The 144,179-nt window shown below is 37.7% G+C and overlaps 3 protein-coding genes across 4 annotated transcripts; 2 read left to right on the top strand and 1 right to left on the bottom strand.

Moving 5' to 3' along the window:
- Positions 1-63,014: 63,014 nt before the first annotated feature.
- Positions 63,015-81,246, bottom strand: NMBR (neuromedin B receptor). Its single transcript, XM_041470000.1, has 3 exons — positions 80,829-81,246; positions 65,732-66,080; positions 63,015-63,427 (listed from the first exon to the last, which is right to left on the bottom strand). Exons 1-3 carry the CDS (start codon positions 81,242-81,244, stop codon positions 63,026-63,028), a joined length of 1,167 nt encoding a protein of 388 aa, XP_041325934.1. The 5' UTR covers positions 81,245-81,246; the 3' UTR covers positions 63,015-63,025.
- Positions 81,247-87,274: 6,028 nt separating this feature from the next.
- GJE1 (gap junction protein epsilon 1) lies at positions 87,275-90,802 on the top strand. The gene is made up of 3 exons (XM_041469912.1): positions 87,275-87,347; positions 87,911-88,093; positions 88,490-90,802. The coding sequence occupies exons 1-3, from the start codon at positions 87,309-87,311 to the stop codon at positions 88,883-88,885; spliced, it is 618 nt and encodes a 205-aa protein (XP_041325846.1). The 5' UTR covers positions 87,275-87,308; the 3' UTR covers positions 88,886-90,802.
- A 2,949-nt stretch (positions 90,803-93,751) lies between these two features.
- VTA1 (vesicle trafficking 1) lies at positions 93,752-133,381 on the top strand. Of its 2 annotated transcripts, none has more exons than XM_041469810.1 (8): positions 93,752-93,941; positions 107,704-107,798; positions 110,797-110,924; positions 111,577-111,652; positions 114,988-115,099; positions 121,638-121,808; positions 123,611-123,691; positions 131,336-133,381. In XM_041469810.1, the coding sequence occupies exons 1-8, from the start codon at positions 93,833-93,835 to the stop codon at positions 131,479-131,481; spliced, it is 918 nt and encodes a 305-aa protein (XP_041325744.1). In that variant the 5' UTR covers positions 93,752-93,832; the 3' UTR covers positions 131,482-133,381. The 2 variants fall into 2 exon arrangements, with proteins under 2 accessions (XP_041325744.1, XP_041325743.1); XM_041469809.1 differs by having other exon boundaries at positions 121,635-121,808.
- The last annotated feature ends 10,798 nt before the right edge of the window (positions 133,382-144,179 follow it).

The raw sequence follows: 144,179 nt of genomic DNA, 5'->3' as shown, positions 1-144,179 counted from the left end.
TTTAGTGTATGTTTTATTAAAGAGCAAAATAATTACATGCTTTTTCAATAATGAACTGCACCCACTAAATATTTTTAATGTATCATTTCAGAATTCAAAAAACAAGAAACTCTTTAAATTTTAATTGCTATTTTTCTTTTAAAGTGCATTTGCAGAGAGAAAATTCTACAAAAGCAGAGAACACATTCTTCATTGTCGTAACCAGCCATTTCTTACAGATATACCAACTTGCTTATTCAGAAATAAAATTGCTGGAAAGCATATTCAAAACATCTTAGAATCTTCATGGGTTTTGGTTTGCTTTAGGGTCTTTTTAATGGTAGGTTTCACCAACATTTGTTATTAAGTCACTGAGACTGCAGTTTATTTTAAGTCTTTCACAACACACTGTAGGTGAGAACATTTGTGTGTCACAGTAGAAAGGGAATCAACCCAATTCTTTACCCAAGAGTTCAGCTGCATGTGTCCCTTACGGGGTCCAGTAGGCATTCCTCCTGGTAAATTTTCATGTCTATGTTTGCATTCAGCATGTCTGACCTCCTGAGTGACAAGGCCAGGTATCTTTTTCTTTTTTACTTGACATCTGTTTTTTAGATATGAACAGTCAATAGTCTTTTGATCTGTGCTCTGCTTTTAACCCCTGTGTGTTCTCAGAGGCGTATCCAAGTCCCCAGTGGCCACACCAGGTGCCAATCTGAAATTTGGCCACTGATTGGTTTGACCATAACTTCCCAAACCCTTACTTCCGGGTCAAACCATGACAATTCTCATGGACAAAAAAAAAGGATAGCAGAAATGAACAGAACTGAGATGCTTCAAGTAACTTCAATAATTTATGGGGGGGAAAAAAGCTACATTTGTTGAGTCTAGACACAGCAGGAAGTTTTTTCAGATCGAGAGAAGGAGAAAAACAGATTTCATGGCTCTGTACATAAAACTGATTTCATGAGAATATGTTTTTAACAATGTTCCATTTAAATGGATCTCCAATTGCTTATTTTTTCATATGCAACTCACAGTAGCTTGTTGAAAATCTTTACAAGTCTGCCAAGAGGTAATCCTCTCAATGGGAGTTAAGAAACAAACACCTAAGCTCAAGTATTTGTTAAATTGGAGACGCCTCTGAAAATCTATAAAGCAGTTTCCCTCCCCTAATGCAAGACATATATCTGTGTTCACACATGAAATTTGAATCTCTAATCTTCATGCTTGTGACTGCATCACTGTTCAACTGATAAATAACAAGAATATAATCTAATTTTCAATTAATAAAAAAAGGAAAAATGCCTTTATGAAACAATATCACAAGTGGGTAAAGTTTGTCACATAGAATTACAGAATTTAACACATTTTTAGAAATGTGTGATTCTCACTAAAATTACCTCTTCTGAATAGAAAGCAACCAAATAAATAACACAGCCATAGGTTATGAATAGGAAGGGAACTAATGAATATGTACTGATCATTAATTTGAGAAAAAACTTAAAATAACCGGGGAGTTCAAAAGTGAATTATTATTATTATGTACAATTTGTAAATTAACATGGCTTAACTGTTGATACATTTAGTGGATTTTTTTAAAAGCATTTGGTACTTTTTGCTTCTAAGAAAAGATCCACAGAATTTTTCTGAACAGGTAGCTTACCAACTGGATAAAACTTGAGAGAGAAGCGTCCAATGGGATATCCAATGGGATAATAATGCTTGTGAAACACATGATGGTGACCCACTTTTTCACATGAGGAAAGGCACCTTAGCTGTGAAGCTCCCAACCCACAGAACTTTGTGGGTATGCATCTTGCTTTGGATGTGAAGATATAATACACAAGATTTTTTTTTTACAATACATGTACTACAGCACTGACTATACATTATCACAGCACTGCCAAGCTTATCTCTCAGGGATTTTTTCACTGCCTCACTGCTTTTGTCTTTTCAAGCAAAAGGAGAACCTTTTGCTTCATCCCAACACTTATTTTCACTTATTTGAAGAATAAATAATTGTGACTCAGTTATTCTCAGATCAATATCACTAGCTATTATCAAGGTGTACAAAATACAACTTTTAGGTCATTTTTTTCAAAAATATATTCTCAACCCTAAATCTTCCAGGGTAATCTGCCACCCACATGACATCATTGCTTGCACTGCAGATCATTTTTATCCTTCATTTTTCACTTTAATATTAACAGACTACAGAGAAACGATGGCAAAATTTCCACTGACCACAGTCAGGGTTACAATAAGCAGTCAGTTGCCCATGTATTGGATCTGTGTGGAAAGGTTTTAGCTTCAGGTTTGGCTGCTGTGCAAAGCTACGAGAAGTTTCCCTTAATTCAACAGAGTCAATGCCAGCTGGCCCCCGCTGGCCAAGGCCCATCAGCCATGGTGGTAACGCAGTTAAGAAGGGGAAAATAAACCTGCACAACAGTAACATCAGCAGGAGAGGAGAGGGGAAGAGCCCAGCAGACACCAAGGTCGCTGTAAAAGGGGAGAGGGAGGAGATGTCAAAACAGATTCCCCTGCAGCCCATGGTGCAGACTGTGGTGAGGCAGGATGTTCCCCTGCAGCCCATGGAAGTCTCCACCATGGAGCAGAGATCCACCTGCAGCCCATGGAGGACCCCACACTGGAGCAGGTGTAGGTGTCTGAAGGTGGCTGTGGCCCCATGGGAAGCACACATTGGAGCAGATCCTGGCAGAATCTGTGGACCCACGGAGAGAGAAACCCACACAGGAGCAGGTTCACTGGCAGGACTTGGGACCCCCTGGGGGACCCATCCTGGAGAAGGCTGTGCCTGAAGGACTGTATCCCATGGAAGGGACCCACACAGGAGCAGGGGTAGTGTGAGGAGTCCTACCCCAGAAGACGAAGGAATTGCACAAAAAATATGTGACAAATTCTTTGCATCCCCCATTCCCCATTGCCCTGCACTGTGGGGGAAGAGTAGGAAGAGAAAATAGGGAGTGAAGCAAAGTTTAGCAAGAAGGGAGATGTGGGTAAAAGGAGTTTTTTAGATTTGGGTTTATCTCTCATTATCCTACTCTAATTTGATTTGCAATAAATTAAATCCAGTTTTGCTCAAGCCAAGTCTGTCATGCCCATGGTGGTAACTGGGGAGTGATCTTTTCCTGCTCTTATCTTGACCAATAAGTGTTGTGGTGCACTAGTTTTAGTTGTTCTTTTGCACTGGGTGATTGGGAATTTGCACAGAATAGTTTTATATTATACTGTACAGCTTATGTTATATCACGTGGTTTGTTATCCCCCATCTCATGGTCTTTCCCTCATCCACTCCAGTACCCCCCTGGTGGTCTCTGCCCCAGGTTACCCCTCACCACTCCTCACTGGTATCCCAGTGGCTGTAGACATCTTCCTCTGCCCCATCCCCAGGGTATAAAGGTTCCCTGCCACCAGGGAATGCCCTCTTTCTCCCATGGGTTTGTCCACTTGGTGTGTCTCTTGGAATAAAGGAAAATGTTTCCCAGGTGGAGAAGAGCGCTTCTCAATCTTTTCCTTTTGTCTATGAATTATTGTGTGGGCAAGGGTCCATAGCTAGCCAGAGTGGACCCCAACAGCACGGCAGAAAACACGATATTTCAAATGAGTTGTTGTATTTCCTCTCCCCTGTGCAGCTGAAGAGGGGAGTGATAGCACAGCTTTGATGGGCAGCTGCCATCCAGCCAGGGTCAATACAGCACAGACTAAAATCATTAGTATATTTATATAATTGCTCTCTTCTTCGAAGTGCAACATCTACAGGAATATTCATGCAAATTTGTCTATTAAATGGGGTTAGAGTCCCTTGTGATGGATTGATGATTCAATGCTCTCTATTTCTTGTACTCCTTCTTGGGGCATTCAGTGATCGCATTTACTGTTTTCTTCCCCCTTTGTCCAAGTCTTCCCTCTTCTCCTTTCCCACCGTATTTTCTGTTTTACAGTCTCATGATTTTTCTGCTCATATTTCTCTTACTGCTTATGTTCCCACTTCTCCGTTCTAAAATTCTTGTCAGCTGTTATTTTTTAAATTTTGTTCCCCTTCTTCAGAACAGGAACAACATCAACACTCTGAAGGGAAGTGAAGCTGAAAATATATTGTTTTGCTCCTGAGCACTGTGGCATTAGAAAAGAATTATGAAGGTCTTCTCATTTATGCCAGCAGGGAAGTTCTTGGATATTCAGTACTTACCCATTTGATTAAGAAGGGAACATTTTAATACATATTTTTCTCTTTCTTTGTCAGTTCGATTACTCTTCCTGTCCACTTTTTCTTCATTCTCTTTCTAAGGAAAGTCTAAGATCACCCATTTTATTTCCCAACTCTCCTTCTGTCTCCAGATTTTCTTCTCTGGTCTTAAAAGAAATTTGCAAATGTAAGATGAACATCTCTCATCCGTATCAGAGACCAAAAATTACACCCTGTACCTAACAATGAAGTTATCTCACAATATATATTACACAAGAGCACTTGTCCCACTTTAATCTATATTGTAGTAACTTCATTCTTTAAAGAAATTGTTAGGTTTTCTCATTTATTTCATATTGCTTAGCTTTTTGGCATAAAACTAATAAGTTTAAAATAAGTGTAAAAATATTTCATTAAAAATATATCTGTCTGTCATTTAAATTGATGTGAACAGGGACACGGTATTTAAAAAGAATCCTGTGCTTTGTTCCATGCAGTGATCTGATGTCTCATTAGAGTGAGCTTCTCACTGTGCCTCTGTGAATTCTTTGCAGTCTCATTATGCCAAACTAGGATCCATGAAGCCAAGACGAGGAGGACCCTGACATGCTAGTCTCATTCTACTAGCACAGAAGAATAGAAACCTTTCACCAAATGTTTCCCAGGGTTAAGAGAAACCCATCCGCCCTGATGAAAATGGAGGAAGAGAAACAACACTGAAAGATTAAGTTCCAGCATTTACAGCCTGTTATAGAACTGGGAGATCAAGCTCTGTGCCTGCTGTTCAGACTGGAGTGGTTCAGAACACAGTGCTGAGCTCCTCTTGAGAAAAAAGTCTGCATGGAAAATAAATGTATGTTTGGGGGTTTTTCGCTCATCATCTGCATTAATTGAAAGGGAGATTTATAGGACAAACTGTGGCTATCCTTCACATAAAGTACTGTACAGACTGCTCTAATTGGACCTGTGTTGAGCTGAAGGATGGACTACATGGCCCCTGGTAGTCTCTTCCAATCCTTCACATCACCCTGTGAACCTAGCAAGTGCCATATTCTCTCATCAGAAGCTGAAAATATTTATTGGAAGCACAGCCTTGTCTATATTGACATGATTTGTATTGCTGTGTTCCTGCTTTGGACCTGTTCTGAAGGCCATTAATTACCATTATGTTCAAACTACCTACAAAGCAGAGTTAGACTGTGAAGTCAGACTTGCACACCACTAACACTGTGAACCCTGCCTGTCACACAAACAATTTACCTTAGGGATGACTATCTAAAAGGCGATGCCCAGAAATACTTTGTGTTTCACTTCTATTCAGATTAGATATAATGTAGTCATGCACACTAACTGCAAGTTACATTAAGTTTAGTTCCCCCTGAATATAAGAATGGGATTTAAAAATTATCAAATTCAACAGGCCAAAATTTGCTGTAAAGCTCATCCTTTGCATTACAAATAGATATCCTCCCACAGCAAAGACTGAGTCGAGCTTCTGTAGAATACTCTCATTCTCTTTTCATACAAGTTTTAAATGTCAGAGCATAAAGCCTGCTAGATACCTACTGGAAGACATTAGCTGCTGTTCGTTTAGATCTTTCCCAAACAGATGTTATTTCTTCTTTTTTTTTTTTTTTGTTTTTCAATTAATATTTTCCTGATTTTTTTCCTAATTTAGTAGGCAACATCTATAAAGCATTTACTCAGCCTTCAAGCTATCAGATTCAGGACCTCTGCTTTTACCTCTTCTCTAAAGTTCTTTTGAACTTAGTTACAGTGATGTTTTACTTCATATTCAGCAGTGGTTTTAGCTTTAAAAAAGATTATAGAAAGATAAAGTGAGTGAAATTGTGCTGTCACAGGTCTGAGCTATAACCAAATCTTTCAATCTTCATTAATTGTCTATTTTGTGGTCATAACTAATGGTGCAATGGGTAAGAAAAAGGAATAGTGAAAAAATAAGATTTATCTATGAAATTAAATAGCTGTCCTAAAGACAGTTTAACCCTATACTATATGTTATGTAGAGAAGCAATGAAGCATATTCTGTTTAAATATATTTTGTAAGAAAAAGCTCTGTAGAATGCTGAAATTTCAGAGACGGGGAAAAATGATTGAAGATCCCTCTCTTAGACATCTTGATTGACACACGAGAGACATCAGTGATCTTATTCTGTGGAAATGAGACTCAAATCAATACATGGTTGAAGCTCCACTCCCAGATGTTTTATTCATGACAGGACAGATGAGCAGAAGGGCAGAGATGATGATCAATATTTCTGACACTGGAAGCTATTATATGTTAAGTAGAGGCACAATTCCTCACAGATCCCTGCTCACGCTTATGGACAAATCCCAGTGGCAGCTTTTCAGATGTTTTCCATTAATGCTAACACAGAGGAGCACAGATCAGTTTGCCACGCTTGGCTCATTTATTTGGCAGCAAGAAGCTCCTGTGATAGAAGCATCATAACATTTTCCCTCATGTCTGAGCAATTACCCAGAATACTTTGTGCAAAATCCCATCTGACAAGACAGCCCCCTCACTGCTTTCTCCAAATGAAAAGTTCTATACCAGAGCACTATTGCTAGATCTAGCTGAAACAGTGGAGCATTTTACAAGAAAAATATTATACATCAGGAGTAACTGAATATATTAGGCATCATGAGACTGTTAGCAATTATAGATAGAGCTGTAGGTATCAAACAAATGCAACATTTATTTAATAGGAGTGAGGCAGCACATTAAAATACAGTGTATATCATCTTGTGATAAACATGCTCTGCTTTCAAAGAGCTGCATGGAATTTTAATTAGGCAGCTACTAACACAGTGGGATCATGCTGTAAGGAGACATTTGACAGTCTTTGGGAAGCGGCAAGAATGTTATTAAGCCATTCTTTTTACCATGATCATTGTCTCTTTACTGCATCTGTTGGGAAGAGAGTGAAGAAATGTTTGACTAATATGGAAAAGGACTCAAGGAATTTGCTATTCAAGAGGATTATAATATTATTTTTGGAAAAGTGTTGGGTCTGGAAAGTAGTTTGTGGGAATTGATTTAACTGGGAGTCTTCACACTGGGATTACTACAGGTTTGCAACCCTTCCTTTGGACTACTAATTGATAAAATTTTATAATTCATTATACAATTATTTTATATTGTATAATTTAATAGTGCATTGTACTATTATACTATTATATTATTAATTCACTGTACTCGTCTCCTCTGGGAACACAAGAAGTTGATAAATTAATCTCTTTATTACACCAAGTTCTTTCACAAAGTGGCAGGGTTACTTTTTCTGCTAAGGTCTTAATATAACCCATACGGTTAAATAGAGTTTGTATATATACAACCCACAACTATTTTTACTGCTTTATTTCAAGTCCTCTTTTCAAACATAGCTACACCAGCTGGTTTATAAAAATCATGGAGTCTTTTTTTTAGCCTCTATAGGAACTATTTAATAGAATAACAATTCTGTTATCAAAATCCTCTGAAAATATTTGTGTGAAGATTTAAAAAATAAACATCCTAAAAGCTCTTTAAAAAGTATTTTTAATAATCAATAAAGGATTAGAAATATACTTTTATCTTTATTATGATAACAAAAGATTCAATTAAATCTCTGCAACTGTTGTGAAGGAAGACCTTCACACAATTCCCATGATACATTTTTCAGAAGTGGGATAAGATTGTTCATTATAAATATAGGACAGCAGTATACTATTAGCTTTTTTACCTCCTAAGAATACATATAAATATTAAGTACTCTTAAGTGTTCAGATCATTAAGAATCATTGACAGCAAACAACACCTAAAAAAAATCATAGGAGAGAGTTTCAAACACTTCCTATTTTCAGTATTAATTGGCTCCAGCTGGAACACAGGGATGTCACTGTGCTAGCAGCCAGGATGCTCCTGAGGACATGACTTCATTGAATATGTAAAATCTTTTCAAAATCTGGTCCCAAATTTAAGATTTCTGTCTGAGTATGAGAAGTTAAATCCCATTCAATTGCAGTAGGATGTGAGTACCAAACTCTTTCATTTCTTTTCCTTGTTTCCACAGCTTTAATGTGATGACAATTTTTAGTACTTCCACTTTCCTTTCACTTGTTTCTGGTCAGGCATAGAGTAGCTCTTTTCAGCCTCATAAATGCAAGGTCTTGTGGGACTTGCCAGGCTTTGGTTATAAGTATTCTATTACCACTTGGAGTATGGAAACTGCAGCACTTTCACACTTGCAGTGCTACAACTTGAACAGTAGAAGTACATAGGCAAAATTCCCTTGGAGATGGATTAACTAAGGGCAGTTTGGATCAATGATGTCTTTAAACAGGATAAAACACCAGCTGGATGTTCGTGCTGATTCCATACTGCTGTGAAATTGACTTCAGGAGAAACAAGTTACCCTCAGTCTCGGTTAAGCTACAGTGCAGGCATTTGCACAAACTTGAAATCACACAACAATTACTCTGTGCTCTGGAGCACTGATTATTCAACATCCATTTATTGTGTTCTATGAGTAAAAACTGAGAAATACATGCAAGTCTCCCCCAAAAATTCATCTGAGGGACAGACCAAAACATTTTTTCTGATACTCTTAACAAAAACTACAGCCCCTCAATGCCTCAGAAGGTTACTAAAAAGTAGAGTACAATATGTAGTGTCCACTCTCAAAATAAGCATTGGGAACACTAGCTCACTTCCAGGTATTCAGAATCTCATGAATAAGAAAAAGGGATTTGCTTCACATTGAATTTATTCAGAACTCTTGTACTGGTATGTTCATTACCATCACAAACTTTGAAGAATATTTCTCTTAAGCTATTTCATCTCTGCGTCTCTGTTCTCTGTAATTTTGAAATTATATAGAAATTATCCAAGTGTAGAGTACAGAAAAGCATTATCAGAGTAATATAAGCAATGCAACGTAAACAACCATTTAAGTTATTTTTAGATAATATACTTTTCCTTTTCTTTTCAGACACAAAAGCTTCTACATAAAACATTAAGCACTTTTAAATTATTACTGTTCTCCTCTGCATAGTTCTAAATCTGAAGAACAGGCTTTCAAGGAGACTGACTGAAATACCTCAGTTTAATCAAAGCTCAAGAAAGCCATTTGTGTTAAGTTCCTTTTCCCATTTTTTGTTCTTTGTTCTAACACTCACTTATTGCTTTTTATTTCAGATTAGATTTTAATGCTTTTGGCAATACACCTTACAAAGCCCAGAAAATGGAAAGTGCTGGAAATAAACCAGCTACAGCTGTGGGATGAGTTTCCTGAGAATTTAGAACATGGAAGGATATGCTGCAAGTTCCTGATTTCTATGGAAATTCTCACAGTTTCATTACTTTTAAAACTTTTAGCCAACTTCTCCAGCAGTAATACATCTAAAATAAACAAACAAAATATAATATTCCTTTGCAGTACCAGTGCTCTCAATGCTGCAAAAACTATCAAAATTAAATTCTTGTGATCAAACTTATATGATCCAATTGATCCAGCCTGAGACCAAGCTCCATGCTCTCCTCCCTGCCAAGAACACTTCCTTCATTTGTAACAGACATTTGTATCTAAAAGAATTAAAAAGAAAAAGAGATAAAATCATATCCTTTAAGTGAAGAGTAACACATTATGCAAAAACAACACTCTAGCTATGAAGAGACTTCTACCCTCCCACCTGAAAGGTATAGAACTTATAGGGAATGCCGTTTACCATGTGCCCACCCACAAGTGGATATATGCCGCAAAGGGAAGACATTAAGCAGGAATAACACACCTGACTCTTCCTTCTCACAGTGTGAATCATATTTGTGTGCTTTGAGGAAGAAACTCTGAAATTTATATCCTTAATGTTTCAGGATCAATGTTTTCACTCCCCATCCAGGGATAATTAAAACAATAAATTTTACCTGTTGTATTTTTTATTACAGACTTAGAAAATAAAGCAGCAATTAAGAATGAGACAAGTATAACAACAGGACAACCCTTTCACATAGAAGATGCCTTTTGTGTACACCACAAAGCAAACATATTATAAGCTGTTTCAGACCAATATCATGAATATGCAGGCAAGTTCTGACTTTTTATAAACCTACAGTACACTGCAGATTTATTGCTTCTAAGGAGAAAAGAGACTGAATACCTGAATAGGGATTGAATACCAAAATTCCATTAAATATAATTATGTAAACTGTGTAACTAATATTTCTGATTTTTACTTGAAAAGAAGCAAGGAAATATTTCATTACATATGAATGTAAAAGTGCTTTTCACTATATGTCTACTTAAGGAAGGCTTTCATCAATGGTGTAGATGGTGGTGAAATAATGTAAGCTAAGGAAAGCTCAGACAGTTTGCCTAGAGTAACAAAGTGTTGGCCAAGGAGATTATTATTTTGCTGATGCTTTTTTTAGTAAAGTCTGGAGGAGAGTGTTCAAGTTCCTGGACTCCCCAGCACTCCAAACTACAACTCCTGCCATCAAAAGTGGGCTTGGTCTGGGGGCTGACAACTGCTCTATGGGACTGTATTGAGAAACCCCAGATCCAGCTCTTGTGGCAGCTGAACCTGGAATAGCCAATATTTCTTAGCTGTCTTTATGCATCAGGCAGTTGGTTTGCAGGCCTGTGGCCTGGCCAGTACACTTGTGAAAATATAAAGAATTAAGATTATTTCATAGAGAACTAAAGAGAAAGTAAATAATGAATATCAGTCAACACATTCTTATGGAAAAAAGATCTTGTCAAACAAATGTGATATCCTTGGAGGAGATTTAACTTACAGCACATAAGGACATAATAGAGACAGACACAATACAGGCAAAACCAAGGCATTCATCTGAGCACTGGACAGCAGTCTGATTAAAAAATTAGTAGACACAGCATCCATGAAGCATAAGTTTAATAGATTTGAATATATACAAGCAATGATGACAAAGTGTCATTCTCAAGGGGGAATCATCATAAACCAGATGTATTTCTGGCATTTACAGTGCTATAATAGTCTGAAAGCTCTCAGTACTTCATTTACGAGAAGCAAATAAAAGCAATCCAATATTTGCGGATGACACAGAGCTGACAAACTGGTAAGTACTTGATAAGGAGAGAGTGATCAGAGATGTTGCTCTGAATTGTTTGTCAAATGAAATTTGCTTAAGCACAATGTTTCAGTATAGCAAATGCAGAGTAATAGATCTTTGGGAATAAAAATATTCTGTGTGCTAAACAGCAGCACGCTGTTAGAATGTAGCATGGCTTCTGCAAAATCCAAACTTTAATGAGATGGCAGTAGAGTAATACATCTACTTCTAATTTTCGTAAGTTTAAAAGTGTAGAAGAAATGAGACAATGCTGAGAACAGAGCAAAAAATAATGAGGAATTGCATCTTTAAAATTCAAAAGGATGACGAAATCATCCAGTCATCAAACAGCTACCAGTCATCAAACAGCTCTTTAGTCTTGTGAAGAAAAGCATAATAAAACCAATAGTTGAACAAAATAAATAGAAAGTAAAAGATTAGGTGTAATTTTCCATTACAGTGATTAAACAATGAAAATCAATTACCACGGGTTATACTGCTGCTTCTGATTCTTGTTATACTTAGCTAAGACTGCCTGTCCTTTGAGAAAAAAGATCTAGCTAAGTATAGTGGGGTGCATTCAGCATGGGGGTAACTTTGAATGACTCAGTCTCATTCAAAACACAGCAGTGCAGTTGTACCTTCTGCAATAAATTATGAGCATCTTAAGATTTTAATTAAAGTAAGTCCGCACAACACTGAGGGGGTTTTTTGCCTTTCAGTGTGAAATTTTACCCTTTTTGTGGTAGATGTCAGCTTTGTTTCTGTCCAGTACACATGGCATACAGTGGAGCCTTCCCTTCAACAGTGTTTGATTTAATTTAGCTTAGGTTTTAATGCCTGATCTGATGTTGAAGCCTCCATCAACTAATCCATTTTGTTCTATTGAAACAAGAACTGGCCCTTGAAAACATCTGCACTGAAACATTTGTCCTCCTCAGGATAATTTGGTAATATTTGGTTACTCTTTTTTAAATGTTGGTGAACACTTGATAAAACCTACACATGCATTTCTCCTTTTCTTATTAGTTGAATTCTTTAGCCTGACCATTATAATACTAGCAACCCATTGTAATAAGCTCCAGCACTAGTTCATTTTAATCTGTTCTAGTAGGTTGAATGTTACCTGTTCTCCTGCCTCTGTTCATTCTGCATGCTGCTTGTAGGTCTGGGAGAGCTCTCCCTCAAAAATGTGCAAGCAGGTTGTGATGCTGAACTGCTTCCTTCTAAAGCTAGAGAGCGAAGAAGGTGCCAGAAGCCACTCTCATACTAAATTTCCCATCACCATGCAGTGTTGATTTTTTTTTCTCCTTAAATAGATTTCTTGCCTTCTTGCACATAGGTACAAGCAGAATAATTTCTCATGGTCATCAAAAGATCTGCAAACAGCAAATAGCCTTCAAGTCTTTCAGGTAGCTGCAAAAATATTTTATTTTATTTTATTTTATTTTATTTTATTTTATTTTATTTTATTCTTTCTAAAGATTCTCAGATGAGATAATTTCCACCTTAAAACATTTTCCTTGTGAGGGAAGGTGGAGGGGCAGGTACTGATTTCTTGTCTCTGGTGACAGTGACAGGACACAAGGGAATGGAATGAAGCTGTGTCAGGGGAGGTTTAGGCTAGTTATAAGGAAAAGATTTGTCACCCAGAAGGCAGTTTGTCACTGGAACAAGGTGCCTAGGGAAGTGGTCACAGAACCAAGCCTGATGGAGCACAAGAAGCAATTGAACAATGCTCTCAAGCACATGGTGATTCTTGGGTGATTCTCAGGGCTGCCCTGTGCAGGACCAGGGGCTGGACTTCAGTCATCCTTGTGAATCCCTTCCAACTCAGAAGATTCTATGATTCTGTGATTTTAATGTGGTTGTAGCAGCTGTGAAGCACCCACTCCACAGTGACAGAAGGGTCATCCATGCTGCAAGCTTGATGACATCATGCAACCAAGCCAGTGAATTTAGGAGAGGAGCACAGAAAACATGGACATGAGTCTAGGAAACCATACATCTCCACTGGTCTTGCACTGTGCCCTTAAAACTTCCCATACTGAAGAGGAGGAGCTCACACATTTTAGCTTTCTGCTATGGCTGAGTAACTTAGAATTTGGGGTTGATATTGTAGTGAGGCTGGTGTCTGGGGGTCACTGCATCTCAATGCATTGAGCAGTAGAGTAGCAACAGCTTTAGTAATTCTGGCAATTCACTACGCAGTATTAATATTTCAGTGTGCACGTTTTATGATACTGCATGTGTGGACTGTGTACCTCTGCTGGAATTTTGTGAACAGTATTTGATTTCACCACCTCACTGAAAAACTGCTATTAAATGGATATACTATAAAATACAGCAGAGAAATCCAGCTGTAGTATTTTATGCATATTCCAAATGGCACAGTTTAACTTGTCAGATATCTTTATTTACATTTATGTTCCTTGCCTGTCTTGTGAACCAAGGTGAAGGGAAAAAATGTGAAATAGAAAATATAGAAATAGAAGGGGGTTTTTGGATATTCAGAGGACAAAAGATTAGTATCACACAAATTGGCCTTTTAAAATTTTACTAACCAGCTAAAATAGTAAAGGATATTTATTTAGCCTTACTTTTCATCATACAATTCCTCTTTAGCTCTACTAAAATCACATACTTGAGTACTTTTAACTCAAAGCTTTTTGCTTTTCCTATATCTGTATAAACCACTGCAAAATTGTTTTATTCTTTTATGAAAGTAAAATAGGTGTTTTTACTTCAGTTTTAATTTTAATTAAAAATTAAATTTAATTTTTAATTAATTAAATTTAATTAAATGTAATTAATGGTTTTAATTTTTTCTTTTTTTAATTGAAATGTTTTCATTTATTTATATTTTAAATGAGCAAAGATAGACAGATTTCCTGTACTAGCTAATTCAAACTAACAATTTTTAAAAATGAATTTATATAAAACAAGAATAAAACTTAAGAAATTTCTGATTCATAATAGTTCAATTAATTAGCTATTAATTAATCAGCAATGTTCTTAGTCAAGAAAAAAAATAAGGAATTTATTAGAATAAACGTACATAGAATGTACTGAAAGCTAAAGGTGCCCTCACCATATATTATTTATAATGTCATGTTTACAATGTCCTAGGTTTATTGGAGCAGTATTTTATGCAACCATTGCAATCTGCAAAGACTTCAAATATTGACTTTCTGCAGTGAAATATCTCCTTCCCTTTACTGCCCATGGTTTAGATAGATGCGTATATATACCTGTGAAGCTCAGAGAATTGAAAGCTAATGTGGAAAACTGCTGCAAGGTTTTCCTCACTGTACCTTTCAGAGTTCCAAAGTCATCATCTTGACATCAAAAATTCTGGCTGTGTTTGTTTTAGTCAAAACCTAAGCAGATGTTGCTTTCTGCACCAGGGCCAAGGATTATATTTTCAGTATACTCCCAGGCAGACATTCATCAGAGACAGTTAACAATTGTTAAGCAGAAGTGGAACTTCTTAATCAGATGTTGACCAAATAGAAAATCTTTTGGGAATGACATGTTGCACCATTTATTTGCAGTTCCTTTTTGAAGTAAGTTGCTACATGAATGTAAAATTTCCTTTAAATCTGTTTAAAATAAACTGAGATAGCTAGATGCAGAAAAATCCAATCAGTTTAAAACTACAAAAGTTAGCTGTTTCATTCAATTTTCTGGGTCACTCTGGAAATCCTGAGCCTCACTTGTAATAAAATGAAAATAACTTTACTATCAGCAATAGTATCTGTGTTAATTAAAATATTAGAGAAAGATTGTGTAATTGTTCTGACATGTGTAATGAAGTCATTCTATCTGCCTAAAATCTAGTCCCTTTTATGGGAGTTATTCAAAATAAAAATGAAAGGGTTAGTAATTCTCATGGATTATTATGCTGTGATTCCTTCAGAGATTTAAATCAATGATGAAGGAAAACAACAAACAAATTGGCTCTGCTTGGAAGCACACAGACATATACAAGGCCTGACTTTCCATACACCTTGGAAATGGGGATACTGGTGCAGATATCCACTTCAGTAACACCGAAACTATCCATGGTCTGAATACAGTATAAATACATTTGTGCAGTACACGTTATGCTGTGATTATGAATCTGCAAGTACATAGCCTATAGCCTGAAGCATATACATTTGCATTGTGTTGTTCCATGCTACACAAGAAGAGAGAGGCAAATTTATCTCCTGAGCTGGTTTCTACCTAAGAGATGTATCTCTACATCATGATTCATTTCAAGCCACAGCCACGCTCATAATTACTGTTCTCTCTTCCAGAAAGACCTTTTTAATTTTCCAGAAACCTGAGCTGTTCTGTGCAGCCCTGTGCATTTCCACATCTCATTTCTTGCTCCAGCATGAGGCATAGTACTGCTTTATCACCTAAGGATGAGCCATGTACTTCTGTCCTACAAGTAAGTTGTACAGGAAGCAAGAGAGGGGCAGGAGGTACACAGGCACTTAAAACTGAAGCTAGTCTTGGTGGTGAACCCAGAATCAAGAGTTCTCATTCTTAGACAGTTACGTGGATCCAAATAATGGAATCATATGCATGGAGTGACTGGATGGCTGGATTTCTAGTGTTGTGGAACAACTTCAGCTATCTCTAAAGCCACATTCCAAGGAAAGTTTTAAATTAACTTTTGCTAGAATTAGCACAGAAATTGAATCTTACCTAACAATATCTTACAAAACTTCAAGATGATCTATGCAATCTTAATTTTTTCCTTGTGTGTTTTAGGGCACAGTTTTCAATTATATCTTCACACTTCATTTTTTTCCTTGGGAGCTCATACAGTAAAAAACTTTGGAATCAGTAAAAGCTTTTTTAGTATTATGATATCTGGAAAGGAACTATGACAGAAGAAAATATGTTGGGTAGGATCTCTGCCATCTACAATAATAATTCTGAAAATTGTATTGACTCAGTTAGAACAGGGTCCTGTACTATAGGCATTATTGCCATTCAGAATTAGAAATGACAACATAAAATTTGGGCTGTTTACAAAAGCAAGGCCAGACCAAGCATAAATATCTTACTACCTTAAGCTTAATATTAATGGAAATAAAGAAATATTACTTGTATCTACTTTTAATGGAACTAAAATTTCCATCTTACTTCCATTTTAAATGGAAGTAAATCCATATATTTAAGAGGGATCTTAGTAAAGTTCACAGATCTGCTGCTCATTGTACTAAGATCAACTTTTCTAAAAGGCATTTCTACCTACAAAGACCGAATATATATAGTTGCAAGTTATGGAACTAACTCAGGCATACTGAATTGCCAAAAAACTTTCAAAATATTATCTGAAAAATAATACTTCTGTCTCTATAAAGGTGTCAGGGTACAAATAGATCTGCCACCATAAGCAGCCATCTTTTAAAAGAAAATTAATCCTCAGTTGATTATATTGTGGAAAAAGAGAGACTGATATTCTGTATACTGAAAGGTAAAGAATGAGTTTTACAGTGGTGTCTCAGCTGCTTTTAAATCCTAAAGGGTGAGAAGGATTAAACATTATATTCTTATGTCTGAACAGCAGGAAAATGTATGACATAAAAGGCCTCTGGAACTGAAAATGGTCCCTCAGAGAAAGAACTCATAGGGGAGATTTGGTAATATAATGATAAAAGACATTGGGGGAAAATAAAAGCCTTTTTCTTGTTCCATAAAAGCAGAATGCATCTGCTTCTCTCCCACAGTGCAAGTGAGCCTTTAACTCTGTAGAGGTGTGACAAGAAATTTGCCACATCTTGGCACAGCACTGGGATGCTCTGGCTCTACCCCAGGTCTTCTCTGAGAGTGTTCCAAAGCCGCCTTTCTTTCACCCAGACAAGTCTGTAGCAGCCACCTGACTGTGCCAGTCTGAATCTGTGCAAGGAGAGAAAGCCAGAGCACGGTCTGTGCAGTCTCAGGGTGGTTCTCCGTTTGGAGATGGTTGGCTGTCCAACCTCCAGTGGTCAGCTACTTGGTACACCTCTGCAGCAACTGGACCAAAATGCCAGCTCTGTGCCATTTATAACTGAACCAGGAGGCACTGCATTTTCTCCATTGCTTCCATGTATTTCATGGCCAGAACCAAAGCACGCGTGTCCAAACAACTGACCTTTGGTTGATGTTACCAATTAATAGTCATTTTGCAAAGGATTGCCATGGTTGTTATGGTACAGGATAGACCCTCTTGATTACAGAGAAAAATTGCTGCATGATGTTAAATCCCTATTTTTTGACAAAGCAATTCTGCTAAAAAATTTGTGTGAGTGTAACGCAGAAGAAGAAATTCAGTCTTTACAGTTTGTAATAACAGTTGTGGTACAATTAAAAACAAGTTAGTAGAAGCTGTCAGGCAGGAGTGCCACATGTGTCAGGAAAGCCAAGAGGCTTGGAATAGCTCCACTTTTCCCTAGGAGCTATTTGAACTAAAATGTGCTCTTTTAATCCATTTTGCCAATCTAAGTAAGCTTACATATTAAGCAACAATGAGTGTTTTAACTGTTTTCAGGATTGTTTTAGCTTGGTTTGATTTTTTTCACAGAAATCAGCAAGTGTTGTCCTCTTGGAGAGAAAAAAAGTGGGAGAAAAAAAGTTTCTACAAATAGTACTATAATGAAAGCTGCTAATGACTGAGATCCAAGAATCATCTGTATCTATGAGGATTAGAGATGGAACACAATGAACACATCAGAATTTTGCTTTTCACTCAGGAGATGGAGCAGTGAGTGCTCCTTAAAATAATAAGGAAGATGAATGGGCAGATCTCTGCAGTAAGTCTGCATGGTATGTCAGAGGTTAGCCATGTACGTTTATGGATTTGCCAACTTTCAAAAGCGGAAGGATAGAGAGAATGAACAGAGGGCCAAATGGATGAGATGGAGACAGAAAGTCTGGAACAGCAGCTGAAGGTCATAAAAAATTCTAGAGGAAATGAGTCTGCCTGGAGCTGTCAGGTCAGAATCTCCTCCTTCAAGTGTCCTGTGTTTCATGCTGGTGACCTGTCTGTAGGTCAGGATTAAAATGTTAACACTGTGCTCATGAGGTAGGTGCCAGATAGCTGTTCTGTGGCAAGCCAAGCCAGGAAAATATCCCTACTGAAGTTTGTGCCAGTTGTGTGTGCTAATGTGTGAATGACTGGAGAGTCTAGACTTGAGACCAAGATGAAATATGTGCTAAGCGATAAACCTGGAGTTTCCTGGGCACATAATTGAAAAATCTGTTGGGTTTCCAACAGCTAGCTTTAATGGCTGTGGATTTGTTGTGCATTTGTGGGAAACAACAATAAAAATAGAATAAGTCCCAGATAGTTCCCATAACAGCTGTGGCAATAATCTTTCTGTTGAATGGACAGAATTCCATCTGAAAACATTTGAAGATTTTGCCTCTCTATCCAAAATGAAGATGGACTTCTTTGGAAACTAAACACCCCCTGATGTTTTACAATGTAAACTCTTGGACTAATATACACAAATCTTCTGCTGTCTTCAGTGGCATGACGACCGGTGGGTTTGCAAGTCTCACTGTATTCTGTTACCATATTTTGCAGGATTATTTTGGATAAATTAAATTTAGTGTCTTGTTTTTATAAAGCAACTTTAGAAGCATTGCAGCTGTATTTTATTGATTATTATCCCTTTCATAATCCCCATGGAAAAAGTCTTGTCTTTATGTAGTTTTCTATTATTCTCATGAAGATTTGCACTATTTCTGGTTTGATTTCCTGCTGTTTGTTAGTCTTTCATATATTTAAGTTTCTTGTACAAGTGATTTTCCTCTTCTCAGATACCAACATAACTTCCCGAACACTTTCCATAATAGAACTCCCCTATAATCATGACATACCTAAAAATCTATTGTTCCAGTACTCACAAAATCTCCATCTCCCTAGGGTAGTTCTTACTGTGAACACATTTCAGTCACAAAGACCAAAATCTCCTTCATATTCCTGGTACTTAAACCATCTGATCATTCTTTAGCACTTTACCAGTTTGTTTAGTAACATCACTGAATCTCACCTAAATCCCTGAGAATAGTTCACCAGTATCTAATTAAATAGGAACCTTGAAACATATATTGTAAGAATGCTAGGGGGGAAAAAGTGATAGTAAGGTAATAAAGAAAACACTAATTAGACCCCTGGCCTGCACATCCCTCCCTGCAAAAGAAAAAAGTTAGTGAAGCAGAGACCAGTATTCAAGGATATCATATGGCAAGTAGGAAATAAAAGAAAACATTTTGAAAAATGAATGCGAAAGGAAGAACATAAAGAGCAGGACTGAAGGTTAATACCAGCATCACAATCACGTAGATTTATGTGAGGAACCATAGACCTTTTACCAGAGGAAGGACAGGAAGGAAGTATTTCTGCCAGGGACAAGAACACCTATTTCTGAAAAGCAATGAAGAATTCACTCTGTAATAAATTTCAAGACTAATTCTCTTCCAAGGCTCCTATTTAATTAGAACAAGGCTGACAATTCCCAGACAGAATTCAGAGGATCTTCAGTGATACCGTTAGATTAATCCTTCAAGGACGTGCTGACAGAAGTACAAATGAGGATTTTCATGCCTTCCTGACAATGTTAACTGGATGCCACTTGCTATTCTCAAACTGCTGTGGGCCAGAGACATCTAAACAACCATTCCCTCCTTGTGTGTAATCTTTATACATTATAATGCTGATGAAAATGAATCCAGCTTCTACTGGATGCAAATTTGCACTGTGAAGAATGAAGTTTTATTTTCTCTCCTTTCCATCAGTCTCCTAAACATAATGTAATACCCCCCTCCTCCTCAGATAGCAGTCTCTCCAGAAGTCAAATTACATTCATTTTTTACTAATTACATTTTAGAGTTTGGCATCCTAATATGACCATTATGAATGCAATTTTATTGGCTCTTAACTGTGCCAAAAGAAACAAGTATCAGTTCCTGTATAGTGTGACATGAACCGTTAATTAGATTCAGATGTTCAGCTTTAGTTTCCCATTTTGAAGCTATTAGGTACATGCTAATTGTAACACAGCAGGTAAATAATAATGTGAAACTCTATTTTATAGCAATTACAAAGAAGCCAAGACAAATGTGCAAGTTACAAATGGATTTTAAAAGCATAGTGTGCTTAATGACTGCTTACACATATTACAAAATTTGTCTGTTCCTAATAGTCAAACATTTATAAAATAGTCAAACATTTGTACAACAGAAGAGTGCATTTTGATGAGAAGACAGGGAGATCTGTAGTGTTACTGCATCTTCAAGCTCCATATATACACGACAGGATAAGCAAATGCCGTCCTTGGTATAGAAAATGGAAGTATCTTGCTTCTGATAGTCACCGTTCTCTGGTGCCACGCAGGCACAAGTGTGACAAGAACTGACAGGGGCAAATCAAACCCCCAGGTTTGACCAACCTGGTGACGTGACAGTTCTAGAAATGTGTTAGGAAATACAATATGACTCAATATTTCCATCTATTGGAGTTCTGACAGTTTTGTGGCAAAGTGCTGCATTGAGTGTGACTTTGATATGGAGTAGCTTGCCACTGGCTCCAGTAATTGAACATTCAGAAATAGCTCTGTCCTTCTTAAGGTTGAGCATTAAATTTGGGTTTTTAATTAGTTATAAACTGAAAATTTTCAGGTTTTGGTTTTGCTTGTTTTTGCGTTTTTTTTTTTTTTCATCTTGCCATCACACTTCTGCCCAAGCTCAGAGAATTTTTTCCCAGGTGAATGTTTTATGGGCAAGAGACACAGCTGGGTAACCACAATAACTTAAACCATCTTTAATTACAAAGCAGCCTTGAACATGAATTTACAGCCTTACAGAATAAGCCGGTATCACTACAGATGAGAATATTTGTATCTCACCCTAACAGAACACTATGTCCTACAGCAAAAAAAAAAAGGCAGATCTGTAGTATGATGACATTCCCTGAGATTCATTATATATATAAAAAAAAAAATTAAAAAAAAAAAAAAGGGGAAAAGCAGTCAAAATGTTAAAAAAATTGAACATGAACTTACAGCCTTACAGGATAAGCCGGTATCACTACAGATGAGAATATTTGTATCTCACCCTAACAGAACACTATGTCCTACAGTAAAAAAAAGGAAGATCTGTAGCATGATGACATTCCCTGAGATTCATTATATATATAAAAAAAAAAATTAAAAAAAAAAAAAAGTGGTAAAGCAGTCAAAATGTTAAAAAGACACACACACACAAGCTAAGAAATTTTCCATAGAAGGCATTACATGAACTGAATACCAACTTTTTCTGAAGGACTACATTTTGGTTAGCCTGGATCTTCTGTGCTATCTTATGATTGATTGTTTATCATATTTATTGACTCTTTCTTGTATCTACCAAATTTTCTTAGTTCCCACTATACTTTATGATGCCTTTGGTGAATATAAATTTCAGTGGTCAGAGATTCCAGGCATGATGAAAAAAAGATCTCAGTACTGGAACTTCATTCTATATACAGAGGGCTGTTTGAGGCCTTGCAGGATGAGGAGGGAAATGTTCAGAAAGATGTTTAGGATGAAAGCAGTTTATACTCTTCAAACTCTTTGGGAGGGGTCACCCCCATATACCCAAATTAAGAGCAGCACCTCTGACATTCCCCATGCCTGAGAGTGAAATAACACTCAATGGCGTTAAGAAAACGTACAGAAATTACATTTCTTTTGTGTTTTCTGAACTTTGAAAGTGGAGTTGGGACAGATTTTTAAGGGGTTTCCTTGGGTTTTAGAGTGTAACTTTTGAAAATGTTACTCAGTTGTTCCCTCTTTACTCTTCTACACAAAGTCATCGTTAACACACTTTCCCTAACTATTTATATTTACATGTGCTATTGAATTCCTCTGAAACAGATTCTCAGTTTTCCTTGGCATATGGATCTTCCATGGATGGCTCCTTTGAGCCCATATCCCTAATATGCCTCCTGCCTTGCAATACCCTGCGAAGTAAAACTTCCCATGTGTACTCATTATTTTTTCTCTGCTAACAGATAAACTGTGAAGGGCAATTTCTTCCTGCTTTGTGAAAAGGTTTTGTGGTAAATAAAGAGTTGTAATTCACATAACTGCAATACAGAGCAATACACAAACTACTCACAGTCACATAGGACTGTCAGCATTATCAAAGGCTGTTGACATGATTGAACCAAAAACAGGCATGCTGACCTCATCCTCGATGGTTGACACATTTTCCCATGTGTAGTCATTTAAAATCCAACCAGAACCCTGGTAAAAGACCTTTCCATGTCTGCTCAGTGTCACCCAGTGCTCTGCGCAATGGGATTTATTTATTCATTTAGGATTCCTGACTAAATGTATCCCCCATCCTCATCACTTTTCTGAAAATCAGCTCCTTGGCACCTCTATAGCAAACACCAGGAATGTGTATGTGGAAATATATTAAATTATTCCCCCTTTTCCCTTTCTTTTGCAATAGTATGGGTAGTAAGATGCAAGTGTAAGTCAATGTTGCAGCTTTCCCCAGAGGATATTGCCCTCAGTCTAATCCTTTAATTACAAAATATGCTTGATGATCAGATCCTATTGGTTAAATCTGTTTCTTCACTAGTGAAATTAGAAAAATGCAATAATGCTGTGTCAAGAAAAAAAAAATTTAAAATACTCTTAAAATTCATATAAATGGAATTCTGAGAGAAAAATAGCATGAAAATGGTAAGACAGGAATTTCACAAATGTAACAAGAGAGGGAAAATGGAAAAGAAGCATAAAATAAAAATGGGCAGCATTTTTCCCCTCTTTCCTGCAAACAGTAGAGGCACTAAAAGGAAGCAACAGAGCCTGAAAATCACAGAGCAAGCATATGAAAAATGGAAACAGACAGAGGAAATTAATAATTTCCTGTACAACAGAACAATGTTTTCAAGATAAACAATAGGCTTACAAATGAAAACAACAAAAGGATAAAAAAGTTTCTAGAGAACATTCTTTCTTTTTGAAATCCTAAATAGCCCAGGTTCTATATATGTTCTGAAAAAAATCTTTTTAAGAAAAAGCTTTGTGATTGGGCTAAATTTAGCTAATACATTTTCTGGGTTTTTTTTTTTTTTATTCAATCAAGTATGTCTGAAATGTATAAAAATATTTAGCCCAGAAGATATATCAGAGTAACAGCTTTTCATGTGGATATCAGGAAAGCTTTTTGTATAAAATTATGCATGCTTCTTTATGATAGTTGTGTCATTTGCATTAAATAGCAAGTTAAGGATACAGTATATTAAATTATCTAGGACATTATTAACACATGAATAAAACATGCTTTTGGAAATGTAAAGTAATACTTTTGGCCTGTGAGAGTCCCTAACATTTAATGGAGAGGAAAATACACTTCAAGGAGCAAAGCACAGCATGGGCCAGCGTACAGTGCTATCGCTCTGCTCACATGGGTGATACTGATTTGCATCAAGTGAGGGTTTGGAATGAAACTCTTCCCTTTCCTTTTGACAGTCACCAAGTAAAGCAGATATAGGGACACCAAGTGATGTGGTGGGCCACAATCTGTGGCCCTTAAATCTCCTGCAGTTTGTGACTAACTCCAGAACAGCTCCCACTCCCGGGCAGAGTCACACAAATAGCAATGTGGTTTTGATGTCTAAAGGTTGCCAAGCAGTTCAAATTCCCAGCTTTGGGAGCAGCTGAGCCAAGCACAGGCTGATGAGACTGATATCAGTGGCTGCTGTGATGTTCAAAGGAATCTCCAAGCATTCACTGCAGACTTCTTGAGAAACTTATGTCTCACACGCATAAATTTGATTTTAGGGTCACAGTAAATGGCCAGCACTGTGTAATGGACAGAGACTCAGGTCAGCGAGACAAGACTCAAGGCAGAAAATTTGTTCAGGCTCCAGATCTTAATTCTCTTGCACCACTGGAAAACTGAAGAAAGTAGCTTCAAGCTTGTTATTCGAGAACTAAGTATTCACTCATTATCAGCTAAAATCTCTATTTTTCCTTCTAGCTAAGACTATATCAGACTATCAGACTGCAACTAGGGCATAAGATAAGGCATAAGAAGATAAGAAGTATAGGATTTATTTTTTCTGTGTTGTTGTACTTAAGTACTTCTGAATATTAAGTTATTTTGAAGATCACTAAAAGTTTTTAAAACAGTTGCAAATTAATTTCCTGGCCAGAGAAAAATGGCAGATAATCTATATAGCCTGTAGAGCCTCCTACTTGTCATGCTTGACAAGGAAGACATGATGAGTTTCTTTTGCTTCATTTCCCTTACTATTTTGACATGAAAATGAGGGGAGGATGTGATGTGACTGCAATGCACCTGTGAGAAAAGGACAGGAGGCACTGAAATTTTCCTACTTAATTACAAATCATAGGCTTATATAGTACTGAAATTTTGTCTACTGTGGATTTTATTTTTTAAAAAAATTGAAAATAATTTCTGTTTAAAAGGAATAAAACCCATAGAAATAAAGAATATATAGACAAATTTCTGTTTGCTTAAGATCGTAAGGGATGTTATCTATTGCTTATACTGTTTGCATTGTAATTACACTGAGCTCTCATCTTCAAAGGATGTGTTGGCCCTAAACTCGTCCTGTCAGGAGTCCTTTATTCTTAACAAAATGCAATATTAGTAGTTGATAATTGGACCAAACAATCTGTCCCAAAGAATTGTTGGATTTTTAGCTAGACCACCAGTCAGTCCCAGCAGATGTCTGAGCTTACTTCACAAAGAAAGGAGTTCAAGCCTTTAGAATACTTTTACCACTAAAGGTTTTTTTACTGGTGCAGCTGCAAAAAAGTTCTAGATTTTTGTATTATTTATTTAATATTCAGTGTTTAGACACTGTAGGTGTTTGGACATCATTGGTGGTGGAAGTCATTGGAAGTCAGTGAGATACTTTGGGGGTTCTTTAAGGTAAAAATTCTGTTTAGCTTAATCACGTAGTGGAAAAATGACACAAATGCTTTGCACAAACAGAACAATATGCAGGGATTACAGTTATTTGTTTTACTAATTAAACCTCCCATTTGGCCTCTTTGTTACAAGCTTGATTTTATAAACTCACAATGCATGTCATTCCATGAGTCATGGAGTAGTCTAACTGGTAGACTACATACAAATTTCACCCTCTATTGGAAAATTTACTGAGATTCTCCTGTGTGTTTGGGTGTCTGTTTTTGTTTGCTGAAAACACTCTGAAACAGTGGAAATCAATCAAAATTAAAAGCAAGTAAAACACAGGGAGTTTGATTCAAAGGTCATTAAAATCAGTAGAAAGTTTAAATGGATGTCAGAGTTTAAGACATTACAACAGTAATGCAGGTGACACCAAGTTGGGCAGGACTGTTGATCTGCTGGAGGGCAGGAAGGCTCTGCAGAGGGATCTGGACAGGCTGGATCAGTATGGCAAAGCAAACAGTATGAGGTTCAACAAGACAGAGTGCTGGTCATCAGCCTTGAGTCACAGCTACTCCGTGCAGCTCTTGAGGCAGAGTGGCTGGGAAGCTGCACAGCAGAAAAGGACCTGAGGGTGCTGGCCAGCAGCTAAACACAGTCCATGTGTGCCCAGGTGACCAAGAAGGTCAATGGCATCCTGACCTGTAACAAAACAGTGTAGCCAGCCAGGCCAGGGCAGGGATTTTCCCCCCGTACTCAGCACTGGTGAGGCCGCAGCTAGAGTCAAGTGTCCGGTTCTGGGCCCCTCGCCAAAAGACATTGAGGTGATGGAGCAACTCCAGAGAAGGACAACGGAACTGGTGAAGGGTCTGGAGAGTCAGTCCTATGAGAAGTGGCTGAAGGAGCTGGGGGTGTTTAGCCTGAAGAAAAGACGGCCCAGGGGAGACCATATCACTCTCTACAACTCCCTGAAAGGAGGCTGGAGCCAGGCGGGGAGCAGCCTCTTCTCCCAGGGAGCCAGCAACAGAACAAGGGAACACAGCTCAAGCTGCACCAGGGGAAGTTCAGGTTGGGCATCAGGAAAGATTTCTTCACTGAAAAGGTGGTTAAGAATTGGAACAAGCTGCTTGGAAAGGATGTGGAGTCCCCAGAAATGTTCAACAACTAGACATGGCACTCAGTGCTGTTTTCAGTGGGCGTGGTGTTTGTTCAAAGGTTGGACTCAGTGACCTTGGAGGTCTTTTCCAGCCTTAATGAGACACGTCATCTATGATTCTGTGATAAATACAAATGGGTTTTATAACTTAATTTTAATTGGAAAAAAAGTTTAATAGAACTGTATTTATAGTTCTGAATTATATTCCTGCCTAACATTCCTTGAGTATGGAAAAAATTAAAACTCTTTTTTCTCTTTGAATAATTTTAGTAATATGAAGACTCTTCAAGAAAAATTAGAGTTCACATTGTTTTGCCTACAAAAAGTGAATGTACACCACTCTGATAGAAACCTGATAAAAACAGAAGGTGACATAAGAGAGACTCAAAATTAAGGTCTGTATTACAGAGTTGTTATTAAAATTGCCAAGGGTGAATGACTCTGCACACACCAAATACAAAATTATTTTAATTTTGTTTTTATTTTCAGTCCTACTGCCTCTATACTTTTTGATTAGGCACTACTGAATATGAGTGCTATGAATCCACCAAAAAACCCAATTCCCTGGAGTAAGTTGTAAGACACTTTATCTCCCACCACAAGGAAAAGTGTTAGTCCTCACTAGGGCTTACAGGAGAATTAGCACCATGGAAGTTATCCTTTAATTTACCAAACAAGCTGTGAAAGTAGAAGTAGGAGAAGACTTGGGCAAAAGGGACACTTTTTTTTTTTTCCAAGCATATTATGTTTGCACCCCTCAATAAATATGTTTTTTGATACACAAGAATTAGAATAGGTCATGTAGTAGCTGCAACAATATAATGGATTTTATAAGTTTTGTAGAAACAGCATTTTCAAAGGTGATTCTGAGTAAAGTCAGTAAAGGACAGAATTAAGATGGAAGCAGTCAATAAACAGGCAGCATAAAAATATTCAGGTCCTCATGCTTTGTTAATAACATTATATATGGCTATATACATGTATTTATATAATGTGTATATTTTATTTTATACCTAAAGACTACCCATATAAAACATGCATGACTATATACACATATGCACATAATTTGATTTTATTGCTTGATATATGGCACACCAAAAAGAAATAACATACTACAATCTAATACACAGAGAGACACTTATATATATGTACATACATATATTCTGCATTTATGACATTTGAAATCTTGACCTTTATTTTGATTTGAGCATCTTTGAAACTTTGAGCAAAGACTCTTCTTTAGAAAGACTTGCCTCTGTAAAAACTCCCAACTTCTGAGGATTTTATAGTGTTGAGAAAACCTTTATAGTTTCATAACATGTATGCATATTTTCTTTGCCAAACGAGGAACATTTTTGGCCTAGTTTTAGGTAATTTTTATTAACATTCATATCACTAGTTATTAGTAAACTGGCACATAAGCAAGTACTAAACCAGTGTGCAGTGAAATGTAAAACAGCCAAGACCAAAGTAAGACACAGTAGGCAGATTATTGGCATCAAAATGTTTCAAAATTAAGAACGCTTAGAGTAATTTTAACTGTTTCCAAGATGCTAAAACTCTAGTAGCTGAATCCAAAAGAACAACTTTCCTCTGAACCTCAGTGTTTTTGCTTCAGAGAACTTTGATTAATTAAAACACACACAAAATAAAGGGGGTGGGCATGAAGGAAGTTTAAAAAATATTTCAGTATTCCATATCTTTGCTGTGTGCTCAGATAAATGGCTATATGCTTTGCTTGTGAGTCTCTGTGCCAAATTTCTACCAGCAGCAGCTTGTTGCCACAAGAAGAACACCACAGACAGAAGATAGTGAACCAGGTGACGGAGTGAACCATGTACATCTGTCTCTGGAGGCTGAGTCGCCTCTATCAGCTGGGGACAAATGAAGCCGAATATAGCAATCCAATGTTAGTGTCTGCCAAAACCCAACACAATTTGGCTAATTCTTTCCTGCTGATATAATTATCTGTTTAGCTGAAGAGTTACCATATTCATTATAATTCTGAACATCTCCTCAATCTATATTAATTATACGGATAATATTATTTAAAACACAGAGCTCGCGGAGTCACATCACCAGTCAAGGAAGCACATTAGCCTCAGGCTAATTGCTCAAGTAAATTGTTGGGCTTCTGTATGTACAATTTAGATCATCATTCTGTTCACAATAAATAATCACTAACTTTGCCTAAGTTATCCTTTTAGTATAAGTTCCTATTTATGCTTAAAAGAAGGAATTTTCTCCCAAGTGAATTAAAAATATATATATTTTTTTTCTCTTCAGGTATCTGTAATTGGAAAGTCACTCCCTGAGCAGTGTGCCTGTTTATCGTGAAATGGAGGCATGATAAGAATTAAACTAAAAAGCAGTATGCACACAGATTTAATGGGATCTTGTTTTACAAACCATTTGTAAATCTAAGCAGCAAATATTTGCTATTGCATAAGACAAGCTAAATGGTGAGTGATAAGCCAGTTGCAATGCAAAAATCACAAAGCCAATTATATGAGTTGTAATTAATAGAACAATAAACATAGAAAACTGCAGATACATTTAGTTGATTCTGTTGACAACCAACCAATACCACCAAGTTCATGAATTTTAGCCTTGCAGGGAGGATTAATGTAGATGTGTTTTGCAAAGCAGACTGAGAGCATTTGCCCTTGCACAAGAAAAAAACAGCTGATATATCTGGATACATTAGGAAATCATAAAGCACATGGATATAAGTGGCCATCATTCTTGCAACAGTAATTTAAAAAAAAAAGAAACCTGGTTTGGCAATAATTAGTGCCACTCCAGATGAGGCAATTAGAACTTCAGTTTAGTAAAAATTTCATATTGTTTAATACATCACATAAGTCAAGCTGGCTTAGGAAGTGGGTCAGTGGTAAAGAGAAATGCTTTGTGTCTGCTTTAAAATCAGACAGGCTCTGAAGGGGGAAACATGGAATGTGGAATAGAAACATTAACTAGCAGATTCACCAAAATCAGGCCAAATCAGATTTAATTCAGGATACATTTTCAGTGTAAAGGTGTGTTAGAAACAAGATGTATAGCTATTTGCACCAGCAAACTTTTTAATTCTATAAACCCATCACCAGTCACAAATTAAAATGGTTTCTGCTTTCTTAGACTGATCAATGCCACCCTAAACACACCTCCCCAAACATGACAGGTAATCTGCACAAATAATCTTTTCTGCTCTGAAGAATTATGCTTTTCTGGGGGAAATGACTGAGCCTGGTGCTGTCTCTGCTTGCACTTCATGTTCCCTGGGTTAATTGATCCTCCAGCGCAGGAGGCACATTCTGATCTGTTCTTGAAAACACATTCAGGTTCCTTTGAAGTCTCTAGTAGTGTTTCTGCTGACTTCAAACAGCCTGGAAATAGCTGCTATAGGTAAACAGGAAAGAAAAAATAAGGTAAGCAAGGAAAATTACCTTGAAAAAAAATACTGTTGGTACTGATCTAGAAAGAAAACATATACATGACACAGCATGTGATAACAAAGCATTCTCATATAAAAGCTGCATCATAAACAATAAATTTTACAAGCACAGACATTTAGGAGGGAAGTTTCAGCAAAATTATCCAGATTGCAAGTGGTACATTGCTGAAGTTAATGCTTCAGTATAGTTCACTGATGAAGTAACATTTCCCAGATGAGTTTTGTGCCAGTAGAACCCTCAGACTTTTGCTACCATTTTTTGACCCATCGAGGCTGACAGCCTGGAAGATCTGTGCACCCAAGACTGCCTCTGAACTAACACACCCTGCCTCCAGAGAGCACCTCCTGCTGTGGATGTGATCTCCCACACATGCCAGGCACTGCTCCTGCACCTGTGAGCTTGTGTCCAATGATAAATTCAGGACTCCCTGCCTCGGTCTCCATTTGTACCACAAGCATGCTTTCACATGTCCAGAGCATTAATAATCCACAATATCTGCTGCTTCTGAAGATATTAAATGAATCAGAAGGTTTCATCACAACTGCACAAATGTTCCAGGTATCCTTGGCTGCTCCCAGTCTGCTCAGATTTGCCTATTGCAAAATGAGTTCCCTTCTATTTGTACAAAGACTTCAGTAACTAAAAAAATTAAGTAACCTTCTGCATGAAGAAGTATTGGCATGACTAGGAGTTTTCTAATCCTAGGCCATTGTTTTGAAAATCAGAACATTAAAATGCTGCAACTGTGCTTTTAAAAAAATTTTAAGAGATTGCCCATGGCTGATTCAAAAGCATGAGGGAATATAAACTCACTCTGCATTGGAAATATTTTGCTTGGCAAGACACAGTCACAATTCCAGAGCTATAAGCAAAGTCCTGATGTCAGCTACAGTGCTGTTCTGACTGTCCATCTGCTCAGGCTTTGCATCTTGCAGCAGAAATTAGTGGGGTGTATTACCACTCTCCAGATTATATAGCTGGAGGATATTTACATACATATTTGTGTACAGAAGCAGCCTTTCCCCATCTCCTTCAATAAGCTTTATGAATTGATCAGTTGAATTGGCAAGTGCTATTGGTAATTCAAACATAAAACCACATTGCTAAGTATTGCCTCCACCAACCTTCCTTATCTTTCTAAGATAAATCCTTCTCAGCGTAAGTTGACTGTTAGGAAATAACCAGGAGATTTTTTTGGAGGAAGAAAGGGAAGGAGAGAGAAATGTATTGCAGGAGATGTACAGAAACCTATTTCCCCTTTCACCACTACTAATTTACACACACACACACACACACACACATACACCCCCATTATGTCTGTTCCATGTATTGATACTGAATACACAGTATACTGGCTTAAAAAGGTAGATTCGGAAATGCTGATGAAAAACTTGAAAGCTAAGAAGAACTAGCCAGTTATTTGACTTCTAGTGTATCTTGAATTCCTCTCCATTATTTTCATATTAACCTCAGTAATTTGAATTTGGCCAAAATGTGTTCCCAGAAATAATTCAAACTTCATTTGAAGACCTCAAGCATAAGTGTGATAATAAAAATATTGTTCTTGTTAATATTTAGAGCTTATCTTGGTGGCTTGGCTAGTTGAGTAATTATGGCTTTTTTAAAAATGTACTTATTTTTCCTCCTCTAAATTATACAGCTTTAAGTCTAGAACATTTACTTTACTTTTTTTTTTTTTTTTTAGGTGAGCTGGAAACTTCCTAAAATACCTACCATTTTCTCTTCCTGAAGATAATTTTACAACTGAATCACACTGCCTCTCTTACTTCCCTTAAACATGCTAAAAAAAAGTGAAACCTTCAATTCGTTGGAAGAAAGTCATATTTTACAGGTCGTTCATCATTTCTAGTCTTATACCCTCCCTATGTGCAAATTTTCACAATCCTTCTAAAAATGTGGAAAGCCATGGGATTCAGTGTGTTCCTTCCATAGGACAAAAAAAAAGCCATTTACAAAGGTAAAGCCAAGTATTTTCTAGTTTCCTCCCTCTATAAATAAGGATAACGCTAGATTCTTTGTCCAATGTGTACATTGGTGATTTTTTTTAATCTGGTTCTTGGTTACTGATGAGTATATTGAGTTATGCTGCACTGAAAACTACTCCTTGAAAATCTTCAATGGAAATTCCTGCAATAGGTACTCCATTCACCTCTTATTTCTTATTAATGACAAGGTTTGAGAGCTTCAGGTCAGCTCTCATCTAATTATCCTGAGCATAAATGCCAGATTTCAATCTGAAGGTCATAAAGTACAAATCAAACTGCTTACTCAAAGGCTTTGTGTTTTACAGAGCCTTTATCAGCCAAAGTCATTATCTCAATTCAAACTGATGTTATATATTGTAAATCAGATATACTCTGAGGGGGATTTTTTACCTTCTGGATGGTATTTTCTGTTTTCTTTTCCTACAAAGGAAGCTACAGTGGCTACCATTAATAATCTGGTCTTCCATCACTTCTTTATGGATTGAATCCAGTCTGAATTTTTCTGTTATTATTCCCAAGAAGACTGCAACTCTCCAAGCAAAATAATGTCTGGTCTGTAGGAGAAGTAAAACAGCATTTAGTGCTGGTGTCATGACAGATCATCTACAGAAAAAGACCAGGATTGTTAATCAATGTAATATATGCAGTAGCAACCAGCACAGTAGATTGTCTTTCTAATTCACTGAACCTCCAGGAACTGGGGAAATTACCACCAAACACCCTACACACTGCACTTGCATTTCACAAGGCAACCTTACAGTTACTAGAATTTGTTATATCAGTAGAAATGCAACCCAGAGTTTTCAAATTTACTTATCTGTGACTTTTATACCTGATTTTGTATGAGCTCTGAATCCAAATGCAAAATCTGAATGATGATCTTTGCTTGCAAACTTTGAACAATATTGATTTTCCCTTTAATTTTTGTCTCAGTTGAATCAGTCAACAACAGCTTTTGAATGTATATGCTTGCTTATGTTGCTATGGTTCCCTTTGCTGTGCTGAGCAAAACCCTGTGAAATTAATTTGCATTTTGCTGAGTGAAATCTGTCTTTTGCTTATCCTCACCAGGAGATCATTCTTTATTATATTTCAGTCTCTTGCTGAGAATATTATCTTAAAATTGCAGAGAATTAGGCTTTTTATGAGGTGATAATGACAAAAACTATAAGTGGTTATTCTTAAAGCAAATACTATTTGTTATCTAAATGCTGTGTTGAAATGTAACAAAGATTATTTCATCAAGATAAAAAAAGAGGACATTGTAATTAATATTTTGTTATAATACAGTAAAAAGGACACTTCAAACTTTGTTTTCTTCTTTTTTTTTTTTTTACAATTAAAAACAGAAAGAAAAGAACTATGTTGTTGAAATAGGTGCAAGAAAGTAAAGAAAAATTGAAATTGTTTTTATTTTCTATGAAATAAAACTACTCTGCAAGAAAGTAAAGAAAAATTGAAATTGTTTTTATTTTCTATGAAATAAAACTACTAGAAAAAGGTCAGTCATATATCAAAGAAAGTCTTCTAATATTTTAAGTTTTAACCCCAAAATTGATCAAAAAATAGAAATAGGCTATTGCTTCCATATAAATTTTGTAAGCCAACATTTTGTGCCACTGTCTGATATACTTTAATACTAATATAATCTAACTAAAGTTCTGAAATCATGCATTAGAGAATAAAACTCACAAAATATCTATGTCTCCTGAACTGATTGAATTTTTGGGAAAAAAAAAATTATGTGGTGGTTTGCCAGGTAATTGAAAATGGAGGGGTGTGATTTAGACCTCACTTCCAGGTCAAACCATGACATTTAGTTACTGCATCAGTCTAGAATGAAAAGGCTGCACCCCAAAAGTCTAAATGATGCTCACTGCCAGGAACTATGCTAGTATACAAAGGCAGCTGTATGTCTTGAGGATATATGGCTTGCTCCTCTTCTTAGCAGGCAAAGAGCTGACAAAATCTGGAACTGAAGCCCTCAGAACACTCTAGGTTTTCTGCTCATATAGCCACACACACTGGAGAGCTGCTGCTACTGTTACTTAGGGCAAATTAAATGCTTTTCAAAGCAGACAGGAAGAGTTTAAATTCCCTACCTTAATGAAACATGGACTTTGAAGTGACAGCAGCCCACATTCATGACACTCCTTTTCCCTCATCCTTCCTTCCCTAAGGTTAGGGAAGCAAGAACTTGATATTCACAAGGTAAAGTGGTAGCACTCTTTCTGGTGTTAACAGGTGATAATGCTAGCATGTGGAGCTGCAATTTTTGTCAGAAGGGGAGACAAAAGTTATTTGTTATAGGCCATCATGCAGAAGAAAGTAGACAGCATGCTCCAAGGATCTCTGGAAAAGGAAAGGCTGTATTAATAAGTGACACTTTTTTACAATAGGGAAAAATTAACCTAATACAAACATAATTTGAGATCTAATATTACATTCCAAAATATTCAAAATGTTTCAAGTTATTCTTTGTAGTATCTGTGAAGTAGCTTGAAGCTGCTTAGAATTCTTGGTCTAGCCATCAGAAGATGGTGACATCTCCAACTCAAAATGAGAAAAGCTGATGACTAAAACAGCTATGTGTAGTATCAGAATTATTTCCTAATGCTAGACTTAGACTCATAACACCTGCAAGCCCTACAGTATCAGAAAGCATTGCTAGAGTGTTTGTGTCTAACACAAATTTCCTTCTCAGAAGGAAGTCTGAGAGCACAGGAGATGAACTTCACCCAAGCATAAATAAGAGCAAACATCCTCTTTGGCTTCATGTTAAAGGTCATTCTTCTTCAAAAGCTGTCAGATGTCTGATCACAGCCAGCAATTTTTCAAGCAGATAAGTCAAGATTTTGTCATTAAGGGAGATGATAATAGAACTACACTGATTAATGTAATTAAGTGTAATCCAGCATTACTTCAAATAGCAGAAGGAAAGCTCAGTAATGCCAGTGTATCAAACATCTGGTCAATGGTATTAATTGGCAAGGCAGATTGTGGAGCCACAATGACTGTAATTATCCATTATTTAAAGAGAGAATTTGTATCTCTTTATCAGAGACAAAATATGAGTGGTTAAATTTTCTGTTATAGAAAACTGACTTCAAAAACTAAAAGCCAGCTTTTAAAGTTCTTCTCTATTAATGTTATTTCAGGCTTCTCCACTACATCTCTTTTTTCACCCCAAGAGACATAGAGTATTATTTAAGCCTTGGAAAAGTCTTAATTGGAGATTCCTTAGCAATAAAAAAATTCAAGCATTATGGCCCCTTCTACAAATGTGCTGCTGGCTATTTGCACAATTAATACAAGAACATGAAATAGGATTCACGAGAAAGAATAGCACAGAAAGTGCTTGGATGTAACAGAAAAGAACAAGAACAAAATGAATACACTTAGAACAATCAGATAAACATGCGATTTTGTATCTCTGTGCTCCCATGTGGGTTATGATGCTTTCCCTTTCAGATGTCCCCTTAGGCATGTTGCAAGTAGGATTTCATCTAGCTGTTTGTGTACTCACCAACAGGCTTCCCAAAAGGCAAGTTTGTGTCTGTTTAAGACCTTGCTTCTCCTTTGAACATGTCTAGTTCCCTTCAAAAAACAATCTCTACCTCTTCATCCCCTTTAAAGAAAACAAGTGAACTATTCTTGCAAAAAAAAAGTGTGTTTGTGGTTGGGAGAGTGGGGTGCCATGAAATTAATAAAAGAATATCAGAATAACAATGAGAATAAAATTATGCAGTAGAAGGTATAGTAGAAGTAAACATTATAAATTCTCCTGCCCTCAGTGAGGAGGTGCCATCAGCAGGGACAGAGAGCCCAGCCCCTGCCCCACACAGCGCCCCAGGCTGCAGCCAGGCTCTGCTGGACTGAGCATGGAGCACTAGCGTGAGCAAGGCTGTGCTGGAGATTCAGGCATCTGGCCACCAGCCAGCAGAACAGAAGGGCCTGGAGCAGGGCATGGCTGCACAACTAGAAACAGCAACTCAAGGGTGAACGGAAGAGACCAGGATTTCTATCCCACACAGCCCTTGCTGCCTCCCCAGCTGCTCCCCAAGCCCCCTGGTGTCGCCCTGTTCTTCTAAGTTCTTCTAGGCCTTCTGATGTTTACATTCTTGTAAAGAAGTTTCTCATGCACTTTTATGTAAATAATTATTGTTTTTACATTCCTCTCTGGAGGAGGAGAAATTTGATGGACTGTTGTCTTGTCCAGTGTCATTGGAGAGGTGGCACTTTCATCCTCCAATCCACTGTCACTTTTGTAAGTCTATAAATACTGGAGTCAGGAAATAAACTTCCCTTCTTTTTCTTCTTCTTACCTTGGAGTCCAGTGTCCACATCACTTTATTTCGAGTCCTATTGCGACACCGTGGGAGCGCACGCCCTCAGTGAGCAGCAGGAGGAGGCAGAAAGGGGGTCAGTACTGCCACAGGAAGAGTGAGGAGGAGCCTTGGCTGGCGAGCTTGAGCTTTTCCAGTTGGAGGGGGCAGAAGACCAAGAGCTATCTAAAGGAGAAAGGAACAAATACCAAGAAGTGACCTAAGGGAAGGCCTGCACAGAGCCAGAGCTGACTCCAGGAGATGCTGGTTGTTACAAGGAAATTTCCAAGGGGGAAGCCTGCACGGAGCAGAAGCTGACCCCAGGGAAATGCTGAACGTATCACTTCATATCAGAAACTATACCTTCTGAAGTACCAGAATGTATCCCAAGGAGAAGCCTGCTGTGAGACAGAGCTGTCCCCAGGAGAGAATAGTGACTATTTGGAAGTTTTCCAAGGTGAAGCCTGCAGTGAGTGAGAGCACTCGCACTTCCCAGTGAGAAGCTGATAGCTACCTGGAAGAATCCAAAGGGAAGCTTGCAGTGAGCCAGAGATGTCCCAGGGAAATGCTGCTCACTACCAGGAAATGTCCCAAGGGGAAGCCTGCAGTGAGTCAGAGTTGTGCCAGGGAGTTGCTGGTAGCTATTAGGAAGCTTCCTGGGAGAAGCCTGCATTAAATGGGAACTGAGCCCAAGAGAATCTCGTAACTACCAGAATGTATCCTAAGTAAAAGCCTGCAGTGAGCCAGAGCTGTCCCCAGGGAATGGCAGTAGATAGCTGGATGTCTCCTAAGGGGAAGCCTGTAATGAGCCAGAGCTGACCTAGGGAGATGATGAGATGAGATACCAGAAGTGTCCCAAAGGGAAGCCTGTAGTGAGCCAGAGCTGTCTTGGGGAAATGCTGGTATCTACTGGGAATTTTCCTAACAGGAAGCCTGCAGTGACCGAGTGCTGTCCCCAGGAGATGCTGGTAGCTACTAGAACATATCCCAAAGGAAAGCCTGCAGTGAGCCACAGCTGACTTGAAGGAGATGCTGGTAGCTACTTGGAAGTATCCCAAGGGGAAGCCTGCAATGAGCCAGAGTTGGCCCTAATTGGGAAAGCTTGCAGTGAGATAGAGCTGGGGATGGCAGTGTCTATCAGGAAGTGCTGTAAAGGGATAACATGCAGTGAGGCAAAGCAGGACCCTGAAGATGCTAGTGGGAAGTATCCCAAGAGGAAGCCTGCACTGAGCCAGAGCTCTCCACAGGAGATGCTGGTAGCTACAAAAAACTGTCCCAAGGGGAAGCCTGAAGTGAGTGAGTGTTGTCCCAAGGAGACTCTTGTAGCTACCACGAAGTGCCCCAAGGGGAAACCTACAGTGAGCCAGAGCTAACCCCAGGAGATGCTGGTATCTACTGGGAAGATTCCCAAGAGGAAGCCTGCAGTGAGCCAGAGCTGTCCCAAGGAAGTGCTGATAGCTATGAGAAAGTGTTCCCTAGGGAAACCTGTAGTGAGCCTGAGCTGGCCGCTGGAGATGCTGGCTATCTACCGGGAGGTATCCAAAGGCAAAGCCTGCACATCTGCCCCAGCCCTCAGCTCCCCAGCTGGAAGCCCAGGCCCTCAGCCAGCAGCCGGCTTCCCCTCAGAAATGTCCCTCCCACCTCTGGCTATCGCTGCAGGCACCGCGCAGCCTCCTCTGGTGCCCGTGCCTGGCAGCACGGCCAGAAAATGAGTGCCCGCTGCCAGTGCCAGGCTGGGCCCCACAGATGGCTGGCATGCAGCCTGCCCAGGCCTCCTCTGGTGCCCGTGCCTGGCGGCACAGCCAGAAAATGAGTGCCCGCTGCCAGCACCAGGCTGGGCCCCACAGATGGCTGGCACGCAGCCTGCCCAGCATCCTGAGGGAGCCACATGGGCTGCCTTTGCCTGGACGTGTCCTTGCAGGCTGAGCAATCTCCGGCTGCTTTGGATCACCCCAAGCGGGTCTCCCCAAGACCAAGTGTTGTTACCTATGTGGCCAGCCCCAAACCAGCACCCATGGGCTGGTGCCAGATGGTTCAGCAACAAATCACAGAGAGTCATCAGGGAGGAAAGAGACCTTGAAAGTCATCCAGTCCCACCATGACCCTGGCACCACCAGCATCACCCCTAAACCATGTCCCCGGCTGCCACATCCAGATGGCTCTTGAACACTTCCAGAGATAGTGACTCCACCTCCTCCCTGAACAATTTCTTCCAATGCCTGACCACTTTGACAGGGGAAAATTGTTTCTGATATTTAATCAGAACCTCTCCTAGTGGAATCTAAAGCCATTTCCTCCCATCCTGAAAGGATTACTTGTGATCCTTTGGGATTTTATCCATGAGGAATGGGCACAGACAGGAGGTACTACTCCCAGGACCCCACTGCACACTGCAGGATTGCAACACACACAATTCATCCAAACCAAATAGAAGCTGGTTTTAAGAAATAGTAGTATTAAAAAAAAAAGAAACCAAAAAACACACCCAAGCAAACAAACAAAACAATCCCCCCACAAAAAAAAAAAAAAAAAAAAAAAAAAAAAAAAACACAGAAAAAGGACAAAGAATAGAAGTAAGAATAATAAGAAAATGGAAAAAGAAAAAAGAAAAATAATCAGAATCTGAATTAGAATCACATGATGCAAAAATATAGTAGTAGTAAATAAGAAGAATAAGAAAAAGGATAAGAACAAAAATGTGAATAAGAATAATAAAAAACAAGAAGAAGAAGAAGAAGAAGAAGAAAAAATAGTAGTAATAACAGGAAAAAATTAGAATAAGAAGTAAAAGAAGAAATATAATAATAAGAAGAAGATTAATAATAATAATTTCCTATTTCTATCTCTCTCCCTCATATTTCTTGTTAAATAAAACCTATGTTAAATAAAATCTGTATCTTGTTCTCATATGGTTGCCTGTGCACCTTGATTCAGGCTGAGACATCTCTCCCTAATCTGATTTTAACACTTGAAATGGGCCTCACTTGTTGCCTCTGCTGAGGCAGGGCAACCTGGTTCAAGAGCGGCACGGCAGCCACGTCAGGAAAAAGGATAAGAACAAAAATGTGAATAAGAATAATAAAAAACAAGAAGAAGAAGAAGAAGAAGAAGAAAAAATAGTAGTAATAACAGGAAAAAATTAGAATAAGAAGTAAAAGAAGAAATATAATAATAAGAAGAAGATTAATAATAATAATTTCCTATTTCTATCTCTCTCCCTCATATTTCTTGTTAAATAAAACCTATGTTAAATAAAAGCTGTATCTTGTTCTCATATGGTTGCCTGTGCACCTTGATTCAGGCTGAGACATCTCTCCCTAATCTGATTTTAACACTTGAAATGGGCCTCACTTGTTGCCACTGCTGGGGCAGGGCAACCTGGTTCAAGAACGGCACGGCAGCCACGTCAGGCTGCTTGGGCCAATTACTCACAGACACCAATATGGTGGATGGTAAATGGCGTTTATTCCTTGGTTACATGGCCTTATATAACCTTCGTCTGCTTACGCAACGAACCGGGAAAAAGGGGAGGTCCCTATGTTTCCGTCCCGCACGACATCTTCCGATCGCCTGTCCCTATCTTCCCACACTTCTCTATCCTCTCACACTTCCCCCCTTCTCCATGGTTAAGAAAATGTGGTAACACCAACCGAATAAACGTGGTTAGTTTTAACATTGTTAAGAGGTAACCAAGATCAGGGTTATTAAACTTGTTAGTGTGAATGTCAACTGTCTAAAATGTTTAATATGTTCTGCTTAAAGCAACTGCCGACGTTTGACGAACATAATGTTAATCGAATCTAAGCAATTCCTAACAAAGGACACCAACTTATTCAGGATACAGGGTCTGAACATTAGTGCCAGAAGCAATATAACACAAGGGCCTATAAGGGTAAAAATGAGGATGGTAAGCCACGGAGACTTATTGAACCACGACTCAAACAGTCCTTGTTGGCTCTCTCGCTCTCTTTTTCTCGAGGCCAACCTTTCCCTTACTTCTGCCACTGAGTCTCGCATGACTCCCGTGTGGTCTGCGTAGAAGCAGCACTCTTCCCTTAGAGCAACGCACTCACTGGAAGGGCTGAGAATCAGACTAATTTTATCTGCTCCCACTCAGAAAATATTGTTGGCAGTAGTCCTAAGGAAACCTCAATTAGTGTCAATATGGGAATTGCCAACACTACAATAGTAAGCTGCTTGTGAAAAAAATATTTCTAGTTTGTTCTTCGATGAGAGAGTGGCTATGGAATTGAAATACTTCATTCCATCTTATACTGTTTCACGTCTCCAAGTGTTTTGCCACCACTAGTGGAAGGGACTAGCACTGGTAAATGCTTTCCTTGCTGGCTGGCATGTTCCTCTTCTTTGTAGCTCTTAGTGTTTCCTAGTTTTCCCATTTGGTAAGTCATGGTTTGGTGACTCTCTGTTTGATACAAAATGAAATAATGGAACTAGGAAGGTAGCAACTTAATCCTTTTTCTAAGCCAACCTTGATGTTTATTAGCTATAAACAGAGACCCAAATATATTGGATTATGATACTTCATCAGGTGTTGTGAACTCCCCATGTGTGGAGAAATCCTAGCAAAGGATTTTTCATAAAATATCATGGCTACAATCAGGCCCATTGCAGACCACACTGAAAGAAGAAAGAGAACTCTGCCTACCAGAAGATTTGGGTTCCAACTTTCTGAAAGGGCTCGAAGCTTGCTGGAACATATAAATCATAGAATATGATGAGTTGGAAGAGACCCATAATGGATTTGTTCAGTGGTGGATTTGATTGTAGTATATTTCATGGAATAAAAACCCCTTTGTCTGGAAATCTACTTTTAATGAAGTTCTTTCTCGTTCATTTAAGGCTAACTACTTGTATAAATGTTCAAAAGCTCCAGTAAATATGCAAATTAGTTGGGAAAAAAAGTTCTTGATGGAGTTGGTCACCCAACAATAGAAGTGGAAATATACCATACAGTTGAAAATATAAGAAGGTATGAGCTGTTTCTTCCAGTTTTATTTACTTTACTAGGACAATATCAGGGAGAGGTACTATTCTTCTCACATCCCAAGAAACATTTTGTTTTCCATTTTTATGATGAGAAATAAATTCCTGTCACTCAACAAGTGAGTACTGTAACTTGGAAAAAAAAAAAAAGCTGTCATGAAAATTAGACAGTGTCAGCAACTATGAAAACTTTATTTTCCATTAATTAGACAATATTTTATGAGTGGGATCTGATAGAATATCTTTGTATATTTTTTTTCCTGTCTTGGTGGTCACGTATGTTTTCCTTACACCCCATACATGAACCTTACAAGTTCATTTTCGTTTTATCTTTTTCTTTAGTTTTCAGATCCTTATGCTTCTCTTTGTGTGACACTCTTTCAGAAAAAATGCAGTACAGGTGAAAATATAGGTAAAGGCACTTTTTTACACTGAGCTGATAGGTTGTTGCGGGTGATAGTAAAGTCAAAGGTATCCATTTAGCACCTGCAATGCAAAACTGATGACTCATCTCTTCCCCAGCCTGAAATATTCAAGTTAGGTCTTTGCAGCTCTAGCTTTTGTGGAGTAATTCTTTTTCATTTCCCTAAGTTAAACTCTGGTTCACTTCATTCTTGAAATATGCCTAACTTTTTAGATATTCACTGGATCTAAAGCTAATACTGTTAATGCAGGCAGCTCTGTGTAATTTGCAAGCTATGTCTTCCTAAAGTGAATTTTCTTAATATCATTTATTCTTAATCTGTACAGGAAGATAGGTTTAAATTATCTAAGACAAAAGTAGTTGATCATGAGAGATTTCCTTAAGCATGAATGCTGATAAATCACGGTACAACAGGCTACCAACAGCTATATAACAATAAAAGGTGTCCTAAAGACTGTATGGTCCTTATAATAACTCCATTTTATTCTGATAGCATAATATGTATATATAAAGCAGATCTGTCAGAAGGTTTTTGCCTATGTAGTTATAATTTAGGTCAAAAGCCCTACATCACACGCTCCACCCCCAACACCTAAAAAAGAAAGAGGAAAACCAGGTTTTACTTTATTTGATTTAAGTATTTTCTGCAGTAAAGATATTTCTAAAGGTCCTAAAAGACACCCAGTCTCATGTTCAAAGGGTTGGGTTACTCTCCTAACTTTTCTGATTACAGCAGTTTCTGCAGCAAAATGAGGGAGGAGAAAATATTGTTTCCTTATAGTTCACATGCATTTGTTGAACAGAGTTTCTGCCTTTGTTTTACAGTTGATTTAGACAGGAGGTCATTGCTTTACAGCATGAAAAATAAGAATAGAGGAGGGTGCAAATGAAGAATAAAAATGAAAACTATGAGGAAAGAAAAGGAAATCTCAGAATTGAGCAGCATATGGAATAGAATTAAGATAGAAGTTGAAAACAGTTGAAAGAGGGAGGAAGGAAAGTTTCCTTCTGACACTGTGAAAAAGAGGAAATACTGTGACAAGCAAAAGAGAATGAAAGAAGGGGATGAAATGGGAGTAGTACAGAGTAAAAGGAAGTATGCAAACATCCAGCTAGAGGAAGAAGGAAAATATGGTGTGAGAATAGAAAAGCAAGGTAAGAATACATGGCCAAAAAAGCAGCCCAAAGAGAAGGAGCACAATATATCCTCAATCTATTTATTAAACTCAGACAAAAAAGGGTTGTTATAATTCATTGGAAGGGCAGAAAATTTTGGCAAATTATTATTTATCAGTTTACTTGCAACTACAATATACTTTCAGTAAAACCTTCCAATTCATATGCTGGATGTGTGCACAGTAAATTCACCTTTGACCTGAAATGTAATTTCTGCATTTGTTAGGTCCATCCAGACATCATCATGGTATATATTATACTTTCAGTCAAGCTTCTGCTGATATGTGTATTACTTGTTTTCACTAATTAAGACATTACTTATAGTACTTGTTTTTCATTAATTGTGTTTGAATATAATATTATTTTTAGACCCAGTGCCTGACTTTTTGGAGCCAGGATAAAAGAGTCCCCAAATACAGTGATTCTTGAGAATCAGACCACTTACTGCAGCTTCAGTAGGTGAAAGTAAGTGATCATGTAAGCACTGTGGACAGTAAATGTGATAGTGAGAACTGCTTGGGTTTAAGCATTTTGTATCAAACTGTATCTGAAAGGGAAATAAATTCCTATGAACATGTAATAAGACCATGGATGTGTAATATTTAAAAGACCTGTTTTCTCTTTGGAAATTCCAACTGAAATAAGCCTATTTTTTTCACATTCATTATTAGAAGAAATCAAGTATGTGTACTCCCAGGCAGTATAAAACAACTGAAAAAATTAATATTTTTTAAAATAAATTATGACTTTTAAATACATTGAGTACACACTGAAACGGCAATACTGTGTTTACATAGCTGTAATATGCAAGCATGAGTTTAGAACCAAGAAAATATTTAGGTACTACTATCTATCTCTTAGGAAAGAAGGTGTCAGGGGACAAGAAACCCATCCCATCTGCAGAACTCGTTGAATCAGTGCTGTGGGGCAGTTTGGCTATTGGGGGAACATCACTTGCCATAGCAAAGGCTGGCACCACCATTAGCCATATCCCATTGTACTTATATATTGCACTGCTGAAACATGAGCAGGTACACATGGCTTTTGTCATTTGGTTTATTTTATCCCAGTTATCATAACTACTGCAGAATTCTGAAGTCAGTTGTGTTAAATTTACCTCATACATTACACCCTTCACCCCATTGCCTGTAGCAGTCTTTGAACCCTGTGCTATACTTAAAATATGTCAGAAATTATTCTGATTTTTCATTTTCACCTGGCATTCCCAGTTATAGGAGTCATCTAAAGAAACCACTCTCAATGGTTACTCTGTGGAGCTGTGAACAAATTTCACCTGCAAAACTGAAATTATTGAAAGAAGTTATGCTTATACCACCAGCTGAGTTATCACTCAAACAGGTACTGTTTCATTTTTGTTTTTTATAAATGTATTCTGTAGGCATCATACTAATTATCTATGTACATAAGCATATAGGTCTCTACAATATAGTCCTTACAAACTGTATTTTTCATGTTTTATTAGCTTGCAAGGCCAAAGTTTTAACAAATGCTAGTGCAGAATTCTAACACCATTAACATTAAATTAAGTAAAAATATGATTTAAAAGAAGAACTATGAAGATTTAAGTCAAAAAAAAAGTTAATATAGAGGAATAAATCAGTACATTGAAGGTGGTGTAAAGGAATTTTGTTACACAACAATAGATTAGAACATGATTTTGTATTAGTAGATGATAAATATTAATAGTTGATATACCATACAAAACAACAAAACGTGTGACAAATTCCCAGGAAAACATAAAATATTTGGGAATAGGTTGCTTTAAAATGAATTTGTGACACTAGGAGGGAATACAGAGAGCAAGAAGGATGGGTGAAACAGATGGGATCAACCCACTCTTTTTGTTTTTTAGCCGTGTGCTGCATTAAAGAATGTATCTGCACAAGATGCCTACGTTAGGTCTGTGATTTCTACTTTGTGTGCTGGTGACCTGAACAAATAGCTGAGCTCAATTCTCCTTCTTTTTGCTTTTACTTTAACTTTTCCAAATTATCTCCCAGAGCTGTTAATAAGGTCACTTATTAACAATATAGAAATTTTGGAAGTTAACAAAGTGATTTAAATGTGTTTAAGCAAGATATTCTTCCTTGTGATTTAATCTTCTGCTTGAATTCCCATAAAATTATACAAGTCTATTATCTGTGAAGGAACTATGATGATTAGATAGAACTGTTTTTTAAACTGATTTTATTTTCCTTTCACTATGATGAGTCTGTATTTTTTTTCTCTATCCTCTTTCTACTATTCTTCCCCCTCCTTTCTTTTTTTTCTGTTCACTCTTGGCTACAATAATTATAATAATAGTAATTCCTGCTCTCAAAACCCACATGGTGTCCCTGTAATGAATCAGGAGATTAGGAGGGTAGTTGCAGCAACCTTTTTTTGAACCTAAAATCATCTACCTCCTGAAAGACTGTTCTGTCATGTGTTGGCAATGCATGGAAAGGAATAGAAATGCATAGAAATACTGTTGTATTAATACCTGGAAAATAAATCAGAGAAAGGAATTACACTAGTATTTACAGAGCTTATGATGAGGATTGGCTTTCTTCACAGTCAAAGAAATCAAATGCCTTTAATATTATTGAGAACAAATAAAGGCAATAGATTTTGTTAACTCATCAAAGTGGATCTACATATTCAGATCTAAATGAAAGATACTTCATTTGCAATCATCCCCTCTTTTCTATAACTGCACTTTCTTAGCTCTTTCTTATCACATTACGGAAGATGAGTTTGCTCATGTTTCTATCGTCATTTGCAGGCAATTTAGTGAGAAAAGAATGCCTAAACTCTCTTTTCAATTTCAGGTTCCTTGGTCCTTGAAAAAGGCATCTCCATGGCGTGGCAGCTGAAATAGAGCAACTAATCCCAGTGATGGAAGAGCATTCTTGTAGCTCTCATATGAGTTAGCAGGCTGTGGTAAAGCATGGTAGGAAACCAAGAATGTACCCCACCTGCTAAGAACTACTGACATTTCATCTCTGCTGTTCCATGCTATTGAGTGGCCACCATTAACAGGAGGTTTTACCTTGGGGCAAAACTGAGTGTCCACCACGGAAAATAAATAAATTAATAAAATATCTAGATTGAAATAGAGCAAGAAAATGTATATTCCTGTTACTAAAAGATGAAGTCCATCACCCATGAAGGCAGAAAGTTCTCTTTGCAAAATCATTAATACAGCTCTGGGATAAGTCTACACTGCCCTTCTGTGCCAGACCCTTTCCTGCACTGCAACTGGCAGTGACAGGGACATTACCTAGAGCAGCTTTAAACTAGTTTTTCATCTGAAGCAGCTTTCTTTTACTTTGTACTTCCTCAAAAAATGAGCTGAAATGTAAGAGACACTGCAACACACTGCCCAAAAATTATTGGCTACCAATTAGCTAAAAGTCTGGCAGGTGTTTTTTAGGCAGACATATGTAGAAGGACATCCAATTTGTTCTGCAAATAATAAAAATCTTAGCGTGACAGTGAGCAGCTGCAAATGAACCAGCATCTTTCAGCAAAAGCACACAAGGCTTCTGTTCTATTCATTGTTTGAGCCTGACTCTTCAAAAGATAGTCTCAGGAGTACTTTCTCTGCCTGTCATGGAAGCTGTTGCAGAAAATACCTGGATGTTCCCTGGAGCATGGATCCTGGAGGATTTGGGCCAACTGGTTTTCATTGCCCATATACTGAGAGATGACAGTATCCACCATCTCCTGCTAGAATCAACATATTTTATCACTTCTAGAAAATTAAAGTATCAGGTGATTTGTGCACAATCTGCTGGTTTCCTCCCTTCCTAGTTTCTTCCAGGGGATGAAGACTCCAGAGAGTGCTGCATGTCCTAAAAATAAGCAACCTTCCTCCTTGCTTCCCAGCTAGATCTTTTTCCCAGAAAACAATATACAGTAAATTGAAAACAAATCAAGCTGATACAGCAAGTGCCAGAAGTACTACAGGTGCTGCATGGTTTTATCATGGAGTTATTATCTCTTAGTTCAGCTGTCTTCCTTGACACCGTGACAGCTTCTGCATGGCCAAAAGGCTTATGTGATACTAGCCTACTGACACAGTCGCCTGCTAGCTCCAGCTTCCCCTAACCCAGGTTCCTGCCTCCAAGATATCACTGCTGCCTGTTCCATACCTTCAGGCTGACCCATCCTGAGTCACGGGTCAGTTTCAATTGCCTATCCCAGCCTTTCCTGTGTGTCCTCTCACATGCCTGTGTGTGTGTGAGAGCCTCTCGGCTTCTCCCTATACTTCACAGCTATCTTTTAACACCTACTTCACTCTAGGTAATACTGGCAACTTAAGCAAATTAATCATTCCTTCCTTCCTCTCCCATTCACTTTTGTCATTTACTCAAGCCAAGATGGTCACAAGCAGATTGCTGTCTTTTTTCAAGCAGGTACCTCTTGCTTCAGATTTAGGATCTATGATTCAGTACAATGTCTGGAAACTGCTCATGGTTCATATTCTGCTAGGATTATTGGCTTCCCTGACAGGCTTAGTGGAACGCATGCTTTATAAAAGCTAAGGCAAAGGGTGGAAGGTGAGATGGGAGCATATCCTATGCATGTTAATCAGAAATCTAATTGGAGAATTATCAGACTTAAACTCATTGTTAGTCCCCAGAGGAGGTGGTAGGTTGGAAGAGTACACTACTGAAAAACATTTAGGTGTTGAAACTCACTGCATAAGTTTCAACTCCTTGTCTACTTACTACTTTAGTGCCCATTGTGATGCTTTCCTGATTTTTAAAATCCCTAAAAGGGCATTCAGGGAATACCTCCTCTCAAAGATGACCATAGTATTTGTGTGTATCTTAGACAGTTGCCTTCACTTCAGTCATGAGTGATGGACTAAACCACAGCCACTTTTGGTCCATCATATTGTTCTTGACACACAAAAAGAGCACCCCTTTGCCCAGCAGAGAATGTTACTCTTCTTGCAGGGTTGGCTCTTCATTCCTTCCTCCCAAGAAAAATCTTCTCATTGCTTATATTGATGAAAAACCATCAGCATAACAAAAGAGTTGGCTTTAGGCAAGCAGCTAGAGGATTCATTACTTGAGAGAAACATATATTTGGACACCTTTTTGGTCACTTCTGAGTAAATGAATACTTTGGAAATCCTGCATCAAAATAGATTAATTTTCTGCAGAATATCTGCCAAAAACTGGTAAAAAGCAACAATTCTGCTTAAAAGTACTACATGAAAAACTTCTGAAAAAAAAAAAATTAGGTTTGAGGTTGATTATGAAATACTGTTCTGGGGAAGTGAACTGGCAAAAAGTTTGAGAGGCCAGTTTTTAGGGATTAAGTAACTACAAATCCTATTCAGCTGTGTCAACTAAAAGTTTAATCCTTCATGGATTCCTACCAAAATGTGAAAATCACACTCTTGGAGAAAAAGCCTTAATTTGAAAAGCTATCACAGTATGTACTAATCAACCCTCTTCCTGAGAGTCATTACAGATATGGCAACAGCTGAATGAGCATGAAGTCTGAGAACAAGAAAACTGCTGACAGTTTTTGGAAATACAACGTCCATCTGAGAAAAAAATATTTGTTATATGTTCTAGGTAATGAATATTGTGCTTAGAGGAGAGGACTAAGGTTAATCTATGCAAACTAGCAACTAGGTTTCTGATTTTCCCCCTTCTTTTTTACATAATAACCACCTTTCTGCATATTATTCTTTCCCTTTTTAACAGCTGAATAGAATAGTTTTATAGATAGGGAATGACAAATCAAGCAATACATTTTTTTGTCAATTTATCAAAGATATTTTTCAAGTGAAAGCTGAGACATTGTTAATAGCACCATTTTTTTGTTCTAAGATTTCATTTATCGTGCCAAGAAAGGGGGGGAGAAAAGGAAAATATTTCATAAATTAATGTTTATATGGTTTAATGGTACATCTGCTTGTCAGCTCAGTGCAGGAGACAGTAAGTCTAAGTTTATAAAGTGTTCATATAGAAATAAACCACAAGGCGGGTAAAATTCAGGCTCTCAAACCTCAGTGTTATTTCCTGAATGGTAAATCACTGACAGTCATAGAGTGCACAAAAAGTAACCAATTTATTTACCAGCATCTACAGGAATGAATAAGAGTTATGTAGCAGATATCTTGAGTAAGATGTAATGAAAATATTTTTCTAACATTACACTCTGACTTAAGAAATAGATAAGATGGCATTATTTTTATTAGCACTAGTTTCATTCTGCAAATTCTTAAAACACCAAAAAAGAGTGGGAGCCTTCAAAGGTCCTGCATGTACACATGTTTACAGGAAAAACAGAGAAACTGGTGAAAGAAAAGGAAATAAAATGGATGACACTACTCTTAAAGCACATCATGCCCAGGAAAAGACTGCACATTTCCAGCACTGTTTAACATCTTTGTAAGCAGCATGGACAGAGGGATTGAGTGCACCCTTAGCAAGTTCAGCAGCACCAAGCTACATGATGTAGTCCACATGCTGGAGGGAAAGGATGCAATCCAGAGGGACCTTAGGAGACCTGTGAGGTGGACCTGTGTAAACCTCCTGAAGTTAAACAAGGGCAGGTGCAAGGTCCTGCCCCTGGGTCATGGCAACCCTGATACCAGTACTGACTTGGGGATGAACTGGTCAAGAGCAGCCCTGCTGAGAAGGAGTGAGGGTGCTGGTGGACAAGATCCTGGACAAGAGCTGGCAGTGTGCACTTGCAGCCCAGGAAGTCACCCAGATCCTGGGCTGCATAAAAAGCAGCATGGCCAGCAGATAGAGGGAGGGGATCTCGCCCTCTGGTCTGCTCTTGTGAAATCCCACCAGGAGTACTGTGTCCAGCTCGGGAGGCCTAACTTAGGAATAATTTAAACCTCCTGTATTGAGTCCAGAGGAGAGCCACAAAGTTGACCAGCAGGCTGCAGCACTTCTCCTACAAAGAAAGATTGAGAGTTGAAGTTATTAAATCTGGAGAAGATAAGACTCTGGAGGAAAATTATAGCAGTTTTCCAGTATTGAAGGGGTTCTACAAGAGGGCTGGAGAGAGCCTTTTCACAAGGGCATGTAGTGACAGGACAAGGTGGGAATAATCTTAAACTGAAGGAGGGTAGGTTTAGATTAGCTATTTGGGAGAGATTCTTTCCTGTGAAGGTGGTGAGGCTCTGGGAAAGGTTGCTCAGAGAGGTTGTGTACTCCCCATATGTGGAGGTGTTCAAGACCAGGTTGGACAGGGTTTTGAGCAATTTTGTCTACTGAGGTTCCCTGTCCTTGACAGGGGTCGGAACCAGATGCTCTTTAAGGTTCCTTCCAACCCATTCTACAATTCTGTGTAATTATTGTGACTGTGTTCATCACACTGAACATCACACTGGAACCTCTCAGCAGTGACCTGCACTGTAAGACATTAAACACTGTAAAACTACTCAAGACTAGATGTGTGACTAGGAGAGTGAAGGTATACAAGTACTCAGAGCCAACACATAAATATTTTCAATTAACAGTTCTGGTTAGATTTACTGCTGATCATCATTTTCACCAAGGCCATCCACTTAGCATTAATTCTTACCAGTATTTCATGTGTGTGTGTGTGTTAAGGGAGTGTTTGGACTCTTGTCTGGGCCATGATTCTGTTCTGCTGAGCTGTGCCCAGAGACAGAGCCTATGACTGTCAGGTTTACATATAAAGGATTTAGTGGCAGTGCAGTGCATCCATCAGCAGTTTTCAATTTGTGCATAAGACAAGCTACAGGAGATGTTTAGGGAGTGTAAGATCTAATCAGCTGAACCACACAGCTGCAGGAGGGACCAGAGCACCAGCACATCGCTGCCTTCATATCTTGCCTGCCTGAGAGCCCTGAGTACAAGCTGTCCTTATGTCAGACTGCTCAGCTGGTGTCCACAGTGGGACATGTACTGTGGTTGCCACTTCTCCCCAGGCTGGTTTTATGCAGCAAGGTCAGGCTGGTTCAGTCAGCACAAAACGCACATTCATGCACTGGGAGCCTGATGCTTCTCAATCTTCATTTGTGCGACAATAATTTGAGAATTTTTCCAGACATGATCTGCCCTTGAAATTTCATTTATCTGGTCTCAGTAAAGTAACAGTATCCTATTTCAGTAAGGCTTTTAAAACAAATATAGGACCTCTTCAGTCAATACAGGATGATGGGGTTTATTTTCAAAAGTAAATAATAGGGTTTTAAGGTCCTTTTGCCTGACTTCTCAGCTACTTTCCTCTCTCTCTGTCATACTTCTAATAAAGTGCTCATCCAGATCACAGTAAGGGTCCTACCACAAAGACTTACCATACTTTTTTTTTTTTTTTTTAATGGCTAAAAACAGAAGTTTCCTTTTTACTAAACTCCTTCTGTGTGATAAGTCTTCAAGACCAGCCTTAACATTTTTGTATATTTTTTCTTCCTGGAAGGCATACTGGTGCAATAAGAATGTCTTGTATTTTTAGGCATTATCCAACTTTCAGGTCTGTGTGAATGTCCTACCTATATCCCATCTTCATACCACAAGACTCTGGTACTTGCTGCGTCCTCCAGCACATCACAGACAGTAGGCTGCAGACAGCTTCAGAAATTTTCCTTCCTAAACACTGTAAACATCTTGGAGGTAAAGTTAGTTCTGCATAGCCTGTGAAGTCTCATATATTATCTCATAAGACTTAAAGGCTGGTCTCAGATGCCTTCATTCCCCATCCATATAATTATAATCTTATGAGGACCATTAATTTTTCAAATTAAAGTTCTGTCTGCAATTCCCAACATGGTGAAAGTTAGTTTGTCCTGTTATTTGCACCATGGAGTTTTTCCAGAAAGAACAACTACTAGAATGCCACTAGAATGGGGAAGGAGAGTAAAGGCCAAGAATTATTTATCACCTTAGCCTGGGGGTATAAAAACAGACTGAGACTATCATATTCCTCCTTTTTTCTTTCAAGGCATTTCTATCATAATATTACTGTATAAAAGATTAATTTCTAGCTTGGGGTTTTTTCTTTCTCTTGTGAAGTTGAAAAACTTACTGAATTTTAATAGGAAGATAAAAAATAGTTATCTTAACCGCTACAGCACAAACTGCAGCATATTAAATTGTCCAGATGTTTTTCATGGTGTGAACAATCAGAATGCCTGACAGAATGGAAAGTCTTTGTGTGTGCATTACATTGCAATACATAGTTAGAAATGCCTCTTGAAAGGAAGCAAAAGTAGCTCCATCTCTGTCCAAAATCCCCAATGATGTATCACTATTCTTCCTGTATGTCACCCTTAACCCAATCATCTTCCTATGGAAAGGACTGCCCTACCTGGAAGACGTGCATATATAGCAGCAACTTGTTCTAGTTCCCCATAATCTAAGAAAATACAGTGAGTATTATATCCAAGCGTTCAGGATTCTATGCCCTCTGGATGAGGGCATAGACATGAGCAACAGAGCAACACACTCTGTAGAAGATGAATTACACATCTATGCTAGGTGGAGTGGGTTGCAAATAAAATGAACATAATCCTGGAAGATATGTCTAAACTACATTTGGATGAATAATTACAGCCAGATGAAGCACACTCTTATTTTTTACATTACATTTGTTACATTAAATTAACATGATTAATATTTAATATCTTAATTGATTCATCAGAAGACTGATAGCTATCTGGTTTTGTGGGGTTTTGTCAAGTGCATTTTCTTGGTGAGTCCAGTGCTGCTATCCATTCCCACTTCTGACCAATGCCATAGGGCACCACACTCTCTGAAGGGTACAGAAGCCCACAGCAGTCCTATGGGAATGTCTACTCAGCAGTATCAGGTATGAGATTTATTCTGGTTCTCTGTAATTATGGATTGTGACAATTTTGTATATTTTCAAACGAAAATATACGAAATATTTGTCACTTAGCAAAAAAGTGAGAAACAGATGCATTGCAAAATGAGTGTTTTCCCATTGATTACACCCCAGCAGTATTTTCTGCTCACTTAGCAGACATTGCTGCATTTTTGAAAGCACAAGAGAATGTAGAAGTCTCAGACTTGACATTTTCTCTTATTCTTTATGAGTACTGCACGCAGACATTGATCCAGCAGGATTACATGAAAGACAGCTACAAAAAAGGAAAGTTTTAATCTATCTGACATATCTGAAGGGTGTACCCAAGGACTATATCTGCTGTGTATATTCTTGTTTCAGTAAGAAGAGAAACTGTTTTGCATTGAAACATTCTCTTTGTTCTGCCATCGTGCAAACTCTGGGAAAACACTGAAGTGTTCTGATGTGCCATGGCTTCACTTGTTCAGTGTCTGATATTAGACTGTGTCAGAAAATATGTTTATTTTCACCTGACAGACTGATGAAATAAGCACTTTTGCTTTCTGCCTTTCAGTTAAATTACTGTGTTGTGCTTGTTCGTATCAATGTCTTTCACATTAAATAAAAGCCATAAATAATGTTGCTAAATATAAAGGCAATTCTCTAGTAAAAATTCGCAGTATACATGACTTGACACATATCACTTTTGGATATATAAAGTTTTACACATATCACTTTACCACATATTACTTCTACATGGGGACTGTCAAAGAGTTCCCTATATTTAAGATTTATGCCAGGGAGTTGGAACTGGGCAGTTTGCGTTCACAGAATCATAGAATTACAGAATAGTCTAAGTTGGACTCACAAAGATTGTAAGCCCAGCTCTTAGGTGAATGGCCCATATGGAGATCAAACCCACAACCATCACATTGTTAGCACTGTGCTCTGACCAACTGAGCCAAATGGGAATGTTCTCCTCAAAACCAGAAAATCTCTGTCAGTAAATAAAATACCTGATTTTACTCTGCATTTTTTGCTAAGATTTAAGAAATATTGTAATTTTTCTTAAGTGTATAATTTGTTTTTTAACATAAAATGTCATATTTTCAAGAAAAAAATGTTGATATCTTTTGCATAATTTCTTCTCTTGGGAGAAATTTCTACTTTTAAGACAATCCTAGTGGAAAATATCACACTGGACATTTTGGTTTTTAGTTGTTCTTAGTTGTTCTTAGTTGGTTTTGTGCTTCTGTGGGAATTATAGAAGCTAAATGAGATGAATAAATGGATTTTTAACAGGCTTATTACAATGAACACTTGCCAACATGTTCTCAGCTTGAAACATGAAGCTCTTAAGATTTAATTTTTAGCTGCCTTTCTCCAAACATAAAATTTAATTAGAACCCAATTATACTGAAATTGAGGTAAATGCTGAGGTAGTGCAACGGATACTCAGTCCCATATGGTCTGATTTATAATCCACAAGAACATTGAAGAACTACCTTATTGTTTTCTCTATATTTATATTTCCTATTAATATGCATTAGAATTGCATGGCTGCTTTGCATGTATTTGAGAAAAAAATAAAAATAAAGTTATATAAGAATGTCTATTTTCCTATATATTTACTATGGCTTTACACTGCTAAGAATAAACATATATAAATTGATGTTATATTTCACAGCCTGAGAGTTTCTGTTGGAAAGATAAAGAGGAAAGTAAGAAAATCTTTCAGAAAGACCAGTATCACCTTAATTCCTTTGTACAAAAAAAAAACTTCCTAGAAAATACAAAATAAGGTTTCCTATTTTGTACTCACACCAATGTGAACCCAATATAATGTTTCTAAACTCATGACTTCTAGTTATTCCAGACTTAAAATGAGGTTTTAACAAATATCTCTAAGCTATATGTGAATCCATTAAAATAAAATTTATTTTAAAATCCTCAACAACAAAATAACACAGAGATCCAGACTATTTTCTTACCTCCACCATTTTTCTTCAAGGGAATTCCTGATGCCTTTAAGGGATTTTATCTGAGATTTCTAATTAATTACATGACTAGAACTTAGAGCGGAAAGCATCTGCATGCTCTCTCTACATAAGGCACAACATAAGGTACAAGACAATGGAGGATCAGAAAGGTCAAAACGAGTAAGAAACAGAGGCTTAAACAAATGGCCCTTCTTGACTCATGCTTTAATAATTTTTGGTCAAATTTCGAGTCATGAAATGCTGCCATTCCTTATTTTTTAATGTTTAACAGGAAATGTTAATTAAATGGTAATTATTTACCTACCTGATTAGCATTTCCTATAAGAGAATTTGATGTGGACTTAGGTTAGTTTGTTAAGCTCAAGCTTTTTTCTCCAAAAATAATTTCTTGTTTTCAAAATGGTTTCTGTAGGATAATAATCTATATTTTAAGAACAGTTTTCTGGATGATCAACATAATGAAAAGGTTTGGCAGGTTAGCTAAATGGCAGTAAGTTAACAAGTACTAAGTGTTGTGTTATGACCTAAAAAACTTGACTTTTTTTCAGTAATGGAAAGCTCCTCTGACTTCCTCTCATTCTCTTACATACAAGAAGCTTAAAAACATATTTATTGTATCTATTTTCTCCAGTTACGTGTCTGATTGCAGATCTAATATGTAATGGGAATTGCCAACAGCTCTGCTTGCTGGCAGCCAAATGTCACTGAATGCTGATACTGTACATCACCACGTAACTTCTCAGATCACACTTGCATCTACAATCCAAGCACTGCCATGGAAAGCTGATGAGTGCTCCTAAAGAGGAGGAAAGACTCTACAACCCATCATGTAAACAATAATTGATCCGCAGCATTCCTACACCCATAGAATTGTTAAGGTTGGAAAAGACCTCTAAGATCATCAAGTCCAATCATAAACCCAGCAGCACCACCATGTTCACCCCTAAACCATGTCCTGAAGTGCTATAGCCACATGTCTTCTGAACGCTTCCAGGTCTGGTGATTCCACCACTTCCCTGGGAAGTCTGTTTCAAACCCTTTACAATCCCTCCTGTGATTGTTTTCCTAATATCCAATGTAAACCCGCCCTGGTACATCTAACTTGAGGCCATTTCTTCTCATTCTGTCACATGTTGCCAGGAGAAGAGACCAACACCCACCTGGCTACAACCTCCTTTAAGATACCTGAGGAGAATGATAAGGTCCTCCTTGAGTGTCCTTTTCTCCAGGCTAAACAGCCCCGACTCCCTCAGCCACTTCTCATAAGATTTATGCTCCAGGCCCTTCATCAGCTCCATTGCTCTTCTCTGGACCTTGTCCCATTATCTAAATGTCTTCAGTGCTTGATTACATACTGTTAAAAACTACCAAAAACTCCTTAGCAATGTGCTCCTTTTTTTAGCCCAATTCAGGCTCCTACTGTCATTATATAATAATCATAAAACATCTTTACATCTTTAAAGAGCAGTTCAGAAGTTGGTTAAATTCCTAGCACGTGTTTGCCCATTTGGGAGTCTCACAGGGTGTGATCATCATCATGCTGGTCCTGCCATGCATGCTGTGTAAAAGGATCATTTCCTCCTCTCTGCACGTAGTCTCTGTTCTCTATTGCACTTGTGGGCAAAAGAGTCAAACTGGGACTTTGCATCTGCTCAGGTTTTAATAATATTATTCCAAAATATATCTTGATTAGCTGATTTTCTGGTCAGCTGCTGCTAAATCCTTTCCAGGTATAAGCTGATTTGAAGCTTTGATGTTTAATTGAAATGTATTTTTGAGCCTATTGTTAGTACTGGTCAGTACGCTGGAAAATGCAGCCTGACTTCTTGTGTTACAAACCGCCAGGGTGATGCAGACACTTTTTTTAAATAAAGGCTAAACCCACAAAACTTCTCTTCTCTGTAAGCAGCACTCAGAGCATTCAAGAAAACCATAGTAAAAGGTCATTTTTCAAGTGGCAAAGCAAAGATCTCCAAAATAAGTAAATACTGGATTTACAGTGATCCTTACTATGTTTCTCTCCTTCCCTGTGCAGTGCAAAAAGAGAAGTCCTGTGGGAGTGGAAGAGTTTGTGGTTCTAGAAGTAATGATATCAATAATGTCTCACTCAAAAGAGACACACCACTGATTTTAGCCTTTTCTCTCTTGTCTGTGCTCTGATCTGCAGCTGAGCCAGACTGCTAGAGCAACCATATATCATAAAATCATGGAAGGGACCTTAAAGATCATCTAGTTCCAATCACCCTGCCATGGACAGGGACACCTTTCACTAAACCAGGTTGCTCAGAGCTCTATCCAACCTGGTCTTGAACAATTCCAGGGAGGGGGCATCCTCTCTGGGAAACCTTTTCTGGTGCCTCACCACTTTCTTTCAGTTTAATCCCATTCTCCTTTTTCACTATATGATCTTGTAAATAACATCTCTCCATCTTTCTCGCAAGCTTTTTGCCTTTTACTCCTGGGGCTTTGCCTAACTGCCATAACTTTTCAAACATCTTAGGAAACAAGATCTTTGAAAAGCAAACATCTTTACAAACACTTAGGAAAGTGACTTGGTAATTAGTCAATTCCCTCAGGACTCTGGGAGGTGTCTCATCAGATCCCATTGACTTACATTCAAGCTCCTCAGGTGGTCATGAACTGATCTTTACTTACAGTGATCTTTACTTCACTCCCCGAGTTCTCAACTTGCTCTTTGTCCTCTTGAGGTGTGTGGGAAGAGAGGCTGCCATTGAAGACTGAGGCAAAGAAGTTGTTGGGTACCTCAGCCTTCTCATCTGTTGCCACCAGTTTTCCATCATTGTTTATCGAGGGGAGTACATCTACTTTGAATTCTTTTTTTCTGGTTAATATACCTGTAGAAGCTCTTCCTGTTATTTTTATGTTCCTTGGCAGATTCAGTTACAGCTTCACCTTGGCCTTCCTCATCCCCTCCCTACACAACCAAATTTCATCTCTACACTCTTCACAGGTTACCTGTCATTATTTGTACTATGTATGTCCTTCTTTCCCTGTAGTTTGACAAGCAGTTCCCGACTCAGCCATGCTGATCCCTTGCCTCCCTTGCCCTATTTCTTACTCCTGGGGATTGTTAACTAATTGCAGTCTGTAGAAGACATCCTTAATAATATACCAGCTCTGTTCCACCTAGCCCACTCTCCCTGAGGGCAGTATCCCAGGGATCCCACTGACTATCTCCTTGAAAAGCTGAAATTCTGCTTTGCTAAAGTTCAGGGGTCTAACCTTACTCCTTACTTCACCCATATTCCTAAAGAGAGCAAACTCCAGCACTGTGGCTCAGACTGCCTCCAATCTTGATATCCCCAGCTCTCACCAGCAGATTCACTAACACATCCCCTCTGGTAGGACTATTACGTGAATCAAGAGGTTATCATGATGCCCATATCACTCCTGGGGGAACAAAGATGGTTTAGAACACTGTCAGAACACAGCCATTCCTTCATGGTGTGGAAATCTACTACAGTCCATGTGTTTTATTTGATCTGTATCTGTATCAAAGTGGTAATAATGAAATGTGTCAAACACATCAGCTTTTGCCAGAGGAAAAGAAAGCAAAGAGTGTGTAGACATAGGAGAAATATTTAACAGGCTGGTGCACAGTGAAAGCTATAATATTTGCCATTGCTGCCATTCTCTTCCACAGGCAGATACCTCCTGTGCTGCTGACAGCTCCATTCTCCACAGCCACACAATCAGATTGAAGCTGCTGTAGATTCACAAGCCCACCTAAAGCTGTGTTGTGCTTTTCTGAAATGCGTGCACTGTTACAGAGGTTAAGTATATCTGCTCTCAGACAGGCAAAGCTGGTGGGGGCTCAGCAACATTTAGTTGGAGACATTGGGATGTTCAAAAGCAAAAGTACTTTGTAATTTTAGAACTGGCAGTGGTTCTAGATCATATTGATTATTTTGAGATCATCTACCCTTAGTTCTGAGTGTAACTCCAGACTTTCACATCTCATAAAATACATCCAAATTCTAGTCTGTCTTTTCTAATCTTCTCCCTACATAATCTTGCAATATCCTTATAGTCCTCGCAAGTTACCTGACCCTCCTCCCAGAGATGATAGTTTCTTTTTTTTCCCCCTAAATTCCAGCTCAAGTTCTCTGTTTAATCAGGCTGGTATTTTTCCCTGATGATTTATCTTTCTACAGTTGGGGGCAGCCTGGTCCTAAATATTTAACAATTCCTTTCTAAAGCACATCCAGCCTTTCTCAACTTCTTTGCACTTCAGAACTGACTACTGAAGTGACTACTGAAAGGCCTCTGTCAATCAGTGTCCTAAACAGGCCAAAGTCTGCTCATTGGAAGTCCAAGGTGGAAGTTCTGCTGGTTCTGCCCAATACTAAAACTCTTAACATTTCATGGACACTATGCCCAAGATAACCACTGACTACCAAATCACCCTCCAGTCCTTTTGTGTTCTCAAACAACAGGTCTAGCGGGACACCTCTGGTAGGCTCATTTGCCAGTTGTGTTAGGAAGTTGTCATCCATACACTCCAGGAACTTCCTAGATTGCTTCCTCTTTGCTGTGCTGTGCTTCCAGAAGACACCTGGCAACTTGAAGTCACCCATGAATGCAAGGGTCGGCAATCATGAGGCTTCAGGCATCTGCTTGTAGAATGCCTCCTCTGTCTGTTCATCCAGGTTGGGTGGAATATAACAGACTCCCCCCACCATGAGGTCCACCCTGCTGGCCTTTCCCCTGATCTTTGTCCACAGGCACATGCAGTTTCACCCCACCACCTTTCCTGCTTTGCCTGTGTCTTCTGAAGGGCTTATAGGTATCTATTGCATCACTCCAGTCATGAGAACCATCCCACCATATTTCCATGACAGCAAATACATAACTTTCCAGTTGTACAATGGCTCCCAGCTTCTTGTGCTTGCTGCTCATACTGTGTGCATTGGTTTAGATGCACTTCAGATGGGCTAATGGTTTTGCCCTTGTCACAAGCCTGTTACTCCTAGACTGATCTCTAGTAGTCTGGTCTTATCCCTTTCCCCCTCTGAGCATGGTTTAATACCTCTCAATCAGCCGTGCTAATTCCTGGGCCATAGTTTCTGTGAGTCTGTGTTGACTGAGTTAAGAAAAATATCCATGGGGCAGGTGTGTTGTAAAAATTTGTCCTGTATTGTAAGTGAAGTGGCTTTGTTGAATATAATTATCACACCACAGTGTAATGCTAAATGAGATATCTCAGGTTGGCTGAGAATTTAACCAAACTGACATTTCAGAATTGAGCCGTGTGTGTAATATTTCTAGTATCGACAGGGTGAAGTGAGAAGATGCTATCAGACTTATATTGTACCAGCTCTAGTCTACAAAAAAATGTCTTACACTGAGGAAACAGTAATTACCTCTTTTCTCTCATTTTTCAAAGGCTAAGAAGGAATGGTAGTCTTCTCAATCATTGCAAAAATATTTTTGAAAGAAACCATCTCAAAACTCAGGAGAGGAAGATAGAACTGATGTTCCTGAAATAAAAACATTTTTACAACAGGAAAAAAAAAATCAGATGGCATTTTAACGACTATTTTGGCATAGATCTCAATGTGGTATATGAAAAGCTGATATGATCTTATTTACAGATTTTCTTTGTTCCTTTGACTACAGTTAGAAGAAAATACTTCATAAAATGCATTCTACTATCATTTTAATTGTTAGTAAGCCGAGTTATCTGAAAATAGCTTTATACATACAGCTTATATACAACGTGTACAAAAACACAATAACAGACACTTCCAAAATGTGCACATTGGGTTAGGAACATGCTAGTAAAGCTCCAGACCGATTAACTAATTCCCCCACACCATGCTACAAGAATTTGAAAGGAGCTATACAAAATTTAGTTTACTTACTTGAAACAGACTTTGAATATTAGGTCTGGGAAATAATGAAGCAAAACCATGCTGATTTCCTGACAAGAAGGAGTTATAGTCTACCTCTGAACAGCTTCCCCTCACAACAAAAAGGAACAGACTGTAGCTTTCCATTCTGCCAGAAAGATGGTTCATGCTGTCCATACCACACACAGCAATTTAAGACATTGGGTGGAGAGCATGAATCAAACAGAAGCATCAAATCTACTACAAATTGCATTATTATTTTTCTGGTAGGCCACCTGTATCATCTAGTAATGTCCACATCAGAAAAATTCATTTAGGAAATAAAAACTGCAATGGGTTTCAAAGTTCTGTGAAAGGCTATGCAGTGTAGAAAGGTTGTCAAACAAAATGAAGAGCAGGGAACCACAAAATACCCAGCGGAAATAAACAGAAACCTTGATCACAGTCAATGATAAACATCAAGAATTGACAAAGGAAGACTTTAAGCATTAGTGCTTTGCAGGTGTAAAATATTTGTGAGTGAAAAGGACTCGAGACTGATCAGAAGAGCAGAATCCAAAACTTTGTCTGTCAGGCATCCAGGAAGAATTAGTGATATAAAATTAAAAATTAGTTCTGAGAACATGTGGGCTCACACAAAACTAAGGCATGAAGAAAGACAAGAGGCAAAATGAAGAAAAAGGAGTATGAGGCAGTGTTAGGCAGTTATGGATGTGTCCTGGTTCCACCCAGAAAAGTTTTCATTTCTGCAGTAGCCAGGATGGACATGACTAGGACCCCAAGGTTACTCTATATCACCTCATGCCAAAGCAGGGGCCAAGAAGGGATGGGTTCCTTTCAGTCAGGCCAATGGTGAAGTGAGTGATCCAGGTAGTGCCAAGTTCCCTGTAGCACATATGAATTCTTCACTTCTTGTTATGAATTTTAATAACACTCTGTTGTTAATATTGTTGTTGCTACTGTTTGTTGCTTATTTCATTGCTGTTTCTAGTAAATTGTTATCATCTTAACCCTTGATATGTACCTTTTGTGCCTCCAATTTCTCCTCTCCATCCCCTGCAGGGGGGGAGAGAGAGAGAAGTGTGGAGTGAGACGGCAGCACATGGTTTGGAGTGTTTCAGTGGGAACACTAAACTGGGGAATTCCATTCCTAAACTATGACAAAATGACAGTTTTTTAAACCATTCCACATAGATTTACAAGTTCATGTTAATCAGCTCCTTTGTATAAAAACTTCTAGGAAGCCACTGCAGTCACAGGGCAACTGCAACCAGCTAGGGTAGGCCACATGGAGCCAGTCTAAACTGAACTTAATAAATTTTCTCATTTGAATGCTGCACACAACTTTAAGTACATTACATCCTCCTATAGGTCTCACTGGCTGGTTGACATTGAGAATTTCAATCTGTTACTTTCCCTGTTGAGTGGTTACAACTGGGGATTTTTTTTTCAAGATAATTATCTAGAACACTTACAGTTTACATCAATATAAGTTCTCATTGCTTTAAAAAATTGGGTAGGGATATAACTAGTCTTGAAGAAAAAGGAATTGCAGAAAAAAATTTTGAACTTCAGGTGGTTCACAGAGTTACAAACAGAACTAAATAAGTGCAAGTGTATTATTAAGGACAAGGGGAACAATGAATGGATACACTGCATTAGCACTTCAGCTTTTGAAATTATAAGACTAGCAACTAATTCCAAAGTCCAATCTAAATGTCTAGCTTACTGCCTAGTATTCGCCTTGGAGAAGTCACTGCAGAAGTACAGGATACAGTGTTGTGACAGAGACAGATCTGTGCTGGAACAGTTCCACCCAACTGTAAAGAAAAACATACTTAAAATTACATTTGGCTCATGAACTGACCATAAAAAACTACTTCCACAAGGTGCCTTTGTCTGCTATTACTGCCCCTGCTAAGAAAAACACTGAGAGCACCTTCGCTCTGGAGCTCACCTCTGAAAGCTAACCTCTCACCTGGCTTGGGAATGATTATTTGTCACGTTCTATGCCTCTGTATAAGGGGGGATTCAGCTCTGACAGCCTCCTTCAAACTTTTATATTAACAGCCTTGTATAAGTACCAGCAATAAGCTTCAGTCATTGCGCCTATTTGACTACCTGCACTGACATGTGAGCTGATTAAAGAAAAAATAAATTAAAAATAAAAGTTTAATGGAATCCAAAATGCCTAACAGTCTTAATCAGCAAAGCTAGCACACACACTACAGAGCTAAAGTCATGCAAAATCTATTAAAGCAAAACACAAGCCTGGATCAGTTAAAAATACATATTTTCGTATCAGAAAATCTATACATTTTAAAGCAATGTTTTATCAGATACACTGCTTTCCCTTATGTTAAACATATATCAGCATCTCCTTTAAAGTATAATATTATGTCAGTCCATTTTGTTTTCTCAATAAAACATACATTTCACTCACAGTGTGAAATAACCTCAGATTGGCCAGAATTTAACAGAGTCTCTCTTCTGAGGACTGTCGAAGAACAAGAGCCAAAAGTGACTTACAAGCAGCAAAGGAAAAGTTCAGATTTGTTTCACAGTCAAAAATCACACTCATTAGATCATAATGACATTTCTTGTTTCAAGTTGTGCCCATTCAGCTGTGTCATGGTAGTTACTGTGTTCCTGGTATTGCTTTTCAGGGAAGTCATTTGAATGGCAGAAGAGTTGCACAAGTAGCTGGCAGATCTCTCTTTCTGAGCTTTCTTCCTGCAGCGGAGCTGGTTGTTGAAATGTCTTCTAAAACTCTCACTGAGGAAATACAGTGCAAATGGGTTGACACAAGAGTTGCAGAAGCTTAGCACACGGGCCACTAAGGTAACAACCATATGTCCCATCGATGGATCAATCTTATTGTAATGAAAAGATCTGTACATGTATAGCACGTGGTTAGGAAACCAGCAGATAGCAAAGAAGCCAACGAAAACTAAAACAATTTTTGCCAGACGCTTCCGAGTTTCCATCTAAAAAGATGAAGAGAACCCAAATGAGCAACAACAAATAGAACTACCCCACATAACAGACTTAATTAAAATATGTAGCATTTTGCTATATTAGCTTCAACAACTGTCGTAAGGCCAGCAAAAATGCTTCCTTCAGGGCCTGAATTACTTTTGTTCTCTCATCTCCTTTCCTTTCCCTCATTCAGTGAGCTTTCTTAGCTGTTTGCAGCTACAGCAGGTTACTCTTTCTATATGATACACACAGGAAGAGTGATTCATGACCCAAGTAAGCACTGTTTTTTAGCCTGTTTTTTAGCCTGTACGGGTGCACCAAAGGGTGTTATCAAACGTAACCTTTTCTCATGAGACCTCAGTGCTTGGCTCGAAATTTAAGTGTTAGTTAGAAAGCTATTTAGAAATAGCTTCTGGCTTCAAAATCTAGAGATCTCATGAGACAGACATTACTAGGGTGTTAGCTACACAGTGGTACTTATATCCCTTTGTTTTTCACTGAGGGTCTCAGCTTGCACCTCTCTCCTGGGGAAACCACCAAAATTGTATTACACCATCTAAAACATCTTAATTCTAGGGTAAGGTGAAAGGTTCCATTAACTGCAATAACATCACAAAATGTACCTTAATTGCAGTGCTAAGGTATAACAGATTACATTGTAGATACTGAGAGTGGCTGAAAAGATGGCAGGATAGGAGTCTACACAGAGGTCCCAAAGTGAGAGAGGGAGATAAACTGGCCAGGTAGAAGGCACCAAAAAGAAGCAGAAAGTCTCCCCATATTCCTCCTAAAAGATTTGTTATGTATATCAGGCATGAAAGTTTGGCAGAGGAAGGAAAGTTTTCTGCTCTGCTCAATTTTCTGAGGGGGAAAAAAACCAAACAAGTGAATTTATTTTAACATTTTTTAAAACCTGTGAAATTAATCTCTAAATTGTTCTCTTGGGTCTGTCTAAACAAAAAACTGGGGAAATAAAAAAATATGGGAAAAGTCTAACATTCAAATTTGGCAGCATTTGCACTCAGACAGATTGCAAGAGCAGACTAAAAGGTGCAGAAGTATAGTGTGGCTTAAAGAATCATGAGCTGATAGCAATAGTCTGAATTTATTTCCTCTTGGTGGGAGATATGTAAGTACACCAGAATTTTCTATTCTTCAGAGTCTCATAGATTAACAAAGAGAAAAAAAACTAAGTAGAATGAAAAAAATGTGTTCTTTGAAAATACATGTGAGTTCAGAAATGTGGTATAAATTAAATATTGTTTTCATCCAGAAGGTTCAGCCAAAAGGCTCTCTATATTTCACAGGGAAATAAAATAATACATGAAGTGCTAATATGTATGCACTTTTGACAAGAAACAGACTAGAGTAGAAATGATATGTTGCTCAAAAAGGACGTAAAGGAATGTAGTCTTCCGAAATGTGTGCATGCAAAGAGGTTTCTGAGAGTATGAAAGTAGTTTTCTAAATTACTGGCAGAGAAAACAACTCAAAACTGTTTAAATTGGCATAATTATTTTTCTCTATCAGTACTAATGCTTTTGCAAAGCAGCTGAGGGGCTTCCACTGCAAAAGCTGTTGTTTGTACATATGTGTGTTCCTGTTAATGTTACTATCTTGTTGCTTCCTGGGCCTTATGGGGAAGATTGGCTTTGTCCAGCATTTTTAAATGCTTTGTCTCAAAGATATACAGAATTTATACCAAGAGTTTTATAGCATCTCTAACAGGAAAGATATTAGAAAAGTGCAAGTTCAGTATTATATATGAGAAATTTTTAAAAAATCAGTTAATGCTCTACGTTCACATTTCCAGCACTCCTTCATCTGAAAAGAATCTTAGATCCCCTAAGTAAAGTTTTCCCTGCCTATGTCAGCTTTCTCATTTCCAAGCACAAATAAAAAGGGACAATTCTCAAAACACTCATGTAAAATTTCTTTCCTAAAATGACTGCCAATAGAGAGAGGTGAAGCCACCATCATTAACTAAAAAAACATCATTCTTCAGTAAGAGTACAAGTAATGGTTACAGTAACAGCACATACAAACATATATACCGATCTCACATGCTGTTAGGAATGTGCATTCATAGCAGTGAACTTATCATTTTCCTTGTTCATATTCATTTACATACTGAGCTTAGTATTGAGTAATCGTGAAAACAAGGAAAATCTTGAGATAATCCTTGGTTTATTTCATGTGGAAACTCAACTAATCCTCGGTAAAATCCAACAATTTGGACGCTATTGACTTTCATCTCTAAGTGTATGCAGCATACAAATCTTTTACTAGGATGTGAAAAGCAAATTGCTTACCTGTCTTTTGGAATGCTCACTGTGTTCCCCCGGGATGTTGTGAGCACTTTTTATTAAACTCTTTGCAATATGATAGTAGTAGATACTGATAATTACAAGAGGGACAAGGAAATACACGAGGAAAAGCAGCACAGAATGGATCTTTGGGTGCACATCGTCTGTCATGGGGTATGGTATGCATGCTGTGAAAGTGGCGTTATCTGTGTCATTGATGTGAGCCAGTTCAGAGAACACTGCTTCAGGAACTGCCAGGAGCATGGAGATTACCCAGATGGCAGTGGCTTTCAGACAAGTCCATAGCACTGCACCGGAGGTCTGGATGTCCATGGGATTTACAATTGCTTTGTACCTGAAATTGACCAAAATGCAGATACAAATTAAAAGGTATTCAAATTCAACACGCAGTCCATAAGCTTACTTTATATCTTTGATTAAAATAATGTCATGTTTTTTTCTTATTTGGAATGTCAAGAGACTTGTAATCTTTCTTTAACTTGCATTCTCTAAATCTCCACCTTTTTTTGTACACAGTCATCAGAGGAGGCGGAAGGAGAGCTGGATACATCCTGTGGCTGTAGGTGCCCATTCTGTACCAGTGTGGTGAAAGTGAAGGATCAGCCATGGCTTCACCTTTTGCTTCTCCAAAGACCCCCAGCAAATCTCCACATGTGCATCCTACCTCCATACTCCACGTGTACCAGCACATGCACACTTAGTGTTTTCTTCCTTCTTCCCTCGGCTCCTGAAGCCCAGCGCTCTCTCTTGCTGCCACCACAACTTTCCCACTCTAGGACACTCCCACCCCCTCAGAGGAATATCTGCATCTTCATAAAGTCAGGCATTTATGACTCCCAACAGCCTGTGCAGAAAGTATTCAACTCCTACATAAAGTAAACATTTCCACATCAATAGCTGGCAGCTGCTGCTCTACACTGCATTTTGGAAAGCTGTCTCATAATGTATGATTGCATATAAAACTTTGTGGAACTGATAATTTCATAGCCCCTGCAATGGAAACAGGAAGAATTGCAGAGAATGGAAATATCACTCTAGAGCAAAGTAAAATAAATTAATAGAAGGAGACTTTGGTCAGGAATTCTTTTATCTAAAAAAATCATTGCAGGAGGTGATACAAAGTCAAACTTTCCACAAGAAAATGTAATTGTTATAAGGCCAAATAGAATTTGAGAAAAATATTTCAAGGATACTTTAAAGTTCCACTTACATTTTTAATTTATTTTAATTTTTTTAATGTAAGTAAATTATTCTTCAATGTCTTTATTAAAAACTAAATTTTAAACAAAGGTTAAACAAAACATTTCATTTTGTCTAAGCTGTGGCAATATGGAAGGTCAGGGGATTTTTCTTAACTGCATTAATTTTTTTGTTTCTACTTTCAATTTGATTTGGGATGGCTGTGATTTTTTCTGAAAGAGCAAAACTTTTGAGACATTGAAAAAATTATTCTTCTTTAATATTCAAGGAAAAGTTTAACAGGATAAGGGGAGTCAGTAGAGGTTCATATTCCAGGTACATAACTTTGTTCTTCCTCTAGTGTTTGTAGTCAGGGAAGAAGTATGAATCACTTTCAAGGAGTGATTCAGATTTTAAGTATATTAAATCACCCTCTAGGGTGCTTGGGTTTTTTCTCTGTTAGCTACACAATGAGCTTAGATTAAGGAAAACAGTAAGTCAGATCCCTCTACTTTGTGATAAAATTCCATATCCATGCATGTAGATAGATATACATGCCTATGGATGTATAAATATGTGGGGGTATGAGCAAGTGTCTGAATGCTTACCAAGGACTAGTTTATACCCAAATATAAACTGGTTGCTGAAGGGAATGCTGATAAATGGAGCTGTGATCCCAAACACCCCTCAGGGCTAATTTGCAGGTCCTGACAGGTAGTTCATAGCCCCTCAACACCTTAAGCAGATGTTTGCAACTGGCTATGCCATGAAAACATCTGGAGCAAGCATTAGCATGGTACCCAAGGAAGCCTTTCCTTCACAGAATATGTGAGTCAAAATGTGCCTTGGGGTCCTCTTTCTCAGGTTTGTGATAAATCGTTTGATCATTAAATAATTAAAAATAATGGCTATTAATGTTCATATCCTCTCTAAATTCAGAGACAGTTTTTACTGTATTTTCACCCCTATCATGGAGTAGAAAACAAAACTCAGAAAACTGTCTCTGTTAATTTATATTTAGCATTTCTGCTAACACACAGTGAGAAACTCCCTGGACACCAAGGTGTAAAGAAAGCCTTTATACTGCCAGAGGAAGGACAGAAGTTTCTGCACAAAGCATGAATGCTCACCAGCACAAACTGTGACCTCATTATTCAATAATTGCTTCCTATTGCTCTCTGCCTTTATTTCATTACATAAAGACAGACCCTCTATTTTTGAAGTGATGTCAAGCCCTTACATCTGCTCATTTTTTAAAAAGTTTGCATTCTTAAGGAAGAGCTTTTTTTGGGATTTTGGGGTACGGGGAGGACATTGGATAAAAATAATGTTTTGTAGTACAGATGTTTTTCCTCTCCTTTTCCATTTCATCACTTCAAAATATTTTGACCACAGTCCTATGACCCAAGTAAATGGCCATGTCACAAATAGTTGTTTTAGCAGCAAATTGGCCCAGTTAATCTCTGAATGGAAGAATTTTTCAGAAGTCTTTACATTAACAGAAGATGTGACATATATTTGTACTTTGGCATATATTGCTGTTTCAGCAAATAGTATGCTTTTCCCTGAGCCATAACTACTCCAAGTGGAAAGGCATTGAAGCAGAGCGCCCCTTTTCACAAAACACCTGAGTTTAGCACAAAAAAACCCCACTCTTTCATTCAGCTTGCTACTTTACTGGCTAGAAGGTGGCAATCTTCCTAGGACTCAGCCCTTCACAGTACTCAGTGTCAAAAAAATGCACTGTGTTTTACAAAAAAACCTGTCATCTTGTTTATATCTTTAAAAAGCTATGGAGTGAAAAGAAACAGGTTACAGATAAAATGAAATGTATACTGAGTATAATGAGAAGTGAAAATGAGAAGTTCTCAAAGTGAAAACCTAACCTCTTCCTTTGTATAAAACCAGTGTAAGGCTAAAACATACCACCAACCATTCAAATTACAAAATTACATATTTTCAATCAATAAAAACAATGTCAGCAAATTAGACTAACGGTGCAAATTAGTCAAATTAGTAAGTAAATTCATCTTTTATTTTACTTCACTGATGAAAAAAGAGCAAATTATAGGTTGCCATGAAGTTCAGGAAATAATTATAAATATGCATTTGGTTTTAATTAAAAGCAATCATGTAAATTCTGTCTTCCTATATCCTCTATCATTATCACTGCTGACAAAGGGACCCCAACTTGGGAAACCCCTCCTGTCTTTGAAGCTGTGGTTTCTGCCAACAGACACAAAGTTGCCCACTCTCCTTCAGCAGATTGGGTTTTTTGTATAGTTTTGTTTTTTTTTTTCCATTTTAAAGCAATCTCCTCCCTTCTACACAATCCCAAAATAAATTAATGAAAAGAATACCTTCTTTCTCCAGAGGTATAACATTTTGCTACCTTCCAAACTCCAAGCTATTTTATCTACTTCTCCTAACCTTTGTTTTCAAAGACTTTCTAAAGGTATTTCTCAGCTCCAAATTAGAATGGAAAGCTCTACTCCTGTTTCTGCTGCATCCACGATGCTGTTTCCCTCCCACAGGGTTGATTTCAAAGGAAGGTGCTCCTTTAATAAACATACACTGTCCTCCCTTTGCTTTCCTACCTCTTCTCCTAGAGTAATTTGTTGTGATGACCTTAAAAAAAAACTAGAAAGAAAGCCCCAAAATAACTAGTCAATATTTGGGCAGCCATTGGAAAATAGCCTACCATTCTAACTAGATTAGCCTCAATATCTCCTCGCCATTTTGATTCTGTGTGGTCTCTTGTCCTTCTTTAAAAGCCGTTCAGGTCAAGGACTTTCTTCTTGTTGCTGTTTATATAGTATCTACCACAAACAGGACCCTAATTTATCACCTGATTTCCTACATGATATCACAATGAAAAGAAATATAATAATGAAGTGTCAGAAGCCAGGCAGATACACAATTCAGGCAGGGAAGTTTCACATTACTTTGCTTTAATTTTCATTTTAATCCTGGAGGGGTTGGCATTATTTGCCTCATTATAAATAAGCTTTTTAAAGTGATGTTGTTGTGCCATTGTACTGCATATCCTGCAGACTGGAGTAATTTATCAAAACCATTCATATGTTAGTATTTTATTGTGTCCTTACATGGTGCTTTCAAACACAAAAATTTTAACAACATAAAAGCTTATAAACATATCTGAAAGGAAACCTGGTTGTATAATCAGTATTTGTTAAAAATGCTCATATCATGTCCAGTTGCAGTCCACTCAACTACAGTAAAATGAAATTTTGGATGGTACCAAAGCCCTTTTCCTTGTATGCGCACTCCAACTGGCCCAATTCCAGCACAATCATTAAGAGGACAACAATTTATCTAGCTGAAAACATTGTGGGATCATTTTATCATTTGAATTGAGATATGCATTGTTCTATTTTATTCTTATAAATTCTTGAAATGTAAAGTACTTGTCACTCTTTTTTCAGGTAATATCAATGTTTTTATTCTGTGCTTATCTCTTGAGAGCAGAGAATTGCATTCACTCAGGAATGAGCATCTCTGAGGTCTGATAGTGAATATAATGAACAGTATTTGAAATGCAGACTAGAAGACCATGTGTAAACACACTTAAAGTCAATGTCAATGTCAATGACATGTGTTCTGTGTTTCTCAGGGGGAAAATCTTAAGATTTTCCTAAGTGGAAAAAGTTTTCCGCTCTGTAAAAATACACTCTGTTGAGCCAAAAACTATCAATAATGGTTCAACACTTGTTGATGATTTCTCCACCCTGAAAAGAATCAAACCAGAAGTTTTCCAGGATGGTGGAATGATTTTTTCCTGCATGAAGTGTATTACCTGTTCTGTCCACCCAATGTTTCAGAGGAGAAATTTTCTCTTTCCTTTTCATTTTTTCTTCTCTTTCTACTTCTGCTACTTGCTATTTGCCTCACGTTAGCTAACTATGCTTCTTACAAGCTCATGCAAATCTTGCATTGCCAGCTCATTGCCTGCAATCTGGACTTCACTTCTACTTCTCTAAAGTAATTCATTTATATCTGCACTAGTCAAAAGCATGAGTTAAAACAATTAATTTGTTCAATTCTGCTCCTGAAAGCAATATTAGTAAGTTGTTTCACCAGCTATTATTCAGAAAAGTTCATATATGTCAGTATTTCCAGTAAATTTATATTTAAGTTTGATCATTTCAAGTCACTGATGAACATGTTTTAACATATCTTGAGACCAACTAATAGGTTTTTATTAAAGTTGCAGTTTCTCTAAGTTTCTACTGTGAAAAGGAGGAGAGGAGAGAGGAGAACCTGTCACCCTGTTCTTCTAAGTTCTTCTAAGCCTTCTGATGTTTATATTTTTGTAATGGAGTTTCTCATGCACTTTTCATGTAAACAATAATTGTTTTGCCTTCCTTTCTGGAAATAGAGAGAATTGATAGACTGTTAGTTTGACCAGTGTGACTGGAGAGGTAATAATTTCATCCTCCAAACCAGGGTCACTTTTAGAATTCTATAAATATCAAGGCTAAGATATAAACGTCCCCTTTTTACCTTGAACACCTCAGCGTGTGCGTGTCGTTCATTTTGTGTGATATTGCAACAAGAACCAAATCTAATAAAGATGCTACATCTATATGAGCAAACTAAACAGTGCCATAGTCTATATTTAGGCCTGGAGGCCAAGTGGCATTGGCCAGACATCCATGACTATTTAATTAATCTATTTAATTATCCAGTACAGGACCACCACATCCAAACAAATTAGGCAGTTTACACTTCTGTTGGTAATGGCCACTGGACCTGTGTTTAATCCTGAATCAAGCCTAGAAATTGTTCAGAGAATACTGATTGACCCAGGCCAAAACCACATAATGGACCTGTACAAAACCAGTTTGACAAGTGTCTGACTGCCAGTCCTCAGTCCCATGCTCTGGTACTGTTGAATATGGGTTTGTGCATATATAGATAGACAGATATACACAGACATGTCTATGTGCATTTAAAAAAATCCCACACACTTTCAGGCACTTGAAAGCATCATCCAGCAGCCTTACACAATGGCTGGCCCATCCCAACCCACTGTGCCCATTCTTTCTTGACTTTTAAAACAAGAAAGCAGTTGTATTTCCCCTGCTGTATGTGCCAGGAGCTTCCCTGGATTGCACCTACTCTGTTTGCACCTAAGCTTTATTTACAATGCTGAAACTAAGCATAGCCAAACTGATAAGTCTGATTTCAAAGTTATGTTTAAATAATGGCTGGGGCACACCAAAGTCATCGCCCTTCACAAAACTGCCGTGGCAAAGGCAGCTCTGGCATGTGCCTCTCCAGGAGCAAAACGGGGACGTTCATGCAGCCAGGGTGTCTGGGCGCCATTGCCCAGGCCACTAGACAGTAGCTCAAAATTAATATTTCACCTGTGAGGAGAGAACTTTATTCTTAGCCTGCTGCATCACACAAATAACTGTATATACTATTTCCCAGGGGGAAGTATAAGGAAGTTTAGCATGTGTATTCTCTCGGCTTCTATCACCTTTCTGAACTATTTATCGCATTCCAACACTAATTTGGAATTCTGGATTTTGGATTCTGCTCAGGAGGGGTGGATAGGATGAGGGGACAGTCAGTACCTAGGCTAGATATTAGGCCTTGCAATGCACAGCCTGGACAAGTTTAGGTAATTTTTGGCTTTGTCCCCTAGTTCTCCTTTCTCCTTTTAAAAAAGCTTAGAAAACCACAACTAGCCTTGTTTCATTCTCTCAGGGTTTACAGTTTCAATCCTGAAGGGTCAAAGGACTTTGACTCAAGAGAAATCCATTTCTCCAAATGAGTTTGATCCAAATCCCATTGATACCCCAAACTTTAGACGAATGATACAGAGTTGCATGCTTATCTGCATATTTACTATGTGTTACATGTGCTTACTGCATGTCTCTCAGCAAAAATATCTATACATACTTGAATGAAAATGATCTCATAAAATTATCACTGCTGGATCAGAAGATCAATAAAAATATCAACTACAGAAACTAGAGTGCCTGAAAGAAGAAATCCCAAGTGTAAAACATGCTTAGTGCCTTTAGGTAATTTTTGGCTTTGTCCCCTAGTTCTCCTTTCTCCTTTTAAAAAAGCTTAGAAAACCACAACTAGCCTTGTTTCATTCTCTCAGGGTTTACAGTTTCAATCCTGAAGGGTCAAAGGACTTTGACTCAAGAGAAATCCATTTCTCCAAATGAGTTTGATCCAAATCCCATTGATACCCCAACCTTTAGATTGATGATACAGAGTTGTATGCTTATCTGCATATTTACTATGTGTTTACTGCATATCTCTCAGCAAAAATATCTATATATACTTGAATGAAAAAGATCTAATAAAATTATCACTGCTGGATCAGAAGGTCAATAAAAATATCAACTGCAGAAATTAGAGTGCCTGAAAGAAGAAATCCCAAGTGTAAAACATGCTTAGTGCCATTTTACCTTTTTAAAGTTTTTGTTGTTATGAAACAATTTCTCCCATTTCATTGATGAATTTGGTTATAATCTAGACCACAGCAGATAACATACTGTTGTGGAGAATATTGCATGGTCAGATGATTTTCAGAACTGTTACAAGCCAGGAAGAATTAAATAGCCAAACCTCTATTAATATACCTAGAACAGACTTAGATTTTCTCATTTGATAATCTAGACTCCAAATCTCTAATTTCTAAATTCAAAAATCAACAAATTCATTTACTTCCTCCTGTATTATCATCTAAATGGTCTACTGTCTCACTTTTAATAACATTTCCAGTTCTATATGATTTGCAACTTCTGATCTTGGTCTGCCCTGAAATCAGCGTAGATGGAAAATAAACAAGTACACACCATGGTAAGAAAAAAGGAATATAAAAACATTATAGAGAGAAAAGTTAATGCAGTAATCCTTAAAATACATTTAATCAAACAAACTTGGAGCCAAAACACAAGCAGGAAACTATTCTTAAAAAAATACTATGAAAAGCAGTTGGAAAAAAATTAAACAATATTTGGAATAATCATGTGAAGGAAAAAAAATTGTATGAGCTATAATGACATCATATCAGAATAATCCATTTATCTCATGTTTATGCACAGACCATAATAATTTTATTTTGATATCTGCTCATACAAACCTGGAAATACACAAATCTACATGCAGCAGATGCAATTATGAAAAGATTCTGTGGACTGTTTATCTTGTGGTTATTTTCTCTGATACCTGAAAAGTTGTGTCAACTTTGTTCCAAAATATGCTTCTCTTCAATGGACACCAAAGTAGGTTTCCTCTTATTTTTACAAATTTAATGAACTAGTAAGAAATTACTTGCTATTTTTAATTACACTGTCAAATTACACTGAATCTCAAGATGGTTTAGAAGATGCTAGTGGGACATGTTTAGACCTAGGGATTGTGATTGCATATACCTTGTTTCATATACAATATGAATAATACATATATTTTAATACATATAAAAACACATAAAATAATTTACCATCAGATATATAGTCTGGTTCTGCAGCAGATATCATATCATAAATACACAAGTTCTTCTGTAATTAAACAATTTAAAATGAAGATTCAATTAAATTATCCCTTTCGGGAAGATATTGAATAGTTCCATCACACTGCATGCATCTACAGAGATGTATTATTTATTCTCTAACAAACTTATCATGTGAAATCTTTTCCCTAGACAAAGCATTGGTAGAGCATACTAGATGTTTGACATCATTTCTGACAATCTGCTAAATGCTGACTTGAGAATTCCAGCATCCCAATTCGTATTAACCCATTGCAGTGTAATAGATGAGGGAACCATGTACCACATTATGCTGAGGTCAAACAAATAAAATAAAGGGATGGTGATATACACGCTTGTTAAGAATCAGGCTGGATCTGCTGTTTAGCAGCTATTTTGTCTGTCACAGACAGGTTTTACTGAATAGCTCAAGGAAGCAGGAAACAGGAGAGATGGTTTTGAAGCTGTTTCTCTGCATTTAGGTTGCAACCTACGAAAGGCAATCTAAACACCAGCATTTGCAATAGTTAAAACAAACTCAGCACAGGCACTGCATTGATCACTGACCGGGATAAACACCACAGCCATTTCTCACTTCACCATCCTCCACCTAAGCTGTTTCTGTATGGGTTGGAGAGTACACACAGGACATGCACAAAGGCAGGAGTTTAACATGTGTCTGCATGAAGTTTGAGAAACAGTTGCCTAACTGGGCAGGAAAATTTATTTGCTGAGAAATCATTTTCAGCTGTGCAGTCACAAGAGGAACTCCTCCAACAGCTGATTTGAATTGGAGAAATCATTTTCAGCTGTGCAGACAGTCACAAGAGGAACTCCTCCAACAGCTGATTTGAATTGCCTGGCTTGGACAATATTACCCTAGAAGGGTTAACTCCTTAATGTACTCCAGATAGAAATTAATTGGAAAATTATTGGGTGGGGACAGACCTCATTGTCTCATTTGACAAAAGTTTTCTGGGAAGCTTTTTTTGAGAGTCAAGTTTGCATATATACACTAAAAGGCAAGTTGAAAAAATGTGACAGACAAAGCTTATAAAAACCTCTTTTAAATTTCTTTTGCATTGCCTGTTATTGCATAAATATAACCATACTGTTATAGCCTACAGTGAGAGAAACATCTGTACCATCATTTATTTTAATGTACTTCATTCATTCAATACATTTACCTCAAGTGTTAGGATATCTAAAATACATACTTACAGAATCTCATAGTTCTACTTGGTCCATATGTTTTTGTTTTCCCATCTACTTTATAGTGCTAACGCATAGTTTTTCACTTATAATCTTCCATTTTACCTTTGATTATTTTTTATTTATTCTTTGATTAATTATTAGTAATTTTCAATATGTCATTGAATACTATTTTACTTATAAGGACTCCTTAGTTCCTGACTATCAGCTATTAGAGCTCAAAAGGAAATCATGTCCACTGTCCTGCTTCACCTGCTCCACTACATGTAATAAGAAATGAGGATTTTATATTTTTTCAATCACTGTATTTCAGCCTGAAACAGCATTTGCCATAATAAAAGAAGAAACTAAAAATGAATTGTGAGAAAAGTAAAAAGAAGTTTTCATTAAAGTGATATTACTAATGAAAAACACTAAGAAGTTAGTAGGGCAGCTTTTCACACTTCAGAACATTTCAAAAGTTCCCAAAGAAAAGGAGATAATAGAGCAGCAAACTGAGCCAAAACAGATTTTGCTATCAGATGTCATCAGAAGTCAGCACAGAGTGCAAACTTTCGAAAAAAACGTTTTTAGATACAGATTGCATTCTTCCAAATCTAAAAAAAGTATAGAGAGAAAAAAATAGAAGGAACAAATAGTTTAGCTATGAATGTCTATAGAATACATTTTAAGTATCTCAGGCACTATATTTAGCTATTTAAGTATGAATTTAAATTTTCAAACTCTTAATCAAGTATTTGTCTCAAAGGTGTCTTTATGTCACATTACTTAGGAAGAAAGCAAATACGATGCTATTCCAATTGTAGTAGGGTGAGTTCAGCTTTGCTGTCTCCATTAGAGTGCAGCAGAACTGCATTAGTTTTAACACATTTAAATCTTTCATTAGAAATAAAATTCAGTGTAGGAAAAGAAACAGAATTAAATTTAATCCTATTGTTACAGATCACTTAAAAAATGATGCATAAATGACAGCTAAAGAGAAAAGGAAAGACTATTTGGAACAAGTCTAAAGCTGTTTGAAGAGGCTGCTGTTTATTCCTCCAAAGGCTATTCACTGCAGATGTTTCAGCATTTTGTGGGTACAACACAATAATGCAGTAATGCCAGAGGTGCACATTGTAGCACCCAGTCTTAATTCACTTCCCCCCAGAGCTGTCCACACCCAGGTTAAAATGCCATCCAGACCTCTAACTCTGAAAAGCATCCTGGAAACACCTTTCCATACCCCCCTGCTTTAATTCTTACCCTACCTAGATTCCTTCCCTTGCACAAAACAGCAAGATGCCTCACCTTGAGAAAAATATGAGGATACCCATGGGCCCAGTTTGCCTTCTGAGCTAAATGTATGGTCCATCATGGATACAAATTGGAAAAACACTTCATGCAGCAGTAAGCAACTTCATTGGATGGTTCAAGTCAGGTTCATCCCTGGCTTCTGCCCTTTTTACAGTGAGGAGATGCTGGCACACATTTTCTTCATGTGTGCCATGCTGCAGCCCCTCTGGAAAATACTTCTCACTTCTTCATTTTTTATCCTCCTTATCTGTAGAGGATGTTGTGGACAGTTGGCTCTTATCAAAGACCACACCAAGTCCTGAGACCTTCTCATCAACATCCCTAGCCCTTGCCAAACTGCAGTCCATGGACCCTGGAGAAACAAGCTCATCAAGGCCCCATTTTTCAATGCTTATCCCACCACATCTTTAGGAAGTGCATCCCTGGCCATCACCACCAGCTCTGGGCACTTTCAGAGTTTGCTGAGTGCTATTGGGAGTGTTCTGTCCCACACTCACCTTAGTTCCCCTCTTTTTTTTGGTACATTTTTATCTTTCAGCCCTCTTCCTTTTCCTCATTTGTCATCCAGTTTATTAAGTTTTCTCCCTCTGTTGCCCACCCTCTCTTTTTTCTTTGGTTTTATAAACAAGAGAAATATTAAGATTTGTAGAGGTGGTCTGGTTTCTCCACAATAGAGAAAACTCAGTGGCCATGAGGGGCATGGTTGCTATCCCTACATATCCTGTGTGGCAGTGAGAAGGGACAGCTGGCTCAGCAGCACATCTCCTGTGCTGCCTTCTCCATCCCATAGGAGAGGGAGATTGCATCCTGCTCTGACACCAAAACTCTGTACCAGCAGTGCCACCACTGCATCATCTCTGCCGCCACCATCCCCCCCTGCACCACTGACCTCCCACCCCTCTGCCCCAACACGTGCGGGGCTGCAGCAGGGCACCTCTCCCCACACCTGGCAGCCAGACCTCCAGGAGCTCAGGGGTGGGAAGAACCAGCTGCTATTCCTGTGATGGGGATGGACAACCTCAGGCACATATGCTGCTAAATCCCATCTGCATGGAGGGGAAGTCTGGAAAGTATTGTTAAAAAATACATATTACATTTCTATACGCAAAAAAAAAACCCCAAACTAAAACTCAAATAATGTCAGTACAAGACAAGGAAGCTTTCCAAATAAAAGGAGCATGTTTGTCACCCTGAAAGCATTACTGATGCTGAGAAGGACTTCTATGACAAAAAAAAATCTGTATGAAAATCAAGCAACTTCACAAAATATATACATATGCAATTACATATTACTAATTTTACTAAAGTAAAAGCAGTAGTATGTAATTTTTCTTCCTTCAGTTTGTTGGCAATCATTCAGAGTTTGTAGCTTCTGTAGCTACTTCTGTTAAATGTATCACACACAAGGAAATCATTATGCAGAATTTCCAAATAAATAATAAGTATTAATTTGACTGTGGAAACCAAGACAACCTCTCTCATCCTAATTCACACAAGCATGTTCCAAAGAATCCTGAGTATTCCTAAATCTGTCCTTTAGTGTAATCAGTGTCTGGCATTCTATACAGTCTCATGGTTGCAAGCAGCAAAAAGCGGGAAGGGCTTTAATTATCCTACATTAAAATGTACTTTGAACATTATCTGTGAAAGAAGGGGCCACTAAGAAGACATTGTGTACCAGACCAAATACTGGATTATAATGGAGCCCTCTTGGTGGCATCACTGCTTACAAACTGCTAACCTCCTACCCTAGAGTCACTTATCTGGAGAAAACACTGCCCCCAGCCAGGCCTCACCTCCTCAGCACCTCCTGGGTGCAGGATGAAGCCAACACTTCTGACCTGCCAGCATAACCACCCACAACTGATCTAGCTATGACACACATTAGAATCTGGCTACAGACTGGTGTAACAGAAACCCCTCCACACCAGTGCCTCCCCTCTAGTTCAACACAAGTGTTGCACAAAGAGTAGATTTGACTCCAACCCAGAGACCACTGAAAGTTCAGCCAGCTTCGCTCAGCAGTCTCCTGGGCCCTAGGAGACTGGTCTCTGAAAACAGTGGAAGATTTTCTGACTGGAAAATAAAAGGTTTTTGTTCTCAGTGACCTAAAAGAAAACTACAAAGGTTAAAGAAACATTGTAAATTCCTAGTATAACCATTTATGACATTGGCATATACTGTGGAGTCCAAAATGCTGTAGAAATGTATTTTTTATGAGCTTATTTGGTCTCAGCACACAAACTGTAATTGTTTTTTAGTATGTGCAATTCTAGATGCATTAAGCATAAACACAGTCAGTATTATAAATTCTTGACTCTTTACTGATATAAAAAGAGGGATATAAAATTATCCAGAAAAGTCAAACAGTGAATGTTCCAAAGCTATATAAAAAAAGCAAATTAATGAATCCTTAAACATTAAATCACCAGCATTCCCTCACGTTACATTTTTCTAGAGAAATGATCTCCACTAACTTCTTCCCTTTACAAGCAAGATGTACACCACAAGATTCTACAGAGAGGAAATAGAGCAGACAGAGAACTGCAGGTTTTCCTTGGATCTGTAAGGACAGATTTTTAAATCCTATTTAACTGAGGTAATCAGAGAGCTACAGGTGTTCACTTTAAGATATGTTTTGCAATCTCTTCTTCAAACCCATAATCCATTTTCACAAGTTACAGTCTTTATAGACAAACACATTAGGTCCTGATTTAAACAGAACTGAAATTAATTTATCACTGAAGACTATCCTCAAGTGAAATCAAACAATACACGGAATTAGCTAAAAAAAAAAAAAAAAAAACCAAAAAAACCCACCAACAGAAAATAAAGGATTAAAAGTTTTAAACATTAACATTAATATCCTAAACATTACTGTAAGTGTGAAAATGTGTTTCTAAACTAAACTCTTCACATCATGCACCAGTGTAATGCAGTGGCTCAGTTCAAAACCCAACAAAAGAAAACAAATTAATGTCTATGGAGAAGAAATTAAACATTTTCATTTCTGGCAAAAAAAAATTGCTCAGGTAAAAAATAAAGATAATTTCATATAATTTAAGTTTGCAATTACACTGCAGATTTTGTCTTTCAGGGCCTGAATCATAGTCCTACAGCCACTCAGTTGCTATCAATTCCTTAAGTACCCATTCACAGAAATTGGGAGGAAAAACTGGGGATTCAGTTTTTTGTTTTTTCCTAATTTGACAAGTACTGGAGATAAAAGTGTTACTTTCTAGTTTGTTTGGGGGTATTTCCTTTTTTCTTCTTCTTCTTTTAGAAAAGTTCAGAAAATAAGAATAGTTTGAGCAAAAGTTTAAGACTGACAATTAAAACAGAGCAATTTGGTGTCCCTGAATTCGCAGAAACTAAGCTAGTTCTGGCAATCACCTCTGGTAACCTGCTCTTCTACTAAGGCACAGACACACATACAGGCACACATGTCTACACCTTCTCAGCAGAAAGAAATAAACTGATTAAAAATACATCTATGCCTAACTTGGTTTAAGTCACTCACTGCCTGTAGATACAACACTGTGACTTAGCAAGGGTCATAGCTGGCATCTAAAACCTTACTCTAATGAATAAAATTTAAGTATATGGACTGTTACAGGACCATCCCAGAGGTGCAGAAGACAGGGCTAAACTCAATTCTTGCAGCTGACGCCTGGAAGCTGGGGGCCAGGCACAGCCATTTCCAGACACCCTTTAGCTTCAATTAGTACCACCTAGGGAAGGAAGAAGCATGGGCACCTCACAGGTTGGAAGGAGGGGTTTGCAAACCAGGGACGCCTTATCTAGAGAGGTGCTTTACCTTTCATCCAACCTCAGCCCAGGCTGCAGAGAGCTGAAGTGGTAGCCCAACTTTCCTACCTGTCAGCACTGAGGGCGGTGAGGGTGAAGACAGAGACACCAACGGAGGTCAGCTGGATGACAGGGATGAGCTTGCAGCCCACTTCTCCAAAGAGCCACTCTTCAGAAAAATACCGGGAGGCATCCACAGGCACACATGTCACTAGCAGGAGCAGATCACCAGCAGCAAGGCTGGAGATGAAGATGTTGGGCACACTTCTCATGGCGCTGTTGGAAATGAAGATCTTCATGAGGGTGATGTTGCCCAGCAAGCCGACAGTGATGATGAGCAGGTAAAGTGAAGGGATCACACAGCGGATGACGAACACGGCCGTGCCTCTCCCCGGGGACAGCGGGGCTGTGTCGGGCACCAGGCGGACACTCCCATTCTCCCCGAGGGGCATTGCTGTGAGCTCGGGCGGGGGCTCTGGCTCCATCCCACAGCTTCGCGTGGACTGAAGGTCTCCAGTGCAAAGCTCAGTGGGAGCCACAGGAAAGCTTCACCTTTCTGCAAGTCAATCAACTTCCCCCCCCCTTCTCTACCGCCTTTCTTCCTACGCCTTCTTTGCCGAGTTTTCTCCCTTAAGAAATGCAGAGGAACGTCCGCCGGAGCAGTGGCCGGGGAGGCAAATAAGAACTCCCGTGCGCTGCCCCTCGGCTCCTCGGACAAGCCTCTCCCGGTGAGCAGGAGATCCGGAGCCTGGGGGCAGAGACCGCCGTCGGGACAGCCGCCCCCTGCCCGCGTGCCCGGGAGCGCCCTGGGCGCGCCGCTGCCGCCGCCCCGCGGAGCCGCCAGCGCTGTCCAGCGGCGCCGGTGCTGCCCGGGCCGCGGCGCCGGGGGCGGGGGCGAGGCGCAGAGCGAGCCCACTCCTCGCTCCGCAGCACCGGCTTATACCTGGTACGGCGAGGGGCCGCCCCGCCCCGCCCCTCCTCCTGCCAGCGCCCGCGCCCTCGCCCCAGCCCCGCGCCGCCGAGGTGGATCCTGCGGGGACGGGAGAGGCGGATCCCGGAGCCGCCGCCGTCCCGAGGGGTCCCAGCCCCTGAGCGCGATGGGCACGACGTGGTGAGAGGGAGGGGAGAGGGAAGGCGCTCTCCCCGCCGCTGCCCACCGCAAAGCAGCCCCCGCCAGGCTCTGCCCGGCAAACCGTGTCCGACACGTCGGACAGAAGGCAGGATCGCCTCCGGAACTCGTCTTTCGTCTGGTGAAACCACAGTGCTTTGGAACGCAGGGTGGCAGGGAGCGAGGGGCATGAGAATGAAGAGATTTTATTCCTGACATCCATCCCATGTGGGTTGTGCGTAGATCTTACCCAAAGACATCAACTGTGTTTAAAGTTTTAAGGTTTGATTGTGAAGCTGCATTTCACAGTGGTCTCGACTATGGAAAGGGGGACAGATGATGTGTTTTATCCATTACTTACTCTGCAAATGGTATAACAGTGGAGAATGAAATTTTTTTTGCCTCTTTGAAGAGGAGAATTTGTCTCTAATGCTTCTTGATTTTCAGTGAGGTAATGTCTTTTACTTTTGAGTGTTTGCACATGTATAGGCTTTCCAAACAGCTCCATCTGTTTCCAGCAGAAGCCATGAATGTAAGTAGTCGTGTAAATATGCTGGAAGACAGGCAGACCCGTTGGACTGAAGTTTCCAAGATGAAATGTAAAAGTAGAACAACATGCTCTGCAGACTGATTGCTTTATTTCTTTTTCTCAAAAGAGAAGATTAATGAGAACTAGCTTGTTCATATTACTACAGCAGTTTTCTTGAAGCTCTTTGAGTTTATGACAGGTCTATGGAGAATCTGAAATATCAGAAGCAAAGCATGTCACATGTGCATGGCCTGTCCAAGGCATGCTGTCTAGAGTAGGAATTAAATCAGTGATTTCTTCTTAAACAAACTTTTACTAAGGTTATCCGAAAAAGTATTAATGTTTCTTTAAAGTTGCACTTCTCTGTATCTATTAATTGATTGTTGTGACTCTTCTCACATCCCTGAATATATAAATGTGTTAAAGTTGTGTAAATTACTGATTCATATAATACTGAGTAATTTGTTTGAACCCAACCCGTGCCAGGCCTCAGAAAGGATCAAGCTAGATACTTCACCTTTACCACTAAGCAGCCTATCAGAATCATCACAGAGCTCCTCTGGAGGTGATTCTTGTTACTGATCAAGTTCCTTCCACACAGTTTTAAATTCAGCTATGCTCCCTCTGAGGCAGCCTTACTGATGGTTTACATATTTATATAAATTGCTGTGACCCTCTATTTTTTTGAGCATATGTCAAATGTTCTAAGATCAACAATAGTCATGTTTCTGTTAACACTCCAAATCCTTCTTTTTGGTTACCATTGACTGGATCCAATATAAGTCTTTGATTCTGTGAGTTTAACACTGGGAGTACGGTCCTTTTGCTAATTTGTTTGAAAATGGGTTTATATATCAACAGACAATATGATTCCCATTGGGAGGATAGTTTAAATTCAACTTGCCTTAATATTGATTTTCTTGGGACAAGATGAAGCTGAGTCTTTTTGCATGAATACCAACAAAAGAACCCTTTAAAAACTTCTATTGATATGAACTTATTGCAGTTTGCATGGAGAGAGGTGAGACCCCTTGCTTTTGCTTCACAACACTACCACTCCTTTTGCTGCCTTCCAGGAGAATTTCTTCTATCCTAGTGAATTTTATCTGTCCTTTAGTCCACGGGATGGAATTCCTAAGGTTGAAGAATTAGAAACATTTTCAGTGGAAATTTATATTCCTGATTTTATCAGTACTTGATTTTATCTACTTCATGTTTTTTAGAACTCTAACAGCAAGGAACTAAGCTTCGAAGAAAGTGAGTGGCTCCAGCTCAGGGAAAACAGAAAGTCAGATAATGCTTCTCCTGCAGTATGAATATAATTCAACCAGCTATCATATTCAACCAGTATGAATATAATTTGTGATATATATATGAATATAATTAATGAATAAAAAGGCATGTGTAGGGAAGATCCACAGGACATAAACCAGTCGGAATTCAGATCTCCACATACAAACACATACATCATTCTCTTTTCAAAAAAGAGTCCACCCATGCCTAGATGTTATTTCAGATTACAGCCTAGAGACAATTTCATTGTGCAGCTCTGACACAGTACTTGGCCCAAGAGTGAGGGAGAGAGTGCCACAGGTGAATCTCCCCAGTGGGAAAGAAACTGCACAGGCACAATCAGCCACCACAGATGGAGTGCAACACCACAGGGGAGAAACCACAACAGCTCGGAAATGTGAGAGGGAAAACTTCTCCATCAGTAATTCCCAAATGTAGGGATTCGTAATCAGCTCATGTAGGAGTGAGGAACTCCACATATCTCACAAACGCCCTCTACTGAGAAGTGGGTCTGACAGGAAAAAACACTCTTTTCACTCGTTTATACAGCTCAAAGAACTTGATAATTCAAGGGCTAATTCCAGACTTGCGCATCATAGCATGAAGAGACAAGCATATCTGCCACCAAAACCACCTGCAGTAAGTAGCCTTTAAATAAGCACGTGTACTTGCACATTAAATGAAAACCAGTTTCAAATGGAGCCCTGGAAGTGATCATGTTTGAAGGCCTGATCATCAGTCAAATTTTAAAAAGAAACAAAGCAACAACCAAGGAACAAATGCTGGACAAAGCTGGAAAGCTAGCAGAAGTGTCTTTCTCCAATATTCATGCAAGTTCTCTTTTGGGAAACAAAACCTGATCTTATTGATATCAATTCAATTTTTTGTACCATTTTCATGGTGCTGATTTTATTTATGGCACGAGGGTAACAGGCGCCATTACCTTCAACCACATTAATAAAGGAATTAATTGGGTGCTTAACGTTAAACACACAGGTCATCCCTCTAAGCACAACTGTAGCTTTATGCATACATTTACATTCCATTTGTTTTACTGTATTCATTCAGTAGGATTTCAACTCATTAAAAGGTTAAAGAGCACACCGCTGAGCTGCAAACTGGAGTCAAGATCCAGGCTTCAGACTCACTTAGAAACAAATGTGACATCAACATCTTCCATCCCATTTGCCCATGATAGACAGCTAACAGACAGCAGTTCCTACAGATTCAAAACAAATAATGATTTTCTGTCAAGGAAATCTCAAGGAATGGCTTGAGTTCCCTCTGCACTCAAAAGGACTGCACAATGCTTACTCTACTTCCATCTCAAGTTATCTTCCTAATGCGGTGTTAAGAAGCACATTATTGAACACACATGACAAAAGAAAAACATTGCTGTTAGTTCCTAGTGCGAAGATAATGGGATTCCTGTGCTTGAGCTCACATGACACTGGAGCCATTTCAAAGAAAGTGACAATTTTATTGTGGGCCCATTCATCACACTCAGTGGGGTTTTACTGCAGACACCCATGGGGTTTGTATAGGGTTTATCTGACAACCTCTCCAGAATTAATTTGTTTTTTTTTTCATTTCAGTGCAGCTGTAATCCTTATGTGTTCCTAGAAAAAAATCAGAGCATTGTCAGCTAAGTCTTCTTTTAGCATCTTTATCACATGACAGAGATTCAAGTTTCTATATTGTTACTGAGGTTGATTGTTGATTGTCTTGTATTAGACAATCCAGTCAGGTAAGTAATCACGTGATTCTCACCTAAAAATAAAAAGATGCAAAGTAGCATTTGTATAGTGCAGACTTTTACCTAAAATGTGTTCTGAAATATTGTTTCTATTTATAGTGGAATCAAATGCTGACCAAACTTTATGGGTTCATGTTCATCAATTAATGTGCAAATAATCACTACTCTACCAAGCATGAAAAAAAGCTTTGAAAGATCTATCTCCATTTAGAAACTAGGAGTTGTTGAGTTTTTCTATTGTGTTTTTAAACATTTCTATTTAAAGAGATCCTAATAAATACAAACACAAGTACTTTTTGAGGTACATTCAACAGCAGATTTTCAATAGGCAATTCACATTTTAAAATAAATAAATTATTGAAATATTACTGATATTAAACATGCTGAACTAATTTAGTAATTTCATAGTATTGTGGAGCACTAGAATTGCATTTGAATGATAATTAAGTTCCATATGTGTTGAAAAACAATTCACTGCGACCAAAATCTGCATTTTGGTGAAAGTCAGTCACCACGCTGAGAACCACAGTGCTTTATTGCAGATCACACACGACTAAGAGACATTATGGCTTTTAGTTCATTTGACATACACAAACCTCAGCATTCTCTCTATGCAGCAGAGCAGAAGATTGCATTAAAGACGTTTGGAAACCCAGTCTGAGTGCTACCGATACAGCACCTTTTACAGTACTCCAGGAGACAAACATTTAATTAACTGCCTGAACTAGGCTGAAGTAAATAACATGCACTTATTGGAGCACTTTTCACCTTCTTTGTAATATACCTACTTCAGTAGATGCAGGGCTGGTTCCCTTTAAAAATGGCGTTCTGATGTCTTACAACACTTAATTCAACCATGTTATTAACAAAGTCATTGAGACATTTAGAGACACAAGAGCTAAATCCATACATAAAATAAACACCAAATCCCATCACTTCCCTTCTTCTGCCTATGTTTCCATGCCTATGAGCATACATGACAGAGGGAACAATGCTTTTTGATACATCAGCTTGAAGTCTTGCTGCATGCTGCTTGCAAGGGAGGCTCTCTTTTGAGTTTAGAGGCAAAAGAGTAACTGCCCCTCTCTGGATCTGGTGACCTGATTTCACTTTCCTGTTCACACCAAATAATACTGCATACCACTGAGTGAATGACAAATTAGCATTTGTCCTTTACTGGTTTCCTATCTCCATCCTTCCACCCTCCATCTTCCCACAGAACTCCCATTGGGTTCAAACTACTTGAGTCGAAGTACTTCCCTGCAGCAGTCTACCAGCAGGATTGTCTGGCTCATGCATGGACTTGCATGCACAGCTCTTCTGAACCTGCTTCAACTTCACATACTGAGTACGCTGGCAAATTATTAGTAGCAATTATTGCCATTAAGTAATTTGTAGCAATTTTGAAGTGCGTAATATTATTTGTTTCCATTCAATTTCTGTTTCTTTGAATTCAGAATCGTGGATCTACAGCTTCCGAGTCCTGCAGCATCCTTTTCTACTGGACTTAGTTAAAAAGTTGATAAACTCTAGATGTTCCGGCTAGCGGCTCCGGGGCCGGGCGGGGTGATGGTCGGTGTAGCGGTATCCCGGGGCGGCGGTGACAGGCCGGCGGGGCAGGGACAGGGCTAGGTGTTAGCGGGCGGCGGGGCGCCAGGCGCTGCTGACGGTGCCGCCCGGGGATTATCGGCGGGCGCCGGCCGGCCCCGCTTTTGCCGCGCCCGCTGCCGGCCGAGCGCGGGGCCCGCCCGGGGACAAAGGGCGGAGCGAGCCGGAGCCGGGGCCGGGGCCGGGGTCGGGGCCAGGGCCAGGGCCAGGGCGGGCTCCGGCCGCCGCCGCCCACGAGCTGCACCTTCCCCAGCCATGTCCCCCAACTACATCCGGAGCTTCTCGGAGGGATGTGTGAGTACGCGGGGCGCGTCCCTGGCCCCACCGGAGCCGGCGTCCGGCCCCAAACCGCGCACGGGCCAGCGGGGCTCCCCGCCCGGGCACGGCGGGGCAGGCGGCCGGAGCGGGGTGACAACTGCCCCTCTGGGGAAGCTGAACTTTAATTTGCGGGAATGAGTATGGTTCTAAGCATGGTTAGCTTTGATGGTGGCACGGCGGTCCGTGCTTTGCCATCACCTGACATCATGTGAATGAATCAGTACAACAGCAAAACGAATAGACTTTGGGTCGAAGCGCTCAGCTCCGTCTGGCGCCTTCTGCACAGATAAAGGCAGTGAAACAAATGAACTGGCAAGTGCTAGACAAATTATCGTTTATATAAAGTTAGTAGGAACAATAAAGTGTTGTAAGAACATTATTTTGTTAGAGAGCTACTGCACCCTTCATAGGCAAACTGTCTCCTTTAAAACAAGGAGAATAAAATAAATATTCTGGATAATGAAAAAAAGCAAGTAGACCTCCAACAATAACACTGTTCATTTTTGTTTTTTATGTTGAATGAACCCTTTGACTTGCAGCTCAGGCCACCAACAGTAATTGGACAATTCCACACTCTTTTTTTTGGCTCAATTCGAATGTTTTTCCTTGGTGTTTTGGGCTTTGCTGTTTATGGAAATGAGGCCTTGCATTTCAGCTGTGACCCAGACAAGAGAGAGGTTAATCTTTTCTGTTACAACCAGTTCAGACCTATAACTCCTCAGGTAATTATCCTTTTCTGTTATTTTTTTCACGGTAAAGATCCAATATAAAGCAAGTAAACCGCAAAAATTAGAGCATGATTGTTCCATATAAGTACTAACTGATTAGGCTAATTATTACTAGCTTTTTTCATTAATATTTTCTTTTTAATATCCTTTTAGCTGTGACTAAATATGGGAGCTGTGTTTCCTGTCCTTCAAAATAATACTCATGTTTCAGAACCCAACTAAACTTTTCAAATCAAAACATAACTGCTTTTTACCTTTATTGTCATTTAAGCTTTTATACATTTGATGTATATTTAAAAACAGACTTGCAAAATGTTCCAATATGCACGTGTTTAGCTGTTCCAAAGCAGTTGTAAATGATCTGACAGGTACATTTCTGCTACATTTTAGGTATTCTGGGCATTACAGCTGGTGATTGTACTGGTACCTGGAGCCTTTTTTCACCTTTACGCAGCCTGTAAGAGCATCAAACAGGAAGATATTCTCCAAAAGTCATCCTACACTGGTTTTTATATCTTCTCTGTTTTCTTAAGGATTGTCCTTGAAGTTGTGGCTTTTTGGCTTCAGATTCAGCTCTTTGGTTTCAAAGTGAACGCAATCTACATGTGTGATGTGGGAGCACTTGATAAAAAGTTCAACATTACCCGGTGCATGGTGCCAGAGCACTTTGAAAAGACAATCTTTCTTATCGCAATGTACACGTTTACTGTGATTACAGTGATCTTGTGTGTTGCTGAAATTTTTGAGACCTCATGTAGAAGGCTAGGTTTCTTAAAACCTCAGTGATGTCAACTCGCACTCGTTTACTGCTCTGTCCACCTGCAGCTTTGTCATAATGGTTTCAAACCGCAGCAGAGAAACATCTCCTGTCCTCTATGCAGTGCTGCAGAAAAGAACAACACTCATGGTTACTGAGGCAGAATAGTCACTTGACATAAAGTCCTCATCTAAAAACTTGCACACTATGAGAATAATCTTTGTTTCCATGTCAAGGTCAAAGGCACTAAGATCTCTAAGAGCAGTATATTTTCATGACCTGCCACCTATGATAGTTCTGCCTCCAGAGGAGTGTCTGTGTGTGAGGAGACGGTTATTTATAAACACACTTCTATTCACAGCTTTTCTGAACACATGCCATCTGAGCTAATAAGGCCATTGCCCTTCTAGGAAAAATTATTGCAAATTTTTTACATGTTCTTATGGCTTGAGAACTGAACAATAATAGTGGATACTCTCTGGGTACCAGAAAGCATTCAAGCATCTTCCCAAGAAGTGCCACTGAGATGCAACCTGCAACTCAGCCCTGGTTAGGCTGTGGTGACAACATATCCATGGATACCAGCTTAGCTTGCAGAGGCTCAGCTATTGTCCCTGCTGGCTCAGAATCTTCTTTTAAAAGTGAAAGAGTAGCATGGTATTCTTTGTGCTGACTGCAATGCCTCATTATGTTTTGGCTTACCATGTAGAAGATTTTTACCAATTTAGTATGATCACATTTTGAAGGAGGAAAAGGGCTTTTTAACAATTTTGCATAAGCGGCTTCAAAGTGTCAAAATAAAATCTTGGAGAAAAGCCTTTCCTAGGCCCAATCATGATTTGATTTCAATGTGTTTTGCTTGTGTGTGACTGCAGAATTGGGCCCACAGAATTTTCTGCTGTTTGTGTCACATCTAGCTTTTTCTTGCTCTGACTGAAGCTCTTAGAATACACTGAAAAAAGAACTCTGCATATTAAAATTATTCTATGCAGTAAGTATATTGGGTTAGGTTAGGACTTAAACTTTTTATAGGCATCAGATGTTTTTGTGTGCAACAGCTTCTTCTTAAGGTCTAATAAACATACTAAATATAGAAGTGATTTCCTTGTGCTGAAGTGAGATAAAGGAAAGAAAACAGATTTCAGAATCAGAAAGAAAAGAGGAGGTAGTTTCCTGTATAAAATATCTACAAATAGCTATAATAACAATCAACCATTTTCCATCTGTTTTTCAAACATTAAAAGCTGAGATCCTAATAACAGAATCTGGGTAATTTCAAAAATATTTAGAAAATTCTGTAAAAATTCTTACCAACTGTTTTACCACCAAGTGTTAGTCAATTAGCCCAAAACACAGTTGAATTATCATAGCCTTGTAATTCTCACCCACAAAAGTAAACCTGCCAAATAAATGGAATAGCAAGTTTTAGGTGTCTTGGATTTGATTGAATCTGTGCCATTTAACACAAAGTGGGCTACAACTAGATGGGTGTTTTTTTTTAATATGCTGATCAAGAACAAAACTATATATTTCAATACATTTGCTATATTAAAACATTAATATTATTTTTTCCCTATGGAAATAAGTTATATGTTGTCTTAAATGTCCAGTCAAAGGTATCAGATTTATGCAATATTAAACTAGTTATTTGATATTTACAAGCATTGCAAGTGAAATAAAAATCACTGTGCTAACTTCTTGTTTGCATAATATGCCATGTTCTTTAGTTGATACATGTCTAATTTTTCACTGTATATGTCAATGTCCATCTGGAATTATTCTTTCCAATTGAAACTTGTAATCTCAGGTAAAAAAAATATTTAGAAAAACATACAGTGTATAGAACTACTAAGAAAAAGAATTTACTTTCATGTGCTAGGTACAGTTGTTACCAATGGTACACTTGGAATCCCACTTCATCAGTTATTTGTATAATAATAAAATAACTTAATCACAAACTTGTCAGTATATTCCCTGGTGTTCAATATGTCACTGCTTGTCGTTCTTCTGTAAATTTCCAAACACTTCAGAAGGGTGCCAAAACCCCCAAGCCCTCGGGAGTTCTTTAAGTTCTTGTTACCATCAAGAGCCTTGAAGAACAAGTACTGGCATGGGACTGTCTGAGGATCCCTGGAGTGCTTTAGGAGCTGGGTTGCTCACCACCATGGCCCTTCTCTTTGTGGTCACATTTTTGGAACATATTAAAAATTTCCCTTCTTCCAAATCAGATACACAGATTTAATTTTTTTTTTGTGTGTGTGTGTGTGTGCATTTCCTGTGGAATTAAAATTGTCAAATTCCTCAGTTTTTCATTTAAAAAAAAAAAAGTATATTTTTGCCTTTTAGTGCAAATGTTTTTCTGTGCCTCATTCTGCCATTAGTTTCTGGAACACGTTGATGGAGATATTATGTCTATGTAAAGAAATCATTTCCCCATGGATGTCAACACTTCTCTTTCCTATATTTGCCATTTGTTTTCCTGGCACTCATTGTAGTCTCAAGTGTCTATAAACTTTTCTTTTGCTTAGTCTTCCAAACTCCCACCACTTTCATCCTCATTTACATTGTTTTCTGTCAGCTTCCTTCCACCCTTACTCCCTCTGAGATTGATATGCCTTCATGCATTTCTCAGTGTTGAGCTGATTTTTGCTCAAAGGCTTAGCAAGTATTTGAGATGCTCATGAAGGCTTTTTTGTTGTTGTAGTTTTTGCCATTAAGAAAGGAATTTATAATACAGTTGGGGATTCTTTGATTCAATTCTATTTCTTTACACAGTGAACATGAAGTCCTGTCTCCCAGAACACTGAGGAAGCATTTTTGTTGCTTACATCAGGTTCACACTCTAAGTGCTTCTTTGACTTTTTCATTGTTTTCCACCATACTCTAGCCACCTAATTTTCACAGATGATAGCACTCAAAACAATCCCCAGCTCATGTGTTTGCAGTCAGTTTTGTCTCTAGTCAGACATCATGACCATTTCAGTTCTCACTTAACAAAGAGCCATAATTGTGACGTGATTGCATTTATATCAAAGGTATAGCTGCTCTGGGCCAGCCAGCTTCTAGTGTAGCACCACAGCATCCCAGTCCTGTAACCACTCCTTGTTCTCTTCCTGTCATGGATTCCTCTCTTCTGTTCAGACATCATTTCCCTCTGTTCCCTTTCTGGCACACTCCCATGCCCGCAACGAGACAACGCAACCTCTCCTACCCTGTGCCTCCCTCCAGCATGCACCCTTCTTTATGCCCTGGAGCACTGACATTCTCTTCCTTTGCAAACAGACACTTCGAGCTCAGGAAGAGGTTTGGCAAAAGGGCTACCTAAAAGAAATGTAAAAATAGTTTTAACTATGCCATCAGAATGAGGTAACAGAAACTAAATTTATATTGCAATAACTTGTGAGATTCATTTGAAACCATTTTGCTTCAACAGTTAGCTTTTCTTGTGCTGTTCTTATCCCCTCTTCACAAACCCAGAAATCCCTGGAGGTTCCTCTGAGAAAAAGTTATCTGGGAAGGGGTGATCCTGGGAGATGCATGTTCCAGGGCTGACAGACTTTCTGATAGCCACCAGGAAGCAGCCCAGTCCTATTAGCCAGGCATTGGTAATATTACAAAATGTGGAGTATGTTAAATTTAGAAAGGAAATTTTTTTGATGTTTAATCTTCAAATACTTTCAAACGTAATCAACAACAAGGGAGATTTAATCTGTGAAAACAGAGAGCAGCTAACAAGCAAGCTCTAACTGATGTCCAAGTGTTAGAAAAACAAATCACTTGGTAGTGGAATTGCCTTGTTTACCAGGTTTACATTGTTTGCCAGGTTTAGAGCTTGACATTTTTCATCCATCTCAGACTCTGGGGGAGGTTAACAAAGCTTGGGAAGAAGGATGCCCAGTGGTAGTTGACACAAGGAATGCACAAGTTACAGGCCAAAGGGCCATTTGGTAGAACTCACAAAATAACGAAGAAACAAATACGTTTCTTATAATAAGGCACTCAGCTACTGTGCTGCAATCAGCTCCAACTGGGTGAAAGGCAGGTCTGGCAGGGGGAAATCCTGACCACCAGTCAGGATTTCCAGCTCATGGACCAGTGACCCAAGAAACCCAGTGACTCAAACGAGAAAGACTAAATATGCTCACTAATTACCAGAAGAAGCAAGAGAATCAACAGAATACAAAAAACTAACTAATAAGAGAACTACTGTTCTCTTATTAAAAAACAAAGCAGCCTTTGTTTGCTAAAATGCATAAATAGTAAAGTGCTGATAGTTGGGGTGCTTGATTTATGGAATACCCCCAAACACCCAGGCTCGCACAACTCTGAAATGAATAATCAATATCTCTCTCGAATGTGTATTTATTGGCTGGTTGCATACCAGGTAACTAATACAATTTTTGCAGACAACAGCTTTTGGGGATAAAACGCGGAGGCCCAGAAGGGAAGGCACTCAAGGGCCTCACGGACCTTGGCAAGCCTCGGCACAGCCCAAGGAGAAGTTTCAGTCTGAGAAGGGATTTTACTTGCAGGTGTACCTGCACAGGCCAGGTCTGCACAGCTCTCTGGGCTGGCCTGCCAAAGAAGGGAGGCAGAAGGGACGGGGAGGGCGCCACTGCCCAGCCCTGGGCAGCCGGGGCCAGGCTGCAGCCAGGAGCAGCCCCGACCGCCCCGAAGTCTCCAGCCCTTCCTCGCGGCTGCTGTGGGACGCGTTTCAAGCACTAAGGGGCCACGCAGGTTTAAGGCTGTAGGAACCCGTAGGCAGGCAGGCAGGCAGACAGACGGACGGACGGAGGGATGGATGGATAGACAGATGGATGGACGGACAGCCCCGCCCGCCCCCTCCCGGCCAGCAGAGGGCGCTACCCGCGCCCCGCCCCCCGCCCGCCCACGGCGCCCGAGCCGGAAGCGGAAGCGGCGCGCACCAGCCCCGGGATCGAGACCCGCGCCCCGCCGCCTCCGCCGCCGCCCGCGCCATGGCGGCCCCGGCGCTGCCCCCGCTGCCGCCGCAGCTCAAGAGCATCCAGCACCATCTGCGGACCGCGCAGGAGCTGGACAAGCGCGAGCCCGTGGTGGCGTACTACTGTGAGTGAGGAGGCGCCGCGGCGCCGTCCCGCCGGGCCCGGCCCGGCGGCCGCTGCAGCGGGCGGAGCGCTCCTCCCCTGCCCGCCCGGGCGGGCCGTGGGATGCGCGGGGGCGGGGGGAAGCCCCACCTCTGGGCGGTGCGGGGTGGTCGCGGCAGCCCCACCCGCCGTTCCTGCGCTCCGTGCTTGCGGAGGTGCAGCCTCTGGGCGGGCGGAGTGCCCGGCCGGCTGCTGGTACGGCACCGTGATGGGGCAGTCCTGATCGGAACGGCAAAAAATAGCATTCGAGAAGTTTTTCAGAGTTTTTGTTCTCCTGAAAAGACTTCCCTTCGGTCCTGCGTAACCCTGAATAAGTATTTTGAGTTTGAGAATCTTTAGTGCTGATAGAAGCTTTCATTTTCTCCTCTGTGAGGCTTTGCCACTTTCTCGGAGTTCTCAGAGGGAGTGGTTTGCTCTTTTTCTGCTTCTTTGGCTGAAATGAGCACAGCAAAACCTTACTGTAAAACTTGCAAATTAATATGTAAAATTTTCAAGCTGATGTGGCTTCTAAGCTAATGGTTCTCAGCGTGGACTGTGAGCCTTTTTAAAAGACTTTGCATAATGAATCAAGAAATACAAGCTTGCTGTTAGTCTTAAATTCCTGTTACAGTTAAGCTACACTGGTAAAGGGCCTAAGACTAGCAGATTGCCAGAAATGTGTGTTTATGTTGTTGACAACCCACCCTTAAAGGGAAGGAAGATGGGTCATCACAGCATTGGTATTTTTATTGAGATATGAAGTCATTTGAGGGATTTACTTGGTTTGTCTTCAAAAATAATGAAATAAAAAATAGATGTAGAACTAACTGGTAGTTTTTTTATTAGGTGATCTTAATTTAGAAGGATGAATTCGTGAAATTCACATTTCAGATAGCTCTGAAAAAACTGTCATCTGAGTGACAGAAGATTAATTTTACCTTTTCTGTGTTACACAGCAGTAATGGGCTAATGTGGAAAAGTGCAACCAGGAAGGTGAGATAGCCACATAACAGAGCACTGGATGTTCTCAGTAGCACTAGCTCTTTATTTACTGGAAAAACACAGGACAAGTGACACTGTGTGGCAGGAAGCACCAGCTAGGTCAAGTTGCACTGAGGGGTTTTTTATTCATTTGTTTTTCTTTATTTCTTTGGATTTTTCTGTCAGATGTAGCACACTGTCTGGCTATACAAGAAAAAGACATGCATTGGTGTAGGTGAAAAAATACAAGTCTGTTTCAAACCAGAAATGTTTTTAGTGTATGATCTCTACTTTTCTTTGTCTTTTGCAAACTTACGTCTTCACGTAGAGGAAACAACCTATGTTGGATAATTACCATTTTCTGTAAAGTCGTTTGCCTTGTCTGTCCTAAGTAGTCTGAAAATTTTATTTTTTCATCTGAGTACTTCAACAAATCTGGTTCATTACTGAATATAGCAAAGACTGTATTCTAGAGGTATCTGTTTCGTTACAGTGAAATATAAAGTAAAAAGCACTGACACCTGTTTTGCAAGTTAGGTCTTGCTCAGATCCTTTCTTTTTTTAAGTGCACAAAGGAGAAGAATGTGTTTTTACCAGTGTTCCACTGATGACACACACTTCCTCCCATGGTGGATGCGTTTGGATTGAATAAAATGCCGTACTTGTGCCCCATAGTTGTTTGTTTTTTCTTCATTTAGTTCTGGCTTTGAAGCAAAAGTAAGGTTTATGAAACATTAATTTTTAACATCATGGGTTTGGCATAATTACATGGAATCCCAAAGTATTAATTATTAATATTGCTACTGTCAAAAAAAATATACTGTGTATTTACTCCTAGCATGCTATGAATAGTAAAAGCCCTACTAAAAAGATAGATTTTCAGAAGTGTAGAACAGGGGTTACAAAAAGATTTCAGGATTCCTTTCAGATAATGTTTTGAAAGCAATGTGGATTTATGTAGGGTTAAAGCACTGCATCTCATTAGATGCTTCATTGAAAAAAATGAGCATATCTTTGTGGAGCCTTTGAAATGGGTTTCAGCGGAGCTTTATACATTTTATATAATGTATTGTATGGAAGGACTAGAGTGAGGAAAACTCGGTGTGTGCTACATTGTGTGTGGTTCTCTGTGCTGGCACTTCCCCACCAGCCTCATCTGCAGGCACATGTCTGGCACCCTGCATGTCCCAGCACCAGGAGCTGCTGTGTCTGGCACCTTGCATGTCCCAGTACCAGGAGCTGCTGCTCCTAGCACCCTGCATGTCCCAGGAGCAGGAGCTGCTGTGTCTGGCACCCTGCATGTCCCAGCACCAGGAGCTGCTGTGGCCTGTGCCTGGCACCCTGCTTGCCCCAGGAGCAGTGGGCTGGTGAAACACAGCAGAGTGCACCCTGTGTTGTTGAAAGGCCGTGTTCCATCCCAAAGCTGCTTACGCAGCCACTCTGTGAAGGGGATCACTGGTTAGCTGGTGGGTGGAACTATCAGTCTGAAGAGTGATGTGTTTATAGCTTTGGAATGTTGCCATAAGTGGGTCATACCCAGAAAAAAGCTTCAGTCACAATATTATTAATGTTGCTATGGCACAGTAGTTTGCAGTATGGGCATATGTATGCTAGGTTTTGATTTATATTAATTTTAGTTAAATTGCACTTTTATATGTCTAATAATAAGAGCTGTGACACAAATTAATTTGAGGATTGGTAGCAAGTGAACTCTGGCAAGATGTTTTTGCAACATAAAATACTGCTTTCTATAGCTTAGCAATAAATTTTTCAAAGAACTACTTACTACTCTTGTTAATGTTTTTGTGTCTCAGGTTCTGTAGGTGCACTCTTAAAGCTGGAAATTTATGTGACAATTACATAATTTATTTCCCTTTTTTTTTCTCTTGTGTTGCAGTGCATTTTGAGCATTAAGCTAGCATAAATCAGTAATGCCACCTAAAGAAAATGGAGTATTCCTTCTCTGGCTTCTCATTCCCAACCCTGGACTGCTTTAGAAGCAAATGTTGATGTAACTGTATGATGAAAGACAATAATAAGCTATTTTTCAGCCAGCCCAATTCACTGCTGCTTAAACAGCTGTGTTCCCACACAGACAAAGAAAAGAAACAAGACACAGTGGCTGGGGGCAAAGGCAGGACTCCTGCTTTTTTGGTATTGCTGGCATATGTTGATTTACAGAAACTGTAATTTAATTAAAATTAATCTGTGTTGCACAATATAAATAGCTACAGCGGGGATTATTTGTCTTTTTCAACTGCCACATAATTTTCCGTATGAAAGGTAAAATGTTGAATATTGATGTTCTTGTACATTCTTGTACAATCTAACACAACACTTCTTTGGTTGTGGTACTTCCACATTGCAAAAATTTAAAAACTGGTTTGTTGCTGGTAATCCTGTGTAATCCTCACAAAACCTTCGTTCTTAACCTCTTTATTAGGTATTCAGAATCAAAGCAGAATACGATCAGTAGCTTTATATGTTGTGTGTATACTGTTACCTTTTTAGCCCTATCTATTGTTAGTATATGGATGTAATTGATTGAAGTAATTAAAATATTTTTTTCCTGACAGTGTGCACCATAAATTCACATGGTTGTAACATTTCTTCTACCCAGAACACAGGCTGTAGAGAAATAAAGAAACCAGGTTTAATTTTTGTAAAATTTTTGTAAAATTTTTAAAATTGCATGATCTCACAAAATAATTCTCCTTTTTAAGAGATTAGACACTTAATGGTTAATGTAAGTGTCCATTTACATTAATGTTAATGTAAACATTCTGCTAATCTACCACCTTATTTTAAAATTGTTTCCTCCCCATGTGATACTTTTTTCATTTTTGTATTATTTGTTAATCATTGTCATTAAGTATGTAGCTATTTCAGTAAAGGTTAGTTTATTCAGCAGGTATTATGGAATACCTGAAAAGTATGTTTCATTGGTTGCCTAGCAAAGGGCAAATGTGTAATTGATAGTCAATAAAATAACTTTTTATGTTAAAAACTTACTTGAGTCTAACTACTTTGAGATGTTATTTTGCAGACACAAGGAGGCAGGCTCTGATAAGAAAAAGTCTCTGGCCTGTAATAACTGAAGAAATCACGTCTCCAACTGTGGCATAAGCAGTTGGACTGATGAGTTAGTTTTATTTTTTTTTAAATTGCAAGGTTTGAGAGGTAACTGTATCTTCCAAAACCTTCAAGTTTAGAGTTAAATGCAGATTTCATTAATGACTGTTGTTTCAGCCTTCCGGTTGCATTGTTAATATCTTTGCAAAAATATGTGGTAGTCTATACTTACTGAACATTGATGTTCTATTTCAAATGTCTTGTGAGAATGCCAGTGAGTTGCCAGAAAAGGACTGACGTTTCATGAACAGTGTTTGGATAGTCAATGAACTCATGTGAGAAATCATGTTTCTAGTAAATTTCAAAAAGCAAAGTGTGGTGACTTTTGCTTTACAGTCTACTAAACATAGGAAACAATAATGTAAGATCAGTAGATATGATCTGTATAAAAGAGGCATGAAAAAATCTTCAATTTTTAATTTTTGAGATTGAAAAGCATCAGAGAAATGCTTCCATACTGTTGTATTAACATTTGTGGTTTCGTAAGGTCAAGCGAGAGAGAAAAGCAAGAGACAACTTTTATTCCACAACTAGTTGACAACCTCTTGAAACAAAAGTCATTCAGCTTTTAAGAGAAATATCCATTTCTTAAATGTGACTGGCTTGTCACTTTCAAGTGTAGTCAGACACCTGTGAAACAAGCTTCTCTGCATACAAATTATAAGAGTTTTTTAGTATTATTATTACAAAAAAATGACTGTGAAGTTCATGGCCAGATTAACAATTTGGGAAATATAGTTACTGTGCAACTTTACAACTGAAATACCATTATTTTTTACCAGTTCTTAGCCTTTACCAATCCAATTAGTTCTTCTTAATAGGAATGACTAATAATGGTCAAATATTTTAATTGAACTTTTAAATTACTCAATTTTTATTGTGTCTTGGTGCATTCTGAATGATTAATTTAGAAGATGCATGTAACTAAGAAGCATTAATAAAATTAAAAGTAACTGGTATTTGCTGTATTTGCAGAGATTCAACACATACTTATTGAGCTCATTTATACTGGGACATTGTGAAATTGAAATGCCTAAAAAATTTGCTTGTAGAATTCCATATCTAATATGATCGAATATCTGAGCTTTCCAGTTTAAATATTCATCTTTTGTACTAGCTTTATATTGTCCATTTGTAAAAGTACATTTTCCATATTCTTACATTGCTGGTGGCAGAAAACTATTTTGTGGGCTACTAATACAACAAATGTTTAAAGGCTTTTATTAGAGCTTGCATATGAAGAATATATTTAATCTGTTCTTTACTCAGGGTAAGTTAATATGTTTAAATCAGATATTTAAGTAAATACCAATTTCATAGTGTACTGTGAGACTTGTTTTGATTCTGCTATGAGTATAAGCTAAAATTTTTTTCAATTTATACTTTTGCTTTCTATTTTTTTCTGTTTTCAGTTTGTTTGCTCTGATTATTGGAAAAATTTGTAACTGGGGAAGACTGTGCTTTCAAAACTGCTTTGTCTGTGGAGATAGAAAAACTAAAAAAGTGGTGGGAATAACAAAGATGATTGTATAAACTCCACAATCCTTAAAGCAGACTGTGGGTAGTGGCAAAAATTAAGACAGTATTAACTGTTGTGTAGTATTTTGGGCACTTGCTTTGATTACATAGGTAATATTTTAAAATAATCTGTTCTGACAGAGATAGGAAGGAGAACATACAAAACAAGTGTACGTCAGAGATTGAAACCTTTTCTGAGTTACGTGTATTTGTATACAACTCCTAAATGTCAGTTGTATAGTGTAAATATACTAAGGTGCATTTTTTCCACCATACAATTCACCATTTTTTGCTACATACTTACTCAACTTAAACCTCTGGAAGTAGAATTAACAACTGAGGTATGCTTTTCCTGCCTGAGGTGTGCTGCTGCCTTTGAAGGAGGGATGCATCAACATCAACATTTTGATTTGCAAGATTGGAGGGCTTTGTACATCACTTCGTGCAATGCCCTGCTCAGAGCATAATCACTAGGGCAGGTAGGTCAGGACTGCCTGCAGTCAGTTTTTGAACATCCCCAAGGATGGTGACTCCACGACTCCTGAGAGCACTGTTCCAGTGTGTGATTACCCAGGCAGTAGAAGATTTTTCTTATGTTTAAATGGGATTTCTTGTATTTCATTTTGAGCCCATTGCCTCTCGTCCTGTCACTGGACACCACTGAGAAGGGTCTGGCTTTGTCTTCACTCCCCACTGCCATCCTCCTCTCATCAGGTATTTAGACACAGTGATAGGACCCTCTTTGCTTTTCAAGAGTTAAACAGTCTGAGCTCTCTGCCTCTCCTGATGTGACATGTCCCTAGCCTTTCATCAGCCTTGTGGCCCTTCCCAGGGCTGCAGGTGTGGCTCACCAGTGCTGAGTAGAACAGAAAGATCACTTGCCTCAACCTGCTGGTGACATTCTCCTAATTCAGCTGTGGGTGCTGGTAGCCAATAAGGTCAGGAGTACACTTTGGAAGCTTATCTCCTGGTCATCTAAGGCACTTTGGTTCACCTCACAGAGTAGTTTAAAGACATGAAATAGGCTTCTTCCAGTTTAAACTAAACAAGAAGGGTGTTTGAGATTTGTGCTCTAATCACTAAAAGCTGTTTTATCCTCATGACTTGACCACAACTAATCCAGAGTAGCTGCCTTCTCCTCTTTTCACATTCTAAAGATCTCAAATGCTGTAAATCCATGTTTAATGTAGTTTTTCTGTTTTAATTGGAAATACTTTGTTTTCTTTATTTGACTGTAGAGACCAGATTTTAAAAATACAAGTAGTTTAAATATTGTAGAAAAGCTTAGAAGCTTATGAATTGTACATATACTGTTACTCAAATTTTGCAAGACCAAAATAAGTCCTTAAACCAGACTGAAGTGGCGTAGTGTAGAATACAATCATTTCCTGAGATTCATAGTAGGTATTGTTATGTTGTTTGTTTTGTCATCTAACCTTAATAGTTATCAGTCGTGTTTGTCATTGGAAATTTTGTTATGCCTATTTAGCTTGTCTATTATTTACTTATTAAAGTGAATTGTAAGGGGACTTACTCAAACTTTCAGGCGTTTTAAAAGGCATTTGAGATCATTTTGACTTAATAAAATTTGTCTAGCATGTAATGTACTATGCTGTTACCCACTCATTTTATTCAGTAAGATTTAGAATACTATTAAAGAATCTGGGAGGCAAGAGGGTCGTGATGCTATCTTCTTTTGAGTTTCTTAATTATATTTTTTGTAGTGTTCATTTCTCCCACTTTTGCATTATATTTTTTTTTCTTACAGGTTTCCCTAAGTTAATTTTACTTGAAAATAAGTATTTGAAAGTAGTTTGGTTTCTCTGGAACGTTTTAGTTTTTCAGTTGATGGTGCCAGCCTAATGTCTTGTCTTTTGCAAGTTTCCTTCGGCATCATGTAAGGAAGAGACAGTGTAAGACCTTCCAAATTTGTTTGTCAGTATGTTAAATCTCTTTGTAAAAGTCCTTGAATTCAGACAGATTGGACTTAGCCATGTAGAAATATATTTATGACCTGCATGCAGAAATTACATGGTTGAAATATGACACACTAATATTTATGAGAGCAAGAGCATTTTTGTATGAAAATGTTTCCAGTAGTTTTGGATTTGAGTAGAATCCAATTTAATGTCTTTGTGCCCTTTGCTTCCCACATTTGTATTCCAGCTGTTGGCTTCCTGTACCAAGCGTTTTACAAACGTTTTTCTGTCAGTGGTTTGACAAAGGGATGTAGAATATGAATGAGTAATAAATTACAGCCTGGTAAAGCTTTCATCCCTTAATCAGAATCAAAATATCACTAAAATTTATTGCAATGGTATTTATTACTATTTTATGTCAGTTTGTTGCTATCAAATGTCAAAAATATTTCATTAGCTAATAATTTATTTTCTATGCTAGAGAATTAAATACACACAGGAAAAAAAAAGTATAATCTTTTGATCCTGTTAGACCAGGAAAGAGAAAGATGGGTAGTAGGACAGAATTTAGAAGATAGAGAATAAACCTATTGTGCATGCTTGCTGGCTGGAACTTTTGTTCTCCAGTATTTTTTACTTGGCACAAATTTAGTTTAAAATGGGAGTGAGGGGAGTTTCAGTTGTTATCCAAACATAAATCTGGAGTAACTTACTGTGTATGAGGAATGAATGTCTGGCACATACTAGAGACAAAATACTTGCTCTGAAATTGTGCTGTGTATTAGCAAAGGAAAAATAACATGGTATTACGTGACATAAATAAAGGCAGAGAAGTTTCTGTAAAGCTCACTGTATAATTCCAGCCAGCACACCCACACTTAGTATTTACTGAACAAAGATTAAGGGCAGCAAATCAAGATGTATATTTTGTAGTTGTCTTGGCAAAACATTTTTGTGAGAATGATAACTTGCCAAGTCTTTATGAATTTGAAGATAAATGTCCTGTCTGCAAACTCTGAGCAAACTCTCTTAGTTAATAATTGGCAAAACAGTTGTGTCTTTGTGTGTAAAATTACAAGTGACTTTAGCTCTACTTCTGATGTTATTTAAACATTAGCTCTCCGTAGCCTCCTTTACCTCCTTAGTACTTTAATTTCTGCACATACAGTACTACTTTGTTGGCCGCATAAAAGTCTTTTTTGCTACTTGGTTTGAATAGAGAGGGTCAAAAAATAGTTGTATCTATTATAAAACTGAGTGCATAAAACAAAAAGGAAGAATAACTTCATTCATCTGTTTGTTCCCAGATATTCCAGATCTTAATCATAAATAGTGAAGAGAGATAAGAAATACAGGTCATTTATTTCCAAGATTGTCTACATTCTTCATATACATTTAGGCTTTAAAACTTGAAAATATTTGCAGCTGCATTGTATGGGTTTAGTTTTCTTTTATATCAACATTTTCAGAAGCGTGGCTGTTCACAGAGGATTTTCTTTTATTAGAAGTTCCTAAACAAATGCCTCCTGTAAGTCAAGTTCTTTAGTTTTAACAGTGTGTCACTGGTCATTAGGGACATGCACTTTAAACATTTTGTTCAATGTATAGAGAAGTTCTCCAAAGAGAAAACCAAAATGATTTTGATGTAAAATGGCCTTTCAAGTGTGGTATTCTATAAGGTAAAACAATGCATTTGAAATACATAACACTATGAGGATTTCTTTTGTGGCGTCTGTACTGTTCGGGAGATTACTTTCCACTTATTAGAAATTGAACCACTTCCATTGAAACAAAAGTTCTGTGACTTAGCAAGCATACTAATAATAATGTTCATTGCTTTTGCAATATTGCAGAAATCAGAACAACTGTATTTAATGGAATGTAAATAATTTATTTTCTTTTGGATGTGGGGAAAGGGGGCAACTGAACTCATGTCACTGTTGACTTTCTTAGTGGAGATCCTGGAGGTGGTAAACTTTTGACCCCTCGCTTATGAGTTATTTGCTACTGAGATTACATGTCAACATAAACATGGAGGACAGTTCTTTGACCATTAATTGCTAGTTTAAAATTTGACTAAGGATATTAACAAAGGAAATGTGTATTTTGCTCTTGCTGCTGAAAATTTAGTAATGAGGTGCATTTGCCCGTTTGCTGCAAGTTAGGCAGGAAAAGGACATGAATGGATTTACTTCACTAGGTGAAAACATATTTTTCAGTTACAATGATGTGTCTTTACTATAAGTAATACTTGTGTGATCAAGCACACACAAAAGATAATGAAGAGAACTAACTGGCAAAGGTAGTAGTATCAAAACCAACACAGTCTTACAGACAGCCTTCTTGTAGAGTACTTGGCCTATTTCAAAATTAGAGCAGAGAGGATAACAGAAGGCACAGATGTGGAAGAACTCCCATTTGGAAATATTTTTTTTTCCTTAGGAATATGATATAATAATACTCAAAAATGGAAAAAGTATAACTTGTAGATGCTTTTTCCTGTTGTCAGCAGTATGGCAAAGGATTGCTTACTGCTTTCAGATTCACTCCCATATTGCTCTTCATACAGATAATTTCAAAAGCAAAATTTTAAAACATTAAAAAGTTATTATATTTATTTCAGTATTGTCTTTCAAGATAAATACCAATTTATTTCCTCCTCTCCTTATTTTGTTTCTTTTCCTAGAAATCTCTAGTTCTTTCAGTTTTTCAACTATTTCACCTTCTGTTTGTTTGGTAAGTTTAATGGTAGAGGTTTTCAATCCCAAAGCCCTACTTTTGACTAGAGCAGCACTGAGTAAAGCAGTAAGTGTACCTGAACATACTTAACAACATTCTGTGTGTCCCTGATGAGATTCAAACTGGGAGAGAGTACTTTTCTTCTGTTCCTTCAGTTAATCAGCTGAAACTGATGTTTGTGGAGATTTTGACTGGTAGTGTCTGCTTTGCATTTCTGGACCTGAAGGTTTCCTCATCTTTCATTGCAATCAGGTTTTATCAGTGTTTTATCAATAGTATCTGAGCCAAGACTACCTTTTGGCTCTGAATGCTACTTGGTAGTGATGCTCTGTCAGTAGTTGTTTTCACAGACTTTGTGCTCTTTCTTGATCACCACTTACTTGACAAAAAAAGGGATAGCTTTTGCCTTTACCTGAACAATGGCTTCATCAGAGGCCTGTCTCTGGACAGGTTAGCCCTTCTTTCAAACATATGAATGTATGTGAAGAAGTGAGCATGCAAAAATTCCAGACTTCAAAAGCTTTTAAAGATCACAGTAGACTCTCTTGTTAGGGTAACTTAAGTGTGCTTTGACCCTTTGCTAGTTAATAAGATCTTTCAGGAAATCTTAACAATTTCTGTAGGTGTTGATACAAACTGAGACTTGGTGGCTGCATGTGGTAACTGTCTACTGTGGTCAGTTGTGTGGCACAGAAATGTAATTGCTGTGACACATGGAACACATTTAATCTTATCTCAGGTGACATTAATAGTCTGTCTCTAGGATGTCTCTGTTCCTGGTATCTTAGAGCTGCTGCTGCAAGAGCGCCTTCACTCTTTCTTGACAGTCTGTGCTTTGGATAATAGTACTTTGATTTTTAACAACCTAGGAACCTTGAGTACCTTGGTCGTAGAATGTTTCGTTAGGAGGAAGGTGTTGGTGTGGAAGATTGCTTGGTGTCACCCACAGTGTAACCTTATATATGGACAAGAAAAACATTTTTCTTGTTTCTGTAACTGTTGTTCTCTGCCATGTGATTTCTGTGTGTTCAAGAGTTGTTCAGCATTTGTTCATTGGAGTGCCTAAAGGAGTCCTAAAGTCTTTCTCACCTGCTGAAATCCTAAGACAGGACAGGGCTGGTTTTTCAGGGCTTTTTACAAAGTCTACAGATGTTTCAGTAAATACACCCCTTGGGATATTAGTGAAGAAAAAAATACCTGGCTTTCACAATATAAATGGATGTATTTGCAGTGAGAGTGAAAAAACCCATATACAGGTAACACAAGAGTAGCAGTTACACTGTAGAAGAACTTTTAATTTTTAAACTGATCAAGGCTAAAGACATTTGCAAGATCCACTTATATGGAAGCAGAGTTCTTTTTATGTAAAAGAGTTATGGATGAGATCTGAAGATGAATACTTCAGCAAGTAAGGTAAATTTTTATCCCGTAATGAACGAATATATTTTGAATTTGTCACCCTAATACATATCAGTCTAAAGTTAATTTATTTGCCTGAAAATATCTGATCTTGGCATCCATCAAAAAGAACTGATCTAGATGGTTCATAGGTTTAGCAACCTTATGTTAATTCTTAAGTTTTATATTGTTAAATTATACCATGAAATGGGTTCAGGGGAGCTTACAATCAAGTATGTACTTAAAAATCAATTTAATTGAAGACTGCAAATTAGCTCCTTTTAATGTGATGATGGTATTTTAATTGATGATTGCTTTTAATATTAATTTTAGTGCCTTAGATACAGTTCTGTCTCTCTGTGTTTGACTGTCTTTGAAATCTAATTTCAACCTTATATGTGCTAGTTTTGTAATGTTTAACATTAACATGTCAGTATCCTGAAGATGAATTAAGCAGGCTTAAGAGTACCTATCAGTAATTAACTTAACAGAAATGTTGTCACTTGATGAAACCTACATGGAAATTCTTCCATCATGGTCAGGTATTGTAGTTGCTCTTAAGTTTTTACTAATTCCTTTAGTTTTGTTCAGGACTTTCACTTGGTTGTTCTTTACTGAAAACTTGAGTATGAAGATGCTAGATCCTTCTATACATTGTAATAGTAAAAATAGAGAGGCACTGGAAAGCACAAGTATTTTATTTTTCAGGGGGAGTGTCTTTAAATGGTTAGGCAGCCCAACAGCTTTAACATTCAAAAATAAGTGAGCTTTGCAGTCCCAAATAAGGAATGTAGGCTTAGTCTGGTTTGAGCACTCAGTTGTATATAAAATAAGAAATACTACTTCAAAAATCCAGAAAAATTAGTTAAATTATGGCAGTCACCAGCAGAATCCAAGTAAGTTTTGTAGAAAGAGATCAAATTTTATTAGACAAATTGCTAATAGATGGAAAAGGCAGACTAGCTTGTGAATATAAAATGTTTTCTTCTGCAGCAAGCATCAGGATAAATGCAATGTGATAGCAGTTGTGTTATATTCATGTTTACTGAGGTAATTTGAAGGGAAAAGATTCTCTCTAGCGTATGAAGAGGTGCTTGGGAGGAACAAGATGCTGAAGCTGTGAGGCAAGTTAGCGTTGCTTGCAGAACTCTGTCCTACAAGGACATGGCATATTCCATAATAACTACCTCATGACAATATTTGGTGGAGTTACAGCTTTTGATTCTTAAACTCTGCATTTGAAAGTGTTTTGTAGGACTCCCTTGAGAGTCAGAAGTGAGAGTTAGAGGAATACGTTTTTTTGTGGGAAATGTTCTGCATTTGATTATTGAATGTTTTTGGCTGTTTTCCCTTCTCGATGTGTGTTAATCCTAGCAAATAATGCTTGCTTGTGTTTGCCCACAGTTTCGTAAAGCCTATAAAGTTCTGCCATGTGCAAATCTAAAACTCACAGTTTTTTGGTAGTAAAAAGATAATTTTTAATCAGAAGATGTTAATCATGTTCAAGACCTTACTTAAAACTGGCAACTCTGCTTGGAGAGGAAGTTTGCTAAAGGCTATCTTGCCTGATGTGAAGATCAGGTTTCTGTCTTGAGTGTTTTTGATGCTATGTATGCATATACATGTAGATAGTAAGTGCTTAGTACTATTTGTTCAAGCTTTTAAGGATAACTGGTTCCTGCTACATGAAGTTCCATTTATATCCATACACTCCCTCCAATCACTTTGAAGGTCCTGTTTGCGTGAGTTGCAAGTGAGGATGGTGGTAATTTATAAAAGCACTTGATATTGCATAACAGTGGTACAAACATCAGTTTAAAATGAGTAAGAATAGTCATTAGGGAAAAATAAAACATAAATCTCCCCAAACTATCTCCTAGTATCTCTGCAAGGCCAAACCTTACATTTTGCTGTCACTGCTCACTAGTACTGGAGTCAGTATATGGTTAAATAATGAGTTTGTCTTTCAGGTGTGTTGGGGGGCATTGCATTGTTTGCTTAAGGATCTGCCTTAGGTAATGACTTTCAGTGTTTTTCTGTGTTTTGTATCATTTCAAGGTCGTTTGTATGCAATGCAGACAGGGATGAAGATTGACAGTAAAACGCCAGAATGCCGTAAATTTTTATCCAAACTTATGGATCAGTTGGAAGCTGTAAGTAGAATTTATTGCTTTCTTCAAAAATGGTCATAATATTAATATAATTTTTTTTTTAATTCTGTAAATACTGTCTCTTCTCTGCAGCTGTTCTGCATGCAAGTATACTGCATGAACTTCAGTTGTATCAGTAAATTGCATAAGGATTGGAAGGAGATAAAGGTCTACATGTGTATGCATGCACAAACATAATTGAAATTTTGCCATAAGATTGTGTGTAGACATCATAAATTACAATGCTTTATTTATACATGTTCTCATGACAAATCATAATTCATTAGGAAGTTTATGCAGGTGTTCTAGAAGACTTTTTAAAATTTATTTACCTTTGATTCCTTGAAGTCTGTACAGTTATTTTCACTGCTATAGGGCTTAATAGCCTAGTCCTGGGATGCTTTTGAAATCTCTAAGCTAAACTATTGTATCCAGGGAGTTTTTAAAAATACTCTTTAAAATCTAAAGATACTTCTGATTGTATCCTGTGTTAGAGATTGGAGATTTTATTTTATAAATTCTTGTAAGCACAGTCTAATCTGTGTGGGTAAGGGGATAGCTATGCCACACTCTTCTGAATGGACCTGATACTAATTAAAAGCCTTAAATAGAAGAGAGTTAAACAAAGAAAGGTAAAGTTGTGGTACAGATGGTCAGTTTAAGTTCCAGGAGTTGTTTATGTAGTTTTCAGTGTTCTCAGAGGAAGAAGTTTGTTGATTCTAAGGTCTAAGTGCTCATTTGGAAGCAGAAGGTAGTGTTGAAAAATGAAGCAGCAGTTCATTTTTTGTTCAGTATCAGTGATTGCATCCAAAGTCTAGCAGTGCCTGAAGAGTTTGTGTGGAAGTAGTATAACTGCCTTCAGTTATGAAAGATGGATCACTCGCCCACAGAAGTATTCAAGGCCAGGTTGGATAGGTCCTGAGCAACCTCTTCTAGTGAATGGCATCCCTGCTTACAGCAGGGGAGTTGGAATTAGATGACCCTTAAGGTCCTTTCCAATCCAAACCATTCTGGGATTCTTCAGAAAAAAAATGAAACAAGAACCATTTGTCTTTTGTTTTTTTTAATAACTCGTGTTTCTTGCTTTTTTTATTACTGATTTTTTTGCAATGGAAAATTCAGTGTACAGTGATTTCTTGGTGTGTTATTTCATGGGATTTTGACATCTTTAATAGGACTGGGGTTTGTGTTCAAAGGGAGAGAGAGGTAGCAGGAGAGGTGAGATTAAAACTCAGAAGGATTTTGCTCTTCGTTTCCTAAGAAATGTTGGGATTTGCTGGGTTACTTGTGGTACTGCAGCAGTTAATCTGCAGCATCCAGTTATCCCTTCTGTTTCAAAACTGAAAAGACTAAAAAAATAGCAAAAATCTATCGTTTCACCTCTTGGTTACTGGTAAGATTGTGTGACAACTCATGCACAGGTATTGAATATTCTTCGGTGTATCCGGGTGAGTAAAGGAGGGAGAGAGCACTCCTAGTCAAGTCTAATAGAGCAGTTTTGGGGCTAGGAAGTTGGGGTTTATGGAAAAGTTGGACCCCTGCTGTAATTTAGGAGCTGCTGTTTTGAGTCTGCCCATAACCACCAGGGGGCGCAGAGGGGTGCGGTTTAATTTTTTTTTTAAGGTTAAGCCTAAATGCCTTGAGTTGTAGGTTGGAATTTTGTATCAAGGTTTAAAGCACCAGTACTGCTGTATTGAATCACAGATTGTGTGAAGGATAATTTCAACAGTAAACAGCTTGGTTAAATTTAGTACTTTTGGAAGCATATGTAACAGTGCCAGTTGTGTGTATGAAATAATTGAGCATCAGATCAAGTATAGTAATCAGTTCTTTTTTGCATATGAGGTATACAGATACGTTAGGGATATATATGTGTATACAAACAGTTTTCTTCCTGAGTTAGTGTCAGTGTTTGAGTATTTCATTTGAACACACGAATTTTGGTACTTTCACAAGAAAATTACACTTTGTAAAACAAATACTTTTTTTATTTGTACATAGAGTAGTTTGACTAAAGCCTATAAATTTAAAATTATATTTGGAAAGCTTGTATTTAACTACTGAAATGAAGTAACTTTTCTGGCAACATTTTATGTCTTAGAAAGTTGGCAGCAATCTAAAAAATATGGAAATGCTGCCTGCATGATTAAAATTTTCTTCGCACGCACAGTGAAAAATAACTGCCATTCAGAGATTGTTTTTAAATCTTTTGGCAAAATAAAGGCTGCAGGTTAGTATCATGCAGTGTTCCTGTTTTTGTTCTCTGAGGATAACCTGAGATTTCCTTATGTGCAAACAGTAAGCCTATTCAGAAGCTGTAAATCCACCTGTTGTAACTGTTAGAGGGTTGTTTGCTTTACTGATTTTTATTAGGAAACCTGAGGATTCTGGTACTCTAACATCTTTGAAAAGAGTTCTTTGAATTGAAATACTCTGCTTACACTGAAAATTCCAGTAAATCCATAGGTCACTAGACCGGTCAAGGTAGGGCTCAGATACTTTGAAAGATGTAATGAGCTGCAGTGAAATAACCTTACAAGAGAAGAGATACGTGATGACTGATCTACAGCACCTTTATAAAGCATGCATTACTTCACCAGTTGAACTGTGTTGAATCTTGACACAGGCTTCAGAGTGCCTAGTCTTTCAGATACTAAGGGGAAAAATATCTGTTGCTGTTCCTTCACGGCATTGTAGTTGTGTTTATTTTTAACTTTGGTGGAGAAGATGTTGGGGTGTTGGTGGTTTTTCTACATATTTTGTGACTGCAGATTCAGAGGTAGTTATTTGTAATATTTCTCTCTCCAGGAGAATATGCGTTCTCTTTTACATGCTGCTTTTAGCATTTGTTATGTTAGAAGCTGCAGATTTGTAAAACAAAGTGTAAGTTGTTTCTTTTTAAATTGTAATTGACTTTGTTTAAATCAGCAGGTTCTTTTTGTGTTTGCAAAATTGCTAAGGTCTAATAAAGTAATTAATGTATTTTTCCAACATTTTTCAGATGAAAAAGCAATTTGGTGATAATGAAGCAATTACTCAGGAAATTGTTGGCTCTGCTCATGTGGAGAATTATGCCTTGAAAATGTTTTTGTATGCAGACAATGAAGACAGAGCTGGGCAATTTCATAAGTAGGTGAAAATATTTTTTTTCTTATCTGAAGATACTGGTCAGGGAATGTGAATATCCAAACTCTTTAATTTGAATGGAAGCAAGAATTGGGCTTTAATACATTCTTTTCTCTTCTGGAAAACTCAATTTGTTACTACTTATAGGTCTCTTAACATCACACATCAACTGTTATCCTCCTCCTTATGTTTCTTAGGGAGTTGCTTACCTACTGGCAAGCCTTCTAAAACCACAGGCTAATATTGTGCTTTATTTTATCAAGCATGTTATAGTTTCTGTTGACCAGTGATAGTAAAATAGTTGTGATGATCCATTATGTGTTTTGGTTTACAGCAATTATAATGGCATGTTCGTATATTTTTCTAACCTAATACAGGATTTCTGATGTTCTACAAATTCCAAGCTAGAAAGTAAGTGCAGAATGCATAACCAGTTTTAAAAAATGCTGGACATTTTATGCATAGTAGTTAGGAGACTAATCAATATTGCTAGATTTAAATGTTGTGAAGCAGCTTCTGTACCATCAGATTAAAAGAAAAAAAAAAAGCGATGTTGGGCTTGGAATAAGTCAGCATGGTCTAAGATTACAACACCTAAAATGTGATTCTGAGAGACTGACATTGCCAAGTTAACAAAATGCTTTCTTTTCTGTAGAAATATGATAAAGTCCTTTTATACTGCAAGTCTCCTGATAGATGTTCTAACAGTATTTGGGGAGCTCTCTGAAGAGGTAAGTGTCAGGCATATGAGTGTGTTATCTGATTGCTTTTTCAAGCACAGACGTTGCTTTTATATGTGGTGAATATGAATTTCAAAGAAACAGTGTAGCCAAATACTTGTTAGAAAGCCATAAAGAATCATGTTAAGTATTTCAAATAAATAGTGGATGAAATACTAAACATCTGTTAGAAGATGGTTCATGACAAATATCAATTAGAAACTTGAAGTTTGATTTTTACTGTGGGACACATAGCATTACATTGAGCAAGTGGGAATGCTTATAGGGGGAAAAATGATGCAAGGTTCCTAGCTTTGTCCACCTTCACTTTTTTCCATGTTCTGCTTGAGACTTACAGGCTTGGGATCCTATATGTAAATCCCCAATCTGGTAAGTGTACCTAAAGTGCATTCGTACTTGCTCAGTTTAAAATGCAGTTGTTGTGTCTACTTTCATTTGTAAATATTGGAAAGAAGGTAAAGCATGGTCTTGATAGTGGTGCACTTCTGGAATACTATAGGATGTAAGTGTAGATACTAAAGATAGATCTTACCCAAGAGAAATGCTTGGTGAAGAGTTCTTGCAAGATTATCCATCTTCCATAGACTGAGACTACCAATCCAAAATTTTCATCTTACTGAGAGGCACAAATAAGTTTGCTTTTTGATGTGCTCTCTTAAAACTGTGTGCTTTGTGCCCTGACATCCTTTACTATATCCAGTGATAACATTTCCTAGAGCCGGAGAGTGAATGCATATTTGCACATTGAATTGGACTGAGAAAAAAAATCTTAGTCTGCAGGAATCCAGTGTACTGATCAATTGGTTGAGTCCTCAGAGTGCCTGAAACAATCCTGCTTTGAACATGGAAGAAATTGTTATAAATGTCAGTGCAGAATGCTAGCAGTGGTAAGTTTTCTGTTGTTGATGCTGAAAGGACAGAAATGCTTTGTAACTGGAAAGAAGCAGCATTCTCTCATTTTGTTTAATTGGTGAATACCGATGATAAAAGAGAGTGTACAAGAAATACAGAAAATATTTGCTTCTCTATATAGCATCATTACATTTCAACAGTTTCTTTATCCATTCTTGTGTAAAGGGATGATGGGAGAAGTATAACTTGAATGTCTTAGACTTTTGCAGAAATTTTTATTCAGCCTGACACCTGGTTATAGAGTACATCTGTATTCAGACCACCTGCCTATTTTTTCAATGGATAGTTGAAATTGCCTTCATATGTGGACTATCAACTATTAGAAGGCTTTTAAAGCAACAGCAGAAGGCATAGAAAGCAGATATTTGACACCTGGAATCAGAAAATGGGTGTTGAGCATAATATATATGTTTTTAAATGGCAGGTGATTGGTTATTGGGTAGTATGAATGGATTGTGTCACAGATGAAGAGTGGTTGTTCTGTATCTCCATATTAGAACTAGGCAAAAGGAGTTTCTGGAAGATGTGTTACAAGACACAGCTTAGATCAGAGCAGTAGGAAGCTCTGCGATAGCAGTGTTCTGTTCATTTACCTCAGTGATAACATTCATTCATAGGGCAGCCTCCTGAAAAGGGACAGCAGTGCCTGTTGAAAACAAACCAAAACCAACAGCATTTCACTTCTCACTTCGGGAATGATAAGCTTTGCAGTCGGGAAGCAGGACAGACATCAAACACTTGGTTCCCTTCTCCTCTCTCCATCCATCATCTTGGTGCCGGGGTTGGGGGTGCTTGGCCTGTCCTTTAATATGCTCTCCCAAGGGCACCACCAGATGGCCAAGGGCCTCCTCAGCTGTGCCCCAAGGTGGGTGCACTGGGGCTGGCTTTATCCAGCATGGGGCAGCCCTGGCCTGTCCTCACGGACACCACTCCTGTCATGCGGAGTTGCCAGCACCCGGGATGGACACCTGCTACAACTGCATCTTCACACTTTGTCAATAAATAATTGCCATATTAGAATAGAGGGGAGATGTACAGGCCCTTAAATATTGCATAATAATCTTTCCTAAAAGTAGCATGCTCTTGGTATGTGTTTCCTGCATTTTGTGGCTTCTAGATTGTTTGTTGAAAATGAAGGAATTTAATCTGTAACACTGACTGACCAGAAATTATTATTAAAACAGAGTTTTAACAGAAAGCCATGTTTTCCAATTGCACTTTTCCTTTTTGAGGTAGAGTGCATTTTAATAAATATGTCATCAGAATAAGCTTACTTTTTGGGAGAAATCTTGTTTTCAAAAGTGAAGACCAGATCTTTCTCTTGGAATGTGTGAGCATCCTGGGTGATGCAATGTATTAAATATGAGCAAGGGAGCTTGCTGGAGATACCTTTTGTATTGTGTCTCTCTATCCTGTTCTAGATGACAGTGCAATGGGCTTTGCGAAGTACAGTATTGAATTTCAGTTTATTAATTTCTTAGAAACTTTGGATTTAATTTCCAAATTAATTTTTAATTTTTTAAAATAAAAAATTAATTTTTAAAATTTTGGCGTTGGTGTGAAGCATGCTGTCCCAACCTGCATTGTTCATTCAGGCAAATTATTCCACTCATCCTTCCACATTTCTAATGTTTATATTCAGCCTTGATCCTTGATTTATATTACCTCATAACTGTCAGAACTGGTTGTTTCCCATACAGCTGTTGGCAAAGCAGTTGATTTGCATAATCAGTTTAATATTTCTTGCATCAATTGACAGCTCTTCCTGGATTAAACACCATTGTAACTGCTCAGGAGATACAAAGTGGCCAATCTTCCTTTCGTGTTTTGACATGTTAAAAGTTGTACTTAGGAACAGTAAAGTATATTTTAAAAAAACAAAACAGAAAATCTTAATGTCGTAGAATATTACAAACAAATCACATTAATCTGCAGTTACTTTAACCTTTCTGTATTCATGCTCATAAATAAAATTTTAAATTTTAAAATAATATAATTAGAAGAAATTCCATATTTCTGATAAGCAGCAGTAGCATTTAAAGTTTCAAGTATTTAAATCTAAAGTAAATAATCATCAAAATTTATGGAGATAGGAAGCTTTCTTCATTATTTCATGTCAATAATTATTACACAGTGCTATGTCTTTCGTACTAGATGTTCTTGGTATAATTTATTTCCTTTTCCTGATATGCTGCACTAATTGTAGATCTTCACATTTTCCTTTCATGCTGATATCTTATTAGAGCTGTTATTTTAATTATTTTTTGTAATTCACCTATTAATTTTACATGTTTATCTTTAAAAAGGTGTCAAATGACAGCAGATAAAGTGTAAAAGATGTTTCTATTTCTGTTTTGAATGCATTAATTTGCAGAAGTGAGTGGTTAAAGTGGCTGGCCTTTTCCCTCCCCCAGAATGCCCAGCACAGGAAGTATGCCAGGTGGAAGGCAGCATACATTCATAACTGCTTAAAGAATGGAGAGACTCCTCAGCCTGGCCCCATTGGAATGGAAGGAGAGAGTTTTGGTACGTGTTTCCCTTTTATTTTTAAGAGAGTGGAAGGCTGTGCCAAGGTGAAGTGGTGGTATGCACAGTTCTTCAGGGAGCACCCCTCAGGAAGCACAGCTTCCCAGCTTAATGTTCCTTTCACAATGAGCTGCCTTCTTCTTTTCAGCTTCTCCTGCTGTTATTTTTATTGGGCCTTACTGTGTGATTGACTTATTTAATAAAATATTCTTTTCCTTGTAGTGGAGATTATTATTTTGAATACAGCTACTCTCTAAGAAGGCATTGTCACCTTTGGGCCAGAACCATACATTTCTTTAATGCTAACCACAGTCCTTCTTTTAAATCTCTTCTGTAAAGTTATGATCCCTTTGCCAGTTTATCCTCTCTCAGAAGTTAAGTAGGAGTTAAAAATGGACTGATGGCAAGTGAATTCAACTTCAAAGCAAAGACCTGCTTGTGAGATAACTCCTTAACTCCTTTCTCCCTGTGTAATAATGTCAGTTTCAAAACAGGTTTATGGTATACTCTTACTGAGTTGGATTTTCTGCCTCTTTTCTCATTCATCTTCCTATTCGTTGTGTTTTCAGTTGCTTCCTCTGGCTACCTGAGCTCCCTGTACAGGATTCCTTGAGGTTCCCACTTTATCTGAGAGTTAAGGAGATGATTTCCAAGGACATCCACTTAACCAAACTGAATGTGTGTCAGAACAAGTTGTTTTGCTTTAGATAGTGATCAGTTTCATTTGTTTTGGTAGTGACCAGTTTCTTTGCTTTTCTTCGCAATGCAGATTAAATACAAATTTCAAAGGTTGATCTCTTACGAGATGGGATGTCATTGGAATGGATATTTTCACCATGCAGATTAAAACAGACTAATTCTGCACAGTGACAACCTCTGTGTATAATTCTTCACATACCTAGTGGAACAACTAAGACCATCAAATAGTTTGTAATTTTCTTCTGAGCTGGCACATGAGACTTTGTGGCTTGTCAATTAAGTTGATGCTAATTTGTCTGTTAAGCTTAGATTTAGTAGTACAAATTTCTCCAAATAAAAAGGGTCGATAAACAAATCTGCAGTGCAAAAGGGAAAGATCTACCTTGTAGAGTATGTATCTAACCTGTAGAGCTACCTTATAGGGGTGGCTACATAAAGTTTTTTGAATGTATGTATAAATGTAGATGACCAGTGTATTTATACTTGTGCACACATATGAAATGTACACATAAAAGTAATTATTTGTTTGTTTGCATTCATTTGTGTTTGGGGTCTATACCTGAGTCTTGAGTGGATTTTGATGTCTGAACTTGTAATTTACTTCTAATAAGTTACAAGTAGGCTTGTAATATTCTGCTCAGTACTTTTGTTTTAAACATGTCAAAACATTAGAAAACTAGTTTCTCTTCTGATTCTTAGTCTTTTCATCGTGCAATCTCACATTTTGATGCATCTCCACATTGTAATTTGTATGTCCTGGACAGTGTTACATTAAAAAAAAAATTATATTATCATGATGATTTTTTTTTTTAAGGAGAATGTGTACAGAACATCTATTTCAGTTTATTATTATCTTTATAGTGTCTAAGAGCCTGAGTGCCAAATATAATTTATTTGCAATTTCCTGGATAAAATACTATTTATATATTAGTGCTCCAGAAACACTGCAACATAAGTAAATTCAAATATTTGTGAACAAAAACCAAGTATAGTAATTTTATATCCAAGCAACTTGTTTGTTCTTGTTATTATGTTTTCCTAACCTAAAGGCACCCTATGGACTTAAACACTGGAATGGGTATCTTACCCACTGAAATGTGCTCCAGTGTAGGCACAGCTGTTTTTGAAGTGAAGCATTAGCAGACTAATTTCTTCTTCAACATACAATCTTTTCCAAGGCAGTTTCCTTAGCTGTCCATGCTGCTGTAGCCAGAGATACTTATGATGCAACTCAACAGCAAACATCACTTCATCTTTGTCAAATTACAGCAGATTGATGATTTAATGGAAAATGCAACATGTGAGAGAAAAGTCTCTTGTTATATTGAATGTAATAAATAGTTCAGTTAAATATTTTCAGCTTTAAATTAGTGCTCTTTTAGTGGTCTGGCTCATAGTGTGGTAAAGCTGACCTGAGTATGTGAAGCGAACTATGAATTTTAAACAAGTGCAAAAATAGAATTTCTAAGTAAACATTACAAAGCTTTTGCTAAAAATCCATGTGTGCAACTTGTAGAAGCTAATTATTTCTCGATAGAGCAACAAATAGGCTCTTTCTTCATTTTTATTAATGCACAGAAGTAACTGACTTGCTCAAGGCTACAAAAGAAACTTGTAGGAAGGAAAGCAGAATTCAGACTTTCCCCAAATCCTTGGTGTTCGTTGCAATTCATTACAGGTTGTAATGGGAAGTGGTGAAGACTTTTGCTTTCATTACCAGCTTATGTCTACATGCATCTTAAAAGGGACACAAATGCTGAGTGAATCAAAATTTTAACATCCTTTTTCATAGGGAGCCTGCAAGATCTGTAACTTGACAATATGTTGTTTGTTTTGTTGTTGAATTGTATTTCATGTAGAGAGATTTTTTTTCACACTCCTAACTTTCTAAGAAATGAAAGGAAAAATACATGTTTATTTTTTATGATTAGCTCCATGGTGTAGGTGTCCATAATGTCTCACATAATCAAGATAAAAATTTTATGCAAATTAATTTTTATGAGAAGAATCAGTACAAAAGAGTTTCAGTTCCTCTTTGTACATCATAAGAAGAACAGCAGTATTGTTTGGATGTATGACTGGACCTTCCCCATTCCTTTCTGCTTGCTCATTTTCTTCCTCCCCTCACATGTGGAAAAAGTCTGTTTAAACAGAGTGAAACTAGGTCTCTGTAGCTTGACAAATTACCATTTTTTTCCAAAGTGTTATTTTTTTTTTGTGATTCTTGAAAACCATACTGTAACTCTTGGAGATGTTTTTACAGTACATAGGCATGCTTTATGCAGTTCTGCTGTTGGATTTATGGATGCTTTTGTCAGGATGCCACCATGGAAACCTTAAAATGACATGCTTAATTTATTAATGCAGTTGGAATACAAGTCCTAGAATACACATAAAGGTCACTTAGCATTAGCCCTAGGTCATCCAACAAGGTTTTACACTAATGGAAAAGAAAATGGTAATGGAAAAAATAAATAGCCATACTATAGCCATAGTTAATACACTAAATTCAATCAGTTTCATTGCCATGTGTAATATGTAGGCTACATTTCTACTTCAGAATTTCAGCAAACCTTAATACTCCCAACTAGTAAAAAGAACAGTGTGGGAAAAGTTGATGGATTTTTGAGTTCTTTTCTCAATGTTGTGGGAAAAAATGCTTGTTTGGTTTGTTTTTTAAAAGCAATGTTCAAATAGAACCTTACATTGTGACTCTTTTAGCAACATGTCAACCAAAAGAGAAACAACTCAAGCAGAATGAGACAAAGAAAGAAAATTACATTGATTGTAATTCTCTGAGCTCATGAAAAATAGGAATACAGAGAACTGGAGGAATCTGGACTCCTTAAAAAAATCTGCTAATTTTATATTTAGTGCACTGAGCTGCTGAAATTAAGTCGTGATTGGTGCTTGCTTACACTAGAAAAGGAAATGCCATTAAGCCTTGAGAATCCTCTGTTTATATAAAAGTATCTTTGGATGGCTGGTTATGGGGCTGCGGTGATGATTTCACAAAACCTTGCCTTCAGTAAATAAATAATTTAAAAAAACACGAACAGGTGGTCTGGGTATACTGTAGCTCTGCAGAAAATTTAAAGAGCTCATGAATTCATTCTGCTGGGATTCAAGCACAAAAGCTGAGGAAGTTCCAAGACAAAAAACTCAACTGTAGCTGAAATGAAATGTAAAACAATTGTGTCATTGTTTCACAGCCTAGTTTCAGCATTTTTAAGCAAATTGTAAGGAACTTTGAATTCCAGGTTATTACTGCTGCATGAGAAAATAATTTTCTAATTTTGTACCATTCTTTCTCATTCCCTGGAAAAGATTTTCTATTTTCAATTATGTTTTGGACATTCTAACCATAGAATTTAAAACTTCTGTTGACTTAAATGTTCTTTTATAGCAGCCTGAAATACTTCTATCTGGCACCACTGTTAAAAACTGTTCACAAATACTGAGAGTGTATATCTTAAAATGTTTCTAATACTTTAGTCTTTGATAAAGAATATTTTAAATATTTGCTTTGCTGAAAGAATAGTTACAGTGCTTTTATCATATTTGGGCACTTTAAAGACTAAGGAGAGTTAACTTAAACAAAACTGCTTTTATGTTTAATACACTTTTAACATTGGCCAGTTGCACAATGAGTAAATCAAACAGTTGAGCTTAATCTTTTGATACATATACCTGATTAAAAAGTAGATTGCCCATTTGTGAGTTTACCTCTTGCAGGCACTGTTATTACTGGTGGTTAGCACTCCTAAAACTTTTTTTGGTTGTTTTTAAGGTTGCCAGACTTTAACCCTTTGAGTTCTTCTGTGGCCAGTGTTGGCCAAAGCATTGCACTATTACAGGAGTGAGTAGAGACCCTGAACTGTGCAGTGAGGAAGTTGGGAGCTGAAACTGGGAGTGGCTTGGAGAGAAAATGGGAGCCGTGCAAGAGGGACACAAGTATTTGGCAAAGTGTTGCAGATATCGGATCTGTAATCCTAGTGCACGGAAGGAAATCAGAATGTGCCTTGAGAACCAGATTAGGGCAACAGGAAGCTGCAAGGGGAAGAATAAAGCAATAAATGCACTAACAGCTTAAATATGGGCATGAATTCACAGGTAGTTTTTTCATAACTGAGATACTCAGCAGTGGAAGCACATTTTCTCTGACTGCCTCATCCTCAACAGTTGCTTAGTAATTTTTACAAAAGCTTTCCCAAAATCCTAGCTTCAAGTAGACACCCAGCTTGGAAGTTCCAACTTTATGGCTACAATTTGCCCAAGCTGTAAATAATTGGTAACAGTGTTACAAGTAATACTTGGCAGCCTCACCTTCAGACAGCATGATGAGTGTTGTGTGTAACTATTTCATTCATTTTATGTAAAGTAGGCCTCTGGTTTTGTTCACTATTTTTTCTGAAACTGTTGTGCAATTTTTTTTTCAGTTGACACCAAAACCAGTGAAAAATACAGCATTCAAGCAATGGTTTCCTATTATTACATTATTATTTAAAAGATAGCGTATGCAATGTTTACTCTTGAATCTCAGCTTCTTTTTGCCAGTTTTCAGACATTTAATTTTATTTCCACACATGTTAGCTACACGATATTGCAGTATGATTTACTAACAAAAAATACAGCAAAAGAAAGGTCTGGCACCTTAAGATGGTTTTTGTCTTCCAGAAACCTGTCAGGTGTTTATTTGCATGTGTCAGAAATTGTGCCATAAAGTCAGAGTGTATTTATTAAAGTCCAGTAAAAATACTCTAATAACAATATTTGATTTTAGTCTGCTTTATAGCCTTTTTATTAGTAAATCATATTGTAAGTTAGAAGGTATTTAGGCATTTTTCCTAAAGGTAGCATGTGAATTTTTTTTCTGGGAGGTAGAAGGACTTACATGGGAAACAATTCTGATATTTATAATAGTAATATTTTTAATAGGAGATCGTTTAATTATTAAATAGCTGAAGTGTTTGCATAAGTCATAGTCTTGTGTAGTTGAAGATCAATGTGGATTTATTAAAAAATACCTCTTTTGCTAGCTCTACACACATACAAGTTTTGTCCTCCCATATTTTTTGTTCCCTTTCAAGCACTGGCTGTTAAATAAACAATTCCCAAAACTGCTTGTTCCATCTGACCTTACTGATACACATTTTAGCCTTTAAAGCTGTATTAAATAAAGTAGATCAGAACCTTAAGAACATGACTAGATTGAAAAATATGTATGTTCTTTGTACATGATGTGGGATGTATTGAATCTCATTAGTCTTACAGATCATTATGTGTTCTAACTGTTCTAGATACAATTATGACTTGGCTAAGCTGCATTTAGTTTCTTGTTTGGTATTGCTTTCCCAAACTTCCTCTTGGTTCTTATTTATTAGTGGTTTGATTTGGGGTAAAAGAATTGGTACTGTCTAGCCTTTTATGAAGAGTTTGTAAGGCAAATACAGTTTTCCATATTCTGGTTCATGTATATGTTAAAATGTGGATTACTGCCTATTTGTTCAACTCCTATGGATGCAGAACACAAAGGTATAACAGAACTGTTCTAATGAGACAGATAGCTTATATTCAGAGAAGCAAGGAAATGATTCTTCAAGGTGAACAGAAGAGATCTTTGGAAGTATGTGAGTGTCTAGATCTTTGTTGTATGATATGTTGCTTTTTACCTTTTCAAATCAACCCTATGTTGTTTGGGTTGATGCTTTATGTCACACATTGTGGTGGCAATTATTTTAGCAATAAAAATTTGAAAGGCGGTGTTAAGGAAAGCCAAAGTTTTCAAGTGTTTATACATAGTAGTTGCAGTCATTCCTATTTTGTGTTATTTTAGCAGATGCTGAAAGGGAAGAAGCAGGGTCATCTTCTGTCCATAGTGGAACAGCTCCATCATCATCATCTACATATGAAGCTAACAACATACCAACTAGTAATTACACTGGCATACATATACCACCAGGTGCCCATGCACCAGCCAACACTCCAGCTGAAGTACCTCATAACACAGGTATGTCCAAATCATGCCTGAGAAATCCATGCCTTTAATGGGAGGTGAATTTTTGCCCAAATTCTATTTCATCACATAGAAAGTAAAATAGCACAGTATTGTGTGGCAAAAGCATCTTCATAAGCTAAAACCATAAAAATGCCACTGGCAATATTTTTTAATGTTTTCTTAAAATATGTAAATCATAGTTTGGAGCACTTTTACAGAATACATCTATGGACTAAGGAAGTGACTGTTCCTTCAGACAGAATTTGTCTTCTCTTATATCAGTAAAATGGTGTTGCATTGCAACATTTGTTCTGTAAAGCACAATTTCAATCTTTCACTTTAAAGGTGGAATTGTATTACTTCATTTCATATGTAGCTCTCCCTGTGCAGATGGGCTGCTGTTCTTCATGTGGGAGCTTATCAACACAATGTTGAAATTCTTACAACCCCATAGCAGTCATGCCAGATGTACCATTCATACTAGTTTGGTTTGACTAGTACCCCTTTTCCTGTGGAAGTGCTTTAGTGTGACTGACTTCAGATATTATTACTAATGGGAATTTTGTCCCTACGGCTAAACATACTGGCTCCTACATCCTTCTTATTACATGTAATTTTGGGACCAAAACCAAGTTCTTAGCAATTCCAAGTTCCTTCCCAGATGCTGCATTTATTTAAAAAAAAATAAAAAAGGATTAAGTGATTGATGAATAAAGTTTGTTCACCTTATGGGACCTTTTTATAATGATCATATAGCAGAGTTATTAATTAATTGTTAATTAATAAATAATTAATTAAACTAAAAAAATTAAAATGTTTATTTCAATCCTAGTGATCATTTATTGTTCAGATACATTTTTATATTATCAAGTGTACGAGATTTTTTGTCACACAGTCTCTCCTTTTACTTTCTCATTTAAAAATGCTTCACCCTATGAAGAGTTCAGGATGCTCTTTTTTGTCAGCTTTATCAAAGGGAAATCCTTCTGATAGGTGGGGATTTTTTTGGGTCTGGGAGGATCTGAAAATTATGGAGTACGTACCTTGTTGGAATACATGAATTATGTGCATTTCATAGTTTTAACCACACCTATTGTTCAATGGAGTGATGTAATTTAGGAAAGTGATTTTACTCTGTTCCTAGACAGCAGATGTTGCAAAAAAAACTTTATGCTAGTCTGTTATGTTCTGGACATATTGCAAAAATACAGTTTTCAATCAAAACAAATTAGTGTACCTAAAATGAAAATGCAGGTACAAGAACGCTTCACAGTATAAAGTGCTGCTTCTTCTTCTAGCACCATTATTTCCCTTTTAAACTTAGCTAGCTTTTTTATTCTCATTAATTGTTTTCAAAGGAATTAGGAAGGAGATAATTGGCAAGTGTGAGGTCACTGGCACTGGGCTTTAAAAGTATAATAATATAGACTGCCTCTGGTATTAGAATGTAGAATTTAAGTTTCAAATATAAAAGTTTACTCGCACTTTTCTTTAGCAGGTTTTCCTCAATAAGTCAGGGTAACCAGTGTCTCTTGGACTAGTATTTTCTTATTTTTTTCATGCCTGAAATTAAATTTCTGTGAAGTCCTGGACTGGTAAAATGGATGACAGTCTGTACATTCTTCTGTTTTATATTATGAAACATTCATATTTGAAGTGAAAGCATTTAAATTATTTGTTACACAGTTTCAGAATTCATATGCTATCAGCTGCTTAATTTGAAAATTATAAGGTATATCTGTTCTGGTTTTTTGCTTACTTTTAAAGTCAATAAGTAAAAATAATCCAAGTCCTTTTTTTGCATTGATTTGCAGGAGTGACAAGTAACACCATTCAGCCTGCTCCTCAGAATATTCCTCTGGTTGATCCTTCCCTTTACAGTGCTCAGTCTGCAGGTAACCTTGGGGCATTTGTATTGTTGTACATGGACATACTCTGTCCTCTGTGTCTCCCCAGCACTGAAGGAAGAATTTTGAGAAATATTGTCAGTATTATCTGAATGCTATTCCAGAATTTTAGAAAGAGTGGACAACATCTAAGCATTGTATTGCTAAGATTTTTAGTAGTTTCTGAAAGCTGTTACAATATAGTGTTGTCTGTCTGACTACTTTGAACTAATAAGCTAGCATTGCATAAGGCTTTTTCTTATTTATATTGTTGCTTCTCAGGTGAGGTTCTGATATACATTGCAAAGTCTATATTCCTGATTGCTTTGCCAAATAGTATTTTTTGTAATTAATATACATTCCCTTTACTTAAAATTTATTCTACAGGGTGAGTATGTAAGTTACTTATTAATTTCATAAAATGATTCATAAAACACTCAGGTTGTGATTTTGTGCAGAAAAATAGTGCGTGCTTCCTGACTAGTAGTACCTGTGCTAAATGAAACAATTAATTTGTAAGGTACTGCTAATGATGTTATTTTGATGTACCATTTAATCAAGGCTTTTGTCTTCTAAGATGTCATCTGTCTTTGATATTGATAACCTATATCATATGTATTTTATGTCTGCTTGGGTATTCCATGCTTTGAAGTGTACATGTAAGGGCTGACCCTGGGAAACCATGGCCTGTGGAGGAGTAGTAACTGACAATAAAGCTGGAATCATCCTAGATTTTCATTTGAACACTCATGTATGTATGGTACATGAGTACATATGGACAGAGAGTTTTTCTGTTTTCTAAGAATTTTTCTGTCCATGGAATAGAGAAAAGTGTGTAAAAAAACTCCATAAATTACATCTGTTTGTAATAATCAGAATTTTTTTTTTTTGCAATATGACATGGACGTTGAATGAAGAGGGAGGTCTAGGAAGCCTAGAGTTTATCCTCATCAGGATATACTCTCGTTAGTATACAATATTATATGTAATTGCTATGTTAAGTTCTAGTACTAACCGCAGTAAAGCATTGCCTGTTATGACTACAAAGTTTAGATAGGTATGTTCTTGTATTTTATAACTTAGAGATATTCAGTTACTTTATTATGTTGTTGAAGACTGTGTCTGTGTTAAAATAGGTGTTCTGAAAAGGCATTTGTGCTTCAATCAAATGCTATAGTAGGAGTTCAATGTTCAACTTGTTTTTAATCTGCTGGCATAAAGAATGCTTAAGGATATTTTCATTCTAATATATTAGAAAGCCATTTTTACAGAAAAAATAAAAATAGAAAAATTTGCCATGATAGAGACATACTAACCTTTAGTATTTTCCTGAAGAGCAAAAGGTACTATAGGTGCTAGAGTTTTTCTGGCATATTACTGTAATCACAGGATAGTCTGAGCTGGAAGGGAGCCAGAAGGATTAAGTCCAACTCTGAAGTGAATGGCCTATACAAGGATCAAACCCACAACCTTGGCATTATTAGCACCGTGCTCTGGCCAACAGAGCTGGCACTGATGTCTCATGTGGCAGTAACTCATTCTATTGAAAACAACACCTCAGACCTGTAGCTGTAACATTTAAATTTGGTGATAGCTTTTGAGTTTTGGGGACTGCTGTGGGTGTTTTGGTACAGTTTCCTCAACTGAAATGGCTCAAAGCTTTATTTAAGCCTTGACATAGTAACTGCTGGTTGGAAGGCAAATTTTGAGATGTTTGGAAGCAAAGCTTTCATGTTTAACTAGCTTATCATGATCTTCTAGACAGTCATTGTATCAGGTTTATTGGTAACTACTCTAAAAATTTTAGTCACATTGTTTCTTGGTTTGAATGTTTGTTTGTGGTTGTCAAGAATGTCATAGTTTTGATTGAAACTTAAATTTTTTAATTAAGTTTACGACATTCCATTATTCATATCTGAATAGTATGATTGCATTGCTCCCTTTTACCACTTACCTGAGATAACCTGGTTTAATAAGTACATAAATAAGAAGGAATTAAGTGTGTTTATGAGAATGTGCAATAAGTAATATTGTGTAATTAAAAGATTAAGACCCTTGCTAAGCACCATGATAAATCTCCTAACTTGATCTAACCTGTGTATTTGCATGCCTGCATTCCTCCTGTGCACATCCCTGTTGTGTCACTACAAGCTGTGGTCTTCTAACAGCTCAAAGGGTCACATTCTTATGAGGGAGTGCTGCAAAAGTGCAGGCAAAGAAATAATAAAGGTCATACAGGTTCTTGGTTTGAAAGCTTAGAAGACACGCTGTCAGTTATGCAGGAGTCTCAGAGGGCACAGGGGATGTGTCAGCAGAGGTACACTGGTAGTTTTCTTTGCATGTGTGGAGTTAAGAAGTTAGAGAAGTGGAGAGCAATGGAAAGTGTTTGTCCTTGCCTGTCATTGTCTTGTTGTGCATTCTTCTCATGCTGCTGAGGAATCCTTTCTATGCCAACAGTGGCCTTGTTCTCTCACCCATAAGTAGATGGAGAAATGCCTGTATGTGTTAATGGATGTACAAAACTGTGGGACTCATGAGCCCTCCCCAGTTCCTGAGCTGCAATATACATATCTGGGCTAGATCCTTGCTGCATATTGAGGTGCGTACCATTCCTGTGGAGCTGAGGTTTCCTTTGCACGGGAAGGAGGGATCAGTGTTGCCCTCCATCCAAAAGATCCACAGAGCTAGCACAGTGCAAGGTACATTTGTTCCATGACTTAGACACGATGTCTGTGTCCATGCTAACAAATCATACAGGATTGCAAACATTTGGCATGGAGAACAGCTGGCACAGAACCTCTCATATCCATATTATTAAACTTTTAAACCTAAACAAGGTAGCTTGTTAAGACTGCTTGTGTTGAATGGTCTGTAGCTTGCTCTGACCACAAGTCATGCCCAGGAATTGTTTTGGAAAGTGCTAGTTTACATAGGCCAAAACCATACTGGAATCTGTTCCAGCAGTTTGACACTGCAGACAGTCAAGTTTGAGTGCTGAGACGCCTTCCTTGGCAGTGTTGAATGTGGTAGTGTAGGCATAGCCAAACAGGATATTCCACATATTCCTGTAAGACTCTTTCTTGTAGTAAGATCAAATGTATATTTTAAAGATAAATTATATCTTTTCTTTGCTTCTGTAACATGGGAGAAGCCATTTGATTAAAGCTCTTGTGGGAGAAAAACTTCTAGTGGAGAGGAGAATATTTTATCAAAGGAAGATTAAGTTAAAGGAATAGTGTTCTTTGATTTTTAGTTAGCATAAATCTTTCAATAGTTGTCCTGTCCTATGGGAAGAGGTTTCAGAGTTTAATACTGACTTTTGAAAGTCTCAAAGCTTTTTCATTTCAGCATGGGTTAATGTGTCTGACAACAGAATGTAGAATTATGCAGCAACTTCGTGTACGTGTGTGTGCACTTCTCTGGTGTCGTCGTCTTAAAAAAATTTATTACCCCTAGATTTTGCTAACACTAAAGGCATTCATAGTTGTGCTGTACAGATTTTATAAGATCATCTTATGTTGCCATATGGTCCCTTGCGCAGGTGGCATAGTATAAAGAAGGCATTTGTCCATTGTAGTTGTATGTATAATGTTTGATATTCTACACACAAAGTAGAAATAATAATTTGACATTGAATGTGTTTTCATGATCCTAAAAAGAAATCCTTGAGTACTTATATTTCAAATATTTCAAGTGATTTAATGGGAAAAAAGAGTATCTTGTTTCAAAAACCATTTGTTACCTTTTCCATCAATGTTTTTATACACCAGTTTGTATGACTGAAATGTTCTTAAATCATCTGCCTTATATTTGGGAATTCTAAAAAGGAAAAATATCAGAAGGGTAGAAAAGGATTCCAAGGAGAAGCAGATGTATTTATGTAAAATGCACATTACTTTCATTGTAAAACTGTTTTTTTCCCAAAATGATTTCAGCAGCTCTAGTCAAATCAGTTTCACTCTGTGTTTCTCTTAAACTAAGAGAATCATGCATGTTACAGATTCCTTATTCCTGTCATGTTTCAGTAGTATAACTACAGTCCTAATAATTCCAGATTAACACAGGAAGCAGGTTTGTTTCAGAATAAATACAGTATTCCTTTTGTATCTCATTGTTGTTGGGCTTTTTTAGAGCCAAAAATCACTGGATACTTGAGGCTGGAAAGGACTTCAGGAGGTGGTCTGGGCCAACCCTTCTGCTCAAGGAAGGGTCATGTAAAACCAGTCACTCAGGACCATGTTCTTTTTGTCTCCCCCAGCCTGTGCACTCTCCCTGTGGTTTAATTTCCTGCACTGAAGAAGTTTGAGAAAAACTGTCACTGCTCGTTCTAAAAATAGGTTTTGAATCTCTCCAGAGACAGACACCACAACCTCTCTGGGCAACCTGTCCCAGATCTTGGTCAGCCTCAGAGTAAAAACTGTTTCCTGGTGTTCAGACAGGACCCTCCTGTGTTTCAGCCTCTGGTCTTGTCACTGGGCATCACTAAAAAAGCCTGTCTCTGTCCTTTTAATACTCTCCCTTCAGGTGTAGCAGAGCCAGGGCCTGCAAGGCCTCCTTGGCGGTCAGAAGCCTGAGCTAGGAAATGCCAAGTCACGATGACTGGGCCTTAGAAGCCCCTCTCTTCCACCTTTTGGACCCTGCTTATCTCTCTGTAAGCCTAAAGGTCACTTTCCCCTGACCCTTACTATTGGACAATGTCCAAAACCCCTGTAAGGTATATAAAGCCCTAATTCTGCCTGGTTCAGCAGAAGAGCTGTCACTGAGAACCTTCGTGGGCGACACCAATAAAGAATTCCTGCTTTTAGAAGCTTATACAGCACTTCTCTCTCTCCCTGCGTCTGCTGCAGCGGCACCAGCAAGCTAAAGAGCTGAAATCACAAAGAGCTGATAATCATTAAGAGCTGAAACCACTTAAGCTTGCTTAGGTTGCCTGCGGCTGGGAGCTGCTTGGGAATTCGGACGCTGTGCTGAGCACCATTGAGCTATCCTGGCCAAGGCAGCCCACCGGGCATAGCCCAGCTGGAAACTGCCGCAATATTCAGGTATTTAGGTACTTGATATAAGATCCCCCTGAGCTCTCTCTTCTCTAGGCTGAACAGTCCCAGCTTTCTTGGCCGCTTCTCATGCTCCATTCCCTTAGTCATCTCTGTGGCCCTTTGCTGGACTGCCTCCTGGATGTTGGTCTGTCTCTTGTGCTGAGGAACCCAGAACTGGACACAGCACTCAGGATGTGGCTGAAAGGGGCAGGATCACTCCCACCCACCTGCTGGCAGTGCTCTTCCTAATGCAGGATAGGATGCCATTGTCACTCTCTGCCACAAGAGCGGATTGTTGGCTCATGGGCAGATCAGTGTCCACCAGGACTCCCAGGGCATTTCCTCCAAAACTGCTTAACTTTGGAATATGTAAATTGAAGTAGGTTACTAACTTTTGTGGTTATACCTTTGATGTTAAGTATAGTCATTGCAGTTAAGTTTTACATTATTTGTAAAACTTCAGAACACAGAGCTGGTTTGTTTCTATTTTGCTTTTCCATTGTGAAGTGTCGACTTCAATAGGAGCTCAGGCTACTGAGCACATCAAAAGATCAACCTTCTTACTCTATAAACTTTGGTTTATAAATTTAAAACTAATAATTTTTTTTCCCTCAAGTTATGTCATAATAGCATCTGAGGTAGATTTCATAATAAATAAGGCTTTATGCCAGCAAAACATTAATAGAGCTCATACTGTAAAAATAAGATTAGACGGGTGAATTTAGGCTTGCTTCCAATAAATTATTTGAATACTGGACTGATGCCTTGGCCAGTTTTTAAAGAATGATTTTGTAGTTTCTTTTGGCACCATAGGATAAAGCTACTTTGAGGGAAACTTGGTCTTTTTAATTTCTTAAAGGTGTTCAAAAATGTGGTCACAGATTCACCCAGCTGCTTTTTAGTCTGTGACTTTCCTGAGGTTACAAAATACCCGAGGTGTGTATCTGTGTTTATGCACTCCCTCGCATGTATTTACTCACATGTGTATGTATTTTAAGAGATTAAATGTGGCTTCACTTACTAAGCATGAAATTAATACACATTACAATCATAATGAGCCCACCAAGTTTTTATGTCCCTCAATGGTTATATTTATTTCTTGAAAGGAAAATAAGTGGAGTTCTAGAGTCTATTTTAAAGATGGTTAAAATTAATCTTCAGAGTGCTTACCTTTCTGATTTTATTTGGGTAGGGTTGTTTTAAAAACCAGCAGACCAGTCTAATTTTTAATATTCCCAGGTTTTCTTTTTTATTTTTTCAAAAGCTGTTCTTAAATAGTAAGACTGGGGGAAGGAAAAGCAAATATAATAGACATTTTTTGATAAGAGTAGAGATTCTTTAGTAAACATTCTCACAGTATTGGTAACAGCAGTTCTATTTTGAAATAAAGGATTCAGCTAATGGAAATTGTGCCATAAAAAATGGCTTTAAAGATGTTCATGTAGTTGCTTAAGAGTAAAATGTACTTAGAGAGCTAAATCTTTGTTTAACTAAATTGTATGTAAAATGTATGGTGCATTTAAAAGCACATTTGCTCTTAATCTGTGAAATCTGTTCAGTGCTTATACCATACTGTGTGGGAAGTTATTAAATATATGCACAATGATTATTTATCTGTGCCCATAAAAATCTATCATTTACAAGTTGTGTTTAAAGAACCTGAGTAAAGATTTTATAATTTGTCCATATTTGGATATATATAAATTTGTCCATTATTGGAGTAGCGTGGGATTAGCCTTAAAAGTCACAGTGAATTTGTGGGTGGAAGGAGGTACAGTAACACAGTACTGCTTTATTTTACACCCACATCAGTGATACTATTCACATATAAAATCTTCTGCCATTTAAGGCTTAAGTCCCTAATGTGTCTTCTCCAAGACTGAATGCATGTGTTTGAGCACTACAGAATTCCTGAAGTTTTGACTTACTTCAAGAAGACTCTGATTAATAAGTAACATAGTCTGGTTTATACTATATTATGGGAATATTTTTTGCTAGTGTTCTCTAATGTTACAAAAATGGTCACATTTCATGACATCAGTCTTGTTTTCAGTCATCTTACATAAAACTGGAAACAAAAATTATTTGGAAAAAGAGAAACATAAAATGTGTGAAAACATGCCAGTGAGAAATGCTTCTACATTCGGAAAAGCTATTCCAGTTGAGAAGGAACAGTTTGTAACTATGTATTATTTGTGAAGAAAGCAGAGTAATTATGCTGTAAACACAAAAAGCACTGTCCTTGTTTCTTGCAGGTTGTAACATGATTACAGCTAACTTAATGTCATGTAAAACTCTCCTTTGCTGTCTTAGATGAAGAGCAGATCTTTCTCAAAGGTATTGGCTTACTTTTGAAAGGCACTGGGTCATGCAAATACCAGTGTTTAGAAAGGTCCTCACATTTTTCAGTAGCAAAGAAGTTAAGCTTTATATGAATGGAAAGAAAAGAGAACAGAACAGAAGAAATACTGTTGCTTGGTCTTTATAATAGTACCACAAATATTAGCCTGGTTTTCATAGTATTACCACAAACATCAGTAAAACATTAAAATCATAAGAAAGGAAGCTTAAGTCAGATTTCCTTTGTAGTAACTTTGTAATACTTATGTTTTTGCAGGAGAAGTCCGCTTGACTCCAGAGGACTTTGCCAGAGCTCAAAAATATTGCAAATATGCTGGCAGTGCGTTGCAGTATGAAGATGTGAGCACTGCTGTGCAAAATCTACAGAAGGCCCTCAAGTTACTCATTACAGGCAGAGAATGAAGCTTTAATCCAACAGATTCGTGTCTTTCGCCTAAAGAACTAACAGTTTATTACTGTACCTGTTAGGGGAGTTACACAGAAATTCTCAATCCCATCACTCATGACTATGAAACCACTGTTTCAGTGTCAGATTAGCAATTAATGGTACAGTAGGAATCTCTGTTTTGATTTAACAGACAGTGGAGCTTGAAACATGAGTGCAGTGGCTTGATGTATGCAAAATATTAAAGAAAATACTGTGAACACCACTCAAGAGTTAGAATTCATTTTGCAATATTTGGATTATCAGAATTGGAAAATGCTCACTGTAAAAAACTTGAGTATTAGGATGTTTTGTTAAAATTCTTACTCCTGTTTTATTATTGTAAACAATGATTTAATAAGTATAATACCTTTAAAATGGTAACTAAGATTAGTGCTTTCCTCTTGAAATGAGAGGCTGAATGCAAGAAGGCTGACAGGTCCACACTGGGAAGGACTTTTCTATACATAAATTATTTCAGTATTTGTATTATCTGAGACATAAGTATAAATTGAGGGAGTCTTGAGGACATTTGTATTTAATTTGAAAATGTTCTGGAAGAAAACATCTCTTGATACTTCAGAGGGAGTAATTTTGATGTGTTCCAATTTAATTCCCCACAGGTGTATGGACTACTACATGTATTCTTGATTATTGGTTCTTGCTCCTTCTGCGTGAACACTTAAAATTTTATGTATCTGTATGGGTTAATTAAGAGAAAATATTAATATTTATCAACAATGATCCCAAAACTGGAGGCAGAGATTCTAATTAACTTGAACTTTCAGGGAGACTTACTGAGAGAACAAAACTGTTCCATCTTTTTAAGAGGCTGGAAAAAAGCTTGTTCTTCAGCCATTAAAACACTATAGGTTCGTCTCTGGTATTAGTGTCATAGAGCTTTGTATTTCCAACTAATATTTTTTCCTGTCTTGCTTTGTTGTGAAGACTTTTGGACTTGGGATTTAATTAAAATATCTTGGAAACTGAATTTTGAGTCTTTATGAGGTCTACCACTGCAATTATAGAGCTCTTGATTGTTAAAAATCCTCCCATGCTGTTTAAAAGAAGAGTATGCAGTCTTTTAACTGGCGTGACATAATAACTGAGTACACCATAAAGCATGTCTGATATATGTAATAATTTTAATGACATCTTATCTGAGCTCTCTGTCTTTCCAAGCTGCTGGATCAAATCCTTCTTATTTATAGCTGCACTGATTTGGAGTGGACTAAAATGAGTCTTATATTGAAAGCAAAAAGATCAGGAAAAGAAAATGAAACATAAGCATGCATTAAAGTTTAGCTGGCTATATCCCTTAAAGTGTGTAGTGTCTTTGACAGCAGATTTCACATGGGTAATACAAAACTTAAAAACATGTGCTTAAGCACTTTAGTTGTCTGAGACTTAATAGATAAAATGTGGTATTTTTTGTGTTGCTTTCTGATATGATATAGCATGCTAACCTGGACAGTGACTTGGGTTAGATTTTAATAATTTGGGGAAATTTAGAATAAAACCATCTGAAACTTTTTTGATAGTAATGCTGTACGGACCTGAGCAGTAAGTCTGTATTTTGTACAGTGCTTCATGCAAGATAGATCTCTCACTTCAGTATCAAACTGAATTGCTGCAAAGTCTTCTGCATATATAGTTTTTGGTTTACACTGTAGCATTGCTATAAAGTATATATAGCATATAGTCAGAAGTTCTTTCATTTCAGGATCATACTACTATTTTTTAGAAATAGCTTCAGTCCCCAGAAGTTGTAGGAAGAAATTCAGTTTTCCTATTTCTATTTGTAAAATAATAAAAAGAACTTTCGGGCTTTTGTATTACATGCAGAAATAAGTAAGCTATGATATAATGTTGTATTGATTTGAGGCTTTTGAATTAAAGCTGTTGGAGTTTTTTGTAATTGAACGATCTGAAATGGAATACATAACTACACTTGATAATGAAAATTTAAGTATTTCTTAAAGTGTGTAAAATATTTTCTATTGGCCATGATTATACTGTACCTCTTGGTTCCTCTAGGAAACCAGGGAATCATCAGTAAAAAAGTGTTTGAATGATCATTTGCATCATCTGTTAATTTTCTTCTGCCTAGAAAGAAAGTAAGTGTTTCTGAGGGGAATGGAGAGGGAAACGGTAATACAAAAGTGTAAGAATTTCTTAGAGCAGCAAGCAAGACATTCTTTCTGAAAATAAATTAGTGGTAGAAGATTTAATATATAAAATTTCATGTAAAATGGAACATATCCTAATACCAACCTTGAGACCACAATACCTGACATAACCTATTGAATTTGTTTTGCATAAAATGATTTTGCTGTAATCATTTATTTCTTAATTGAGAAGTTTTGTAACAGCTCATAAAACCATGTTTTAAACCCCTTCTTTAAGCTGCTGATTTTTGATGTACCAGACTAAATATTTATCATCTAAACTGATGCCTGAAGTAAATTATAGCAAAGTATTTCCATTCCATTAAGTATAACCTCTGGGACAGCTTTAAATACAGCAGATAGCCCAAAAGTACAAACCACTGTTGCAGAACAGTTCAAACAGTGTATATATTTGAAAATGTCAGGAGAATGAAGGCACATAAGCTATAACTATTCCAAATTGGAATTTGTGACAGGCACTGAAATTTATGGCCCCATTGTTAAATGTTGTGTGAGTTTTTAAGTGTTGATTGATTCATTTTACAGGCGTTCTGAGTGATAAAGTATCAACACATAGCTTCACTCAACTGCTTCCCCACACAAGTACAGTATTAAATAGTGGGCTGATTTTGTTCCATGCTGTAGTTAACAGCTTTCCTTTTCAGTCTGACTGCCACCTACATACTTGTTGGCCATTCTCCTTTGGATTGTGAGTTCTCAATCTTCCAAGTCTTGCTTAAGAAAGGAGAAGGAGGCCTCTGTCAGATTTTTATCAGGTATTCCATGTTCAGTTTTGCTACTTATGTAAGCTACAATTTTAGTCAATCTGTTCAGTGTTTGTTACTTAAAAGGTTTTATGTTTTTGCAGTTCTTTGTATTTTCATTTATCTTCAGGGAAAGTTCCATATTATACTTCAGAATTCCTACAGAAGTCTTTAAAAAGTGCATTGCGGAGGAGGTCATGCCTTATGAAATGGTGAAGATTTTTTCAAATTAGTTGGATTTACTAATACTGGAGGCAGTGCTCTCAAATTTTTGAAGTAATTTCAGGTGGAATATTTAACAGTGTCCTTTGTAAGTGAAGTTTGAGAAGTACAGGCTTAATTAAGTATGGTCACATTCCAGAATGTGATTGTAACAGTAATATTTGAGACTTTATAATACTGACCTATGAGAAACTAACAGCAGAGAAACTTCCTGCCTGAAACAGAACTGTGGGGTGGAGGTGGTTTGTGTGCAGACATATCAGTGCATGTGTAGTATAATGCATGTAAATTCAATGGTGAGCTATAGCAATGCCTTTCAAAAAACAATTATTACCTTGTTTACAAGTATTGGGAAAATGTCGGATACAAATACTTAGATACTGCTGACAAATGTTGTTCTTAATGTGAGGTTTTAGATGTACTACCGTAGAGCCAAAAGTTAGCTTTTAATTGTGTGGTATTCCAAATGAATGATCTTTGGTTTTCTTCTTTTTCATGTCAGCTGTAAAATAGGAGCCCAATACAAAAAGAATGAGAACACAAATTCAGAGGAAGTTAAATTTACAAAAGATCAAATGTCGTTTCTGTTGTTGTAAAGTCCTTGTGCTAATGTTTTGATTGAGATTGGAAAGTGCCCATGCTTATATAAAGTGTAATTCTTGCGTACTTTTACAATATCGTTTGTCATGCGGTTTATGGAATTAGAGCCTGAGCCAGGATATCTGGGTTAGGAAAACCTAGACTTTTATGCCAAGTTTCTAAGCCACCAAAGCATCCTGGTACTGACAGCAATCGTTTTTCACAATCACCTCAGTATCTATTTTTGAACATTGGACTTTTAACCAAGTTTGTTGGGAAAAGGAGCCGTACTTTTTTCTTACTGCATCATCACCTTTCAGTGCACAGCTGTAGTAACAAGAGAACTGGGCAAAACATGAATTTCCATTAGATATTTCACTATCAATCAAGAAAAAGAGTATTAGTGCTGCCAGCAGAGCTCTCCTTGGCTTACAAGAGTATTGGAACAGTCTGATTATAGACACTGTTGTAATGTCCTAAATGATCTCAGAACAGGAAACTTATTTATAAGAGCATTGAAAACAAACTTGAACGAGGGAAGATGTGCCAGGGGAGAAAAATAAATTGCATTCTTCACAGAATGAGAGCGGGCACAGAAGTGATTGCAGAAGAAAACAGAAGAAATACTTAAAATCCCACGTGGAGTGGGAGCAGGACAGTGACTGGAATGATGTTATCTAATTTCTTTAGAACCTTGAAAGTGATGAGAAAAAATGCTGGATCTTAAGGCAGAAGATTACAGCAGGATAGGAGAGGTGGAAAAGAATACTAGAATGGCAGGGAGAAAAAACAAAACTTTTTTTTTTAATGCAGACTGGAACAAATATGAGTTACAGCACAGGAGAAAGTTAACCTAGTTGACAAAATGACAGCAGAACCTTAAGTTTAGCTATAAAAGGGAAGCAAAAAAATATACAAGTTGATGGCATTCTGAAAATGGAGAGTAGATCCTCTCATCCTAAGAATCTATGCTTATTAAATATGTCATATTTATTAAGTAATTAAAATTGGCTTGATGGGCCCTTTTGGAGAACTTGGGAGGTTGCATAAGTTACTGCCCAGCATCTGCAGAGAACTACAGAGGTCTGTTTGCCTTAAAATGCTATCTACTGATTTTGTGCTTTCCTTCCTGTTTTGATTTGCCTGCCCATTTTCAGTGCCTGTGTTCAATCTGTGGTGTTCCCATAGCTGGGAGGAGGTTTCTGTAGTTTAAATACAATGCTAAGTCTGATTGTTCTAGTTTAATACAATGCTAAGTCTGAGTGATAGCCCACAAGTTTAGGCATTCTTGAGTAATTTGCAAAGATTATCTGGTCTGGGTTTTAGCTGGTATGTGCTGTAAAGAAAGAGGTAGTCATTGTACTTCCCTTCTTTGAAGAGCTTCAGAGTCTTCTTGGCAGCAGTATGACTACAACATCTAAAGACGGATATATGGAAATTAACTCTACTCAGAGCTATTTCACAAGTCAGAGCCCAACAAACTAATCTGTAGAAGTTTGGAGACCTCCAGCTAAGTAGTTGATGCAATTGTAAACTTTCCTTAGCCTCAATTAGCCCATCTGTAAAATGGGATTATTTAGATTTAACACTTATTAATGTAGTCAGGAGTTTTGTAATTCTGACAAGTAACAAGAGGACAAGGGCTGATCATTATAATAAGTTCCCCAAATAAATAGAATTTCTAGGCGAGGCAGAGAAGGTGGTTTCTTGATTGTTTGTTTGCTGGTGGGTTTTTTGTTTTGGGTTTGTTTTGGGTTTTTTGCTTTATCTCAACCCACTAGTTGTTTTCCATCTTGTTTTCTGTCCCCTGTCCCACTGGGAAGGGGAGTGATAGAGTGGCTTGGTGGGCACCTGATGTCCCACCAAGGTCAATCCACTACACAAAGAAATGGAAAAAAACTTCATAGGATAATTTGGGGAATAATGGGTAGAAATTAGAAGATTTAAGATATGGAAACATTGTAATTGTAGTTGTAAATGACAGGCAGGAATATATAAAGTAGTAGCATCTAATGCAAATCTTAAAAATGTTGAATTTTATCAGAGGTCCAGAATAACCTCCATTCTACAATACTGAAATAAGTGTAAATGCAGTAATAAGAACCTTTAATGGAATTAAATGTATTTTAAAAAATTTAAAAAGCTGTGATCAACTTTAGATGTGCTATTTTTAACCACAAGACTAAGCAAGAGATTACTTCAGATGGTGAACACAAGCCTTGGAAGTTCATATATGGGTATGTAGCATAAAGTATATTTCCTCCTTGCCCTTTCATTCTTCCCGTCATCCCAAGTGGTTTGGGACACGGAGTTTTTAGAAAATGAATGCAATTAATTTAATTTACTTGAAATAATGCTTGACATAAGGCTCTAAAAATACTTGAATGGAAATAGATTAACATGAGAATTGAAAAACAGATTAAAGCTGGTGGAAAAAGAGATTGCAGTAAATTCTAAATTATTTTCACGATGGAAATGGAGAGAGATCAGCCTAGGGACACATCTTGTTTCACGTATCAGTGACTTAGGTTGAGGTCACCGTCTAAGTCAGATGTAATTTGTGGTTGAGATAAAGTTGGGAAGTGTTGCAAGACCTGCAGAGAACTGGGGAAAATCCTGTGATTTTAACTGAAGATTTAGAATGGAGTGAAACTGAAAACACAAAACAAATTAATTCACTTGGGTTCTAACAAGACGGTGGTTTTTTAATAAAAATTAGGAGTGGAAGCAGAAACAATGTTGTTCATAATGTGCATTTAATATGATTGGATGAGTTTGTATCAGTACAAAAAGTGCATTGTCACTTATTGGTTTGATTCTGATCATTGTTGATGAAAGTTATTTACCAGTACGAGATGCAAAGAAGGGCTACTGAGATGATGCAATTTTTTTTTATTAAAAAAATACTAACCATGGGTACAGAATAGCTTTCTTAAGGTATTAATGATGAAACATTTATTTTAAGACATCTTGATAAATTTGTGGATTGGATTGCAAGACTGAAATTATTCTAGAGTTAAAATTTTGATTTGTCAAGGGCTTTTGGGAAGGTTTTTCTGGCTTCTGCTAAACCCTGAGTAATGGTCCAACTTCCAAAACATCTGGAGATGTTAGTTTTGAAAAAGGTATTGCAGAACTTGAGACATTGTGAGGACCTGATTTCTCCCAGTGTTTTCCAGTGGGAAAATGTTTTCCACATTATTTCATCTGTATCAGGCCTAATGTTTGCTACAATGCATTGTAAGCATTTTTGTGAATAATAGTGAACATGGGGTAGAATGAAGAGATATTTATAGATTGTATTAATTCAATACCTAATGTGTGTTTGCTTGTGACTGTGAAAGAATGTCCACAGTTAGCATACTTCTCAATGCAAACACCTTTTCAATTTGCAGTATGAAAACTTTTAAAGCTTTTCAAAGATTGATGTGTATAGCTTATTGTTAAGAAACGGCACTGCTCAAGATAGAGTCCCTATTTCTTGGTGTGAATTCAGCTTTGCAGGAATGAGCCCATACTGAAATCTCTGTAAGCTGCTGTAAAAAACAGCAATATTTCTTTTGTGCTGAAGTTAATCAAGTGTATCTGTACAGTCTTGGGAAAAAATACTTCATTCAGTGTCAATACTAAATCTGTGTTTGTAAAACAGGCATGCAGGTACTCATAACTGCTGCACTTCAGCTCAACAGCTTTTGGTAACAGAAACCACACACATCTGGCCTTCATCCTACACTTACTTGCCTGAGTAACTCCATCCATTTGAATGGTCTTAGTGAGGCAGTAAGAGTGCTCATGTACATAAGTGTTTGCTGTGTTCAGAAAGCTTTGCTTGCTGTTGAGTAAAATACAAGAACAATAGCAATGGCATTAATGGATCCAGGTGTGGTCTGCTGATAGCTCTCCAGAGTGGAGGTTCTAATCTCATAATCTTTATACTGACATTTTTTTCAGCCATTTTTCTGAGACTCTCTATTAAGACTTAGATTGAAAGTAGTTTCTCGAAAATTTGGCATCAAATGGCAGAAGTGCTTTTCAAGGATAGTATGCTTCACCAGTCTGCATCTTGGTAGGTTCCTTCATCATCACTCCAAAGCAAAAGTCCTGCCGACCGGGTCTCACTGGATAGCTAGGTTCAAAATACTCAGAAAACCAGGAACTTTGACAAAAAGTACCAAAGGGTGCAGAAGAGGCTTGTTTTGTTCATGTGATTAAACACAGTAGCCACCATGTCTACTGCTGAACTGAGTGGCTTTGTTTATCAACCACTTGGTAACATTTGAAGACTCGCTAAGTAATTTCTTCTGGGATTTGGCACAAAGCAGTTGTGGTGCAACTCCTTGGGCTTCCCAGGAGATTACCAGAGCACATGCATTAATGTCTACTCTGTGTGCATCCTGATTCCTGAAGAAAATTTGTCATGCCATGAGGAATCTTTAGCATCTGTACAGTGAAGTGGTCATTTTGATAAGGATAGTTGCTTGACACTTTTTGTCACTAGGGGACTTCCCTCCACTCTAAAAAATACTAAATCTGATGTTTTTGTTGAGTGCAATTCAAATTGTTTATTTTCTGTGTGTTGACTTTAATGTAATGTCATTTTGGATGGCATTTATCTCCAGTGTTTGACACCTGGTAACCTCAGATATATTTGAAAATATGAAACATTTTCTTTGTCTGTTAGAACTACTCCCATGAGACTCCCATTCCCTTGTTAGACTTACTCACAGAAGCAGAGGCTCATCATATGTCATTACTGAAACAACCACAGCAGATATTATTCATGAAGATGCAATGTAAATTCCAAACTTAAAATACATGCACAATCTAAAATTATAGAAAATTTAGGGGGACTACTCATAGTCATCCTTTTTTCCAGCTATGCTCTGGCAGTGCCCAGTAAAAGGACTTTATATGGAAAGCACATCTCACACAAGAATTTCCACACAGAAGTGGATGGAAGAAAGGAAAAATTAGCCCACATTCTAAAATAAAACAAATCTTGAAAATGTAACTGCCTCCATCTTTATTGCTGTAAGTGTTTGGGGAGACGTATGCTTATTTCAATACTGTGAGCTTCTGGTTTTATTCTGTGTGGGAATATGTGCTTCATTCTTGTAAGTGTAAAAGAAATTAGAGTTTTTAATGTAATTAATATTTCTGTCTGGCAAGGTTCAGCTGAAATCTAAATTTTATGTATTTGAAGTCTCACGGTAGTAGAATATAAGAGGGGTTGGAAGTAGGAGGGAAACTATACCAATACAATTCACTCATTCTTCAAATCATTTTCATAGCGGATTACACCGTTCATTCATTTGATTGTGCAGCATGAGAGATTTACACATACCTTTTTTTTATTCAGTTTTTACTAAGTTAATGTGCTCAACTAATTACTGTTGTACTTAAAATTGTATTTTAAGATAGAGGCAAAGTAAAAAATTTAGGAAGTGTTGATGCAAATTTGTTATTTGCTTCATAAACATCCAAACATAGTACATCCATTTCTATCTGGTATTTCTTTAAATGCTACACTTGCCACCAAATGCAGGTTTATAAGCTGTGTTATGGTATTCACAAACAAGCCAAGGATCACACTGGAATTTGTTGCAAGCATTCAGCTGTTAAAGACAAATAAGTATTTCTTCAGAGATTCCCTTCCTCGGCGCCACAGATTTTGATTAGTGTCATCAAAATAATCAGGGAGAGAAGAAAATTACTTGGTTCAATTCTACATGAAAAGAAAACTAATAAAGTTCAATGTATGAACATTGGTCTCTGTCTTAATGTCTGATTCTATCATGTCTAATTTAGTATCTAGGTGTCAAATTTTCTACATATGGGAGGAGAAAGCTAGAGCCATAGCGATCTTTTGACTTAAATGATGAAATTAGCACTTCCATGGGGACAAAATCAGGACTTTCAGTAAGTATGTGGACTTCTCTGCAGAGAAGATTATGCAATATGAGTGTTTATGTAGAATAAAAATTATTCTTCCTCTTCTGTTTACCACTCTGACTGCTTTCAATTACTGTTCCATGCATGCAGCCAGCATGTTTGTTGCCTTGTGTCATGAACAAGTCATAAACAATTTGAAAGCAACCAAATCCCACCCCTACAATGTGGCTACAGGAGTGGCAGGTACTTTAGACTTGTCAGTAGGGGATTTTTAATAACATTGTGTTGTAGCAATTGTGTGAGTTGTCTGGTGAATAACTTGCTTTATTCTGTTGAGGTGGAGCACACTCTTAGAAATGTGTGCTGGTTTATGAGTTTCTGCAAGCGTGATTTCCTTGAAGCCCTGTAACTGCTACAGGAATGGTGGGATCATGGAGAAGAGACAGATACTCTTTGGTGACATGTGGTTGCAGAGCATGTAAAAGAGAAGAGAGGAAAAGGATGGGGAAGTCTATAATTTGGGGATGCTGGAGAACTTCTATCTGGATTGGCTGAGGTGGAAGAAAAGATGATAAAAACATACTTTTAAATATCAGTTCAGAGTTTCAAGACAATTTGTTGTGAAGACTTTAGATATAAAACTGTGCTTCTAAATCTTTTAAGACAGGTTCAAAGTCTAGAAAGACCAAATGTCATCAATGATTGTCATGATTTTGTCCATTTCCTTTACAATATCAGGGTCTGGTATCTGCGGAGCACGTGGTATAAAAATAACTATGTATATATTAAAAAGGTTTTTCTCTGTCACGTTTGTACCTGTACCCGTATTTGCCATTTCTGATATTTGCTTGGGAGTGGAAGTTGTAATCGATAGGGGCTGACATAACCCTGTTTAGGCTCTTGTGGAGAGTGTAGTGTTCTGCTTGTGCCATGACATTGGCATGCTTCAGAATTTCCTTTTTTTATTTTCATAAATACAGGTTTCCACAACTTTTTTGGATACAGCTTTCCACAACTCACTTTTTGTTTCACATTGGCATTCTTACTCAAAGCAGCCTAGCTCTTGCTGGTGTGATTAAAAGTCAGCAGACTAACCAAAGGTGATTTTTCTTTTTTTCTCTTTACTGTGTTTTTCTTTAGCATCTTATACAAAACAGGCAGTTCATAAACTGCAAGCAAAAAATTGCGTCACTGCATATGATTTTCTTTTCTTTTTTTTTTAATATAGTCTTATTCTACATTGGCCAATACTATTTTTTCAGTTGTTCCTTCCACTGTAATTCTGAGAATATTATTTCTTAACAGGACATGTCATTGTTTATTTTCTCTAATTACAGTTTGGGATGTGAAAGTTCACTAGATTTGCCGAAATGACACTCCAGTGAACCAAGACTAGTTTAGGGGGAAAGGGCAAGAATTGGTATTTTGCAGTGCAGATTCCATTTTGATTGGGTTCTGCTTTCTTTTAGAAGATTCTTGGACAGCAAAACCTGAGGATACAAACCCCATTAACCAAGGAGGGAGTTGAAAGCAGGCCATTGTGTCAAGCAGCATCCCTGAGCTTTGCATGGTGCTGGCTGTTATTACCCTACATAATTGCAGCCTGCTTTCTGGAGGATTTATCTATTCAACAGGTGTGCTGCTTTTATGTTTTGGGATTTTTGGTTTGTTTTGTTTTTGTCTTTAGTTTGGACTAATTTCTTTCAAGCTAGAGTGCTATTTTGAAAGCAAAATAAGATTTGAGTATGTATTAGCTTAATCTTGGAAATTGCTCTGATGGATATACAATAGCAGCACTTCTGGACACAGTATGATGCATTGCGAAAGAAACAGGATGTAAGCATGCCAGAGTTTCACAAAGCTCCCTTTTTTTAAAAATGGGAGTGTACAAATGTGTTGAAGTGTATCCAGTGTCAAACTACAAAGGAATGGCAATCCCTTTGCAGACTAATTAGACTTCCTACTCTTGCTGATTTGGAGTCAACAGTTATTCTGTACTGCTTCCTTGGCAAAACTAGGAGGCATGCAGAGAAGAGGATCAGACACACTTTTGACTTTCCTGCCTTCATAAAGGATCTGAACTTCTAAAGGGAGAGCTGTGCATTTTTATATGATTACTTTACAAATGATCACTAACATGGAACTGGCACCAAAGGGGAGAAAAGAAAAAAATCTACCCTTTCCTTTTTTTCTATGATGGATCTGTGTTATAATGTTTAAAGTTTTTATTTTATTTTACTGGCAAATTCTAATTCATGTACTGACCCTTCATCTATGAAGCATGTTTTCTATTTTCTGTAGCACAAGCTTAATGAAACTGATTAATATCAAGAAAAATTTCTGTTGAGGGGAACAAAATTCATAAAAGGTTCAACGATCAAGTGCTTCTTGCTTCATCTGCTAAAATTTATTATTCATAAAATTTATTAATGGTAAAGTTCTAGTATATTTGACTGTATTGCCATAGGAACATGACATTGGTGTACAAAAGATTGTGTCTCCAGAAAAAAGGTATCACCAAGCATGAACAAATATTTATGTTCTAATATGTGTTTTATATAAATGCAGGACCTTTGACTCTGCAGTATACTAATGCGGTAATTTAGACACAGCTTATGTCAGTGGTGAAGGAGGGAAAGAAACTGGGAACAATATATTCCCTCCAAGTTATTTGAGGGCAGGATATCTGGGTAAATTCTACTTTTCCATAACCTGTCATGGGTACTAAACCTTACAGAAACATATCTAAAACCTCATAATTTCTTAGGGACTATACAGGACACACACACCTTGTTCCACATGGCATTTGAGTTATTCAAATGTTAGGAAGAGAATCACAGAATCATTAACACAGCACTGCCAAGTCCATCATGTCCTTGCCATTCAAGCAACAACCATAGCATGAGATTTGTATCCAGTTAAAAGATTGCTTTATAAATCTTTTTTTTTTTTTTAAATAAACCTGGCACAAATGCAAGTATCAAGTGATCAATGCCTGGAATTAAATGAATATGGTTATTTCTCAAAGCCTAAACCAACTCTTCATTAGTA

The sequence above is a fragment of the Pyrgilauda ruficollis genome, unplaced genomic scaffold, assembly GCF_017590135.1.
Source record: "Pyrgilauda ruficollis isolate IOZ18807 unplaced genomic scaffold, ASM1759013v1 scaffold24, whole genome shotgun sequence".
Classification (NCBI taxonomy): Eukaryota; Metazoa; Chordata; class Aves; order Passeriformes; family Passeridae; genus Pyrgilauda; species Pyrgilauda ruficollis.
Note: the sequence above shows the minus strand (reverse complement) of the source record. Positions and strands in the feature narration are given on the sequence as shown.

Bases quoted from the DNA above. Each gene is read 5' to 3' on its own strand.
- VTA1 (XM_041469809.1), top strand. From the start codon at position 93,833: ATGGCGGCCCCGGCGCTGCCCCCGCTGCCGCCGCAGCTCAAGAGCATC. The intron at 107,799-110,796 runs GTAAGTAGAATT...AACATTTTTCAG, and splicing joins TTATGGATCAGTTGGAAGCT to ATGAAAAAGCAATTTGGTGA. The intron at 110,925-111,576 runs GTAGGTGAAAAT...TCTTTTCTGTAG, and splicing joins AGAGCTGGGCAATTTCATAA to AAATATGATAAAGTCCTTTT.
- GJE1 (XM_041469912.1), top strand. From the start codon at position 87,309: ATGTCCCCCAACTACATCCGGAGCTTCTCGGAGGGATGT. The intron at 87,348-87,910 runs GTGAGTACGCGG...TTTGACTTGCAG, and splicing joins GGAGCTTCTCGGAGGGATGT to CTCAGGCCACCAACAGTAAT. The intron at 88,094-88,489 runs GTAATTATCCTT...GCTACATTTTAG, and splicing joins TCAGACCTATAACTCCTCAG to GTATTCTGGGCATTACAGCT.
- NMBR (XM_041470000.1), bottom strand. From the start codon at position 81,244: ATGGAGCCAGAGCCCCCGCCCGAGCTCACAGCAATGCCCCTCGGGGAG. The intron at 66,081-80,828 runs GTAGGAAAGTTG...GGTCAATTTCAG, and splicing joins ACCGCCCTCAGTGCTGACAG to GTACAAAGCAATTGTAAATC. The intron at 63,428-65,731 runs GTAAGCAATTTG...TCATCTTTTTAG, and splicing joins GTGAGCATTCCAAAAGACAG to ATGGAAACTCGGAAGCGTCT.